This window comes from Ceratotherium simum, chromosome 8 (assembly GCF_057802395.1).
Source record: "Ceratotherium simum simum isolate JZ-2026a chromosome 8, ASM5780239v1, whole genome shotgun sequence".
Classification (NCBI taxonomy): domain Eukaryota; kingdom Metazoa; phylum Chordata; class Mammalia; order Perissodactyla; family Rhinocerotidae; genus Ceratotherium; species Ceratotherium simum.
The window spans coordinates 33,163,554-33,307,732 of NC_141907.1; the positions used below are offsets into that span (position 1 = coordinate 33,163,554).

The window sequence follows — 144,179 nt, forward strand, 5'->3', positions numbered from 1 at the left end:
GGTTTCTAAAAAAACCATTAGAACGTTTTCAATTAGACTAGTGAAGATAAAAATCCATTGTACTTTTCTCAAATTTCTACTCAGTTTAAAGCAATTATTATAACATCATTGACAGTCTGTCTCTTCGATGCAAAGGAATATTTTGTCAGGAGGCTATTTCGTTTGTCTATGAAGAATAATGAAGGTGGAATAGAAAGTAATTACAAAGCGAGGGGAAGAGAGAGAAGAAAGAACGGATAAGCCAAACCACCACCACCACCAGAAGCAAGGGTGAAAAATTCGTGTACCTGGAAGCATTGAACATTTCACGCCAAAACAAAGAAACAAACCAAGGAAAGCAGAGTTTAGAGGGGAAAAAAATGGAGCAGGCGTCGGGGACGGGCTAATAACAGCGATCGCAAAGGGGAAGACAACCTCGGTGCTTTTTCTTGCCACCTGAAAACTGAAGCTCTAAGGAGAGCAAAGGTCAGCCCCAGCGGTTCTACATGCAAACTTGCGCACGTTTTTGTGCTTCCGCCAGCGTGTTAAGACCGCACGTTGGCAGCGCCGTCTGGAACCAGGCAGCCTCCGACCGGGCCGCGACGGCCTCCGGTCCCTTTGTCTCCCCGCTCCAAAGCGGCCGCGCCGTGTCCGCCGCCCGAGCGCGCATAGGGGCCGCGGGCCGCGCGCCCAGAAACCTCCCGCGGGCAGCGCGGCGCGCGCGGAGGCGGGGTTTTCGCGCGCCCGGCGCCGCTGTGGCCTTGCCCGCCCGAGTCCACAGCCCAGTTCGGCAACGCCGCGGCCGCCTGCCTCGACCCGCGGTCCCTCCCGACTTGAAGCCGGGACCCGCACGCTGGCGGGCCCGCCCCCGCTCTCCTGTCTTCCCCCGCCTCGACCAGCCTGTACGACCTTGTGTTTCTGTTTTGCTTTTTGGGCTTGGGGGAGAGCGAAGACGGCTAGAAACAGCGCCACTTATTTCGGCAGAAATTTTGGGTCCCCTTATTGCTACGTTCACAAGCACAAAACAGCTCCCACCTTCCCCCCAAACCCGACACGTTGAAAAGGGTTTGCTTGCTCCTCCATGTGACCCCCACGCCCCCAGCCCCGACAAGGGAAGAGGGAAACACGTCAGGTTTTTGGGCGAGTTTTTTTTGGCGGGGGTGGGGGAGGAGTGGTTGGGGAGAGGAACGGATCCAATGCCGCAGAACCGGCCAGGCCAGGACTGGCTCTCCTGAGGGGGAGGGAGAGGCGGGGGCGCCCACGGGCCCGGGTCGCCAGGGTCGGCCCCGCGGGGCGAGCGGGCGCGCCACGGCGCAGTTCCGGGACGAACCAGAGGTTGCGGCGGGGAGCCGCCGGGTGTGGGGGGGGCGGAGGACGGCGATCCACCTAGGCGACGTGGCAGCCATTCCCAACTCCCCGAGACCCCTCCCCATTCGGCCGCCCACCCGCCCTCTCGCGGCTGGCTGCTGCGAGGCTGCTCTACCCCGGCCGGCCGGAGAGCGGCAGTGTCTCCTCGCCGGGCGCTCGCCGCGCGTCTCCCCCCGCGGCCGCCTCTGCTCGCCAGCCCAGCGCCGCGCCAGAGAGCGCAGTGGCGGCGGCGGGAAAGGCTGCGGACTCGCGGCGCGCACTCGACGACGCGGCCCCAGCCTCGACGCCTTCGGCGCGTCCCGGGAGCAGGTAAAGGCGGCGGGTGGGAGCTGGGGCGGCGGGGCCGGGGTGAGGGGCCTGGGGGTAAGGGATCCCGGGGCCCCGAGCCCAAGCGGAGGGCCTGAGGCAGTGGCGGGTGGCACTGCGACCGAAACCCGAAACCCCGAACGTGCGGGGCCGCCTCTTGTCCGGCCCGCGGGCCAGGCCGCCCGGACGGAAGGGAAGTGAGGCGTCGGCGAGAGGCGGGCCCTGGCGCGCCGCCCGAGGCCGGCCGAAGGCGGGGGCTGCGGCCGCTTCCTCGGCCTCCCAGTCGCTGGCGGGCCTCCAGGCCCCGGGCACTCCCCTCTCGCCCCCCGGGGCTCCCTCGCTGTCGGTTCCCGCCGGGACTTGACCTCCCGCCCCTCTGAGCGCTTTTCGCGTTTCCCAGGCGGAGCCTTCTTGGAACTTCGGGCCACCCTCCCGAGTACGTAGTCCGAGCAAAGCCGTTTATTTACTCACTTCTTCAAATGCAAACACAGCCTCTCGCTCCACATGTGCAGATTTTGGATACTGCGGGGACGTTCCCTGTCCCTGGTTATCTGTGCCTCTTTGATCCTCGTCCACACCGCCCTCCCCCACCGCAACTTTGAGCCTCACTGGGACCCTCCTTTAACCCTGCTGTCACCCAGACCCTCTCCGAGGTGTCCGTTTGGAAATCTGTCTTCGACAGAGTGAGTCATCTGACTGGGGGGCACAGTTTATTCCTTCTGCTCTTTTAATTAAAACAGTTTTTTTCCCTCAGAAAGAGAGCTAGAGTAATAAAAAAAAAAGCGTAGGTGCCCGATTACGCGCAGTGTTGGCTTTAGACAGTCTTCCTCTCGGCAGCAGTCTTAGGCTCTGATATTTGTGGCACGGACAGGTTTGTACACATTCTCGCCATGCAGTGGTTGTAGTGTCTCCATAGCACGGTTCTGACTTGAAGGCGGGATTGGCTGGTTTTTTCTACTCGACATCTTTAAGCCAATGAAGAAGCGCTTCTTGCCTGGAGACTGGTTAACTCAGAAAAGGTGGGGATTGGTTGAGCTCAGAGAAGAAAATCCTGAAGATCAACCTGGCCTCTCAGAAAACAATGATTTGCAGCTGCCTCTCTTCTCCCACTTAAAAAAAATGTTTTTTATCCCAACATCAGCCTTTTCCTTCCGATTTTATTGTTTTCATGGCTTTTTTTCTCTCAAACAGCCAGCTGTCTTGTGTAACTCGTTTTAACTCTCCTTCAGTTTTCAATGAAAGAATTTTTACACGCGTTAAAAAATGTAAACATCATGTGTTTTGTGTTTTGATAATCATCATGGGTCCATTTTCTTACATTGTTCGTTTTTAAAGGTCAGAAATTAAATCAACGATTTTTAGTTCCTGTGCCCGAGCCTTTATTAAAAAAGTGGCCGTCCTCGGATGGGGGGCTGCAGGGGTGGAGATGGTGGGAAGAATAGGAAAGAAATGGCTGCTTTTCTACAAGGAGGCTACAATTTAGTTCGTGAAAAAAGACTAACGTATAAACAATTAAAAACACCCAACCCAGTACTCAGCATACAGTACTTATGAATGTCAATTTGTGTACCTGGTTGACTTTAGTTGCTTTGAAGGGGGGAGTAAAGAGGACCTGAGTACTGGACTTCAAACAAAAAGTGGGCTTAATTTATGGTAGAGGAATGTGTTTTTCTTTATTAAAGTAGGCATGGTATCTTGTACACAAAAGGCTACATAAACATCAGTGTAGGTGCATTTTTTTTTAACACTATCTGATTCCTTTTCTAAAAATCGCCATTTCCTTCATGATTATCCATGGTTGTGCATGTCTTTTGATATGCAAAGCAGTAACCATTTATTAGTCAATGTGAATTTTAGAACATAACGACCATCTTTGCCTTCCTTCTCTTCAGCTTTTTATTGCAAACTCACATTGTAAGTCTTGGGGAGAATCTCAACATTGAACTTAAATCACTTTTTAATAAAATTGAGGTATGAATGACATGCAGTATTAGATTGGTTTCAGATGTACAACATAATGATTTGACATTTGTATACGTTGCGAAATAGTCACCATAGTAAGTCTAGTAATTGTCGCCTTACCAAGTTAATACAGCGTTATTGACTGTAGTATTCCACATGCTGTACATTATATCCCTGTGATCAGATCACTATTAAATACCTTTAGAAGTAGTTTCATTAGGAATTAAAGAAAAGATTGAACTTTTTTTGATATTTACCATGCCAGACAATGAGTAAGCCAAACGTCATTATCATCCTCATCACCCTCATCCTCATTGTAATATAAATGCCAGGCACTGTTTTAAGCACTTTACATATGCTGTTGTATTTAATTCTCACAATTCTATGAGATTTGCACTGTTATCGGTACTATTTTGCAAATGAGGAAACAGAAAATCTGAGAAATGTGAAAAAAGTTGCCCAAGGTCACCCAACTGTTATTTGGCAGAGCAGGATTCAGTCAAGCCTGGATCTTTGTGACCCAAAACTTTACCCTTAATGCATCCTTTCCATGGCCCTCTGAAACAAAACCTTTGATATCAGGTAAATGATTGCATTTCCAGATAACTACCATTCATCCCATCAGTTGTAAGATGAACTATTATATATACCTATACAAAATTTTCAAAAAATTTTTTTTTAAAAAAACCCAAAAATGCTCCAAGTAAACTGTGACATGTTATTGAGTTTAGGATGTTTCTTTAATGCAGAAATGTAAACATATGTCTTAAAATTGATGAAATAAGGTATATCGGTTTGTCACCTGAACATTTTTCCCTCTACATTACAATGAATAATTCAGTTTGTTTATATAAAACCATATAGCGATTTTAACATTACTTTGAATTTTAGTTTATTGAATTTACTTTTAAGTACTTTCCTCCCTACTGTACTAAAGTCTTAAAATATGCCTAGATGGGCAGACTGTTGGAAGAATCTCAGCATTGTCCTCCAGAAATTATCATTATTATTATTTTTTTAAACTTTTTTTTTTTGGTGAGGAAGATTAGCCCTGAGCTAACATCTGTTGCCAATCCTCCTCTTTTTGCTGAGGAAGATTGGCCCTGGGCTAACATCCGTGCCCATCTTCGTCTGCTTTATATGGGACACCCCCACAGCATGGCTTGACAAGCGGTGCATTTGTCTGCGCCTGGGATCCGAACCTCTGAACCCTGGGCCACCGAAGCGGAGCACGAAAACTTAACCACTGAGCCAGCCCCTCTCCAGAAATTATTTTATTGAGACATCTAGATTGAGGTTAATCAATTTGTGCTATCTAAACTCATATACAAAAATTAAAAGAGCATTTTATTAATTTCCATGGAGGAATAAACTGGCTAAGCCAGCTAGATTTTTATGACCATTAGTGGAATTACAGGATCAAAGAACCCACATGTTGCTCTTGCCTGAGCACTACCTCTGAGTGTACCAATTTCCCTAAACTTGGCTAGACTGATTGTGGACACTGTATTTTTCTAAATGTGGATTGTCTTTTCATATCCTTTGATGATCTGTTGGGTCTGTTTTTCTTAAAACTTTGAGAAAGACACAAACATGATTATTGGTGTTGTTTTTCTTGAAAATATTTTTCTTTAGGTTGCTGTTTTACTTTTTGGTTACTTTTAATTGTCAGAAGTTTGAAATGTTCATACGTAAATCGATCATTCTTTTCCTTTGTCATTGCTTCATACTTCCAAATTAAGAAATTTCATTGTTTTACAGCTGTGATGATCAGTTTTTTCCAATATTTCTAAAATTAACTCTGTAATCAGAATTTATTTTAGTATAAAATGTGACACCACCTTGTTTTACAAATTGCTATTAAATCGTTTTAACACTGTTAAAAATTTCTATCTTACCTTCCTCTTTTAGAAAGCCTATCTTATTACATATAAATTTTGAGGTGTAGTTAGGATTATTTCTGGACTCTCGAATTCTCATAATGGTTCTTCAATCTTTTATTGGATTTTTGTAGCTGTACCATTTAATTTTATTATGTTGCTTTCATAATATACTCTAGTATTTAGTAGAGTGAATTCTTCCCTTATGTCTTTTCTTAAAAAAAATTTTTAGGGGCCAGCCGGGTGGCATAGTGGTTAAGTTCGCAGGTTTGGATCCCGGGTTTGGACCTATGCACCGCTCATCAAGCCATGCTATGGCAGCATCCCGTATACAAAATGAAGGAAGATGGGCACATATGTTAGCTCAAGGCTCATCTTCCTCAGCAAAAAGAGAAGATTGGCAACAGATGTTAGCTCAGGGCCAATCTTCCTCACCAAAAAAAGAAACCAAAACATTTTTATACACCTTTATTCATTAAATTTAAGAATTAGTTTGGGAGACTGGCATGAATAATATTCAATTTCTCTGTTCTGAAGCAGGACATCTTTTTTTTTTTTTATTCCTTTCTGTCTTTGAATTTATCATTTCTTCTGTCTGGAGTGTCTTGACTGTTCTCCCTGCTCTCCTGCCCCTAAACTGTCTGCTAACCTTCTTCAAGATTTAGGTGGTATTTGTTGTAAAATGTTCCTTCCCCCAGCAGAGATAATCACTTACTCTTTGTATTACCTCTGAACTTTTGGTGTATTTCTATTATACACATTGCTATATTGAGCTGCCTCCTCCCTCTAATAACTGTGAGCCTCAGTGAATCTTACTTTTTAAATTTCCTAACACTGGTCCCAACACTATAGGTATTAAATAAATATTGGCATGAATAAAGGAGATATTTTACTTTTAAAAATATTTCTCCCAGTTGCCATTTGTATGCTGATAATTCTCTAATTTCCAACCCAAAGCTCTTTCCTGATAACTGGACTCATGTATCATCTATCTTCATGACATGTCCATTTGTATGCTCCCCATAGTACCTAAAACTGAGCATATCCCAAACTGTAGTCATTATCAGCCTTCCCTCTCCCATCCTCAAACCCAAAATATGAAACAAACTGCCTCTTTTCTGTCTTCTCTCTAGAGGAGGATTAAATGAGATAATGCATGTGTGGTAAGAATTCAGTAAATAGTAGACAATGCTAATAACTTGACAGAAACATGAGCCATTCCTTGTCGTCTTCTTTTTTCTTTCACATTCTGTGTGATCACTGAGCCCTGTTGGATTTTTCCTCCTTAATATCTCTTGAATCTGTGCCTTTTCTCTATCCCCAAGGCTACCATCCTACTCCATCGTTAGCATCATCTCTCACCTGGATTGCCTCAGTAGCCTCCTAAGTGGTTATCCCTGCTTCCAGTCTTGCCTTCCAATCCATTTTTCCCACTGTAGCCACAGTAATCTGTTTAACACATTTGGACATGTTACTCCCCTGCTAAAAACCTTTTGTATGGCTTTTCATTGTCTTCAGGATAAAGTCTGAACTTCTTAAGTTGGCTTTCAGGATCTTCATGATCTGACTTCTATTTACCTCTTCATCTTCTGTGTCACTTCCTTCCTTTGCTTTCAATATGCTAGTCATATTCGGTTATTTACATTTCTCCTTTAAGATTGTTAAATCTAGGCCTGAGTATAGAAGCTTTGCTTGTCTGGAATGCCTTCCCTACTTCCTTGCTTCCCTCCCCTTTGGTTTTGTTAACTCATACTTGTCTTTCAGGTCTCAGTTGGGGTGATACCTCTGTGGGGAAGTCCTCCTTGATACCTCAAGGCTGGGTCACGTGCACCTTCTATTTGTTTCCCTAGCACTCTATATCCTCTTATCACATTGTAATTACTTGCTTATTTGTCATCTCACCATGTACTGGTTAGGATGTAATGAAAGGAAAAGGTAAATTGGCTATCTTAAAAAATGATGTGAGGGGCTGGCCCTGTGGCCTAGTGGTTAAGTTTGGCATGCTCTGCTTTGGCGGCCTGGGTTCAGTTCCCAGGCATGGTCCTACACCACTTGTCAGGGGCCATGCTGTGGTGGTGACCCACCTACAAAATAGAGGAAGATTGGCACTGATGTTAGCTCAGGGTGAATCTTCCTCAAGCAAAAAAAAAAAAAAAAAAAAAAAAGAAAAAGATGTCATTTGCATGGAGTATACTAGAAAGGAAATTAAATAGTAATTTTGGGGTTTAGCTAGTAAGGAAGGGAAAGAGACATTATTTCTGATAGATGAAAGATTCTAAGTCAGGAAAGGCATACTAGGTAGGCCCTTTTACACCTTCAGTGAAATATATCTTTTGACGTATAATTTTTTTTTTTTGTGAGGAAGATCAGCCCTGAGCTAACATCTGTGCTAATCCTCCTCTTTTTGCTGAGGAAGACCGGCTCTGAGCTAACATCTATTGCCAATCCTCCACCTTTTTTTCCCCAAAGCCCCAGTAGATAGTTGTATGTCATAGTTGCACATCCTTCTAGTTGCTGTATGTGGGACGCGGCCTCAGCATGGCCGGAGAAGCGGTGCGTCCGTGGGCGCCCGGGTTCCGAACCCAGGCCGCCAGCACGGAGCGCGCGCACTCAACGGCCAAGCCACGGGACCGGCCCTTTGATGTATAATTTGAATCTATTCAGTTTCTCTGTGTATTAGTTAGAACTTTTTAGATTGCAAGTAACAGAGATACAGTTTGAAATAGCCTATGGAGGGAAAAGTTACTGGTCCAATAGCCATATAACAGAAATTGTATGCATAGAGATGGCCATAAGGAGCTAAGGTAGGAACTTGCCCATAGTTAGGCCTTTCCTATACTTAGACTCTGTGCATACTGGCATCATTTCTCCTACTGTGGATATGCTGCTTCACATGGTGGGACCTGGTTCCTGGCAGTGCAGGCTTATCTACTTAGAGCCTCATGTTAGAGGCTCTAGATAGATTTGGTCACCTGCCCATCTCTTGACCAATTTCTGCAGCTGAGGGGATGAGGTACTATGCTTAGTTCAGCCTAGGTCATGAGATGTGCTCACTTATATGGCCAGGGGTCCATTAGTAGAAAACAGACCCCTGGTCAGGTAGGGGAGGAGAAGAGGGAGTTCTGGGCAGACACGAATATCCATTATAATTCTTAACCACTCTTCTGATTATAAATTGATTTTCCTAGGTACTTTATTTGTAGGAAAGAAATGCCCTGTATTATGACCTGAGTATTCCAGGTACTGAAATGATAAGTCCAATAATTTAAAGAACTAAATTGGCTTTTTGGTTTGTGCTGGCATGTAACAAGTATTTATTGAGCTCTTGTTTGCTAACTAAGACACATCTGCGAGATGCTTGTAGGCTAGTAGTCTAAACAAATAAATGCAAAGGTGCTAAGATAGAGGTATATCTAGGGTGCATTGGGAGTTGTGTCTAAATCAGACTTTGGGATAGTGGAAAACTTTCCTGAAGGAAAGTTGATTGAGCTGAGAAATATGGGTTGAATGGGATAGGGTAGAAGGACTTTGGGGCAGAACATGTGTGAGGCATAGAGATGTGAAATGTCCTACTTTGTGTGGGAAACAAATAATTAGATACAGGAGGACTAGAGAGTACCTGAGGGGAAGTAGAGGAAGAGGAGGCTAGGGTTATGTAAGGGGCCAGATCATAGAAGTCCTTGAATGGTTTACCAAGAAGTTGGGACTTGATCTTGAAGCTATAGAGAGTCATTGGAGGATTTTAAGTTGGACCTCAGAGGCTTGAAGTGCCCAGTAATATTCAAGTGGATAGGTCTATCAGGCAGTTAACTGTATTGGTTAATTGTTTGGGAGAGAATTCTTTGCTGGAATCACAGTGATAGGTATTGAAACCTTGGGTTTAGATGGACCTAGGAAAAGCTGATGGAGCACAAGGTTGGGGACAGAACCCGGGGAGCAGTGACATTGAAAATGTGAGCAGAAGAGAAGGAATCACTGAAAGAAACTGAGAAGGGGCAGCCAGAGAAAAGCCAGTAGATGTAGGGGGTAGATTGCATTGGATCAAGAAGTGAACAGATAGTGGGAAACAACAAACGTAAACTACTTTTATTTTAAGAGACTGAAACTACAGGAAATGTTAGGAGTTTGGTAAGTCTGAATTAAAAATTCCCCTGATTATTATCAATTCTGGGTGCTTTGAGAAAATCAAATTTCTAAACAGTTTTTCCAGTGCAGGAATTTGGACGTTTTAGAATTAGAATTTTTAAAGACAGAAAGGAGAGGATGGAGCCTTTTTGGTGGGTAATGGTTGGTAGGAAAGAAGTGGTTGAGTAGGAGATGGATGTGGTGTATGTACAATCATTCATATTGGGGATTACAGAGTACCTAATTTGTACATAGTTTCTGGAGCTATAAAGACGCGGTAAATCTGTTTTATCGGGGGACCCGGAGTTGATGATTGTAGTTGTAATTAAATCTAGTTCACTTAGGATTTCTATTTGTGATTTTTCTTTTCTGTTCTATTTCTGACTCTTCCTCTCTTGAGTGAACGTTTTCTTTCCCTGCTAACCACTGTCACTTATTTTTTTTCTTTGTAGTTGAACTCCTTATAGTTTAAAAAAAAAAAAAATTGTGGTAAACATTCACAAAATTTACCATCTTAATCATTTTTAAGTGAACAGTACAGCAGTGCCAAATATATGTACATTGTTAATACAAGAAATATCTAAAACTCTTTCATCTTGCAAAACTGAAACTCTATACCCACTGAACAACTCCCCTTTTCCCCCTCCCCTCTAGTCCCTGGCAACCATCATCCTACTTTCTAAGAGTTTGACTACTGTAACTCCTCATATAAGTGGACTCATATAGTATTTGTTTTTTTGTGACTGGCTTATTTCACTTAGCATAGTTTCCTCAAGGTTCATCCATGTTGTTGCATATGATTTCCTTATTTTTTAAGGCTGCATAATATTCCAGTCTGTGTGTGTGTGTATGTGTGTGTATACACATCACATTTTCTTTATCCGTTCTTCTGTCAATGGACATTTAGGTTGCTTCCATCTCTTGGCTGTTGTGAATAATGCTGCAGTGAACATGGGTGCAAATATCTTTTTGAGATCCTGTTTTCAGTTCTTTTAGATATATACCCAAAAGTGGGATTGCTGGATCATATTCTATTTTTAATTTTTTTTTTTTGCTGAGGGAGGTTTGCCCTGAGCTAACATCTGCTGCCAATCTTCCTGTTTTTTGCTTGAGGAAGATTTGCCCAGAGCTAAGATCTGTGCCAGTCTTCCTCTATTTTGTATGTGGGTCACCGCCACAGTATGACTGCTGATGAGTGGTGTAGATCCATGCCCAAGGACCGAACCCAGGCTGCTGAAGTGGAATGTGCCGAACTTAACCACTAGGCCATGGGGCCAGCTCCTCTATTTTTAATTTTTTGAAGAACCTTCATACTGTTTTCCGTAGCTGCACCATTTTACATTCCCACCAGTAGTGCACAAGTATTTCACTTTTTCCACATCCTCACTTATGCTCGTTATTTTCGTTTTTTTGATAATAACCATCCTAATGGGTGTAAGGTGATATCTCATTATGATTTTGATTTGAGTTTCCCTGATGTTTAGTGATGTTGAGCATCTTTTCATGCTTGTTGGCTATTTGTATATCACCTTTGGGGAAATGTCTATTCAAATCTTTTGCCCATGGGCCGGCCCCATGGCTTAGCGGTTAAGTGCGTGCGCTCTGCTGCTGGCGGCCCGGGTTTGGATCCCAGGCGTGCATTGACACACCACTTCTCCAGCCATGCTGAGGCTGCGTCCCACATACAACAACTAGAAGGCTGTGTAACTATGACATACAACTATCTACTGGGGCTTTGGGGGAAAAAAATAAATAAATAAAAATTAAAAAAAATCTTTTGCCCATTTTTAAAATTGAGTTGTTTTTTGTTGTTGTGTTGTAGGAGTTCTTTATATATTCTGGGTATTAACCACTCATCAGATACATGGTTTGCAAATATTTTTTCCCATTTGGTAGGTAGCCTCTGTTGATTGTTTCCTTTGCTGTGCAGAAGTTTTTAAGTTTGATGTAGTCGTATATGTTTATTTTTGCTTTTGTTTCCTGTGCTTTTGGTGCCATATCCAAGAAATTGTTGTTAAATCCAATATCGTGAAGATTTGCCTCTGTTTCTTCTAGGAGTTTTATAGTTTCAGGTCTTATGTTTAGATCTTTAACCCATTTGGAGTTAATTTTTGTAGATGGTGTAGGGTAAGAGTCTAACTTCATTCTTTTGTTTGTGGATATCAAGTTTTCCCAGCACCATTCATTGAAAAGACTACCCTCTCCCCATTGTGTCACGTTGGCACCCTTGTTGAAGATTATTTGACCATATATGTGAGGGTTTATTTCAGGGCTCCATTTTATTCCATTGGTCTTATGTCTGTCTTTATGCCAGTACCATACTGTTTGGTTACTATAGCTTTGTAATAGGTTTTGAAATCAGGAAGTGTGAAACTTCCAGCTTTGTTTTTCTTTCTCAAGGTTGTTTTGGCTGTTCGGAGTCCTTCTCTTAATATTTATCCTTTAAAAAATTTCCTTTCATTTTCTTCCTTCCCTTTTACTTACAGCATGATTGAATTTTCTAAGACGACATATTATCTTTAGCATATATCTCCCAGAAAAAGGATATTCTCCTATAAAACCACAAAGCCATTATCTTTCCTAGCAAAATTATCAATAATTCCCTAATATATAATACTTATACCATATTCAGATTTCTCCAATTGTTCCCAAAACGTCTTTTATTGCTGCTTTTTTTTTTAAATACCAAATTCCAATCAAGAGCTACTCATTGCATTTGGTTGTTAACTCATGAGTCATTTTTATTATAGAATTGCCTCTGTTACGTACCCACCTCCTTTGCCACCCTTCCTTCTCTCCGCCATGATATAGACTTGTTAGCTCTGTTAAGAACATCTGACATTTTATATTGCTGATCATTTCCTCATGGTATAGTATAACCTCTTCCTCTATCCTCCATATATCTTGTAAACTGGGAGTTAGATCTAAAGGTGTTTCAGATTCAGGTTAAACATTTTTGGAAGAGTACTTCATTTAGTAATGCTGTATACTCATATTGTTTCACATTAAGAGGCATATAATGTTGAGTTGTCTCACAATTTTGATGCTGTGTTTGATCACCAGGCTAAGATGGTGACAAGTAGATCATTTTATTGTAAAGTTATGTTTTTCTTTTTGCACCCAGCAAGTAATCTGTGGCATGGTACTTTGGTACCAGGTGAATTTCTTATCAGCCTTTTGCTAGTGATTTTAGCTTTCATTGATGATTGTTGATGATAATTGATGATTCTTGATCAGCTATTTAATAATGGGTTACAAAATCGTAATTAGTTTTGGATTCTATTGTTCCTTTTACATTCCTTTTATATAGTCTTCTATACATTCCTAAGTCGTCTTCCATAAAGAAGTTTCCTTCATCAACTAGGGCTATTTTGTTACCTTGAAATAATGTTCTACTTAAAAGGCAGGAAACGCTTAGTAGTTTCTCATTATGTAACCATTTCCAGAGTGTAATCGTCACCTCCAATGGTGGCAAATGCGGTCAGTCTTTTTTCTTTTTCTTTACTTTTGTGGCTTTCTCTTTGGAATAGCATATATCTTTATTTTATAAATATTATATGTATTTTGCACTTTGATTTCATATAGGATTATAGTTGGATATAAATTTGCCTTTATTATATCTGCGCTATATAATTTATATATATTTTTTATAGTAAGAAGACACTATGTTGGATAACAGGAAGAGCTGTAGAGTTTGCAGATATCAACTATAGCCTTAATAAGCACATTGATAGCATCACTGCTAGACAGACGGTAAGTATGATTAAAGTCATAGACTATGCATATTTTTACACATAGGTTTTTAAGCTTTTATTTACATATTGAGTGTTTAAAAAATCTCTCATGAGAAGGAAAATGTCACAAATTTTGTTACTAGAATTTCTCAAAGAGCTTGTGGTTGCATAAATATGTTGACCCAGGAAGTCTAAAGAACTGTATCATGGTCCTAGTTTTCCCATTTAATGTGTGTTTTTGTTTCTCTGCTTCTAAAATGCCATTTCTTGCTCTTTTATATTTGGTATATTGTTAGCCATCCACAAATATTATTTGAGCACCTATTTTATGTATAGGACTATGGCTAAGTGCCAGATTGGAGTATATATCATAATCTGTGTTCTCAAGGAACATGGCTAATTGGGGAAGTAAACACATATAGATGAAATTATGTCAGTAAAACCAACAATGTGAGGCTCTAAAATAACTAAGCAAGACTAGAACTGGCAGTAAGTAATGAAGGATTATAGAAAATTTTGAAGAATTATAGAGGAAATACATCTTCCTGCCCTTCTTTGGCAGAAAGCTATATATTGTTCAGTAACTGGCTTTTCCCCTTAAGAATATGTCTCAGAGATCTTGCTCATTTTCTACGTTCCACCTTAAACTTTTTAATAGCTGCATAGTATTCCAAAGGGTGATTTTTGCAATAATTTATTAACCATACTCTTATCCATCCAATATTTAGGATGTCTTCAATTATCAATTATACTAGTTCTTATGACAGAGAGATACATTTTAAGATTATTTGTTACCTTAATTTGGTTACATTTTCTATAAATACTGTCTTTTTTAATTACATACCTTTTGGTACCTTGATGAGATTTAGTGTCTACCTTACCCTTATCACAGCAGTACACTTAAAATCATCTTGTTAGGTAACTTAATCCCCAGTAAAGACTGATTGTATTGGTTCTTGGTAGCATTTGTTTCTGAGGGAGATATTTTCTGATCTTGTCTGGGATCATGCCATGTTTGGGTCCTGTAACTTTCCTATATGTTCCTTACAGAGAGATATTTTTTGTTTTTGTTCCTTTTTTTGATGGTTTTAAAGAGGTAAAGTATTATTAATATATTTTATTGTTAGTATCAATTTTCTTAGGCCTATTCTTCCTAGATGGTGGATACTGAGTATTAAATAGAATATCTGTCTTGATTGTTATAGAAATTTATTATTTTGTGGATATTTTCCATAAAGGCAAGTTATTTAAAATTACTTTATATAAAAGTCCTTATAATATATACATATAAGAGATTGATTCATAAAATGATAGGGGGAATTTTTTAGTGTTGTGTTGATGATGTAGTTTTCAGTAGGGTGGTTTTTTTTTTTTTTTTGTGAGGAAGACTGGCTCTGAGCTAACATCCATTGCCAGTCCTCCTCTTTTTGCTGAGGAAGATTAGCCCTGAGCTAACATCTGTGCCCATCTTCCTCTATTTTGTATGTGGGATGCTGCCACAGCATGGCTTGATTAGCAGTACGTAGGTCCTCGCCTGAGATCCCAAACCGCGAACCCTGGGCTGCTGAAGTGGAGCTCACGAACTTAACTGCTACGCCACCAGGCCAGCCCAGTACGATGGTTTTTTTTGAAGTGATGTTTATTGGTATATCCCCTTTAATGGCAGTACTGACCATTGCCATATCACTGTTAGAGTTCGTGTTCACTCTACTAGTATTTATAGATTTCATGTTCACCCTGAATTTTTTTTTAATGGTTAAAAGAAAGTACGTCCTTTTGTGTTAAAAAAAACAACTAGAGTTGGTAAGACCTCTGTTTACTATGCTGGAATATTTTGATGATAATCAGTGAGCAAGTATGTATTGGTTAAGTTCTCTATCAGGTTAAAATTGAATAATAGAAGTAGAAGAGCTTGGAAAATATGTATATGAAATTTATATTTTCATGGTATCACTATTAATAAAAATTTATATTATTTGTTTTTAGGTTCTTCATTTGAGCCAGTCCTTTCACATTTCTGCATAATATATCAAATTTACTTAACCATCCTTATTTCCCATATCTTTTTAGAATACACTCTATTTAGGTCAGGTATGTATGTGTAGAAGTTATACAAGCTTATTTAAACTAGTATATTAATAAGACTCTCCTTATGGAAAAAGGAAGATATATAAGATCAGGTGATAAGAGTTAAATGTGAACATTACTAAAGTGGATAAATGGGATTGAGATAAACTGGATATACAAAATAAAACTGGTAATTGGGAGGTAGTGACACCTATGTATATTTTTATACATACGAGTTTCTTCACTGCACTAACTATTGGTTGGACACTCAAACTGCCTATATGTTTAGATCTACTTCCATAAAAGTGGAAAAAAAAGGTGGAAAGAATATATAATTTATAAGCTGAAAGAAGTATGGAGGGAAGTCCAAGATTTGGCTTTAAATGATAATAGTGATTATTGTTTTTTTCCCTGATTGTGGAAGAACGTATCTATTATAGATTACTTGGAAAATACAAACGTAGTATATAAAAAAAAAAAGTAGTATGTTAAGAATAAAGTTACTTTTAATCTCATTACCCAGAGATTTCTTTTCCAGTCTAATATTCCAGTTCCATTTGGGTGTCTGTATAAATTATATTTAGTTTTGTGTCTTGCTTTCTTTTCTAACATTGCCTTAAAAATTTTCAATGAAATATTATCCAAAATATAATCTTTAATGTCTATATAAAATTCCATCTTATGAATCTATAGGAATATTGTACTTAGTAGAGTCTAACAAACCTGGGTTCAGATCACAGTTTTGCTACTTAAGAGCCTTAAGCCTGATATTTACTTTTTCTAGTCCTTAGTTTTCTTATTTGTAAATAAGCATAATATTACTTACTGTTTTAAGAATTAAATAAAATCATGATCTTAGCATTCTAGCTGGCACATAACTATTTAATAAATTATACTTAACTGTCACCAGAAATTATTTTATCATTCCTTTCTCACCAAATATTGTCAGTTTTGCTTTGTAAAAAATCACTGTATTTTGAACATCTCTATATAAATATTTATGTAAATTTGTGATTATTTTTCATGATGAATTCCTAGAATTCATTGTTGGGTCAAAGAATATATGTAATCTAAAATTTCTTGGTACGTAGTGCCAGTTTGCTTTCCAGAAAGGTTATACCAATTTATACTCTTCACAATGTATGAGAATTCCTATTTTGCTATAGCCTTGCCAACACTGGCTATTATTATTTTAAAAATTATTATTTTTTATTTAATAGGCAACATAATATTCTCTTTTAATTCTGTTTATTAATGAGTTAAACTTTTTAATGTTTACTGAGTATTTCTGTTTCTTTTTAGAATTCTGTACCTATTGCTTTCCTGTTCTTGGTTCTTATTCCCTACCTTAATCCTTCATTCTTCCAGCAGAAATTTATTGAGTGCTAACTATGTGCTAGACATTGTTTTAGTATTGGTATTTAGTTTTGGTACTTATTATTTAGTTTAGTGATGGCAGTACACGAGTGAACAGAATTCACAAAAACATTTGCCTTCAAAGAACTTACTTTCTAGTCTCAGGATATATAGACATTAAACAAAATAAACATCTAAATTATAGAGTGATAATTGCTTTGGAGGAAAAAAATAATGAAAAGGAGATGGAGAGAATGTGTGTCTGTGCAATTTTACATAGGGCAGTTAGGGAAAGCCTCACTGCAAGGGCGCCATGAGTAAAGTTTTGTAAGTCAGGAGTGAGTCAGGTAGATATCTAGGGAAGGTGCATTTCAGGCTAAGAATCAAGTATAAGGGCAGAGAAGCAGAATACTGGGTGAGTTTAAGAAAGAGCAAGAGAGAGAGTAGCAAAACATGATTTGAGAGATATTAGGGAACCAGACTGTCTAGGATCTTAACGAGACCATTTTAAGAACTTGGGCTTTTACTCTGCATGAGATGCACAGCTGTTGGAGGTTTTAAAGCAAAGGAGTGGCCTGGTTTGACTTAACGATCTACTGATTCAACATCAACATTCCATCTGGCTTCTTTACAGAAATTGATAAGCTGGTTCTAAATTTCACATGGAAATGCAAGGGGCCCAGAATAGTCAAAACAGTCTTGGAAAAGAACAAAGTTAGAAGACACATTTCCTGATTTTAAAACTTAGTAAAGCTACAGTAATCAAGACAATGTGATACTGGCATAAGAATAGACATACAGATCAATGAAATAGAATTGAGAGTCCAGCAATAAACTCTTACACTTACTGGTCAATTGATTTTTGACAAGGGTGCCAAGACCTTTCAATGGGGAAAGAATAGTCTTTTCAGCAAATGGTGGGGGGATAACTGGGTATGCACATGAAAAAGAATTAGCTTGGACTCCTATCTCACACCATATACAAAAAGTGAACTCAAAATGGATTAAAGACCTAAATGTAAGAGCTAAAACTGTAAAACTCTTAGAAGAAAACAGGTTTAAATCTTTGTGACCTTGATTTGGGCAATGGTTTCTTAGATAGGACACCAAAAGTATAAGTGACAAAAGAAAAAAAATTCATCAAGATAAAACATATTTGTGCTTCAAAGGACACCATGAAGAAAGTGAAGAGACAACCCACAGAATGGGAGAAAATATTTGATAAGAGACTCGTATCCAGAATGTATAAAGAACTCTTACAGCTCAATAATGTAGACAAGTAACCCTTAAATTTAAAAATGAGCAAAGGATCTGAATAGACATTTCTTCAAAGAAGATATACAAATGTCAATAAGCACATGTAATGATGGTCAACAACATTAGTCATTAGGGAAATGCAAGTCGAAACCACAATGAGATATCAGTAGGATGGCCGTAATCAAAAAGATGGGCAATAACAGGTGAGGATGTAGAGAAACGGGAGCTCCCATACATTGCTGGTGGAAATTAAAATGGTACAGCCACTTTGGAAAACAGTCCGGCAGTTCCTCACAGGTAACATAGAATTACCAAATGACCTGAATATATTTTGAATTTAGAACTGTTGAGATTTGCTGAATGATCAGACATGAGTGTGAGAGAAAGAGGAGGCAAAAATGACTCTTAGTTTTTTGACCTCAGCAGCTGGAAATTGCCATTAGCTGAGATTGAAAGGACTGTAGTTAGGGCAGGTCTGTAGTGGAGGATCAGGAGATCACTTTTAGACCCACCTGATTTGAGATGTATATTAGATACACAAATAGAGATGGTCAGTGGGTAGTTTGATGTGGGTCTGGAATCAGGGAAGAGGTGCAGGTTGGATATGTAAATTTGTTAGCATTTTCTTAGTGTTTAAAGCCATCAGACTGGGTGAGATCACCAAAGGAGCTGGTAAGTCAGGGAAAAGAAGAGATCCCAGGGCTAAGCCCTGGAGCACTCCACTCTTTCCAAATTGAGTGATAAGAAAATCCTAAGAGTGGTAGTGTCCTTAGAAGCAGATAATGAGTGTCCTCAGGGTGTTCTCCTGAGGAATGATTATCAGCTGTGTAGATGCTGCTGCTAGGTTTAGACCATTAGATTTTATGTTATTTTCTAATTGTTGCTGGTATACAGAAATACAATCCAGCAGCCTTGCTAAATTATTTTGGTAATCCAACAGATAATCTGTAGTTTCTTTTGGATTTTATATGCACTCAGTCATATTGTCTGAATAATGATAGTTTTATTTCTTTTCCAATCCTTATAACTTCTTTTCAAGTTCCAATGCGCTGGCTTTGACCTCTAATACAATGTAGCAATGTAGAATAGAAGAGGTGATACAGTCGTCCTTGTGTCGTTTCTGATTGCAGAGGGAAAGCTTTCAGCATTTCACAATTAAGTACAAGGTGCTGTTGTTTTTTGTTTTTTTTTTTGTAAATGCCTTTATCAGTTCCCTTCTATTTCTAGTTTGTACAGTTTTATTTTTATCATGAGTGGATAGTGACTTTTTTCAAATGATTTTTCTGCATATATTGTGTCATGTGATTTTTCTTCTTTATTTTGTTAATGTCAGGAATTGTATTGATTGACTTTCAAATATTAAAACAATCTTATATTCTTAAAATAAATTCAGGTTAGTTGTCAATATTATTTTATAACTCACTAATATAATTTTTTTATAATTTATGTATCACTACTTTAGTATTTTGTTTAGGAATTTTGCATCTATTTTCATGAGTGAAATAGGCCTATAATTTTTCTTTCTTTTAATATCCTTGCAAGGTTTTGGTATCAGGGTTAAGCTGGCCTCATAAAATTAGTTGGGAAGTTTATTTCCTCTTTTTCTATTCTCTAGAAGTTTGTATAGGATTGGTATTAGAGGTTATTTAGTGGAATTTACTGATAAAGCCATATAGACCTAGAGCTTTCTTTGTGGGAAGGTTTTTTTTTGGTGAGAGAGATTAGCCCTGAGCTGAGATCTGTTGCCAATCCTCCTCTTTTTGCTGAGGAAAATTGGCCCTGGGCTAACATCCGTGCCCATCTTCCTCTACTGTATATGTGGGATGCCTGCCACAGCATGGCTTGATGAGCAATGCGTAGGTCTGCACCCGGCATGTGAACCTGCGAACCTCGGGCTGCCGAAGCAGAGCATGTGAACTTAACCACTACACCACTGGGCCAGCCCCTCCCACTCTATTCTTTTTCAAAATTGTTTTAGCTATTCTAGTTTCTTTGTCTTTCCATTTAATTTTAGAATAATCTTGTCTATATCCACAAAAATTTTGCTGGGATTTTGGTGGGAATTGTGTTCAACTTGTCTATCAGTTTGGGGAGAATTGACATCTTTACTATATTGAGCCTTCCAGTCCATAAACATGATGTGTCTTTCTGTTTGTTTAGGTCTTTAATTTCTTTCATCAGTGTTTTGTAGTTTTCAGCATACAAGTCGCATAGATATTTTGTTAGATTTATGCTTAAGTATTTCATTTTTTTTGAGTGTTTGTGAATGGTAATGTATTTTAAATTATGGTGTCCATGTGTTCATTGGTAGAATATATAAATACAGTGGCTACTTATTTTTTTTTTTTTTTAAGATTTTATTTATTTTATTTTTCCCAAAGCCCCAGTGGATAGTTGTGTGTCGTAGCTGCACATCCTTCTAGTTGTTGTATGTGGGACTCGGCCTCAGGATGAACGGAGAAGTGGTGCCTCGATGCGCACCCGGGATCCGAACCCGGGCCACCAGCATCGCAGCGCGCGCACTTAACCACCAAGCCACAGGGCCGGCCCTACAGTGGCTACTTAAATACAGAATATATAAATACAGTGGCTACTTAAATACAGATTATATAAATACAGTGGCTATTTAAATTTATGTATTTAAATATAAATACAGAATATATTAATACAATTCATTGGTAGAATATATAAATGCAGTGGCTAGAATATATAAATACAGTGTCCATGTGTTCAATGGTAGAACATATAAATGCGTTGGTAGAATATATAAATATAGTGAGGGCTGGCCCTGTGGCTTAGCAGTTGAGTGTGCGTGCTCCGCTGCTGGCGGCCCGGGTTCGGATCCCGGGCCCGCACCGATGCGCCACTTCTCCGGCCATGCTGAGGCCGTGTCCCACATACAGCAACTAGAAGGATGTGCAGCTATGACATACAACTGTCTACTGGGGCTTTGGGGGAAAAAAATAAATAAATAAAAAATTAAAAAAAAATACAGTGACTGTATTGTAAATAATATGGTACATTCCAATGTAACATATTTGCTTGTCTTTAACTCACAATTTTAAAAGGTTAAAAAGAAAAACGTTATACAGACGTAAAGGTAGAAGAAACTGAAAATTAGAAAATCATACGTACAATTCATTTTTCTCTCTTTTATTTTTTTTTTTACAATAGTGATAAGAATGCCTCTGAGATTTTGCCTCTTTGCTCCATTTACTACCTCTGTGCACATTCTTACATTGATAGCAACCTACCAGTTGCAGTTTCAATCAATGCCAATCTCATGAAAGAGAAAATGTGAATACCGTTATCTTGTATCCTGGACTTTGCTGAACTCACTCATTTGTTGGAGATTTTGTAGGATTTTCTACATAGACAAGCATGTCATCTGTAAGTAGGGACAGTTTTATTTCTTCCTTTCTGATCTTTATGTGTTCTTTTTCCTTTTCTTGCCTTGCTTCACAGGCTAGAACTTCCAGCATGACGTTGAATAAGAGTGGTAAGAGTGGACATCCTTGCCTTGTTCCTAATCTTTGGAGGAAGGCATTTAGTATTTCACCATTAAATATAATGTTAGCTGTAGGGTATTTGTAGATGCTCTTAATCAAGTTGAGGAAGTTCTCCTCTATTTCTGTTTTTCTGGTAGTTTATGTCATGAATGGGTTTTGAATTTTGTCGATGTTTTTTTCTTCGTTGATTGATATGATTGTGATTTTTCTTCTTTAGCATGTTAATATGGGGGTTACACTGATTTTTGAATATTTGAACCAGCCTTGCATCCCTGAAATATACCTCACTTGATCATGGTATATAATCTTTTTTATATATTGCTGAATTCTGTTTGATAATATTTTGTCAAGGATTTTTACGTCTGTATTCATGAAGAATATTGGTTTGTAGTGTTTTTGGTACTGGCTTTGTCTGATTTTGTTATCAGGATAATAATACCTCATAAAATGAATTGGGAAGTGTTCCTTCTATTTTTGGAAGAGATTGTATAGAGTTAGTGTTAATTCTTCTTAAAAATGTTTGTGAGAATACTCCATTGAAGCTCTTTGGGCCTGGGATTTATTTTTTGGGAGTTTTAAAATTGTGAATTAAATTTCATTAAAAATGATAGGGCTTTTATCTGTTTACTGTTGGAGGAGTTGTGGTAGTGTGTGGTTTTTGAGAAATTGGTCCATTTCTTATAAATTGTCAAACTTTTGTGTGTACACTTGTTCACAGTATTCCTTTATTTTTATTTATTTATTTTTAAAGATTTTATTTATTTATTTTTCCCCCCAAAGCCCCAGTAGTTGTATGTCATAGCTGCACATCCTTCTAGTTGCTGTATGTGGGACCCGGCCTCAGCATGGCCGGAGAAGCGGCGTCAGTGCGCGGGGATCCGAACCCCGGCCGCCAGCAGCGGAGCGCGCGCACTTAACCACTAAGCCATGGGGCCGGCCCCACAGTATTCCTTTATTGTCTGCATTCCCTTGATGTCTGCAGGGTCTGTAGTGATATCACTTGTTTTATTCCTGATATTGGTAATTTGTGTCTTCTCTCTTTTTTTTCTTTGTCAGTTTTGCCAGAAGTTTGTCAATTTTATTGATCTTTTCAAAGAACCATCAATTTGTATCATTGATTTTTCTCTATTGTTTTTCTGTTTTCAGTTTCATTCATTTCTGCTCCTATCTTTATTATTCCCTTCCTTCTACTGTCTTTGGGTTTATTTTGCTCTTTTTCTAGGTTCTTGTGGGGGCTTAGATTATTGATTTGAGACTTTTCCTCTCTTCTAATGTATGCATTTAGTGCTATAAATTTCCATCATTGCTGCTTTAGCTGTGTCCTACAAATTTTGATATGGTGTATTTTCAATTTCATTTTCTTCAATGTATTTTTTAATTTTCCTTGAGACTTCATCTTTGCTCCTTGTATTATTTAGTATATTGCTTAGGTTCAAAGTGTTTGGAGATTTTCCTGTTACCTTTCTGTTACTGACTTCTAGTTTGCTTCTAGTTTGATTCCATTGTGGTCAGAGAACATACTTTCTGTGATTTCAGATATTTTAAATTTGTTGAGGTTTATTTTATAGCCTAGCATATGGTCTATCTTGGTATATGTTCTGTGGACACTTGGAAAGAATGTATATTCTGCTGCTGTTGGATGAAGTGTTATATAAATGTTGATTAGATCCTTAATTGATGGTGTTATTGAGTTCTTCTATATCCTTGCTGATCCTCTGTCTAGTTGTTCTATCAATTGTTGAGAGAGGGGTATTGAAGTCTCTTAGCTATAGTTGTGGATTTGTCTATTTCTCCTTTCAATTCTATCAGTTTTTGTTTCACTTATTTAGTGGCTCTGTTCTTTGGTGCATACCATTTAGGGTTGTTGTATCTTCTTGGTGGGCTGATCCTTTATGATTATATAATGTCCTTCTCTGTCTCTGATAATTTTCTTTGCTCTAAATTCTACTTTATCTGATATTAATATAAAAGATGTAATTTTAATTAACTTAAATTTAAATAGTCACATGTGGCTGGTGGCTGCCACATTGATAGCAGTTCTGGAAGATGGAGAGAGTTATGATACAATAAATTTAATAGGCAAATTTTATAGTATGTTAGAAGGTATTAAGAGCAATGAATGGTTAACAGGAAAGGGAGATTGGGGCAGAGGGAGTGGGGAATATGATTTTAAATTGGGTAATCAAGGAAGAAATTGTTGAACGTGACACTTGAACAAAGATTCGAAAGAATGAGAGAGTTAGCAATGCAGATATCTTGGGGAAGAGTATATTGAAAGCCAGCGCGGAGGTGGGCCATTGTAAGAACTTTAGCTTTTGCTCTGAGTGACGTGGAGAACCACTTGAGGATTTAGAGGAGACCCTAATTCATTCTGACTTATGCTGTATGAAGAATATTCTGACTCGTGTGTTGAAAATAGACTATAGAGGGCAAGGATTGGAAGCAGGGAGACAGGAATATAGGTGAAAGATGATGATAGCCAACCAAATGGTTAGGGCAGATTTTGGGGAAAATATCAGACATTTAGTTTTAGATATGTTTAGTTTGAAATATTTATTTGATAAGCGTAAACTGTCTGGAGTTCTCCCTATATATGAGTCCCTACCCTTGTGGAGCTTACACTTTACTGGAATATGGGTAGTAAATATAATAAATAAATAAAACATATACTATGTTAGAAAGTGATAAGTCTTATGGAGAAAGTTCAAGTAAGGGAAGAAGGATAAATGGTGTTGGAGGATGACTTCCTGAGAAGGTAACATTTGAGTAATGATAGGAAGGTGGTGAGGAAATAAATCTTATGGATACCTGAGAGAATAGTAGTTCAAGTGGATGGAACCAAGATGTAAAGATTCCCAGGTGGGAGCATGGCTGGTGTGTTTGAAGAAGAGCAAGGAGGTGAAGTGTGGTTGGAGTGACGAGCAAGGGAAAGTGGATTAGGGATGACAGCACTGAGGTAACAAGTGTCTGGGTTATAGGCTATTTTAAGGGCTCTGGCTTTTACCCTCAGTGAGATGGGAAGCTAGTGGATAGTTTTGCAGAGGGAATGCATGATCCGACCTACGGTCTAACTGAGACACTCTGATTGCTGTGCTAAATAGACTGAAGGGGCAAGGGCAGCAGCAAGGAGATTCCTCAGGAGACTATTACAGTAATCCAGGCAAGAGGCTGTGGTAGCAGTGGAGATGGTGAGGAATGATCATGTTTTGGATACATTTTAAGGGTACTGACAATTGGCTTACTGATTGGATGTGGGATGAGAGGAGTGAAGAATTAGTCGAAGATTTTTGACCTGAGCAGTTGGAGGGATAGAGTTGCCTTAATTATGTGGGTAAGCCTGGAAGAGCAGGTTTGAAGAGATGATCAGGAGCTCAGTTTTGGACATGTTAAGTTTATGATGCCTATTAGACATCCAAATGTAAGTGTTTAGTAGGCATTCTAATTATGAACACAGTTTTATGTTTTTTCTTTAAATGAAATGATATTAAGACAGTGCACTTACTGTTCTGAAGATATATTACATTTGTTAATATCTTAATTTTTAACATGTTCAATCCTGGCGAAACTTGAATATTTTGGAGAAAGAGAAATTGTCTGACTGCTTTTGGCTTTGCTGCCAGAGTTGATGGTACTTTCTTAGAGTTAAGTAAAGACGTCATTCCAATTTTAGAAATGGAAATATAACTATATAGTCTGAGTGTTTTTACTTACTTTCTATTTTAGGTCCTATTACTGCTGGATTGTGCAAGATATTTAACCCTGTTTTTTTTGAGGTATGACTTAAATATCAAACATCTTAAATAAGAAAAGGGAAACATTTTAGTTTTGGAAGTCAGAATGCCAAGGAGAAGGAAAAATCTTGGGGGAAACCCTTTTCGGAAGACTGCAAACTCTAAGGAAGTTGTCGTATCCAGTGTTGCTAGTCATGAGGAGCCAACCACTACTCTTCCTTCCATGTGTGAGACAAAAGTTGATCAGGAAGAACTCTTCACCGTTATCTCAGAGATGTTTTCTGATCTGGATCCCGATGTAGTGTATTTGATGCTTTCTGAATGTGATTTCAAAGGTGAGAAAAAGTTTAGTTTGAACCCTTTGCATCTTATAAGAAGACTTCATGTACTATGCCGTGACCAGTAGTAATATAGAAAAACGACTGCCTTATTTCTATTTTGTTCATCACTTATTGAGCATCTGCCTGGGCAAGGTACTAAGTTTGGTATTAAAGCATAGTTTCTGCTTTCAAGAAATGTATAGTTCTAGATGTAAGATTTATGTATAGATATCATATTCTATGTTTTATTTTTTTTTTTACCTTCTTCCTAAAACAGATTAGCACTATTGACATTTTGGACCAGATAATTCTTTGTTGTGAGTGGCTCTCCTGTGCATTGTAGGATGTTCAGCAGCATCCCTGGCCTATACCCACTAGATGCCAGTAGCACTTCCCACTACCAAATGGAGACAATTAAAAATGCCTCCATATATTGTCATATGTCCCTGGGGGGCAAAATTATCCCCAGTTGAGAACCGCTGTCCTAAATGTAAGCTCCATAAAGACGGATTTTAAAAATGGTTTTGTTTTACTGCTGTATCCCCAGCCCCTAAAATAGCAAATGACTCATAGGAGGACCTCAGTAAATATTTATTGAGTGAAGAGGTAATTATAATTGTGGGAATGAGAGCTGATTAAGAGTTGAGGCTAGTAGAGTAGTATGGTTTCAAAACATTGGCTTTGGAGTCAAGAAACCTAGATTGGATTTCCAGCTCTGCCACTTAACCTCTCTGGGTCTCAGTTTTCTTATCTGTTAATGAGAAGAATAATAGTATGTATCTCATGGGCCTTTTTTGGTAAGGATTGAGGTGGTTTTTTTTTTTTTTTTGGTAAAGTCTTCAGTATAGTATGTTATTAATAACTTGTAATAAATTGTTTAGAAGTACGTTTGCAGACAGAAGGGAAACTATCAAAGTTGACTGGATGAGTAAATGTTGATGCTTAGTATTGCTATTGGCCATGATTAGTGTTAAGATAAAATTATTCTAGATTTGGGAATTTTTGATAATGCATGATAAGCTTCCATTTTTATTCATTAAGTGGTCTGTGATGTGAGCATATCTTATCTATTCTGTTATGTATGCAGAAAACCAGTTTTTAGTAGTCCACATATGCTCAGAAATGATAGTGTGTAGAATTTTATAAGTGTGAGTTCAACATTTATTTCTAATTTTGATGTCTTTAAAGTTTATTTGTTGCACATACACTAACACAGCAATGAGGAATTACAAGAAAAATATATTACCCTTACATACTAACAAAAAACATATTTTGCTTTTCCAGGATCTTCTCTATACCTTGTTCATAAATACTGATATTTTGATTAGTTTGAGTAATAGCATTGATGAAATTGTATATTCTGCTTTTTAAACTTAACATAAGCATTTTTTCAATGTTGCTGCAATCTTTATTTTTAATAGCTTTCTAACATTTCACTGAGTTGTGCTTTATTTAATTATGTCTAAACTTTTCATGAATAATTAATATTGCAGAGAACATCTTGGTACAAATAGCCTTTTCCTTCTTTTGACTTAGTCCCAATTAGTCCCAAAGTTTTATTTTCTTGTGTCACAGGGTAAGAACAGTTTTCAGTTCTTGGAAACATACCACTAAATTGCCTTCCAAAAAGATGTGCTGATTTGTAATACCACCAGCCCAGTATAAGTCTAGTGGTTTCACCACAGCCTTTTCAGCATTGTGTAGTAGTATTTTTAAGATTTTAATAGGAATAAAATGACACCTTTTCTTAGTTTGTGTTTTTTTTTAAAATAAAGAGGAATGTTGAATGTTTTTTTAAAATAAAGAGGAATACATTTTTGTATATGATTGTTCATTCATTCTTGTATTCTTGTGTGAATTGTTGATTCATGTGTTTTTTGTTGTTTTATACTATTGTTTTTTTTCCAACACTTGTAAGGACTTTTCTTTTGTGTAGTATGTGTCTTGATCTTTTACTTATTTTTGCTTAATACTATTTTTCTTTATATACATGTTAACTTTTTTGGTTGATCTTTTCTTTTGTGGTTTTTCTATCATGTAGAGTTTTTTTCATAGAAATATGTCGTGTAATGGTTTTTTTTTCTTTTTCCATGTTTAGGCCATCTAGTTTTGGTAGGATTGCTATAATCTCCTAACTGGTCTCTCTGCCAGGTTTGCCCCCTCCAATCCGTCTTTGTTTTTCTTCTTAAGGGAACATTAATTGGGTGCTACTAGGTGCCAGTCCTTGTGCACAGCACTTTTTCATGGATTATCTCATTTAATCCTCACAACAACCCTATGAGGTAGGTACTTTTATTATCCCCATACAGCAAATGAGAAAATCAAGGCTTAGGAAGGTTAAGTAACTTGTTCAAAGTGTCATCGCCAGCGTGTAGGGGTTTAAATGCTGGTGTTCTGACTCCAGACCAGAGCTGTTACCTACTGTGCTGTGCTGTTTCCATATTTATCTTTCTTAAAACAAAACAAGATAAAACAAAAAAGCCCCAAATTTGAAATGCTTACCAATGCTCATGGCTCCTTATTTGTCTTATAACGGAAAGAGCTCAGCATTGTAGTCAGGCATGCCAGTCCTGGGTCTGTCACTTATTATCTGTGTGACTTGGGCCAAGTTATGTACTTTTTAAAAATTTCTTTATTGAGGTCATATTGTCTTATAACATGGTGTATATTTTAGCTGTACGTTTTTATATATCAGTTTCCCTATAGACTGCATCGTGTTCACCACCAATAGTCTAATTTTTATCTGTCACCGTACATATGTGTCCCTTTACCCCTTCTGCCCTCCCCCCAAGTTATATACTTTTTGGACTTCATTTTCTTCATTTGTTTGCTAGGAATACTATGTATACCTCATAGTAGTATTTGGGGATTCAGTAAGGTGATACATATAAACCTTCTACCCCAAATGCTATGACAGGTAGTTTCTTTTCAAGTTCCCTTAGAAAATAAAATGGATATTTCTTACCATGACATATAGGACCCTTCAAAATTTCACCTGATCTCTGTTTCCAGTTTTGTCTTCTTTTCTTATCCACCATGCTACTATGTGCCCACACTCCAACCAACTTCTCTTAATACCGTAAACATGCTTTGTGTTTTCAAGACTGGCTTTGCCTTTCCCCTCTGTGTCTAACAACTTTCTTTTTAATCTTCAAGTCCCAGTTCGTGTACCAGCTTATGTGAAATCTTTCCTTATTCTCCTATAAGGCTGCTCATAGCATTTGTATATTATTAAAAGTGTGCATTATTTAATTTATATTATAATGTAATTGTCTTCTAATGTAGTTATCTTTAATTGCCTCCATTAGACTGCAGAAGTTCTTTGGGTGTAGTAAGATGTCTTATTCATCTTTGTACTAAGTATGTGTGATATATAGTACATGCTCATACATATTTTTTGTATTAAGTGAAATTGATAGCATGGACTATAAAAACAAATTAGATTTACTGAGAGTACTTAAAATACTTAATCCTTAAAGGGCATGTAGTAGGTAAGTATTTGTTGAATAAATCATCTAGTTTTAGGATCTTTATAAATAGCCCTAATACATGCAATTACAGATATTTTTCCATTTACTCAATAAATTTGTCAGAGAATATCTACTTGATGGCAGTTTTTTACCCTAGTTTATTACTGTTTGTCTGAAAGTAACAACATTGCACATCTCCGTCATTCATTTAAACCTTTTACTAATATGGACTGGTATATTACTGCTATAGTAAAATATTAATTTAAAAAAATAACTTGAATATTTATAAATTTTTCTACAATGCAGAATCCAGTATGATTATAGTGGATTTTAATCAAATCTATTTTCAGTACATAAATATATATTTTGTTGGTGTTATTGTTATTCTTGTTGTTGTACAGTTGAAAATGCCATGGATTGTCTATTAGAATTATCTGCCACTGATGCCAAGATAGAAGAATCATCTTCAAAAAGCTTTGTTGCTTCTGAGAACCAAGTAAGTGCAGCAGGACATGAAATAATGGAAAAGCGTCCTCCTGAAGAAGAGAATGAAGATTCAAAAATGGATTCATTTTTGGACATGCAGCTAACTGAAGACTTGGATTCCTTAATACAGAATGCTTTTGAGAAATTGAACTCTTCTCCTGATGACCAAGTATACTCATTTTTGCCTTTGCAAGATGATAATAGTTTTAGTGACTCGAGTGCATTTATAAATTCAGATTCAAGTAGTATGACTCCCATTCTTTCTACACAAAATATGGATTTGAACAGTGAAAATTTAGAGGATTCTGCCTCTACATTAAGTTCAAACCCTTTAACTTCACATTCAATTTCGAATGAGTCCAAAAGTGTTATAAAGGATAACACATTGGCACTGGAAGAGTCTCTTCTCAGTAGTTCTTTAAACGTAGCAAGTGACACTATGGTGGGTCGTAACAACCTCAATCAAAGACAGAAAGAGCTTTTAGAATCTGAGTGTTTTGAGGCTCAGTTCTCTCAGGCCCCTGTAGATTTGGATGCCAACGAACCTCAGGTTTCTTTAAACCTTACTGGGCAAAATCCAGGGCTTGGTTTACTAGGTACAGGTGGGGATCAGAAATCTACTTCTGTCCCTGATGTGTTTGTACCTTCTGAAGAATTCAATTTCAAGTCACACAAACATACTGAACTGCCACCAAAGGGGAAGGATGTGAATTATTGCCCAGTACTTACCCCTCTCCCTCTACTCCTGCCTCCTCCTCCACCTCCACCAATGTGGAATCCAATGATTCCTGCTTTTGACCTCTTTCAAGGGAACCATGGCTTTGTAGCTCCTGTTGTAACCACAGCTGCACACTGGAGACCTGTCAACTATACGTTTCCACCCCCAGTTATTTCTCACACTTCCCCAACAAAGGTATGGAGAAATAAAGAGGGAACAAGTGCTTATCAAGTACAAGAAACTCCAGTTTCTCAGGTTGTAAGAAGGAAGACATCATCTTATGTTGGACTAGTTCTTGTTCTTCTCAGAGGGCTTCCGGGATCAGGAAAATCTTTTCTGGCAAGGTATGAGGTTTAATTGAGTTTTAAAAAAGAGTGTTCGCGAACCTGAACCTTTATAATAGAGAGTATGAATATGTGAAATTCTTTTGCTTAATAGAAATGTTTAGTAACCCCTGAAATGTTTTGTTTTTACTATTTTTTTCTAACTTTGTAGCTAATAGCACTGTTCTCTCCAGAAGTTTTTATTGAATTCTTTCATCTGAGGTTATCATTTTGAGAGACAGAATAGAGGAAATTAAAGGTGATTTCAAGATTGTGAGCTTGTGAAATCAACAGAAATAGCTTTATGTGGAAGAAAACTAATTTGGGAGAAAAATGAGTTCATCTTTGATTATAAAGAGCCATAATAGGTTTTGAATTCAAGGAAGTCTTAAATACAAGAATTCTGCTGGTAGTTGGAAATTTGGGATTGTAGCATGTTGTTAAATAATGGGTTTAGAAATGTATGATTTGAAGGAAGAGAGCACAGGAGGAATCACTGGTAGTCAGAGAACTTCAAATTTTCAGTGATTTATTTGCTACAAAATACGATACCCTCAATTATTTTATCTCATGTCCATCTGTTTCCCTTTTGTAGTTAAGGTAGGTTGTGGGTGCCTTGGTCTGGGAGACTAGAGTCAGGGTTAGAAGCAGCTTTGTTGTGTTTTCAGTGGCACATGTTAAAGAGTATTGTTTTCAGAGTCTCTCCTACCCACCTTATCCTTTAAATTCCAGAAGATTTACGTCTAATATATTTTATTTGCCAGTTATTTTTTTTTCTTTTTCTTCCAAATATTTAACTTTTTGCTTTCTTCTATTCTTACCTGGGTCTTTTTTATTTGATCCTGGGTGTGTCTGGTCTTAGTGAATTTGCATATTAGTGAATATGTATATATACTTGGGAATGTCTTTGATGAGCTCATTCTCACCTGTTTTCTGATATGCTTTCTTTGTCTGGATATATCTTCCAGTAAATTTCCACGTTTTCTACTCATATAGTTATAAGCGTATTCTTCTGTAGACATATTATAGGCTTTCTCACTGATTTAATAATAACAATAATAAAACATTTTAATTTGCTATTATGGATATTACAATCCCTCATGGTATTGCATTTTGTGAAAGCGATTGGAACGAAAGGTGGTACCTTAAAGGTAATAGGGCTGTGACACAGGTTTGAAGAACTAGGTTTCAGGGGCCATGGAGCCAGAGGCAGCTACAGTTAGAGAATGGGAAGAGAAAGAAGTACTTGTCATAAAGGAGGAACTTACTAATATTTTTGAATGAGCAGAGAGAAATAACTGGGAAGTGCAGAGACGTAGAAACTGAGTTTTCTCCGAGAGAATGGTCCATAGTATTAAACTAGTGTGCAAGCCCAAGGAAAGTGAAGGATGAAAAAAAGCCTTTTGGATTTATTGGAAAGAAGATCATGAATGGATATCTTAAAAACAATTTTGTTGCACTGTGAAGGTAGAAGACAAAGGGTTAAGGAAGCATTGATAATAAAGCGGTCAAGGGAAGGAGAGAAGTTGGATGAGCCTTGAAAGGGGTCCTTAAAGCATGGTGAAAATTTTTAAAGATAGATGAGATACATGCATGTTTAAAGAGAAAAGATGTGTCAGAGAAGGGAAAACTTAAGAGATAAAAGAGAAGAGGATAAATGTAGGAGTCTTAGAAGGTAGGATCAAGTGAGCATTCACTAGAATGTAAGCTCCATGAGTGCAAGAATTTTTGTCCTTTTTTGTTCATTGATGTGTGCTCAGTGCTTAAACTAGTGCCTGGCACTTAGTAGATGCTAATAAAAATTAAATTCAAAAGATATATTTTATCTTTAGTTATATTTATACATATTTTAGAAGGAGAGGATAAATGGTGATATTTTACAAAAGGTCAAGAATGGTAGCATTGAGCCAGCCCTGATGGCCCAGTTGTTCAAGTTCGGTGCACTTTGCTTCCACAAAGTGAACCCAGGTTCTGTTCCCAGGCGTGGAACACACCACTTGTCTGTCAGTAGCCATGCTGTGGCAGCGGCTCACATAGAAGAACTAGAAGGACTTACAACTAGAATATACAACTATATACTGGGGCTTTGGGGAGAAAAAATAAAAAGAATGGTAGCATTGTTATGTCTCCATGGATTCTATTTGCTTAGTTTTTGCATATATCTCAATTATGTGGAAGATAAATTCCAGAATCAGGAAAGAGAGATGTCAGGAAACCCCCCACAAAACTATCTTAACTTTGTATAGTTTTACAGATTAATAGTCTATTAACACTATACTGTTGGATGTTTCTGGCATACTCGCTAAATTTATAGCAATATATGAAGAGCTTTAGTTGCTTTTGAAGATCTGTTGAATATCAAGGTACTTGCCTACCTTGAAGTAACCTTCCAGTTAGAGTGGATGAAGTAGATCAGTGTCTATCAAGTGACCAGATGAGGGGGATGCCTATGACTGATAAGAGTTCTGAAGCATTTTCAGTTACCAGGTTTTCTTGATAATTCAAAAAATTTGTTAATCTTCAAACCTTTGTAGTTAAGGATAAAGGATTTTATAACATTAAAAAAAGTTTCTGAAATAATAATTTATGTAAAGCAAAATAGACTTGCCTTAGGTCAATTTTCTTGGGAGTCAAACTTTTGCTTAGAGGATTTACAATATAACTTGTTTGAATGTTACAATATTCTCTTTTAAATAATAATACTTGAATTTTTAATTTGGATTATGACCTTGTAAAAATTAGGAGAGAGAATTTGAAGAAAAATTAATGAAAATAATTCCATTTTATCATTCACAGGACTTTGCAAGAGGATAATCCGAGTGGAGTCATTCTTAGTACTGATGATTATTTTTACATAAATGGACAGTACCAGTTTGATGTAAAGTACTTAGGAGAAGCACATGAATGGAACCAGAATCGTGGTAAGAATAGACATCAGATTCTGGATAATATTAGGAGTAGTGTAAAGAAAAAATCTGCTTAGTATTTGTATTTTGAGAGACATGTAACTTTTAAAAAGTTTTAGTTAACTTTAATTCTATATTATAATTGTATGTAATATATATAAAATTATAACTATAACAGTTCTTATGTTACGTAGTAAGAGGTAGTCTTATTTCACAGAGTTGTTATGAGGGTTAAACAAGTTAATTTTTGTAAAATGCTTAGAACATTGCATGGCATATTTAAGTTTTATTTAATCAATATTTTGTCAGAAGTAAATCAGATTTTCTACTTGGGTCTCAGAATAGCTCAAGATGGTTACAGTTGTCTGGTATGCTCTGGTTTCTGTTTCCTAAATTTGAATTTGCTTTGTTAACCGCTAGTCTTCCCCAGGTTAGTTTAATTTTAATTTTTATGGAAGATGATGTGAGAGTAAAAATGGCTCTCCTCAAAGTGAATCTGCAGGGAGATCATAGGTAAAATCCTAATTTCTTTATTAGTGCAACTATTTATTTGCTGAAGATGGTTTTATCGTGAAGTGTTTAGTTATATGAATAGTTTGAATTTTATATGGGGAATTCTTATTAAGACATATAGACAATATTTTACTTAGCCTTTCTTTTATGATAAATGCATTGTGAGGGTGATTCTTGAGTTTGCTGTTTTCAGACATTGTTAAATTCTTCTGTATTCTTTCTTGAACTAAATCTTCAAGTGAGAACTCAGGAATATGAAAATACCAACACAGCTAAAAATAAAGGAAACAGTATGATGTGGTGAAGAGCAATCTTGTATTTGTCAGTTACTAGCTGTGTGATCTTGTGCAAGTTTCAGTCATGCACCGCATAACAGCATTTCAGACCACGTAAATGATGGTGGTCTTGAATGATTGGTACCATATAGCCTAGGTGTGTAGTAGGCTATACCATCTAGGTTTGTGTAAATACTCTATGATGTTCACACACTGACGAAATCACCTAACAATGCATTTCTCAGAACGTGTCCCTGTCGTTAAGCAGTGCATGACTGTGTTTATACTCTCCAAGGCTGTTGTCTCCCTCTGTAAAAGGGCATAATAATGCTTAACCCCCAGGATTGTTGTAAAGATTGAAAATGAGGATGAAAAATGCTTAGGAATAGTTCAACCTGCCCTTGCTACAGGAACAACCACAGCAATATTAATATTAAATCTTTTTTTTTTGGTGAGAAAGAATGGCTCTGAGCTAATACCTGTTGCCAACCTTTCTCTTTTTGCTTGAGGAAGATTGGCCCTGAGCTAACTAGCATCTATACCAGTCTTTCTCTATTTTGTATGTGGGTCGCCCCACAGCATGGCTTTAATGAGTGGTCTAGGCCCACACTTGGGATCCGAAGCCATGAGCTAAGTGCGCCGAACTTAACCAATGTGCCGGCCCGCTTATCTGTCTTTTTGATTATAGCTATCCTGGTGTGTGTGAAGTGGTATCGCATTGTGGTTTTGATTTGCATTTCCCTAACGGCTGATGGTGTTGAGCATCTTTTTGGCTTTTTGGACATTTGTTTATCTTCTTTGGAGAGATGTCTGTTCAAGTTTTTTGCCATTTTTAAATTGAATCATTTGTTTTTTTCATTACTGAGTTGTAAGAGAGTAGACAGAACTTTTAAAACTTCCAAATAATTTCCTTGTAAGGGTTATTTATTGTGGTGTATCATTAATTTACTGAATGATCTAATTCCTTGGGAAAAAGGTAGTTTTATAAGAAAACCTCTTGCACAACAGTATATCATAATATTTTCTTCATTTCAAATCATTGTATCTTTTTTTGGTGTTTGTCTATATTTTTTGTTTGTTTTTAAGCTTTATTTTGGAATAATTTTAGATTTATGGGAAGGTTTCAAAAGCAGCATTGAGTTCTGTATATCCCTCACCCATTTTCCCCTGATGTTAACATCTTATATAACCCTGGTACATTTGTCAAGACTAAGAAATTAACATTGGTACATTACTGTTAATTAAACTCTAGACTTTATTTGGATTTTAGTTTTTCTACTGAAGACCTTTTCTGTTCCAGAATCTTATCCAGGATACCGTGTTGCTTTTAGCATGATATTGTTTTTAATGATAGCTTTTTTTTTCATTTATGCTGTTTGTACATGTAACACACACAAAACTTAGATCAGATAGTTTTTATTTAATAATTTTCTCTGATTATAACCTTAGTATTTATTTATTTAGTATTTATTATTCAACATTTACCTGTACTTTAATTTGTCATGTACTCAAAAGTGATATTTCGGGCCGGCCCCGTGGCTTGGCGGTTAAGTGTGCGCACTGTGCTGCCGGCGGCCCGGGTTCGGATCCCAGGTGCGCACTGACGCACCGCTCCTCTGGCCATGCTGGGGCCGCGTCCCACATACGGCAACTAGAAGGATGTGCAGCTATGACAGACAACTATCTGCTGGGGCTTTGGGGGAAAAATAAATAAATAAAAAATCTTTAAAAAAAAAAAAAAGTGATATTTAGAAGTAGGGCTGTGAGTAAAATGAGCACATATTTATGATTTTCAAATTATGAAAGCAAGATCAGACTTTTAAAATATCAAGATAATACTTAATATTGTTATTAAAAATAATTTGTCATTTTCTGTTTGTGTTTTTCAGCAAAAGAAGCATTTGAGAAGAAGATATCCCCTATAATAATAGATAATACAAACCTACAGGCATGGGAAATGAAGCCATATGTTGCTTTGGTTTGTACCATAAATTGTCATAAGTCTATAATATTGGGTTTGAAATTATTGGGAGGCGTTAATTACACAAGTGAATCTCAAGCAAACAGTCCTCGGACTGTTGGTAACTGAGCTTTCTCTGGTCTTTAGCAAAATGAGAAAAGTAGGAATAGTTTTTTCCATAAAGCTTAATTTATTCAATTTTCAAATTCTGAGATTCAGTTTTTAAATTCTAAGATTATTTTTGTTTTTTGATGTCTTTTATGAAAAGGTAGTGGTATTAAATTATAGTTTTATGTTTATGTGTGTGTATATATAATTTTATGTTTGTGTGTGAATATGTATATATGATTTTTTTTCTCAAATTGTTCTCAAGCAATTTCTGAAAATTGTTCTCATTTGGCATAATCAAAATTTGGTTGGCCTTTATTTATTCCCTACATTCTTTTGAAATTTTGCTATTCTGAGAAATTCAGAATTCTGTAAACTCAACTATTTTTGGTTCTCCAAATTTGCCACATTCCTTTTTTGCACAGCTTTGATGTCACCTTTTTCAGGAAGTTAGCATTCATTAACTTACTGAAAAGCTGAGTTGAATACTCTTTCCGCTTTCGTGGCACCCTGGCTTATTTCTGTCATGGCATTAAGCACACTGTTTTTATCAGTAGGCCGTGGTTGGCTAACTTTTTTCTATAAAATGCCAGATAGTAAATATTTTAGGTTTTGTGGGCCACATACAGTCTCTCTTGCATATTCTATTTTTTTCCCCTTTTTTAAAAACAACTTTTTTAAAGATATGAAAACTGTCTTTAACTCCTAGGCTGTACAAATACTGGTTGAATGGCTGGATTTGGCTCTAGGCCATCTCTATATTCTTGAGGGTGGGACTATTGTTTTATTCATCATTGGATCTCCAGGGTATAGCACTGTGCTTGACATATAGTACATATATATTTGTTGAGTAAGTTGATGAATGAAACTTTTGTGAGTATGGGGTATTATTTGGTTTATTCCCCCAAGATTAGCACGTGCCTGGCACCTGGAAGCTAAGTTTATACTTTAGTGAATAAATGTTGTACTTCCGCTTTTATATCTTTGACACATCTAGCCTCTACCTCCTTTGCTATGCCTAGGGCACTTGTACTGTTTTGAAGGTGTGATTCTTCACCTTCTGAAGAAAATTATCTGTCTTTTGGAAGCAAGTGAGATTTTACTTCTGTGCAGGGTTAGTAGAGGAAACAAAGATTTGATTTTACCGTATTGGGAGCTGAAATTCAGTTTGCTTTCTGGCTTTAGGAGTTCATAATTTCTAGGCTGGTATAGTCACCACAGGGGGCATGCTTTCCCCCTTAACCTTACTTGACTTCTCTGTAGGTTTTCTTTAGCTTCCTGCTGTCATCTTAGAAAGTTCTTTAACGGTTTATTTTCCTACGTAGAGAATAAAGCCCCAAATTACTGTTTCTGATTTTCGTTTAGCTTCAGCCTTCTATAAGGTTTTCCTTTCCCCTTTCTCTTATATAATAAGTGAAAATATAAAGCTATTTTTCTAGTATCGATTCCTTGGCTCTTCCCAACTCAGAAGTATAAGGGACTCCTGCTTATCATAGAGTGCCAAACTCATTTTTTCTTCATAAAGAAGTAGATATAGGAGTTACTGTAGAGAAGAATGACTTTTTGCTTCTTTTGGTAGCAAGATAATGAGAGCCCTGGGGGAGTGGAATAGATTGGAGATAACTGTCGGTTACTATCTTGACTGTCATTTACAAAGTAGCTAAGTAGTGAGTTGAGGATAAATAGGGAGCAGTCAAGTATGCTTAGTGGCAACTGGCAAAACTTATTACTTTACTTGTGAGCTATCATATAGCTTGACATAAGTCAGAATCCTCCCTAGTAATATAACGTATTATTAAGATTTGCCTATTGACATATGGGAGTTGAAAAAGTCTTTAAATTCATAGTCTCTCTTTTTCTCTGTGTGTGTGTGCATTTAAAATTAATTTGATCCTAAGAGCTACATGACACCCCTTTAGGTAATTAAAGTCCTGGGCAGTTGCCAGGCCCTGAATAAGTTGTATGAAATTTGGTGCTGGGATGAGGAGATGGAAGTGAGTAGACTCATTACAGAGTGCTATGTCACTTCCTACCTCAGTGTCTGGGTTGACTTTTGGGCTTTTCTGTCAGTAGTGAGAGAATGTAGCAATGACTACTTCTGGCATCTTGTCATAAAACTAAGGGGATCAACAGTGCGAGGTGAGGTGAGGACAGAGATGTAATAATGGTGGTTGGAGAGAAGTAGGGCAGATTAAGTAAGGGCTCATGATCACTGTAAGGACCTTGGATTTTACCTTGAGTGGCGTGTAAGATGTATTAGTTTGCTCAGGCTGCCATAACAAAATACCATAGACTGGGTGGCTTAAACAGCAGAAGTTGATTTTCTCACAGTTTTGGAAGCTAGAAGTCCCAGATCAACGTCCAGTGGGGTCAGTTTCTGGTAAGAGTTCTCTTTCTGGCTTGCAGATGGTCACCTTCTTGCTGTGTTCTCACGTGGTGGAGCAAGTGAGTTGTCTGGTGTCTCTTCGTTTTTTTTTTTTTAATAGTTTATTTACTTTTTAGTGCGGTAACATTGGTTTATAACATTGTATAAATTTCAGGTGTACATTGGTGTCTCTTCTTATAAGGACACTAAGCCTATCGGATTAAGGTCTCACCATTATGACTTCATTTAACCTTAATTACTTGCATAATTAAGGCCCTATCTTCAAGTATAGTCACATGATAGGAATGGGGTTTCAACATATGGGGTTTGAGGAGACACAGACATTTAGTCCATAACAGAGGGTTTTGAACAGAGTGGTGACATGATCCAACTATTAACAGGATCACTGTAGTGTAGTGTTGAGATTAGACTTGGGAGGACAAGGATGGAAGCAGGGAGACTAGTTAGAGGGCTATAGCAGTAATTAAAGTAAGAGATCGTGTGACTCAGACCAACATGGTAGCAGTGAAGGTAACAGTAGTGATTAGATTGTGGATATATTTTGAAAGTAGAGCCAACTGAATTTCTTGGTGGATTGATGTGAATGTGAAAGGAAAAGAGGAGTCAAGTATGACATCAAGGTTGGTTTTTGGCTTGTGTAACGAGGTTGTCATCAGCTGAGATGAAGAAGGGTTCAGATAGAATAGTTTTGGGGTGGGTGTGGGGTAATGGATTTCAAAAGTTTAGGTTTGAATATGTTAAATTTGTTGAATAGGTAGTTGGATCTATGAGTTTGGAGTGCAGGAATGAATTCTGGGCTAAAGATATATATTTGAGAGTCATCACCATATGGATGATATTTAAAACCAAGGAATGGAGTCATATTACCAAGGAAGTAAGTCTGGATCAAAAGTAGAGGATCTAGGACTAAGTCTGGGGCATTCCATTGTGAGAAGAGGTCTGAGTGAAAAGGAAGGACTAGCAGAATGAGAACACTCACCCAGTGGGGTGGGAGGAAGAGCAATAGTGTGTAATGAAGAGAAATGTAAGAAGAGAGTGATGAACTGTGACAAATGCTGCTGAAGGTCAAGAGAGGACTGAAAATTCACCATAGGATTTTTCAGTGTGGAAGTAATTCGTGGTCTTGATGCCCAGTTTCAGTAGAGTAGCCAGTTGGAGTGGGTTTAAGAGAGGCTAGAAGAGAGGAGTTGGAGACAGAGAATATAGTAATTATTTTGAGACATTTTCCTGCAAAGGGGAGCAGGAAAATGGGGAGATAGCTGGCAGGGGAAGTGGGGTTCAGAATAAGATGGGAGAAATAACAGAATGTGATGGGATTGATTCAGGAGGGAGGGAAAAATAGCTGAACTCCATCCTTGAGATGGAGAGAGGAGATGGATCCAGTGCAAAAGTGTAGGGCTTGGCTTTTAGGTTATAGTCATATTAGGGTTTTGGAAAATAGAGTGAGCTGTTATTTAAAGTAGTTTTAAAATTATTAAAGTCATGCATATATATGTTAAATATTCAAACCATAAAAAAGAATGCCTCAAGTCCTACTTTCTTGAGGTAGATGCTTTTAATATTATTTTTGAGAATCTTTCCAGAAGTTTTCTATACATGTACAAATGTGTGAATAATCCTTTTTAACCCAAGTGAAAATTCTGTATCTTATTTTCTTAACAATTTATATTAAGGACTTTTTCTCATTAATACATATAGAATTTAAAAAATTACTGAATAATATTTTCATTGTATGGTTTACCTTCATTTTTTTAGCCAGTTCCATATTAAAAGCCACTGAGTTGTTTGCATTTTATAGCTATTGCAAATAATGGTGAACTGGATATCCTGGTGTATATATATCTTTGCACTTTTATAATATTTATCAGTAGCATAAATTTCTGGAAGTTAATTGCTAGGTCAAAGACATGCATTTTGCCAGTTTAACACACTCATCAAGATTAGATAATCTTTTAGGTTCTTTCAGTTTTAACATGCTATGAATTTGGATGCAATGAATTTAATTTCATGGAAGTAATTATTTTTAATGTTTTCGTCTTTTTTGTATGTAGTCACAAAAACATAAATATAAAGTTCTTTTCCGAGAACCGGACACATGGTGGAAGTTCAAACCGAAGGAACTTGCAAGGTAAAACTTGGAGGCTATCTAACATCTTTTTTATTTCCTGACAGTGATAGTAAGTCCATCTAGATTTTTTCCCCTTATAAATAAGGAATTAAACAAAATGTATTAGATTGCAGCTTTGCCACAAAAATTGATAACAAACAAATTTTCTATTGCCTATAGACTTCTTTTTTCAGATTATAAGAGTTTTTATCTTTTTGTTCCTAAAACTGAGTTAACAGAAAAATTCCAATTGTCTTATATAGTCAGAACTTTATTACTTATTAATATAATGTCAATATTTGAAACTAGAACAGACCCTAGGGTTTGCCGTGCCTGAACCGTGTGCTACTGGGAGGAACAAATTATTGTAGCTGCCTGGTGATTTAGAATACTGGAGGGAAGTGAGGATGTATAGATGGAAAAAGTAGCAAATGTCCAGCTGTTGAGGTATTTCACTCTCCTCCCACCCCCCTTTCCCCAAGGTTAAACATCTTTCTTTATTTAATTGTTTGACTTGACTAAAAATGTTACTCAGGACATGGGCATACAATGTGTTTTGCTTTGTGCTCTGTATTCCCTTCGAGTTAGCCCTAACTTAATTTTGGTCAGGGTGTTTTCTTCTTAAGAGGTAATTTTAACTCATTTCAATACTAACTAAAGGACAGGCTAATTTTAGTATATTCACAATGTTGTGCAACCATCATCTCAAAAAGAAACCCCATATCTGCTGTCAGTCACTCCCAATTCTCCTCTCCCCTTGACAGTCATTAATGTACTTCTCTGTTTCTGTGGATTTGCCTATTCTGGACATTGCATATAAATGGAATCATAGAATATGTGGCCTTTTTGTCTGGCATCTTTCACTTAGCATAATGTTTCAGGGCTCATCCATGTCGTAGTATGTATCAGTACTTCATTCCTTTTTATTATCATTTCTATACATTATTAGATTTGGTTTTCTAATATTTCATTTAGGATTTTAACATCAGTGTAAATGAGTGAGATTGACCTACAGTTTTCTCTTCCTTGCCTTGCCTTGCCTGGCTTTGGTGTCATGGTTTTAGGTTTATAAAATTAGTTGGGAAGTGGTTCTTTTTTTTTCTGAGTTTATGTAAGTTTGAAAGATTGATAGAATTAACCTACGAAACTGTTTGGATCTGGTGTTATCTTTTTTTTTGGTGAGGAAGATTAGCCCTAAGCTAACATAAGTTGCCAATCCTCCTCTTTTTGTTGAGGACTATGGGCCCTGGGCTAACATCCATGCCCATATTCCTCTACTTTATATGGGATGCCACCACAACATGGCTTGTCAAGCAGTGCGTCAGTGTGCCCCCGGGATCCGGGCCTGTGAACCCCTGGGCCGCCCCAGCGGAGTGCGCGCACTTAACCACTATGCCACCAGGCCAGCCTCGGATCTGGTGTTTTCTTTGTGAGAAAGTTCAATTGGAATTTATCCATTACACCACAGTTTTCAAATTTATTAAGAATTTATTAAAATAGTTATAGTATTGTCTTACCGTTTACATCTTTGCAGGATCTATACTTCAAAGTTCCCCTTTTCAGTCCAAATATGTTTATGTGTATCTTTCTTCTTTTTCTCTTGATTAGTCTCACCAGAGATCAGATTTTTTATTATTAGCCTTTTCAAATAAACTTCTCTTTGCTTGGTTGATCTTTCTGTTGTAAATTTGTTTTATGTTTACTTCATCTCTTTTATTCTACTTTCTTTGCTTTTTAAAAATCTATTTTGCTTTGTTTTTTTCTGTTATTTTTAAAAGTCTTTACCTGGAAGTTTAGGTCATTTTCTAATATGAGCTTTTGAGGCCGTAAATTTCCCTGGGTACTATGTTAGCTGCTCCCAGAATTTTAATGTATAATACTTTCTTTTTATCATATATTTTCTAATTTGCATTATGATTAATTTTATTCTTTAACCCTTGGGTTATTTAGAACTATGTTTTAAAATTTCTGAACAGATGGTTTTTAAATTTATCTTTTAAAAAAAATTTGTTTTCAACTTAACTGCAGTAGGTAAGATTGTGTGGTTTGTGTGATACTAGTTCTCTTATGTTTTTTAAGAGAAGTTTTATGGCCTGGTTCATTGTCACTTTTTTATAAATGTTTCATGTTTGCTTGATAAGAATATATACTGGTTATAGTGTGTTAGTATATCATTAAATTATGCTTATTTATTCTGTTGATTACATCTCCTGTAGCTTTACTTTTTTTTTTTTTTTAAAGATTTTATTTATTTATTTTTCCCCCAACGCCCCGGTAGATAGTTGTCTGTCATAGCCGCACATCCTTCTAGTTGCTGTATGTGGGACGCGGCCTCAGCATGGCCAGAGAAGCGGTGCGTCGGTGCCATCCCGGGATCCAAACCCGGGTCGCCAGCAGTGGAGCGCGCGCACTTAACTGCTAAGCCACCGGGCCGGCCCATGTAGCTTTACTTTTTTAAAAAAATTTGCTTGATGGATTAATGTTTAAGGGAGGGATGAGGAAATCTACTGTGAGACAGGTGTGTTGAAGTCTCCCTCTGTTATGCTGAATATGTCAGTTTCTCCTTATAATTCTACAACTTTTGCTTTATATATTCTGAGGATATTTTTTGAAGTGCATATAAGCTTAAGTTTTTTTTTTTTTTTTTGTGAGGAAGATCAGCCCTGAGCTAACATCTGCCAATCCTCCTCTTTTTTTTGCTGGGGAAGACTGGCCCTGGGCTAACATCCATGCCCATCTTCCTCTACTTTATATGGGACACAGCCACAGCATGGCTTGATGAGCAGTGTGTCGGTGTGCGCCTGGCATCTGAACCCCCGGCCGCCGCAGCGGAGCATGCGCACTTAACTGCTTGCGCCACTGGGCCGGCCCCCTAAACTTAAGGTTTTTATATCACTAGTTAATTGAACCTTTTATCCTTGTCTAGTGATTTTCTTTTATCCTTAATATTATTGTTTGTCATAAAGTCTAATTTGTCTAGTATTAATAGAACTACACCAGCTTTCTTTTAATTAGTATTTGAGTGTTATATCTTCTGCCATACTTTTACTGTTAATCTTTCAGTATCTTTATGTTTAGATGTGTCTCTTGTAACCGGTATTGCTGAGTTTTAAAAAATCCACTCTGTCCATCTTTGCCTTTTAACTGATAAGCTTAGTTCTTTTACAGTTATTTTGGTTATTTATATAATTGGTCTTGTTTTTTACTGTTTCACTCTTTGTGTTTTCTATTTATCTCAACTTTTCTGTGATGATTTTTTCTCCTATCACAGATATTATATATTTGGATTTTTTTCTCCTATCATGCCTTATTTTGGATTTTTTTTGATTGAATGTAGATTTTCTTATTCATTTCTTCCTTCTCTACTAATTTGAAAATTACATACACTATTTTTATTCTTTTAGTGGTTACATTAAAAATTCTATCATGCAGTTATGTTAAATTTAACTTTAAAGTTAAACCATTTTCTTAGCCTTCCTCCTCACATATACAAGGACTTGTAAATATTTTAATTCTGGTACTTACTTCCCTTCCAACTTACATGCTATGATTGTCTAGAATGTACAGACAGTGTTTGTTTTCACTCATAAAGTTACTGCTTTGTGCTTAATTTTTCTTTCATCAGACCTTTCATCTGGGAATTTCCTTCTGCCTGACATTCATCTTTTAGAATTTCTTTGGTGTAGGCCTACCTCATGTCAAAATCTTTTTTTTTTTTTTTTAAATCTGAATATTCTTTTACTTCTCATTCTTATAATATGTATTTGCTAGGTGTTGAATATATTCTAGATTGACAGTTTCTGTTATTGAAGATAACATTTAACTCTTCTGACTTCTGTTATTATTGTTGTTAAGTCACCTGTAATTCTAATAGTTGGTTTCTTTGTAGATGACTAGTTTTTTTTTAAATTTCTGGTTGCTTTTAATATCATCTCTTTATCTTTGGTGAATGACAATTTTAGTACTGTGTTTCTAGTTGTGGATTTCTTATTATTTATCTTGTTTGGGATTTGTTGGGCTTCTGAGATCAGGGAATTGATGTCTTTCATCAGTTCTGGAAAATTCTCAGCCATTTTTCTTTAAATTGCTTCTGTCCCATGTACTCTCTTTTCTCTCTCTGGGACTTGGATTAGATGTATAGTAGACCTTTTTGCTCTGTCCTCTGTGTCTATGTCTCTTAACCTGTCTTTCATATTTTCTATCTCTTTGCTTCTCTGTGATCTGAAACCAGTCAAGATCGAGGTAGGTAAATATGAAAGCGAGATTTGCCCAGGTGGCAAATGCTAATATTAGTCCTGGGATCCAGACAGTAAGCCTTGGATCCAACCTAAGATAGAATAGTTGCAACTGACATGTTTTCATTAAGACAAGACCCTTGAGGGACTAAAGCATACCATCTGGCCTTCTGGCAGATGCAAATCCAGATGCTGTATGAATGAAATCACTCACAGTTTAAGGCCTAAGAACTCCCATATATTAGGTTCAACTAAATAAGTGCTCATAAACAAAAACATACAAAGAAATAAGCCACCATGAGTGAAAGTACAAATATAACTTCATATTTGGACATCCATAGACTTAAAATATTAGAATTTTTTTTTTCTTTGCTTGAACTTAAAGTGTATTAAAATGGGGGCCGGCCTGGTGGTGTAGTGGTTAAGTTCGTGCGCTCCGCTTTGGCAGCCTGGGGTTTGCAGGTTCGCATCCCAGGCATGGACCGACACACTGCTTGTCAAGCCATGCTGTGGTGGTGTCCCATATAAAGTAGAGGAAGATGGGCACGGATGTTAGCCGAGGGCCAATCTTCCTCAGCAAAAAGAGGAGGCTTGGCAACTGATGTTAGCTCAGGGCTAATCTTCCTCACACACACACACACACAAATGTATTAAAATGTGTGTTTGCTTTAATTCACCTGGGATCCAATTTTATTCTACCAGCAGGGCCCTTCTGGACATCTAGTCTGCCATAATGGCATAAATGGAAGCCTCTGTAGTGGAATTTTTTTACTCACTAGTTAATAATTAATTAAAGCCTTGAAATGCTAGTCATATTCTCATGAGATTTTTTTTTGCAGAGTTGAAGAATAACTTCTTTTAAAGTTACTAGGATCTGCTAGTTTTTTTCCCAAGTTTGATAAAAGATGTTTGGAAAAGATTGTACGGAATGATTAAGAAAATGGTAATTTAAGACATCCTGAATAAAATGAAAATTAGAGTCAAATAGTATATATTGTGTCATAATAAACCAGCTTTGATATTTTTATGTATTAGGAATATATCGTTTTTCTTGACATTATATGTTTTGATTTTTAAAAAAAATTAATTACCAATATTCCTTCTACCTTTTTCTTCCCTGGAATTTTTAGGCGTAATATTCATGGGATAAGCAAAGAAAAAATAACAAGAATGTTGGAAAACTATCAACGTTTTGTTTCAGTGCCGATAATCATGAGTTCTTCGGTTCCAGAGAAAATTGAACGTATTGAGTTGTGTGCATATTCTTCTGAGGACGGAAGTACTAGGTAGGTTTAAGTCCCTATGTACAAAAATTCAATTTGAAACATAGTTTTAAAGAATATAATTTTGGAGCTTCTGAAATCACTGCCAAAAATCTTTAAAAATAAGGTAGATGTTTGTTATTTGTAGGGTTTAGGTATAGTCTTGTCCAAAGCAGGATATATATAGTTGGTAAGAGAAGTAAAATTTATATGTGCGATGACATGGGAGTTTTTTCATTGTTGTTAAGGTTTTCTGGGTCCATGTTTATACTATGAATACTTGCCTTCTTTATGTAACTTCCTCCTATTCCAGTATTTATCTGTTATATTATCTCCTTTCTGTTATTATTATAGTCACATCACTTCTTAATTTCCTTAGGTATTAGTAAAAATACTCTTTCAAGCTGGTATCTTAAAAATTAATTATTAATGGTATACTTTTACTAAGTAATACAAGTTATAGCCTTTTGAAAGTTTGCAATTCGGGATAGTACTGATTCTGTTAAAAATTTAGGACTTATAAAACAATTGAATAAGTCAATGAGTAGAGAAGAATCTTAAATACATATAGATGTCTGAATTGCCCATATTTTATGATGGTAAGAGATGGAAAGGCTCTGTTAAAAAGGAGTTGAGAGTTGGGAAGAAAAATTCATAAATGCTCTTTTATTAAGCATTTACTTCAGCTCTTCATTTCTAAAATGGAAATAATAACGCTTTGCTCATAAGGATCTCATAAGGATTATGAATTAACACTTATAAAGGACTTAGAATAGCATTTGGCCTATAGAAAACTTAATGTTAGATGTGATTTCACTTAGGAAGGCTTCATAGGAGAGTTGGGACTTTGAGAGCTCCTGAAATAAAGAAAGGAAGATGAGTTGACAAATTGAATAAGGAGAAAGCACTGAAGTTGAAAGTGTAATGATTAGGCAAAAGTGCTCTGAGTCTGAAATTAACATCGAGGATGGTTTTTAAAAATTTAACAAGTGACATCTCAAATGAGAGCTCTCCTCCCTTTCTTTCATTTTTCTTAATATGTTTGTTGACTCTTTGTGACTGTTAATAAATGAAGCTTAAGTGTTTTCCTCTGTAGCAAATGATAGATAGGTGGTATCTTAGTTTTACGAGTGTGTTAAGCTTAAATAGGTTGAAAAGAAGCCAGGGAGATGGTGTCCTCTTCTGGGAACAGTTAGAACCTTAACTTTCATATTTAATGCATAATAAACACCTTAATTGAAATCTCATGTTTATTATGCAATTCGAAAGAAAACTGAGTGGCTTGCAAATGCCAAGCATTATGCTTGGTATTGGGGTTACAACAAAGGGATGTGTTAATAGTGCATTAGAGAGAGATCAAGATTAGCTTTTATAATTTTAATATAGTTTATTTCTAGAATTTTTAGAATAAATAAATGTTAAGTGCCCTATCTTTCAGTTGAATGCTTCTTTAATTTAAATCATAATATTAATGGTAACATTAAGAGACTTCCTTATAATACTTTAAAAAAAATTTTACAGCCCAAGAGACAATGAAGATATTACCTCTGAAAAAGAAGAAAATGTTTTATCCTCATCTTTGAAGCACCTAGAGTTAACTGAAGAGAAGAAACTTGAAGTGACCAAAGAAACTATGTTACCTGAGAATGTTACTTACCTCCCTAATACAGATTTAAAGAAAGAAAGAAAAGAAATAAGTGGTATGAATCCTAACATTGAGAGTGCTTTCATTCAGGAAGTTCCAGACATGGATTTTTCTGATTCTGAAAGCCAAGTCCCAGTAACAGACAAAAGTGGAAAAGAAGAGCAAGAAGAAATGGCTTCTGAAAAAGAGTGTCGTAAAACTGACGCAGATAGTTTTGTAGAGAGAGTGTCACTGAGTATTTGCTGTGGTGAAAATAGTCAAGAAAACTGTGATCTTTCAAATACTGTACCACTTCAAAATGAAAAATCTTCACCTAATGAAATATTGGAAGAAAGAGCAATGGTTAAGAAAAAAGCCTTTGGAAAACAAAAAAGCAAATCTACTTTGGAAAAGTTCCCGAGACAGGAGCTATCAAATTTTGTTGGTGACTGGCCACTTGATAAGACTATTGGTCAGAGAACAAAAAGGAACCGAAAAACTGAAAAAGCTTCAGCTGTACAAAGTGACAAAAAGTATAATCACCCTCCATCACACAAAGTATTAGATAATAGTCTATCTGTGAATATAGATTGTATCCAGCAACGAAGATCTCCGCATGAAAGTGTAGAGGATAACAAGTCACAGTATGATGATGCTTCAGAATCTTTCAATAGCTGTATTTATGATACTTATAAAAATACTGAAAAAACCTCATTTAACATTGTGGGTGACTGGCCTTCAGCTGATTCTTTAGCTCAGAGAGAGCACAGAACAAGAATGCCAAAGGCTGGTTTAAAAGAACCCAACCTAGAATTTGGAACTAATGACAATATGAATGAAATAGCCTTATGCACGGCACATGAAGCCTGTTGGGGCACAAGCCCTGAAGAACTAAAAACTTTGGGTGGCTCCTCTCTAGGAAGTTCTGAAATGCTATCCAGTGAAATGACCCATGAGGATGAGACTTGTCGAAGTAAAAAGATTCATGGGCAACACACATTGTCTGTTACTTTTACCAGTAATGCACCAACTATTCCTGGAGCAGTAGGACCACAAACTGTAGTTGAATTTCCGGAAGGAAAGCCTAAAGAAGTCCCTGGAGTAGAAGTAGGCATGTGTACCCAGACTGAACCACAGGATTTTGCTTTGTTATGGAAAATAGAAAAAAATAAAATTAGTGTTTCAGATTCTGTGAGAGTATTAACAGGAAGATTAGATGGATTTAAACCGAAAGCTTTCAATATGAACACAAAATTAGATGTTCAAGAAACAATTCCATATAGGGTAATGTATGATAAAAGCACATATGTTGAAGAAAGTGAGCTTACTAGTGCTGACGAATCTGAAAATCTTAACATTCTTTGTAAACTATTTGGATCCTTTTCATTAGAAGCCCTAAAAGACTTATATGAGAGGTGCAACAAAGATATTATTTGGGCCACAAGCCTTTTGTTGGATTCCGAAACTAAATTGTGTGAGGATACTGAATTTGAGAATATCCAAAAGTCATATGATGAAGCACAAATTGGACCATTTTCTCTGGGATTGAATTTGAAGGACATTATTAGCCAAAGAGGAACCTTAGAGGATTCTAATTCTTCTATGCCAGAATTTAATGATGAAATTGATATCAGCAACACTAATGTGCAGTCTACCTGTGATTCAGAAAAAGGAAACTCAGAGCGGGTAGAAATAAGAGCTATAACTACTGAAAAACCTGGATTAATAACAAGTATATTTCCTAATGCCACTGTAGATCTGAAGAATACTAATGAAGTACTTCCTAATAGTCAGGCAGAACTATCGGGTTTATGTAACATTAAGGAGTCTTTTCCAGGTACTCTAAAAGTTGCTACCACTCAAGATGAGAGTGAAATGGAGAAGAATCTAGATGTCACAGAGATTGGAGACAGTATACATTCTTCTTTGAATTTGTCTGATGATGTAAAGTCTGTATCAAGCACTTCAAATCTTGAATTAAATGAAGAAATTTATTTTACTGACTCTTTTGAAATAAAGAAAAATGAAAATCTTCCAAGGGATTATGTGAAATTTCCAAACACAGAAGAATTTATGAATGAAGATGAACAGGAAATGGAAACAATTCTAATGGCAGGGAGTACTTTGTCAGCAGGAGTTACTGAAGAAGATAAAACTGAGATGTTGAATCCCATGCCAGTGATGGCCACATCTCTGACCATAGACTGTCTGGAATTGGCATTACCCCCTGAACTGGCTTTTCAGCTCAGTGAGTTATTTGGCCCTGTTGGTATTGATTCAGGTAAGGGAAAAGTAAATTACCTATATGTGTATCTTTGTGTGAGTAGAATATAGGTAGAGAGTTCTATTTCAACTTAAAAAATATTTCATATGTTAACTGAAATGTAAAAGTAATTTGTATTGCCTGCCTTATTTTTGACACAATCTGTAGAGAATTTTAAAAAATGTAATTTGAAGAAATAGAGAGTATTTATATGGAGTTTGTTCATCTTATGCATATATTGAAATTTTTCTCTGGTATTTACCTCATAGTTATTTGCACAGATGAACCTTTTTGAATCATTTGGTGCTACTCCAGGTACATTTAAGGCAAGATTAATTTCTTAGAACACACTTACTGAAAAGTCTCGACTAATGGAAATGAATAAATTAAATATATTTAGACTAATGGACATGAATAACTTAAATATATGAAGTATTGTGTAATTGCAGCAGCCAAGAAGTGTGAAAACAATGACATATTACATAAACAAAAATATTCCAAGAGATTTAGAGCTAGAAACAGGTTAGTAGTTAATAATACAAATTAGTTTTATGACGCATAAGATGTTTGAGTACATTTTCTGCAAATGTATAATGAGTAATAATTGTATTTTATTTTCTTTTTTTCCCCTCTCACAAGGGTCTCTAACAGTTGAGGATTGTGTGGTTCACATAGATCTGAATCTGGCTAAAGTGATTCATGAGAAATGGAAAGAATCTGTAATGGTTGGTAGGCTTCTTTTTATAAAAGAGCTCTGTTTGTGTCCATTTTGTCACCTTTGCTCTTTAATAAAATCTACTATGTTATATGAAAGAGTTCTATTGAATTTTGACTTTGAGAGAGAATGAACTTTTACCACTTAACATATTACTGATTTTTTTTTTCTCCTTCCACTATTTTAGATTGTTTCCAGGCTGGCTAAATTGTATAATTAATGATGGAGCTCAATATGATTGTTGATTTTTTTTAAGGGAAAAAAATCATAAATAGTTTTTACTCCCTAAATTCAAGACTTGCGATGCTGACTGATTAAATTTCAAAAACAGTTTTTAGAAAAATACAGCATAAGAGCTCTTTAAGTAGAAAAAATATATAGATGTAGTCATACTATATAATTTTATTTAATTTTATTGTTTTACTTAGATTTAGCAAGAACAATTGATAGTTTTACAAGGAGAGATGATTTCTAGAGAAAAATAATATAATCTTGTTTGCTTTTTTTTTTTTTTGGCTTGTAATAATCTTGTTTTTGAATGCATCCTCCTTTGCCAATCCCCTTTTCTGCATTTGTGTTTAGGAGCGACAGAGACAGAAAGAGGTATCCTGTGGCAAGTTTATGCGAGGTAAAGCTCATATTTTTACTTCTAATGTTCTTGTCTTGATGTTGAAACTTGGTATGTGTGTGTGAATTTTAACTCATTTTAAATAGACTTCCACAAAATATGTTATCCAAGAATTTTGATTTGCAAATAAAAGTTCTTTAAAAATATTTAACATTTAATATTGATATAAAAGAAAATAAAACTTAAAGAAGAAAAAAGCCCCTACAATATTATTTAGCTTTCATGAGTTCTGTGGCGTACCTAAGGTGTGCTCTAATATATATAGTCAAGGTGTTTCCTGTTAAGATTTTGCTCTGAATGAAAGAAAAATGTTCTGGTTTGAGAGCAATAATATATTCATGTGTTTGATTGAGAGCATCCTTGAAATATTACTTGGTTATTCAAAATTTTTATTGATGTTAATATTAGTAGAGCACAAAAGTCAGCCTATTTTATTGGTACCAAATTGAAAATATTTGATTCCACAGGACTTCTCTTAGATAGTGTTGTCCTCAGTGATTAGTGCAGGGTGGTAGACCTATTAATAAGGGTCCTTATTTTTGTGCATGATTTCCTTCATATACCTCTTTTGTCCATGCCATACTGGGACTCCAGGTTGAGGATTCTTAGGATGTACTTTAGTTCACACCTGTGCTTGTGTTGTAGTTTCAAGAGCTAAAGCTGTTTGAGAGCTAGAGGTGCCCAAAAGGTATCAGAGTTGTGCAAATGACAGTATGTGTTGTTTCTTCACTCTCCAGGAAAGCAAAGGAATGTATCAGAATGTGTTGTTGATATGAGATGCTGAAATGTTACACATTAAATCCTGTTATTGTGAACTTCTTAGAATGTTCAGTTCCTTCCTCATGTTGAATATCATTTGCTCAATATTTATTGTGTACCTCCAGTGGGTTACAGGTTTGCCAAAATATTGATCCTTTCAGTCCTTGGAGTGGCTGGGCACAGCTGACCAGAGCTGCTCTAGCTGGGCACTTCCAGCTGGCTGCAACTTGCTTTGTTTACCAGTATATATGTGTTACCATTTTCTGTGTGTTGATGTGATATGAAAGAGTGGGAAGCAGTGAGTCGATTTACAATGATACCCAGATCATAGCTCATTTGAAATATCATTTCTTACTTGCAATTATGTGAAGATGTATTTTGAAACTTCAGAGTTGCATTATATTTATAAGCTAAAAGTAAAAAACCATGTCTCCTGGGTCTCTCTGAGGTAGATGTAACAGAGTGAGTTATGCTTATTTTGTACATTTATTGTTGAGGGTCTGACACTGTTTATACTACTTTTGTAGATCCTTCCCTGGTTGGACATACTGGTCTTGATAATCCTGAACAAAAATCATCTCAGAGAACAGGCAAAAAATTACTGAAGACTTCAGCAGCACCTGAAATGCTACCCTTATTGGATCATTGGAATACTCAAACTAAAAAAGTATCACTCAGAGAAATAATGTCAGAAGAAATTGCCTTACAGGAAAAACATGATTTGGTATGAGTTCGTATAAGTATTAAGCCTTTGTCTCTGACTCTAGGTTGATCATGTGTGTTTACTTCGTGATTTTCGTTTGATTCTACATTTCCTAGTCTGGAATCTGTATTTAACTGGATTGAAGTTAATGTTAAAATTGAAAAATGTTTTAATATAGTTGAAAGCTGGAGGTTTTTGCCTCTGGGAAATTAGGTGATATTCTGTAACAATAAGCCAATCTACATTAAATCTGTTGTTTTAGATTTAATTTTGCAGGTGATTGAGCTGCATATTTCTTGGCTTTTGACATTTACTTCTGTAATTTTTTAATTCTAGAAACATGAAAGAAATCTTTTATTTAAAGATAATTTTGTTCATAAATTAGTAATAAAAAATGTCTCTTGTTATTAAATAAGTGTCCATCTTTGAAATGAAATTTTTTTTTTTTTGTGAGGAAGATCAGCCCTGAGCTAACATCTGCCAATCCTCCTCTTTTTGCTGAGGAAGACTGGCCCTGGGCTAACATCCATGTCCATCTTCCTCCACTTTATACGGGATGCTGCCACAGCATGGCCTGACAAGCAGTGCATCGGTGTGCGCCTGGGATCTGAACTGGCGAACCCCGGGCTGCCGCAGCAGAGCGCGCACGCTTAAGTGCTTGTGCCACCGGGCAGGCCCCTGAAATGAAATTTTTTAAGAAAAAATTTTAGAAACTTAAGAATTTGAATTAAAAAATTCAATACTCTTCTTCTGTCTAACTTTTCAATTAAACAAGTTCAAACAGAAACTTCACTTTGAACTTTATTTTTGTTCCTTATTCAACATATCTATATGAAGCTGTAAGAGAATTTGGTTTCTTTTGCGTTTCTTCTTCTTAGCCTTTTTTTTGAATTCTGAAAATTAGCATTAGAGAATTTCAAAATCAAAAGGGAAAAGACCTTAGAGGCTATTTAGTTCAATTCTCAAGGAAAAAGAAAATTCTGAGATGGTGATCTTAAAAACATTTTTACTTTTTTTCCTACTCATTTGACTGCTCAAAGGAGCACCTTTATATTTGGCTGAAATACATACAACTGGGGCATAAGGAGAATTCCTCTACCTTCATATTTATTTTCCCCGGTTATCTTGTTAATTAAATTGGAAATATGCTACAATTCCCATCTTTGCGTGTTTATGTAATCCAAGGAACATTCTCTTCAGTAGGATTTTATAATTTAGTGTTGTCTCGGATATCCTCTTCCATTTATATATGAAATAAGTTGGGGAAATGGATTTTCTTAAAAAATAAGGAAAGCCTAGAACTTATGCCCAAATAGTATGACAATTTTTGTTGAAATGCCGTTTTCCACTACTGAAACTTATGTTTATGGTTCTAACCTGCCTTTTAGTCTCTCAGTATAATAGTGAAGAAATGAGCATCTTTGACTTCCAAACTTAATGCATTTTATTTTTCTATCATTGATTTTTGCTTGTCTTTCTCTGGGTTGGGTAATAGAAGCTATACTCTTGGTCCCAAGGACTCCCCCTTAGTTAGAGCCTCAGTAAGAGAATTTCTTGATGCTTTCTCCTCACTCTTTGTCCCCAAAGGAGAAATACACTTTGTATTTTTTTAAAGTGAAGCATATAAAATAAACTTTAGGCATAATATATGAATAGAGTAATTAACTGTGAGATGATTAATGTCATGAGTTTTCAGGTTATTGATGAGACCTTGGAATTTATGGTTTAGAAACTTCATGACCTGGTAGATTGCTAGTAAATCTGATCACTGAATTTTTTAGTAAGTTCAGATTATAATGCATATCTTTCTTAAATAAAACATGAAATATTTTAAATTCTTAGAGTGGCTGGTTTCCATCATTCTTGTGATGTGTTCAGCTTTACCAGTCCATTTTATTGGTCAGATTGTCACCTATTGTGGTTCCTCTTTTATTATTGTTGGTGTTACAAACGGCCTATGTATGATTAGGCTTCAAAACCAATAACTATTCTAGGATTGTCCTAGATTATTGTCATTTTTATATTTGGGAATTTTCAGAGTCACTTTTGAAATTTGATAGGAAGTTATTTTTCAGACCTTAGGATCTTTGTAGCAAACAAAAATATTTAGTTACGTCGCAGTGTCAACAAGTTGTCTTCCAGTGAGAAATCACTTTAAGAATGTTTACCATAATCCTAGCTTAGAATTAAAATAACAAATTTTAGGAGAGTTCTTTTGGTTTGGCAATTTGAACAGATCCAAATATGACTTGTGAAAAAATAACAATTAGTAACAATTCTCATACAGTTATTTTGGAGTAAATATGTTTGTGAAAATTTTAAAAATTGTGAATTTTAAGATTTTCTGTCAACCTGAATTTGCAACTTATTTGTACATTGTAGTTTCTGCCCATTGAGGAGAATATGTTTTTGAGGACGTTGTTCACAGCATCACACAGTGTCCCTTTTATGAGGACCCATGGGAGAAATTTCTCTCAGGTCTCAGTACCAGAAAAAGCTGTACTTCTCCTGAGCAACTGGTTTGTTTATATTTTATGGACACTGAGAATCTTTGTTTCTCCCTTTGCTTTGGCCACTAAGAAGCTCAGAACGAATTTGTGGCCCTCTTTTAGCAATTGTACAGGATTTTGTGGCATGCATTTATATACTAATTTTACTCGCTAGCTTTATCCTATATTCTTACCTTTATTTTCTTTATTCTCTGACTTCTTCATTTATTTATATCCTGTTTACTTATATATATATATATATATATCTTCATCCTTTTTTATATAATATGCTTGAATGTGTTGGGTGTGTATATGTGAGACTATGTATATATTATATACACATGCACACACATATATATGTATAAGTGTGATTGTGTGTGTATATTTTGAGCAGCTTCAAGTGCTTTGCAAAAAAATGGGATATAAATAAATAGTGCAAGAATACTTATATTACTAATTTCTGCCTTTAATCAGTGATGAAAGTCTGTGATTGCTTTTAAATTATTAGTCTTTGCAACAAAGTAACTATGCTTTTGGATCAGCATAATTAGTATTATAGATTCCATTTTAAGGATGATTTTTGTCTTTTTTTTTTTTTTTTTAGAAAAGGGAGCCACTTATGTTTGAAAAAGATTGTGCCACTAAACTAAAGGAGAAGCAACTCTTTAAGATATTTCCTGCCATTAACCAAAATTTTCTGGTGGACATTTTCAAGGACCACAAGTGAGTGCTAGAAGGATTTCCTATAGTTTCTACTGTGATGTCATTGAAAGCATATATCGTACATTTTAATCTCTTATTTTTATTTTTCTGATAAAAATAATATACATATAAACCATTTAAATGCAGTGTAGAAAGTGAGCAGTTTCTGGCAATTGGTTTATATTTTTCCTCAATTTTTTTCTCATATATATGCTAATGTGTGTGTGCATACATGTGTGCCTGTTTGCTTTTGTGTCTATATATAAATATGTATGTCACCAAAAAAGAGGTTGTGTTTTCCGTGCTGTTTTGTAGTTTTGCTAGTATTTATTTTTCCTGTCCATACTTAGCGATCTACTCTTTTCTTTTTAAAGTCTACAGAGTATTCTATAGTATTCTTAAAGTGATTTCTTACAGTATTGTAATTTATTTAAACATGCTTCTATTTATGGACTTTTTGGCTGTAAGAAAAATGGGAAACCATGTTGCGCTGAGCATCCTTGTATCCTTACACATAGATCTTTGTGTATATGGGTGAATGCTGTTACAGGCTCGTTCCTAAAAGTGAAATTGCTGGGTCAGTGTGTGCATTTAAAATTTTATACCTAGTGCCAAATCTCCTTTGGTAAAGGCTTTCTGTATTGATTGTATGCACTGGTAGTGCAACCCGCTCTGCATATGAAGAATCTTTAAAATTTTTGTCAAGCTGATGGGAAAAATGATATTTCATTGTTGTTTAAATTTTTATTTTTCTGATTACTAGTAAGGTTGAGCTTTTTTCATTTATTTCTTTTTCTATTAATTGCTTACTTTTTGCCTGTTTTCCTTCTGGTTGTTTCTCTTTCTTTCTAGATTTGCGAGAGCTCTTTATATATTATCTACAGTAATCTTTGTCTATAAATATAGATTACAATTATTTTTCCTGCTGTGATACTTATCTCTTAACCTGGTATCATCTCTTTGGTCATATACATTTTTTTGTCGTTGTTGTTGAGGAAGATTTGCCCTAAGCTAACATCTGCTGCCAGTCTTCCTCTTTTTTTTTGTATGTGAGCCACCATACAGCATGGCCACTGACAGATGAGTGGTGTAGGTCTGTGCCCAGGAACTGAACCCTGGCCACCGAAGTGGAGCGTGCCGAACTTAACCACTAGGTCACTGGGGCTGGCCCACATGTTTTAATTTATATGTTTTAGCAGGAAATCTTTTCCTTTATTGTTTCTGAGTTTTATGTCTCTTTTAGGAAGCACTACCCCAATATTGTAAAAATATTTCTTCAGTATTTTTAATAGTTAAAAAAATTTAATTTATCTAGCATTTTTATGTGTATATTATGAGGTAGAGATTTAACTTAATTGTTTTTCCAGATAATTCACTGGATGAATAGATTGTCTTTACCCACTGATACAAAATATAAAGACTAATATTTACCGCATTCCCAAATATACATTTTCTTTTAAAAACTCTTTGATTTCAGTGAGCTATGTGTTTGGTCCCAAGTTTCTACCATATGGTTTTAATTATTATAGAGTAATCATGTGTTTTGATGTTTGGTATATTAGGAATGCTTCTGGTTTGAATAACGTATACTTTTGATCTTATATTAAATATATTTCTAAATTCCTATTTTAGCAAGAGTTGTTTTAAGTAGATGCCTTTTTAGAATCTTGAGAATAGAATATAAATTTTTTTCTTTAGTTTATTAATATGTTTCATGTCAGTCACAATAATAGATTTCTGGAGTAAAACCTACTTTATCTTTAGGTTTTTGTTTTTGTTTTTTTCCTTTAATGCAGTGTAGGAATTGATTTTAGGATTTTTGTAACAGTAGTTAAATGAGATTAGTCTGTGAGTTTTCTGTTCCTGTGCTGTCTTTGTCAGATTTTGGTTTGAGGGTTTTATTTAGTATTAGGCTTAATAAAATAAGCTGGCAAGACTGTCGTTTTTCTCTGTGCTCTGGAAAGCTTAATAACTTAGTATCTTGAAGGTTCTGGGCTTGTGCCTTTTCAGGGAGGGGGTCTTTAGAACCTTTTAAGGTTATTACCTCATTCACATATTTGCTTTTTTCACAAGTCTTTTCTGGTAGTTTGTCTTCCAGGAAATCATCAGTTTTACCTTGGTTTTCAAGTTTATTATTGTCAAGTTGTAGATAATATTCTTTGATAATTAAAAACATTATTTTGTATTTGATCATATCCCTTTTCTTTTTCCTTATTTTTTTTCTGTTTTCTCTCTGTTTTTGCCCTTTTTTAGATTGACCCTTTTAAAGAAAAAGCTCTTGGTTTATTGATTAAAGTCTATTATTTTATGTTCTCTAATTATTTATTTTGCTTTTATTTTTGATGATTCTTTTCTATTTTTTTCTCTCTTTTTTTTTTTTTTTTGGTGAGGAAGATTAGCGCTGAGCTAACATCTGTTGCCAATACTCTTTTTGCTGAGGCAGATTGGCCCTGAGCTAACATCTGTGCCCATCTTCCTATATTTTATGTGGGACACCTGCCACAGCATGGGTTGATAAGCAGTGCGAAGGTCCGCACCTGGGATCCGAACCTGCGTACTCCGTGCCGCTGAAGTGGAGTGCATGAACTTAACCGCTTTGCCACCAGGCTGGCCTGATTCTTTTCTATTTTTGATGGTTCTTTTATTTGTTGATATGTTTTGAGCTCTTTGGTTAGTTTGTTTCCTTTCAGTCTTTAATAACAAACACATTTAAGCATATGAATTTTTCTCTGTATAATGTTTTGATTTTGACATACGGTATATTCATTTTCATTATTTTCTAAATAATCTCTAATTCAGTTTTATTTTCTCCTGTACCCAAGAGTTTTAACTTTTCTAAATGGTTTGATGGCTTTGGTGGTGGTGGTGGGGGGAGGGTTTTGCTTATTTTGTTTTGGTGTATTGGGGTATAAGAATGTGGACTGTGAGAGTTCTTTTTTGGAATTTGAGCTTTTGTTTGTGGTTTAATATGATCAGTTTTTATAAATATTTCATAAAAGTGCTTTTGAAAAAGCATAAAACTCTGCGTATTCAGCAGAGAATAAATAAATGTCACTTAAATCTAGTTTTTAATGGTATTATTCCAATCCCTAATTCCCTGATTTATTTTTGCTACCTAACTTGCTGTTTTCTTAGAGGTATGTGTTAAAATCTCCCAAGGGGTTGGGGGTTAAGGGCTGGTACTGGCATATGGCAACTCTCTTCTATGGGGACCTGGGGCAAGATGGCCTGATGTGAAACAACCCAGAGTTGTGGTTCCCCAGGCGAGGTAAGGGGGCTGAGTGAGTTCTTCCTGGGGATGGCCAGAGTGGTTGGTCAGGCCCCTCAGGGTGGGTGGTTGATTCTCTCCATTTGTCTGCCAACAGCTGGATAATTTTCTCAGTTAGCAGTGGCTTCAGCTTCATCCTGGTAAGAAGGGTAGTTGAGTTCAGTTACTGCAGTATATACCTGAGCTATAATCTCCCAAGGCTGTACCCCTTGAACAACACCAGTAGTGGAGACTGGCTTCTAGCCCCATGAGTGGGCAAGCTGGGTGATTTTAAGGGCTAGATAGGATGTGGACAATTGCTGGTAGCTTCCAACCCCCAGAAACCCCTATGTTTTGAACATATCTGAGGCAGCAAGATGAGAGGGCTAAAGTGGAAATGGTAGTCCCAAATGCTTCCCCTTTAGGGTTGTCTTTAATAAATCGAAGAACAGCAAAATATGCAACGTTGGATAACTAATTATTGCATTTCAAAAATATTCCTTTGTGGTCACCTCTTCATTTTCTGGCCGTTGAGAGAGATCAAGGGGCTTAAATAGTCTGAAATAATGAGCAGTATAAAATCATTTATAATTTGCTTTGGAATGAGTTTTTTTAGATATTGAAACATGAGTGTATCAGATGTTTGTCAATTTGTAGAATTTCATGCTACAGATAATGTAGTATCACCATGAAAATGTGCTTGAGTAATGTAGAAGTGTGAGATAGGATAGTGTTTTACTTTTTCCTTTCTGTATCACTGCTTAGAATTTCCTTGACTAGAACTCCATGGTATAAGTAAAAAGTAAAATTTGACACAATAAAAGTGTCAGTTGAAAGTTCTGTTGTCTGGGTTTGATGTTTAAAGGAAACTGAAACCGTGTGCGAAGCCAACAAGGGAATTAAGAAGTATAGCTGATAAGATGAAAGAAAGCTTTGTTGTAGATAATCTACCTGGAATAAAAGATCAGAAAATGAATTAATTATCAATATGTTATCTTTTGGTATTCATTTTAAAAGATTAGTTTTTGAGAGCCTGTTACTTGACTTACCCTCTGTTGATTCTTGACTCTTTGAGATACACGATTAACGTTTAATTTCAATGTTCAAAACTTAAAAGTGAGCCAATTTTTCATATTCTTCTAAAATGTTTCAAGGATTGCTTATGTTGTTTCCACATAACTTTTACTTTCATTTATTGACATTATATTTGTACTCAAACTCTCTACAGCTATTCATTAGAACACACAGTGCAATTTCTAAACTGTGTTCTTGATGGAGACCCTGTAAAAACAGTTGTAGCGCAAGAGTTTGTTCACCAAAATGAGAACGTCACTTCTCATACTGCACAGAAGTCTAAGGAGAAAAAGGTATAGAGTTACTTATTTTTTATTATAATGGTAAATAATTGTATATGAAAATATAATTGGTTTGTTGAGATAATTTAATGATTATTTCTCACCATTTTGACTAGATTGGAAGTTTAACCAATTTGGTTTAAAATATGTTTGCTCAAAATAATGAATATTTAGCTGATTGGTTTTTCTTCAGTGTCATTGTGCATGACAAACACTTGAATTTCTGTAACTTTTTCTTTCTTTTTTTTTTTTTGCTGAGGAAGATTCACCCTAAGCTAACATCTGTTGCCAATCTTCCTCTTTTTTTTATGTGAGCCACCTCCATAGCATGGCCACTGACAGATGAGTGGTGTGGTTCCGTACCTGGGAACTGAACTCAGGCCGCTGAAGTGGAGTGTGCCGGACTTGAACCAGTAGGCCATCGGGGCTGGCCTGTCTGCTTCTGTGTAGACTCTACACAGTAGAGTATGAGGTTTAATTGAGTATGGGGTGGTAATATGAAGGGTTTTAGGGTGTAAATCTGTGGGCAGAAATATTTAACCATTTGAGAAGCTGCCAAACTTTTTCCAAAATGGCTGCACCATTTTATGTTCCCATCAGCAGTGTCTGAGGCTTACAATTTGTCCACATCCTCTCTGACACTTGTTATTATCTGTCTTTTTGATTATAGCCATCCTAGTGAGTGTGAAGTTGTTTTAAGGATACCTGGGATTTGTTTTAATCAGGTATGGTAAGACACACAGACATGGACATGTCATGAAGGAAGAAGTTTATTATATGCACAGATCCCTAGAAACAGGCGTGGCCTGCTACCCAGGGCCACATGAGGAAGCCCCAGGTTCAGTCAGGAGGCAGAGGGAGTAGGGGGAAATGTGGGCAAGAGCCTTTATTGTGGTTTCTGTGGGAAGGAATGGGTGAGGCAAGGTAAGCAGGCGTAGAACTGGATAGTTTGAATAATTTCAGCAGGCTCTGGGGCATAGGGACTCTTCTTATTTTTCTGGTACCTGGCCTGGGTGATTAGGTAGGGTATGTGGATGGTCACCTGGAATGTGAGAACCCCATAAAGGAGGTGGTTGGGGGTATGGGCTCTAGATTGGTTGGTTTGCGTATGTAAGGTGCTGTAGTAGGCGAGTTGTTTGCTATCTTTAGGAATTAGCTAACCCTAGGGTGGGGAGGGGGAGCTGTCTCTCCAGGGCTTAGCAAGACCCCAGATGTCACAGCATCAGAATACAGGAAATAAACGACATGATTAATACAGAAGTACTATCTCATGGTTTTGATTTGCATTTCCCTGATGACTGGTGATGTTAAGCATCTTTTCATGTGCTTATTAACCATTTATATATCTTCTTTGAAGAAATGTTTATTTATATCCTTTGCTCATTAAAACTTTTTTTTATTCTTGAGTTGTATGAGTTCTTTGTATATTCTAGATACAAGGTCCTTATTAGATATATAATTTGCAAAATTTTCTCGCATTCTGAGGGTTGTCTTTTCCCTTTTTTGATGGTGTCCTTTGAAGACAAAAGTTTTGAATTTTGATGATGTGCAATTTATCATTTTTCTTTTGTTGCTTGTACTTTTGGTGTCATATCTAAGAAACCATTGCCTAATCCAAGGTCATAAAGATTTACACCTGTTTTCTTCGAAGAGTTTTATAGTTTTAGTGCTTACATTTAGATCTTTAATCCACTTTGAGTTAATTTTTGTGTATGCTGTGAAATAGGGGTCCACGTTCATTCTTTTCCATGTGGATATCCAGTTGTTACAGCACCGCTCATAAAGACTATTCTTTCCTCATTGAATTTTCTTAGCAACTTCGTTGAAACTGAATTAACTGTGTTTATTGCTAGACTCTCAATTCTATTTCATTGATCTATATGTCTGTCATTATGCCAGTACCACACTGTGTTGATTACTGTAGCTTTCCAGTAAGTTTTGAAGTTGGGAAGTGTGAGTTTCCAACTATGTTCTTCTTTTTTCAAGATTGTTTTGGCTATTTTGGGCCCCTTGGATTTCCATATGAATTTTAGGATCAGCTTATCAATTTCCGCAAAGAAACCAGCTAGAATTTTCATGGGGATTGAGTTGAATCTGTAGATCAATTAGAGGAGTATTGCCATCTTAACAATATTGTCTTCCAAGCTGTGAACAAGGAGTATCTTTTGATTTATTTAGGACTTCTTAATTTCTTTCAACAGTGTGTTGTAGTTTTGAGTATAAGTTTTGCACGTATTTTGTTAAATTTATTTGTGAGTATTTTACTTTTTTTTGATGCTATTGTAAATGGAATTGTTTTCTTAATTTTATTTTTAGATGGCACATTGCAAATATAATATAGAAATATAATTGATTTTGTATATTACTCTTGTATTAGCTTTACGCGTTTTTTTTTTTTTTTTTTTTACAGACTGTTACCATCCTGCTATTCTTACTTATTAATAAGACCACTCAGGGATAGCTTGTGTGCTCCCTTTTTTCTTTGAATATTTCAACATCAATTAGTTGATATATAGGACTTAGGTATTTATGTGATCTGTTAGTGCCAAACATGGGTTGGGAACCAAGTGATACCACTGATGCCTGTATTCATCATGGATAGATAGGTACAGGATATTATAAGATGCAGAGAGTGTAGAAGATGATGATGAGACCTTCAAGGTCAAACTGGGAAGGAAGATTACTCTTTCTCTCTCCTGATAATAGAGGAAGGTGCTGTGGGTCATTATGATGATAGAGGAGGTCATGGGGAAATGTGCTTGCTCAAAGTGGGAGATGATTGGAAAATGTTGTGATCAGAAAAGGAGATTTTGTGAGTTACGTAAACAATGGCCAAAATGTAAACTTTAAGTTACTTTGGAGATTTTTCTTAGCCTTTCTCAGAAAATGTAGGCAGGTGTCACAACACTGATGAAAGTCTTTTAAGGTTTGTGAGCAGAAGAGTCTGTCTCTGATATCCCAGGACCTTAAGGGACCACAGATACTAACAGGGAGTATCATGGTGCCAGTAACATTTTGGTTTATCTGTTTTCAAGAAACTAACATTTAAAACTGTGTTTTATTAATACTTTTTCCCTTCAGCCTTTAATAAAATTTGTAAGTTTGTTACCATAGGAAATGTTTTTGGTATTATAAAATGCTTTCAAGAGAATAAATGGCACTAATTAGATGAATTCTTAGGAAGCAAATATTTCATTTGGCCCCTGTTAATGAAGTTGTAGTAAACCACATTACTATGAAATGGATATAAAAATAAATCTTAATTTTATTTTTTTATTATTATTTTTTTTGTGGGGAAAATTGGCCCCTGACCTAACATCTGTTGCCAATCTTTCTCTTTTTGCTGAGGAATATTAGCCATGAGCTAACATCTGAGCCCATCTACCTCTATTCTGTATGAGGGACGCCACTACAGCATGGCTTGACGAGTGGTGCATATGTCCGCGCCCGGGATCCGAACCGGTGAACCCTGGGCTGCCACAGCGGAGCGTGCGCACTTAACTGCTTGCACCACCAGCTGGCTGGCCCCTGAAATATTTACGTTCATAGTGTTAGACACTATGGACTTTTCACAAGTCATAGAAAGCTTTTTTATTATCCCCTCCCCCCAAAGTCTTTGATTTTATCAGAGATGCAAACCGTACAGTCATAGAATAATATAAACATTATTATGAAACAAGCTTGTGATTAAGTACTGGCGACAGTGACATAAGGATGTAGGTTCTATGAATATTCTTAGGTGAGAGAGAACCTTGTGTTCTTTCATAAAATAAGCTGGATATTTGTTGCAAAAATAAATTGTATATTCTCAGATTTATAGATTTTTGACTCTGGTCATGAGTTAGGAGTATGATGATGCCTTTATTTTATTCTTTTCTTCAACTCTTTCAAGCCTCTAGAGTTCTAGGGGCTAAGTAAGCAAAATGTAATGAGTGAAGAAATTATACAACCAACTACTCTTAGATATTAAACCAGTTTTTCCCAATCTTTCTTGTCTTCTGAACTCCATTCATGGGCAGGAAATTTGAAAAAGTTTTTTTGTCAATTAGTAACATATATATTACATAATATATACATGTAATTTTTAATGTAATATTTAATATATATTAAATGATATTACATAAAAGTTCAAATCAGTATTTTATTAAAGATTGTGTTATAGAGTACATTATAATTATAATCCTTGATAATATTTCTAATTTAAACACAATTTTCAGGTTTTAGAAATTTAACAAGTAACTTGTACTATTTAATTTACTTTCAGTTAATTGTATCAGAAAAGCATGATTTGTTTAAAAGATTGAAAATTATATTTTTTGGCGGGTTTTTGGATTGAATGTTCATGAAATGTTCGTTTAACTTGCTTGGTATGGCTCCTGATGCTTGGAATTCTTTTAAGCTTTTAAGAAAATCAACTTAAATGATAGTAGTTAATTTTCCCCCCAGTGACACACTAAGAAACGTATCAGATTGCTGTTTGCAAGCAGTTTTCTGCAAATAACACTTTGGAGAATCGGATAAATGAAAAGCCAAATTGGATATGGAAGTCACTATATTTTGCTGTTTTTTAACATAGACTTGATGTTCTAGAGACATCTTGATGTACTAAGAATTTTGTTCAGAAAAATGCCATTTTCCTATTTGGTGCAGAGTGTTGAGGCAAATTTATGTAATAATAATTTTCATTGCCTTGTGTTTTAAATTAGAATTACTTTTGCTTTGATAATTTAAGGGTCCATTTTGGGTAACAATTACTTGATAGATGATTTTTCAAAAAGCTCACTGAAATTGTGTAATAGTCAACACTACCATAGTGGATAGCTGGTAGTCAGCTGATTGAAAACTGCTCCATAAACGTACTTATGATTTTTACTAACTACCAGGAATGATCACTCCACATGCCCTTCTGTTTTAAAGAGAGTATTATTCAATTATTGATTGGTTTTTTAAAAATATGAACTGAAATATGCCATTACTACTTTCAATGACTGGACCCTTTGAATGGGTTTTCAAACTAAAATTTGGAAGATTTTACATTAGATAAATGTTTTATTCTTTGAAAATCTTATATTCTCTTTCTTGGCTTGATTTTGTGACCTAATTATATTTTGGTAATTTTAGAGAACTTTTCAACATTTTCTAAGATAAGGTACCCATATGGCATGAACAAGTTAACGATAGTTGCTGAGTGCATGACTTACTAGGTAGACACTGGGGAGAATCTGTCTGTTTTCTGAGAAGAAAGATGAAAAATAGTACAGCCCAGTTTTCATATACATTTTCTGAGGATAAAGCCTATATTTCCTACTTTCTTCGTTTTTTACTAATTGTCTAACGTCTTATAGGCAAAGAAAATGAAAGAGACTGAAGATATACCAAGTGAACCATCTTTCCAGGATTTTGAGTACCCAGAGTATGATGACTACAGGGCAGAGGCTTTCCTACACCAACAGAAGAGGATGGAGTGCTACAGCAAAGCAAAAGAAGCTTATCGGATGGGGAAAAAAAACGTTGCCACCTTTTATGCCCAGCAGGTAAAGTAGAAAACTGATGTTATTTTTTTCTTTGTCACTCATGATGTCCGAACAGTCTTGAAGCCGATAATACTCATATTGTGACTAGATTAAGTTATTCTGGGAAATGTAGATTGTATAAGTGACGTAAATAAGGTATCATAATAGATAAGAAATGTTTGGTTTTGAGAATTTCATCTCCTTTGAGATGCTCAATTTCTGTGGTTGCTTTTGCATTTATGGCATTGATGAATTGCAGTTTACTCTGACAGTCCATATTTTCTTTTAGGTTAGATTCTATCATTCGGTGCTATTTCTAAACAGATACAAGTTTTCTGGAGGAAAAACAGCAGAATGTTAATATTAGCATCTCAGGGTGGGATTACAGGGGTCTTGTACTTGTTTTTTTTTTTTGATGAGGAAGATTCGCCCTAAGCTAATATCTGCTGCCTATCTTCCTCTTTTTGTATGTGAGCTGCCACCACAGCACGGCCACTGACAGACGAGTGATGTTGGTCCACGCCTGGGAACCAAACCCTGGCCGCCAAAGCAGAGCGCACCCAACTTAATCACTAGGCCACCAACGCTGGCCCTGTACTTTCTATCATGTTTGAATTTTTAGTAATGTATCCTTTTTATAGTGAGAAACAGAAAATTACATTAATATTTTTCAGGGAAGTAATATTTCTCCCTGGACTCATCTGGCATGGTGTTACAAGAAACCTGCCTGATTTACTTTTTGTGGTTCCATATGGCTTGCTTTTTTGTGAGAGAGTGGAGAAAGGTATCCAACTGTTATAATCCTGTGAGCCCTAACAGCAAACCTTGAGGGATGGCTTTAGGGATAACTACAAGGTCTTGAAAGAGTTGAGACCCAGGATTATCAACGGATAAACTGGTGGATTTCTTCTTGAGATGGGTGGTATTTATTTAAGTTTCCCTCTTCTATGATTTTTGGTTCAGAAAATATATTAGAAATGATGATTCGGGCCGGCCCCGTGGCTTAGCGGTTAAGCGTGCGTGCTCCGCTACTGGCGGCCCGGGTTCGGATCCCGGGCGCGCACCGATGCACTGCTTCTCCGGCCATGCTGAGGCCGCGTCCCACATACAGCAACTAGAAGGATGTGCAACTATGACACACAACTATCTACTGGGGCTTTGGGGGAAAAAAGGAGGAGGATTGGCAATAGATGTTAGCTCAGAGCCAGTCTTCCTCAGCAAAAAGAGGAGGATTAGCATGGATGTTAGCTCAGGGCTAACATGTGATCTTCCTCACAAAAAAAAAAAGAAAAAAGAAAAAAAAAGAAATGATGATTCAATTGTTTAAGAACTGTGTTAATCCACTGAAATTTCCCTAAATTTTGGTATATTCTTGCATATTAGCCCATTGCGTTATTTAAAATTTTAGATTTATTGTTCCCTCCTTTGTTCTGCCTTTTATTTGAGGCACTGTTTGTTTCCTCATTGCCTACCAAGTAGCAAATATCAAAAGTGTTTACTGGTGATATGTTTATAATTAAAGGGTAGTCTCCATGAGCAGAAGATGAGAGAAGCCAATCACCTTGCTGCCGTGGAGATCTTTGAGAAAGTCAATGCCTCCCTGCTGCCACAGAATGTTTTAGATCTCCATGGGCTGCATGTGGATGAAGCTATAGAACATTTGATGACAGTTTTACAGGAGAAAATTGAAGGTAGGACTGTGGTAATGATGAATTTTCAATAGAAAATATGTCTTTGCTTATATTGGTGTAACTTGTGAATTCAGGAGAGTCTGAATGTGCAGGCTGAGGCTATCTGCCACATTTATAGATGTTTGTATTAGGCTCATTCTTCAAGGGAACCTTCTTGGGAAAGAGTTCTCATTAGTATGACCATTAGCATTTTCTTTTTTATTTTCCTGTTTCAGTTATTTGTATTCCTTTGTTGTATTTATTAAAGGCAGGGCATGGTGTAATCTGAGAATCCTCTGTGACTTATAAATAGGACCTTTCAGGAATTATACATTTTTGTTCAATATACATTTATTAAATAACAGATATTTATTAGATATCAATTGTTCAATAGATGTTTAATAAAATACTGAAGTAAATAAGGTGATAGGATTTTTACAGACTTATCACAAAAGCTAGGATTTCTGAGTGTTTACTGTATGGCGATGCTCCCTTCTCCCTTTCTGCTTGTATTTTGTCTTTGCAGATCAATAGGAAGGGCCACTGCCTGCCTCTTGTCTAAGTTTTGCCTCTTCCCAGGGCTTTGGATGAGGATCTTTCTCATGCTTCCATTCAGTCTCTTGTACTTCACATACATTAAAGTTTCTTGTTGGTTTAGCATCTTGTTTCCTTTTCGTCATCAGATGGTAACACTTAGAAAAATTCAATCTGTTTTAGTTACCCTGGACTCTAATACTAGAAGTCATCTCCTTTCACCACTACTAGAGTATTTTTAAATTCTCAACTTGGCTTTCTCTTCCATTTTATTGTGGAGATGTAGAGTCCCATGCCTCAGCTAGTACCTTGTAGCTCCATAGCCCTGGCCTGTCATTGATAGCTGTACTGTTTTTTTTAGCTGTACTGTTTTGATTAATTGATTTATTTACATTTTAGAAAGCTTTATACTATACTTTATATAGGTTTATCAATTCAACACAAATGACTTGTAATTAATTAAATACTTGATTAAATATTATTGATATAAAAGGTTGGAAATTCATCTGCTTATCATGAAAACCATGTTGAAAAGGTTACAGAGTAATATACAAAACACTCGTGAATCCAAGTAAAAAATGATGACATTTTACCATAGATGCCTCATATTTTTTTTTATTCTTCCCTTTGTATTCTTCCCAATCCTTTTCTCTTTCTTTCCTCCTTTTCTGGTGGAAATCAACATCCTTCGTTTTGCTCTATGTTCTTCCTGCTGAATTTTATAAATACCTTTGCTATATGTACATTCATCCATGATTGGTCTATAGTACTCCTTTTGTGAGTTTTATTGTTTATTTTTTTGTGAGGAAGATCAGCCTTGAGCTAACATCTGTCACCAATCCTCCTCTTTTTGCTGAGGAAGATTGGCCCTGGGCTAACATCTGTGCCCATCTTCCTCCACTTTATATGGGATGCCGCCACAGCATGGCTTGACAAGCGGTGCCTCTGTGCGTTCCTGGGATCTGAACCCTGGGCTGCTGCAGCAGAGCATGTGCACTTAACTGCTATGCCACCGGGCCGGCCCCTGTGAATTTTAAAAAATGAATGTACATGGTATCCCACTATATCATCAGCCAAGTCACTTATTTTATTTTCACTCAATACAGTTTTCCAGATCTACTTATCTTGATGGATGTGGTTTTTTATTGTAACTGCTGTATAATATTCTGTGAATGCATCATAATGTATCCGTTCCTCTATTGATGGACATTTAGTTATAATGTTGCAGCGAGCTTCACTTTGTATATCAACGTGTGTATTCTTATCACTATCTTTTTTCTAACTTTTTATATTGAAAAATTAAAAACCTACAGAGAAATTGAAAGAATTGTACAATAAACACCAGTATATCCTTTACCTAGATAGTTGTTAACATTTGGCCACATTTGCTTAATCTCTCTAAAATTGCTTTTTGCTGAACTGTTTGAAAAGAAATTGTTAGACATTGTGGTGCTTTACCTCTGAATACCTCAGCGTGTATATCTCTTAAGAGCAAATGGATTCTCCTGTGTAATCACAATAACATTATCAGTTTTAAGACATTTAACATTGTTACAATAATATTATCTAATATGCAGCCATATTCAAATTTCTCCAGTTGTATGGATAATGTCTTGTATAGCTGTGTGTTTTTTTACCCTCCTCAATCCAAACATCACATTTCCAGTTGATTGTCCCAAGTCTGTAGTCTCTTGTAGTATTAGAATAGTTCTTCTGCCTATTTTTTGTCTTCAGTGTTGTTGACATTTTCGAAGACTCCAAGCCAGTTGTTTGGTAGATTGTCGTACAGTTTTAATTTGTCTGATTGTTTCCTTATGATTAGATTCAGTTTAAACTTTTCTTGGTAAAAATACTTCTTAGGTAATGTTAAGTCGCCCTTGGTGAATGTATCAAGAGACTTATATGGTCAGTTTGCCCCATTATGGGTGATATTAAGTTTGATTTCTTAGCTAAGGTGGGACTCTATCAGATTTCTCTATGTAAATGTACCTTTTCGTAATTAATTAGTAACTTTTGGTGATTGATACTTTGTGTGAATAGCTGTTCTCCTACAATATTTTGCCTAATGATTTTAGCATCCATTGATGATCCTTAGCTGAATCAATTATTATATTGGTCGTTACATAATGATGTTTTATAATTTGTATTCATTCTATGTTTATTAGCAGACATTCTTTGATAATGTAGAGGATCCCCCTCCCCCAATAGTTTTTTAAATAGAATTTTGGAAATCTAGGAGAAAATCTAGGAAATAATAAAGATTAGAAAAGAGAAAATTTAAGAGCAGTTTAAATACATTATTTAATCTGGAGAAAAGAAAAACATATAGAAGTATTGTAAGAGAATATTCTGTCTATAGAGGATGAATTAATCAATTCAATTAATTCAGTAATCAATAAAAATGTGATTGTCTTCTGTATTCTAGGATTCAAGGATAAAGCAGTGAAAAAGACACATAATCCCTGCCTTTATGGAGTTTGCTAATGGAGTGTGCTGTCTAGTGGGTTAGATGACAGTGAACAAATAGTTACATAAATAATTAGCGTTGTGATAAGAAAGTACAGGTTGCTATGTTGCATTTAGCATAAATTCCAAAATCTTTCTATGTAATCTGTTCCTGGCCTGCCTCTCCATTCTCTTGTTGTGTTGTGCTCCTCCTCCTCTTCTATATGTTTAGCCACACTGTCGTTTCCTGACCTCCAGACTAAGTTGGGCTACCCATTAATAGCCTCTCATAGTACTTCTGTGTAATGCAATCTTTATAAAAAGCCTGTTGTGTAGTTGATTATTAAATGTCTGTCTTTCTGGCCAAGAATTGAGTCAGTGATGATTATTGAATCATCATTGTACATAGTGCCTTTCATTCAGCAATCAAAAAAACTTTAATAAATGACTGAATAAAGAGTAGGTATTCCTCTCATTTTATAGATGAGGAAACTGATGATTTAAAAAGTTTAATAATATGGAAAATAATAAGTATTGGTAAGGATGTGGAAAATTGGCATTGCTGGTGGGAATGTTAAATAGAGCAGCCAGGGCCGGCCCTGTGGCTTGGTGGTTAAGTGCGCGCGCTGCAATGCTGGCGGCCCGGGTTCGGATCCCGGGTGCGCATTGAGGCACCACTTCTCCGTCCATCCTGAGGCCGAGTCCCACATACAGCAACTAGAAGGATGTGCAGCTATGACATGCAACTATCTGCTGGGGCTTTGGGGGGAAAAAATAAAATAAATAAAATCTTAAAAAAAAAAAAAAAAAAAAAAAAATAGAGCAGCCACTGTGGAAAAAGTTGGCATTCCTTGAAAGTTAAACACAGAGTTACCATATGACCCAGCAGTTCTGCTCATAGTTTGTATACAAGAGAATTAAAAACACAATTTATTCACATGAAAACTTCTACATAAATGTTCATAATAGCCAAAAAGTTGAAACAACTCAAATGTCTACTCAACTGATGAATGAACAAACAAAATGTGGCATATCTATACAATAGAATATTATTCAGCCATGAAAAGGAATGAAGTACTGATGCCACAACATGGATGAACCTCTAAACATTTTTCTATGTGCAAGAAGCCAGAAACAAAAGACCACATAGTGTATGATTTCCATTTACATGAAATGTCCAGAATTGGCAAATTGATAGAAACAGAAAGCACGTTACTGGTTACTTGGCCTGGAAAGGGAGGGAATGAAGAGTGACTGCTAAGAGGTACAGGATTTCTTTTTGAGATGATGGCATGTTCTGGAATTAGATAGCAGTGATGGTTGCATAACATTGTAATATACTAAAAACCACTGAATTAAACGTTTTATTTTTTTTTGTGAGGAAGATCAGCCCTGTGCTAACATCTGCCAATCCTTCTCTTTTTTTGCTGAGGAAGACCGGCCCTGGGCTAACATCTGTGCCCATCTTCCTCCACTTTACATGGGACGCCGCCACAGCATGTCTTGCCAAGCATTGCATCGGTGCGTGCCCGGGATCTGAACCGGCGAATCCTGGGCTGCCGCAGCAGAGCGCATACACCCAACCACTTGCACCACTGGGCTGGGGCTGAATTACACGTTTTAAAATCATGAATTTTATGTTATGTGAATTTTTATCTCAATAAAAAAATTACAGGAGGGCCGGCCTGGTGGCATAGTGGTTAAGTGTGCATGCTCTGCTTTGGGGGCCTGGGGTTTGCGGGTTCAGATCCTGGGCGCGCACCAACACACTGCTTGTCAAGCCATGCTGTGGTGGCATCCCAGAGGAAGATGGGCATGGATGTTAGCCCAGGGCCAATCTTCCTCAGCAGAAAGAGGACGATTGGCATCTGATGTTAGCTCAGGTCTAATCTCCCTTACCAAAAAAAAAAAAAAATTACTGGAAAAAAAGTTAAATAACTTGTATAAGGTGATATTTGGTCAGACTCAAGACAATCGTTTCTGGAAGCCGTTGCCCATCTTGTGCATGCTGCCGCCTGTGGTAGCCTGTAGTTACTGTCGGTCACCAGCAGATGGTAGTATTGTTGAATAGAAATGTCTCCAGGGGAAAATCTGTAGCTCTGCCCTGTGTTGCTTTTAGTTATAAGATGAAAGGATTGAGCTGGCCTGATGGCGTAGCGGTTAAGTTCACCTGCTTGGCTTCTGCGGCCCGGGGTTTGCTGGTTTGGATCCCGGCTGTGGACGTACGCACATGCTCAGGCCGCCTCCCACATACAGCAACTAGAAGGATGTATAACTATGACATACAACTATCTACTGGGGCTTTGGGGAGAAAAAAGGAAAAAAAGGAGGAAGATTGGCAACAGATGTTAGTTCAGGGCCAAATCTTCCTCAAAAAAAAAAAAAAAAGAAAGGATTGTCAAAATTGGGGATGAATTAAAAAAAAAAATCTGAACCTTATGTACCTTCTAATTAAAATATACACCACCACCACCTATGAAGTTTTTTTGCCCCCAAATAAACCAGAAGCAGATCAGTCCTTTAGATTTATTACTTTATAGGGATTTACAGGGAATAGAGGCAAATGTTAAATAGCACCATGGAGATACAACCCGCAAAATCCAGACTGTGAAAATCTAGAATAAATGATCCAGTTTTTTCAACAAATTGTAAAGAAAAACACGGGGAGGGAGAACCTTTCGATTAAAAGTATTTAAGAAATATATCAGCCAAATGCAACGTGTGGACTTGTATTAACCCTGATTCAAACAAATAATTTTTTTTGTAAAAACATTTTTTTGAGACTATTGGGGGAAATTTTAGCCATTTTAAGAAACTGATGATATTAAGGAACTATTTTAAATTTTGTAAGATATGATGGTGACTTTGTGGTTATGTTTTTTTTTCAAGTCTTTATCTTTTTGAAATACTGAAATATTATGGTTGAAATGATAAAAAATCTTGGATATGTTTAAAAATGAGTTAAACAGTTTTCTTAAAGGTGATAAACAGCAGGAACAGCCTGAAATTTGGGAACCTAAACATATACATTAATTCATTCAACAAACATCCTTCGAACACCTACTTTATTCGAGGCATGTGAATCAGCTAGAGAACATTTCAGAGCAATAAATGAACTATATGGAAAGGTGAGATGGTATAAACGATTGACCTAACTGATGCGTGGAGCAGTAGTGAAGGAGCGATGAGAGTGAATTATGGTTAGTTAAGAGATTTAAGTTTTTTTAAATAAACTTTTGTTTGTAATATCTCATATTTAAAAACAACACACAAATTACAATTGTGTAGCGTAAAAACTTTTTACAAAGTGAATGCCCTTGTGTAGCCAGCACTCAGAAAGAGTTGAATTTTGAACAGCATATTGCTTAAAGTAATGGATATGGATTAGAGTAGAAATGGAGATCTTAAGCAAAGAAGGAATTAGAAATGCAAGAGCAACATATCCTTTTAAAATTCTAGGCTAAATATTGCCCTGGAGATGTGAGATTTGAAAAGCCATCTGTTTGTTGATCTGCTGTAGTCTTAGGGCAACTTAATGAGCAAACATGGAATGTTTATATTATGTGTATATGTATTTTAGCTAAGGATCAAAACTTGTACTCTTTATAACTGAGGAACAAGTATTTGTTAAATTCATTAAATCAATTCATTATTAACAGTTTTTTTTTTATTCTATTGCAGCTATTGTTGAGTTTCAGAATTTATATATGTACTTGATTTTCACAAAGTCATATCCAAAGCAGGCACTGCAGTCTTTCAGGTTCATTTGATATTTAAGAATCATCTATCTGGAAGAATTTCTTAAGTTAACAATTGATTATCTTAACAGTAGGACTGCAGTGCATGCTGTAATTAGTGGATTTGCTAATAGCTATTCCTGGGAGGGACATTCTATAAAGTAGTTGCTTTATATCCCGTTTTAATGATGAGGAAACAGGCACAGATAGGCTAAGTAACTTGTGCATTGTCGTATCACACAGTCATTAATGGCAGAGCTGCTAATCAGAACAAGCTGCCAGCTTCAGAGTATTTAATTAATAGGGTTGTTGTGAAGATTTTTAGTTAATAAATATATGTCACTTAAAGCAATGCCTGATTCCATGTGTGTAGTAATTGTTAGATATTATTAATGTTATTATATCATTATTATTATTTCAGAGAGAACTTCTGGTAGCACACAGAAATATCCCTCCCCACAGGGGAAGAAGTCCCCCTTAAGTCTTGAGGTGGATGAATTGCTATGAGGCTTCCATACTTAGTGTAGATGAAACATACATTTTAAAACATTAATTTTGGGGCTTTTTGAGGTAATAAATCTCTAATCCCCATGAAAATAATTTCATATGTGTTTGAGTGGTTAAGGTTTGATTTCTATTGAAAATGTAAGATAAATGAATTTTAACTGTTCCAATTCCTGTTGTAACAGAGTTTAAGCAGAATGGCGGTAAGCCCTATCTCTCTGTGATTACCGGGAGAGGAAACCACAGCCAGGGAGGCATTGCTCGTATCAAACCAGCTGTCATTAAATACCTCACAAGCCATAACTTCAGGTGAGTATAGATTTCTGTTATCGATAATGGCAATTGCCAATATATAGAGAGTAAATACTAATGATATGCTCAGAATGATTTGTTAAAATAGTTAACTAAATTTAACTACCTGATTTTAGCCACAAATTCATGGTTAAATTATGATATAAAGTTCCCTGCTGGATTTATGATGTCCACTAAACCAGAAATGAAAGAAAAATGTGTTTGTCATTGAAGTAATCATCTGATAAAATATTTCATCATAAATTTAAAATTATAAAAGAAAGTAAATATATTTGTATTTCTTTGATAATGTATTATCTAAGAGAATTAGATTGTACATATCATATTGTAAGGTTGCTGTTTAATTATTTCTTTGAAAGGAAATATGTATTTGTAGATTTTGAAAGGAATTGGGGGCTTCTGCTGAAATATGGTTATAAATGGAATGTGTTTGAACTTTAGTGGAAATCCTCCAGTCAGTATGAATTTATACATCTTCATAAGTTAAATGCCATTAATGATCTTAGCTGACAAACATGAAATGCCTTTTTTCATTGTGATTATTATTCAATAACAAAAAATAACAAGAAAAGTCCAAGCATAAAGATCTGTTGATGGATAGGTTCCCTGAGGATGTATATCATTAAGTGCCCTCTTCCCCCTACTTCTAGTTTCAGTTAGTAAAGCATATTTTGTTTATGCCGTGTAATAAAATGTTGTTTGGCTATACTATAGAAAATAGTAGCATTAATTCTGGGCATGAACACAGATAACATTTCAGAGTTAGTTTTACAAAATTAGTAGTTAGACCAGAACATTATCATGTTGGGATTAATGATCTATTTTAGAGACTACTGTTTCTTTAAATTTCACACTGAGGGAGTTGAAAGCATTTCATGACCTGATAAATCAGACTTACCTCTTATATTGGAGATTTCTTCTTGGTACTGACTTAATGCACAGAAATAATGTAATGCAGACATTGTCTTATCCTTCATACATCATGCTCTTCTTCATGAAGGTCAAATTCAGGCTTGAGAATTTTGAAAAATCTTAAATTGTTATAACTACTAAGGAGTAACCCTCAGCCTTAGGATTTTATTTATTTTGACAATAGATTAAAAGGCGCATAAGTATAGATAATGGTCCTGAATAGTAACTTAATAAAGGAGAGTACTTTGATAGTAAATATTATATTTAACATAGGCATTTGGAATTGATTACGAGATATATTCCTTAACCAGCTTGAAATTTTTATCTTTAACTCTTTTCTCATTTCTACAGGTTCTCTGAAATTAAACCAGGGTGCTTGAAAGTCATGCTAAAGTAAAATAAACGTCCTTGACTTAGAAGTGTGAAGGTTTGTAGGTTAAAATTAGTTTTATTTGCAGTAATTTAGTCAATTTTACTGTAAACATGTGTTTTATTAGAAATAATATCCAGTTATAAAACAGAAAAACATTATGATGATGTTTTTTAAAATTCAAGAAAAATTAATTTTTTACCAGATCAAATGCCAAATATGTTGTCTGTTAAAAATATTAGAGAATTTTTATGGATTACAAATGTCTAAGAAAAATATCAGCAGCAGTTTTAGAGTTTGAAGTGCTCTGATTCTTTCTCAGAGAGAAAATATTACTTTTGTATTAATTGTTGTTCGACATTGAGCAAAGTCATAAAGACTTCTATGAGAGGTATTTAAAGTGCTTTGAGACCTGGTACATGCCCTCCAAAGGCTTGTTGTATTAGAAGAAGTAGTAGTAGTAGCAATAGTAATAAACAAAGAAAGGGTATCTAACAAAAACACTTGAATGCTTTTTGATTTCAGAACTAAAAACATAAAATAATTTCATTTTGCCATGTCCTACAGGAAGGAAGACATGCTATTGCACTTTCTTCTGCTTTTTATGTGATCTTGATCTCTTACCTTTTGTTCCTTTCTTCTGTGTGTTTGTACGTTTTCTGGAGGAAAGTTGGGGTCTGAGATTATATTGCAGTTTTATACCTTCCATAGGCAGAAGAGTTTTCAGAGAAGAAGAAATGATTAGATATCTACCAAGTGTTGCTGTCTTATAGAACTGCTTCTAGAACTGTCTAAGTGGTATTTAAGACAGTACTAAAGACAGATATTTTATAGTTGAGGCATGTAATTTCTAAACTGCAGTAGGTCAAATCTTATTAACTTAAATATAGAAAACATTTTTGGTATAATCATAAAAGGAATCCTTAAAAGTTTTTTACCTTTATTTTTAAAAAGAGCTGACTTTCTGAAAGGAAACTTTCATTAACTTCTGTTTTTTGGTGAGCTAAAAAGTCCTGTTAGTATGTTAATTATAATCTCCTTTATACAGGTTTAATGTGGTAAAGTGTAATTTTCTAGTATGAGACAATAGCTTAAATAAATTTGACTTTGGATATGGAGAATATTTTCACTGTATATGATTTTAGCAAAGAGTTATGTTGCTTTTTGATATAAAAAATCATTTGGATCAGGAATTAGAGGATTGAGCTGAAAGAATGCTGAATTAAGAATGGTTTCCCAAAAGAACATTATAATGAGAATAAACCTCAAAAACATGTTTTTATATATCATGAAAGCATGCTTATAAAAGAAGAGCCGTATCATTGAATTTTATTTCCACAAAAATAAAAATATGTTTATTATTTAGAAATGGTTAGTGACTGGCATTGAAGTATTATTGCCATTCTCATGTTTGTAGTAATTTGTTAAAAAAAGAAAAAAATGCCAACAGTTTAACATACTTTTTTGTAATGTCTAGAAGAGTTGTGTACATTAAAAATAAAGCAATTCCTTTCAACAACAACTTATAAACTACAATTGTTAATAAAATAAAATATTTCTATGTATAAATTAATGAGTTAAGAAATGTGAATAACAATACTAAAACCTGTAGTTATTTGAGTGTATGCAGCTGCACACTCATTTTCTGTTTTTTATATTTCCTCACCCAGTTTAAAAAAGCAGCATTTTTGAGCAGTTCTGCTAGACTTATTTCAATATTAATATAATTATGATTAATGTGGGAGCAGTCAAAAGGAACAAGAGGTGAGGTATTTTGCGAGTGGAAACCAAATGAAAGAAGCTATGTTTTATACTGTATCAACTTTAATTTTATGCCTTATTTTGGTAAATCTAGTAGTATTTCTTCTTAATCATTATTCATAAATATATACTCAAATTTTGAGCATTATATGTGTTTTTATGAAGTTGTTTAATCTTTAACTGCCTCCTACCCCACTACCTAGCATAGTTGAGGTAACATATAATTGTGAAAGAAAATTTTATACTCTTTTCTTTCTTATTTTACCCATTTCTAAATCCTAAATGCCAAAGGTGAAGATACTTGGAGATTATCAAATTTTTCTCTTTTTCCCATTTCTAAATCCTGTCTGTCAAAACAGAGATAGTGTGGGGATTATCAAAGTTTTCATCTATTGGTATATTTGTGCTAATACATGACTCATTAGAAAGGCTCTTTGCAAGCATATTAATATTTTGAAAGTACAACACTTCTGTAGTTTGGAAGGTTTTAGTAACAATTATATCCTTTCAGTAGTCTCTTACCAGTGGAGAAAAGAGAACTAACGTGGAAACCCACAAGGGAAGTGGGGTTGCTTGGAGGGGTCTCTTAACAGTATTTTCAGTCCATCCACTTCCTTACTTCAACATGAGAAATGGAAGCATGCTGTCTTCGTTTATTGGCTGTCTGTATATCTCTGTATTATTTTCAAGTTGAGATTTTTTCAATTTATTAGTGTTTCCGTACTATTTGCAATTCTATGGCCTTTACATATAGGATATATTACACAGTAGAAATCCTGACTTATACTTTAAAGTGTCTTGTGTATTACAACACATTTTGAGAAGCTAAACAATTCTGTTGGATTGTTTCCAGGCCTTTATTTTGGTCTTTTTCTTTTTGAATTCAAGTGTTTTGTATGCTTAAAAAAAGGGCATGTATAATACAAGATTGGTTATTTCTGAGCTGGAAATTGGAAACTTTGCAACTCAGGAAATTGCTCTGACAATGTTTTAACTGCTCTCAATTTAAGAAAATGACAATGTATAAAAAAGACACAAAAATAATGTGTGCTGTTTTTTCCAAGTGCTTTTTCTAAGTGCTTTTCCATTGTGCAATGAGGTGAAGTTTGATAATTTTTTTGTTTAGTGATTAAAATATTGCTTATTTACATGATAAAACAGATTTAAATGTTTGTGTGGCTAAAAAAAGTGTCATTTAAAAGGTAAAGTTTATGTAGAATGTATGTTAATGGTGCTTATTTTTAAAATGTGATTCAAGTTTACAGTGTTACTTAATGCCTCTTTACAGAATTTGATAGAGAAACAAGGCTAAAATACATCTACATCCTGAAGAGCCTTTTATAACTTCACGTTGTATGTTGACAGATTTTATTATTTTCCTTAAAGTTGAGTAGTTGACTTTCATGGTCCAAATGATGAACATGTTATTAACAGATGATTGAATTAACCATGAGACTTCTCATTAAAATACAATATTGCAGCTGTCAGTTGGAGAATATATTATAAAATTTTCAGACAGTATATCAGAAGCGAAATGTTTTTATTTGTACTGTAAAGAAAGTGTAATTTTGCTGTTAACTCTGTACTTTTTTATTGAAAATGTTTTATAACTTTGCTTTTTAAATTTATTATGAAACTATTTGCAAATTACATACTTAATTTAATAAAATACTTTAGCCACAGTCCAGTGTGAGGAAATCCTTCATTTGATATGGTAGAGTTAGTGGTTTAAATATTAAAACATATTTTTATGTGTAATTTGGTAATTTCAAGGGAAAAGGATCATAAAAATTTCATTTCTGTATCACAACTTTTCTAGTTGAAATTGTTTTGCTATAGCAAATAACTATAGCTAATGTCAAAATTAAGGATTGTGTCTGTAAGGGACTCAAGTAGTATTTTAATTATTATTAAAGACTTTTGACCTTTATTCAACTCCAAAGCAGACTAATTCATTCATTTAGTAAGGACTTAAAGATATTTATATGAGAAATATTTATTGAGCACTTGCTATTGAGGATACAATGTGAGACAGGCAGAGCTTCTATCCACAGGTATAAAAAATTATTCTCATCAACTATTTTGTGTATAGTGATTTATACTATGGAATACTTTCATATACATTGTATTTTAAGTCTCAAGAGAATCTTATTACGTAAGTGATGCTACCCAGTTTAACAAATAAAGTCACAAAGGCTTAGAGAATATGACTGATTTGCCAGTTAGTGGTAGAGGTAAGACTCGAACCTAGATTTACTGACTTATAGTACAGAGCAACTTCATCTGTCATAAGAATGAGAATAATTACTTAAAAATAGAAAATCTGCCATTTATAAATCTGCCTTCCTCCTTTATCCAAAGCAAGCTGATATTATGGATTTTCCCAATGGCAAAGATAAAAGTTTATTTCTCTCTTAATATAAAATTCCAGAGATAAAGAGTCCAGAACTGATGGGTGTGCTCTTTTCCATGAAGTTTTTGGAGATTTAGGATCCTTTTAGCTCACTACTCTACCAGACCCAAAGTGTGGCCCTCATTTTCCTAGACCAAGGGTGGGTGGCTAGATCTAATTCTCATGTTCTTCATTTTATTGGAGGAAGAACAAAGAAGAAGGGAACAATGGGCAAGCGCCAGTGATCTTTTATAGAAGATTTTTGGAAGCTGCCATAGGACACTTCCACTTACATCTTATTGGCTAGAACTTAATCACATGGTCATATCTAGCTGCAAGAGAGGCTGGGAAGTTGTCTTCATTTCAGACTGCCATATGTTCAGCTAAAATTTGGGCATTCTCTTGGAGGGAAGAGAATAGATTTTAGGAAATGAATAGCCATCTGTCACATTGTTTTTGATTATTGAATGCCAATAATGTGAAAATTAATTTTTGATACATTCCTTCTACAGATCTTTGTTGATGATAACTATGTGCTAGGAATAATAAAAAGGAAACCACAGTTGTATGTGTTTTAACTTAAATATTTAAATGATACTAGTAATCAACATGACTGGTGGGATGGGCTTTCCGTTGGTGACCTAACTGCTAATGGGATTGCTTTTGATCTGATAACTCAGCTGTGGCAACTAGATTAGGTATGTAAGTTATTTCTAGTGATACTGCTTAGTTAATATATTTGCATATTGACTTTTGTGTTTTCTTAAACATTTATTAATCATATCCATGTGTAAAGCTCAATACTTGTTGCAAGTGATTTAAAGCTAAGTAAACTTTAGGGAGTTGTAAATATGTATGTGTCTTAAGAACTAGAAACTGCATATAAAGAAAGAACTGTGGAAGCATTGGAGGGAATAATTCTTTTTGGAGGTGGTAAATTTGAACTTTGCTTTCATGACTGAAATCTTTAAATGACTATGTGTAGAAAAAAGATTAAACACTTCGAATTCATGGATTTGTACATATATAACTGTACAATTGTACCTTTCATAGGTTCTGGAGCACTCATGGTAATCTGGATTTATTTAAATTTAATTTGTTAGAGGTTTATTTAATTTTAATAGCTAATTAAATATTAGCATTTTAATATTAAAGAAGCTTCAAAATTTAAATGAGTTCCTTAACACAAGGAATGACTATATTTTTGGGTAGAGAAATAACAGAAAATGTGATCAATCAGCAGTTCTGTTTCTGGTCAGATACAGGAGAAGCTGCAAGATATGAAGGCAGGATATGGAAACGAGATGATGGAGTTATCCCTTTTTTTTTCAGCTTTATTGAGATATAATTGATGTGTAACATTGTGTAAGCTTAAGGTGATATGTGTATATATTGTGAAATGTTTAGCACAAAAATGTTGGTTAATGTATCCTTCACCTCACATAATTACCATTTTGTTATTATGGTGAGAACATTAGAGCTCTGCTCTCATAACAACTTTCCAATATACAATACAGTATTGTTAACTATAGTCACCATGTTGTACCTTAGATCCCCAGAACTTACTTATCTTGTAACTGAAAGTTTGTACCATTTGACCAACATCTTCCCATTTCCCTCACCCTTCAGCCCCTGGCAACCACCATTCTATTCTCTGTTTCTATGAGTTCAGTGTTTTTAGATTCCACATATAAGTGAGATTGAGATCATACAGTATTTGTCTTTCTCTGTCTGACTTATTTCACTTAGCTTATACCTTCAAGTTTCATCCATGTGGTTACAAATGGCAGGGCTTCCTTTTTTAAGGCAGAATAATATTCCACCACGTTTTCTTTATCCATTCATCTGTTATGGACACTTAGTTTGTTTTCATGCTTGGCTATTGTGAATAATGCAGCAATGAACATGGGAATACCGATATCTCTTTGAAATACTGATTTTATTTCCTTTGAATATATACCCAGAAGTGGGATTGCTGGGCCATATGGTAGTTCTATTTTTAATTTTTTGAGGAATCTCCTTACTGTTTTCCATAGTAGCTGTACCAATTTACATTCCTGCCAACAGTATACCATGGTTTCCTTTTCTGTACATCTTTGCCAGCATTTATTTCTTATTTTTTGATAATAGCCATTCTAACAGGTGTAAAGTGATATCTCATGTGGTTTTGATTTGCGTCTCCTTGATGATTAGAGATATTGAGCACCTTTTCATGTACTTGTTGGCCATTTGTATGTCTTCTTTGGAGAAATGTCTATTCAAGTCCTCTGCCCATTTTTTAATTGGATTTTTTTTTTTTTTGGTTATTGAGTTATGTGAATTTCTTGTGTATTCTGGATATTAACCCCTTATCAGATATGATTTGAAAATATTTTCTCCCATTCTGTAGGTTGCCATTTCATTTCGTTGATGGCTTCCTTTGCTGTTCAGAAGCTTTTAGTTTGATGTAGTCCCACTTGTTGATTTTTGCTCTTTTTGCTTGTGCTTTTGGTGTCGTATCTAAAAAATCATTGCCAAGAGTGATATTGAGGAGCTTCCCTTGTGTTTTCCTTTAGAAGTTTTATGGTTTCAGGTTTTACATTTAAGTCCTTAGTCCATTTTGAGTTAATTTTTGTGAGTGGTGTAGGATAGGGGTTCAGTTTCATTCTTTTGTGTGTGAATATTCAATTTTCCCAACACCATTTATAGAAGAGACTATTCTTTCCCTCTTGAGTATTCTTTGCTCCCTTGTCAAATATTAGTGAGTTTATTTCTGGGCTATAGATTCTGTTCCACTGGTCTCTGTTTTTATGCCAATACCATATTGTTTTGATTACTATAGCTTTGTAATATAGTTTGAAATCAGGAAGTATGATGTCCCTAGCTTTGTTCTTTGTCAAGATTGCTTTGGCTATTTGGTGTCTTTTGTGGTTCCAGATGAATTTTAGGATTGTTTTTTCTATTTCTGTGAAAAATGCCATTGGAATTTTGATAGGTATTGCTTGAAATCTGTAGATGGCTTTGGGTAGTGTGGGCATTTTGACAATATTAACTCTTCCAATCTTTGAACATGGGATATCTTTCCATTTATTTATGTCTTCAATTTCTTTCATCCATGTCCTATAGGTTTTCAGTGTACATATTTTTCATTTCCTTGGTTAAATTTATTCCTAAGTATTTTATTGTTTTTGGTGCTATTGTAAATGGGACTGTTTTTCTTAATTTCTTTTTCTGATAGTTCATCACTAGCATATAGAAATGCAACTGACTTTTGTATATTGATTTTGTATCCTGCAACTTGACTGAATTTATTTATTCCAATAGTTTTTTTAGTGGAATCTTTAGGATTTTCTATATATAAGATCCTATCGTCTGTAAACAGACAATTTAACTTCTTCCTTTCCAATTTGGATTTCTTTTACTTCTTTTTCTTGCCTAATTGCTCTGGCTAGGACTTCCAGTACTATGTTGAATAGGAGGGTACCTGTGTCTTTTTCTTGATATTAGAGGAAAAATTTTCAACCTTTCACTGTTGAGTATGTTGTTAGCTGTGGGTTTGTCATATACGACCTTTATTATGTTGAGGTATATTCCTTCTGTACCCATTTTGTTGAGAGTTTTTATCATGAAACATGCTGAATTTTTTCTAGTGCTTTTCTGCATCTGTTGAGATGATCATATGATTTTTGTCTTTCATTCTATTTGTTTTATCACATTTATTGATTTGTGTGTGTTGAACCATCCTTGCATCCCAGAGATAAATCTCACTTGATCATGGCATATCTTTTTAATGTACTGTTGAATTTGATTTGCTTGTATTTGTTGAGAATTCTTCATCTATATTCATCAGGGATATTGGCCCGTAGTTTTCTTTTCTTGTAGTATCCTTACCTGGTTTTGGTATCAGGGTAGTGCCGGCCTCATAAAATGAGTTTGGGAGTTCTCTCCTCTTCAGTTTTTGGGCAGAGTTTGAAAATAATTCACGTCGATTCTTTAAATGTTTGGTAGAATTCACCCACAAAGCCATCTGGCCCTGGGTTTTCTTTTTGGGAGGTTTTCGATTACTGATTCAATCTCCAAACTTGTTATTGGTCTGTTTAGATTTCTACATGATTCAGACTTGGTAAGTTATGTGTTTCTAAGAATTTATCCATTGCTTCTAGGTTGTCCAATTTGTTGGCGTATAATTGCTCATAGTAGTCTTTTATGATCCTTTGTATTTCTGTGGTATCAATTGTAAAGTCTTTTCTTTCATTTATAGTTTTATTTATTTGAATCCTCTCTCTTTCTTTGTTGGTAAATCGAGCTGAAGATTTTTCATGTTATTTTTATTTTTGTGAGGAAGATTAGTCCTGAGCTAACATCTGTTGCAAATTCTTCTCTTTTTTGCTGAGGAAGATTGGCCCTGGGCTAACATCCATGCCCATCTTCCTCTACTTTCTATGGGACGCTGCCACAGCATGGCTTGACAAGTGGTGCGTCGGTCCGCACCCGGGATCTGAACCCACAAACCCTGGGCCGCTGAAGCGGAGTGCGTGAACTTAACTGCTATGCCACCAGGCTGGCCCCTTTCAAGATATTTTTTGATTTTATCTTTGACCTATTGGTTATTCAGGAGTGTGTTGTTTAATTTCCACATATTTGTGAATTTTCTCATTTTCCTCCTGTTGATTTCTAGTTTCATGACATTGTACTTGGAAAAGATACGTGGTATAATTTCAGTCTTTTTAAACTTTCTGTGACTTGTTTGTGATCTAACATATCTGTCCTGGAGGATGTTCCATATGCGCTTGAGAAGAATGTGTATTCTGCTGCTGTTGTACGTTCTGTATATATCTGTTAGATCCATTTGGTCTAAAGTATAGTTCAAGTCCAATATTTCCTTAATTATTGCTGTTTGGATGATTTATCCATTGTTGAAAGTGGGGTATTGAAGTCCCTTACTATTATTGTATTGTCTATTACTCTCTTCAGATCTGTTAGTATTTGCTTAATATATTTAGAAGCTCTGATGTTGGATGTATATGTATTTCAATTGTTATATTCTCTTGATGATCCCTGTATCATTATATAATGACCTTTGTCTCTTGTTAGAGTTGTTGACTTAACGTCTATTTTTTCTGATATAAGTATAGCTACCCCTGCATTCTTTTCATTTCCATTTTTGTGGAATATCTTTTTCCATCCCTTCATTTTAAGCTTATGTGTGTCCTTTATGCTGAAGTGAGTCTCATGTAGGCATCATATAGTTGGATCTTTTTAAATCTTTTCAGCCACTCTCTGCCTTTGATTAGAGAATTTAATCCATTTACATTTAAAGTAATTATGGTTTATTATGGTTTACAGCTTGGTAAGGACTTACTACCATCTTGTTAATTGTTTTCTGGCTGTTTTGTAGATACTTTATAACTTTCTTCTTCTCTTGCTGTCTTTTTGAGATGATGATTTTCCATAGTAATATACTTTGATTCCCTTCTCTTTATCTTGTTTATGTGTACTATAGGTTTTTTTTTTGTGGTTACCCTGAGGCTTACTTAAAACACCTTGTAGATATGTCTATTTTAAGCTCATAACTTAATTTTAATCGCATACAAAACTCTACTCTTTTACTCATTCCCCACATTTTATGTTTTTTCGAGTAACAATTTACATCTTTTTCTATTGTGTATCAACAAATTGTTGTTGCTATAGCTGTTTTTAATAATTTTGTCCTTTAACCTTTAAACTAGAGTTAAGTGCTTAACACACCACCATCTTACAGTATTAGAGTATTCTGAATCTAACTATATACTTCCCTTTACCAGTGTGTTTTATATTTTCACGTTACTAATTAGTGCTTTTTGTTTCAGCTTGAAGAACTTTCAGCGTTTCTTGTAAGGCAGGTCTAGTGGAGATTAACTCCCTCAGCTTTTGTTTTTTTTGGAAAGCCTTCATCTCACCTTCATTTCTGAAGGACTGCTTTGCTGGGTAAAATATTCTTAGATGGCAGTTTTGTTCTTTTAGCACTTTGAATATATCATCCCATGCTCTCCTGTCCAGCAAGATTTCTGCTGAGAAATCTACTGATAGCCTTATGGGGGTTGCCTTATGTGAGAGAATTTTTTTTCTTGCTATTTTAAAAATTTTGTCTTTGATTTTGGGCAGTTTTATTATAATGTGGTTTGGAGGAGATCATTGTGGATTGACATTGTGGGGTGACCTATTAGCTTCATGAACTTGGATGTCCAAATCTTTCCCCAGGTTTGGGAAGTTCTCAACATTTATTTATTTATTCATTCATTCATTCAGGTGAGGAAGATTGGCTCTGAGCCAACATCAGTTGCCAATCCTCCTCTTTCTGCTTGAGGAAGATTGTCCCCAAGCTAACATCAGAGATCTGTAGGTTTTCTCTTAATGGTGTCCCATAAGTCCCATAGGCTTTCCTCATTTCTTTTCATTCTTTTTGCTTTTTTGCTTCTCTGACTGGATAATTTCAAATGATCTGTCTTTGAGCTCAGTGATTCTTTCTTCTGCTTGGTCCAGTCTGATGTTGAAGCTCTGTATTGAATTCTTCAGTTAAGTCATTGTATTCTTCAGCTCCAAAATTTGTTTGGTTCTTTTTTATGTTTTCTATCTCTTTGTAGAACTTATCATTTTGTTCTTATATTGTTTCTCTGATTTTGTTCAGTTGTTTATGTGTTCTTTTGTAGCTTTCTGAGCATCTTTAGAACAATTATTTTGAATTTTTTGTTGGGCAATTCATATATCTCCCTTTATTTGGGTCAGTTACTGGAAATTTACTGTGTTCCTTTGGTGGTGTCATGTTTCTCTGATTGTTTTTGATCCCTGTAGTTTGGCATAGGTGTTTGTACATTTGAAGAAGCAGTTACCTCTTCCAGACTTATGGACTGACTTTGGTAATGAAAGACCTTCATCTGTGGGTGGGGGCACACTGGAGCATGCTATATCACTTATTTACAAGAGAGCACAAAACAGTATACTGAATATGCTTTCCTTCTCTGGGTTTAAAGCCATCAGAAGAAAATATTCTTTTAAATAGGAAGCTATGAAAACATGTATAAATAACCTTTATTTGATTTCGACATTGTCTTTTCAGTATGTAAATTGTGTTTTATTATACCTGTGGTATAATAAATGAGATTCTATTAAAAATGAGGTTCCAGAATGTTGTCCTATGAAATTTTGAGAAATCTGGGGTGCCCTCTAAAGAAAACAAAAACCATTAATAGCATCACTATAAGCACTGGATTTGGGGCAAGTCATACCTGCAGCATGCTGAACAGCAGAGGGAGATGGGAAATTTATTTGGGAAGGATCAATCTATACTGTTCAAAACTTAGGAAAGAAACTAAGTGCCATAGACTAGCTTAATCAGTGCTCATGAAAGGAAGTACATCAGTCAAAGCACGTTTCTGGTGTTGTTACATCAAGCTGCCCTATTTAACATAGGATATATGTATCTCGTGTGTGTATATATTTCTTAATTAGATAGTTGTAGTGACCCTCCCACTGGAAGCATGGGAAAGACTAAAAATTCTGGATGAAAATATTAAAAACATTCTAAAAGCATTACATAGTTTGTAAGATAGTAAGGGCTTAGGCCAAAAATGTAAGTGAAAGGACTTAGAGGCACTTTTGCAAAAGGTGCCTCTGGTCCTGAGTCGCCTTGGCTTTATTTTTGAAAGTCTTGTGGGGGAGCAGTGACTGAAGACAAAGGCCAGCAGACCTGGAGACTAGTAAGAGATACTCCATAAAGATGAAGGGCTTTATCTTCAGTGGGGATGAATCAGAAGTACTTTTGCCTCCTTCCTACTCCCAGAAGACTGCAAGGAATGTTGCTTTGGCACTGAGCAGAGCAAGAGACAAAAAAAAAAAAAAAGTAAAAAGTTATAACCACTACTGGCCCTCACAGATTAGCAGCCCAAAATCACATTACCTAGGTAGTCCAAAAAACTTCAAGCTGTGAATTGAGTTTAAAGAAGTCCCAGCCTGATAATGCCACCATTAGCTGCCTGGCAGAGGCAAATACAAATCTCAGGGATGAAACACCCTCATCTTGGAGGATTAAAAAAAAAAACTCCCAAAAATTATTTTCCAAGGAAAACAAGCAGTTTACAATAAAAAATAACCAAGCATACAAGGATCTAATTCACCAAGAATGGTAACTACCAGAGACAAAAAAGCAGAAACAGACCTGCAAAAACTGTATTGAGTTATCAAACATAGATTAAAACATAACCATATAAAGATATATCCTATCTTCCTAATGACTGTGGATGCAAAAATCTGAGCAAAATATTAGAAAAACAAATACAGTGGTATATAAAAAGGGTAACAGGGGGCTGGCCTGATGGTGTAGTGGTTAAGTTTGCTTGCTCTGCTTCGGTGGCCTGGGGTTTGCGGGTTCAGATCCTGGGTGGGGACCTACACACCACTCGTCAAGCCATGCTATGGTGGTGTCCCACATACAAAATAGAGGAAGATTGGCACAGATGTTTGCACAGATGTTAGCTCAGCAACAGTCTTCCTCAAGCAAAAAGAGGAAGGTTGGCAACAGATGTTATCTCAGAGCCAATCTTCCTCACCAAAAAAAAAAAAAAAAGATAATATATCACAACCAAGTGGGTTTATTCCAGGAATACAAAGATATAATTTGCCACATTAACTGAAGGGGGAAAAAAAATCATATGATTAACTTCATAGATACAGAAACAGTGTTTGATAAAATGCAACACCTAAAATGATAAAATATCTCAGATACCTAGGAATGGAAAGGAATTTCTTTAGTCTGATAAAAAGTATTTTATTTATTTTTTAATTTTGATTTTATTGAGGTCATAATAGTTTATAACATTGTGAAGTTTCAGTTGTACATTATTGTTTGTCAGTCACCATATATATATATGCCCCTTTACCCCTGTGCCCACCCCCATACGCCCTTCCGCTCTGGTAACCACTAATCTGTTCTAAAGAGTATTTTTTTAAAAAGCACAAATATCATACTTAAAAATACATTTATTGAAATCTTGCCTCCTGAGGTCGGAAAACTGGATATATAGGAAGAAAAATCAAACTGGGTGCTTACCTAACAATATACGTAGGTGGACTCCAGAAGGATTAGACATAATTGTGACAGGTGAAGCTATAAAATTAATAGTACATGTATGTCGTCAGCTTTAGAAATCACAATTTATTATTTCTGAAATAGGGATGAACCTTATAGATTATTTGTTACAATTGCCATTGGCTATATTTTTCACAAACACCTGAAATCAGTATGCATCTTTATACGTGGTATCTGAGATTTCATTAAATATTACAAATAATTTTGGAAAACATCTTTTTGACATAGGAATGAGGAGCAACTTAAAACCCCAGAAACAAAAGCATAAGGCAAAAATGTGATGACTTGGATAGAGTTTTCTGCCCAATGAAGAACATCATGAGTGACAATAGGAGAAAATATTTGCAATGCCTGAATGACAAGGGACTAATTTCTAAATATAAGAGGAACTCCTGTAAAATTAAATCCCAATAGGAAAATGGTCAAAGAATATGATGAGGCAGTTTACAGAAGGGAAGGCTCTAAAAGGCAACAAGCCAATAAAGAGATGCTCAAATTTATTCCTACTGAGAGAAATGCGATTAAAATAAAAATGAGATATTCTCTCACACTTAGTCTGGCAAGATGGAAACCTGGTTAATGCCAAATGTTACTCTAATGCACCAGTGATGGGAGTGCAGACTTGTGAGAGAGCAACTTGTGAGAGACCTGGAGAGCAATCTGGTAGTACTTAGTTAAGTTAAATACAATTAGCCCTCCAAATCAGGGGTTCTGCATCCCTGGATTCAGCCAACCTCTGATGAAAGGCCTAGGATGGTTGCATCTGTATGGAACATGACTGAGCAGACTTTTCTAGTTATTATTCCCCAAATAATACAGTACAATAACTCTTTACATAGCATTTACATTGTATTAGGTATTATAAGTAATCTAGAGATGATTTAAAGTGTGTAGGAGGATATGTGTAGGTTATGTGCAAATACTATGCTGTTTTAGATGAGACTTGAGCATCCATGGATTTTGGTATCCTTGAGGGTCCTGGAACCAATCCCCCCCGCCATACCGAGGGACAGCTGTATTTACATATCCTATGATCGAGCAATAATATTTCTGAGTATATGCCAAAGAAATTTTTACATAGGTCCACAGGGATGCAGGAAATTGGAGGTAACTTAGGTCTTCATCACTGGGCTAATGTGAAGGTGGTTGATACACATAGTACTATTGAGTACTATGCAGGAGTTAGAAGCAATGGGCATGATGTATACACAGCAACACGGATAAGTCTTAAAAGCAGTGATGTGTGAAAAAAGCAATGAGATCTATAGCACAATACTATCTGTAAATTAAAAATATATGCAGACAAAACAACAATGCATGTTTTACAACAATACATACAAACTGACACCCATGGAAAATATTATAAAGCTTGCCTGGGGGCAGGGAAAGGATATGGAAATGAGGAATGCAGCAAAAAAGGATTAAATCAATAAAATGAGAGAGGCCTTGCGCAGACCTAAGGCCATTGCACAGTGTGCCATGAACTAGGGAGAATGATTAACTCAACCCCTTGCTATGAAATCCACTACATAAATAACTTTGTGGGCCAGGGGTGGGTGGAGGTCTAAGTCTGCTTAGTTCTAGGAACTGATGCTTAGACATGCTTTAGTTTGTTTTGGGGTAACTTTGCCCAGCTTATGGAGAGCCAATCAACCAGCATCTGCTAATGCTAAAACTGCACAGTAGAGCCAATGGTTACAGTAGTTGGGATCTCTTTCTGAAAAAATACCTAGAATTGTTCTTGTTCCCTGAACTGAACCCTGACTAATACGACAAGGTCACTAAAATTTCTTACCCAGGTTAGTAAAGTGAAATAAAATATAGAAGAGGTTATCCAGGATCTTAAGATATTTAAATCTTTTTCTTTTTTTTTTGTGAGGAAGATCAGCCCGGAGCTAACATCCATGCCAATCCTCTATTTGCTGAGGAAGACTGGCCCTGAGCTAACATCTGTTGCCAATCTTCCTCCCTTTTTTTCCCCCTTTTTCTCCCCAAAGCCCCAGTAGATAGTTGTATGTCATAGTTGCACATCCTAGTTGCTGTATGTGGGACCTGGTCTCAGCATGGCCCAACAAGCGGCGCATGGGTGTGCACCTGGGATCTGAACCCGGGCTGCCAGTAGCAGAGCGCACACACTTAACTGTTAAGCCACGGGGCCGGACCCAAGATATTTAAGTCTTATTGGAAACTTCATACTTCCAGAAAACAAAACAGTCAAGTATATCTCTTGGGAGACCTGTGTTTGGCCATGACAGTCAGCAATGAACACAGATTTTTGGATATAGTTACATGTATTATAATTTTGACCAGTAAAGTTATGGAAGCCATTATCCAAATGGCCTTTGAGAGGTTTCCTATTCTCAACTTTATATAAGCTAAAATCAATAGTCTAAGAACACTAAGAAGCTCAGACTTCTAATTTATCAAGGAGAAAACCAAGGTACATTTTACCTTGGTTTGGCCTGTCATAGTAAGCTAATGAACTGGCTTCTCTTTAGGTGGGTCCTGGAATACTACCTCTTCAGGGTACAGTTGATTAAAAAGCTCCAATTGTTTAATACTGTTAGGGAAGATTTCCTGCCGTTGATGTCCAAAACTGTTAGGGAAGTTTTCCTGCTGTTGATGTCCAAATGATGGGCCATTTTGTTTATCCCCGTTAACTTAATAGTTGTGGACCCATCTGATTGAATGCAGAATATTAGGCTTTTGTTTTTGTTGTTTTGTTTTTTGATAGCTTCTACTATCCCAGAAAGGTATCTAATATAAAGAATTAGGTGCTCAAAAATCAGTGGAAATCAGCTTATATTGCCCAAAACAAAATCAAATTGAATCTAAATCTGATCAAGCCTGCAGATCCAACAACCAATTCATAGGAATTAGAGGACAGGGGAATATGGGGTGCAATCGCCAAAATACAGACTGTGGGAAACTAACAACAAAGTTTCTTCAGATAAATTATGAAGGAAAAAAAACAGAGATGGAAGGGGAACCTATGCATTCAGACTTAAGAAGTATATCAACCAATTGCAATTTGTGGACCTGATTTGGGTGCTGGTTCAGCAAAAACAAAAAAGAAAAGAAAATTTTTATGACCACAACTTTTTTTTTTTTTAGGGATGATGATATTGTGGTTGTATTAGGAAAACCTAGTATTTCTCCCTCCTGTGTTTCTCTCCTGTAAAGGGAAAAACCCATTTCTTCCTCCTATGTGTGTCTTTCTTGTGTGTCTCCTTTACGACTTACAGAGAACACTACACTTCTGGTCACCAAATGTGTGGAGGTTTCCCCCAACACAAAGCAATTCTCTACGACACCAGCTGGGTGTCCTACAGTTCAACTCAATTCTGACATTATCTACTCAGAGATAGCATCAGATTCCACAGCTTAAGGGCTCAGTCCACAGGATTGCCCCCCACCCCCTTCAGATGCCAATCATAAGTGGTAGGTCCCCAGGTTAAACACAACTTCTGTCCACCTTGGCTACAAATTTGAGGTTCCACAACCCTGTCCTCAGATTCAATTAATTTGCTAGAGTGGCTCACAGAACTCAGGGAAACACTTACTGACGTTTACCAGTTTATTAAAGGATATGATAAACGATGCAAATAAACACCCAGATGAAGAGATACATAGAGTGAGGTCTAGGAGGGTCTTGAGCGTAGGAGCTTCTGTCCCTGTGGAGTTGGAGTGTGTCACCCTCCCAGTGTGGGTGTGTTCACCCACCTGGAAGCTCTCTGAACCCCATACTATTGGGATTTTACGGAGATTTCCTCATGTGGGCATGATCAATTATTAACTCTGTTTCTAGTGCCTCTCCTTTCTCTTGAGGATGAGGGGTGGGGCTGAAATTTCCAATCTTTTATTTATTTATTTATTTATTTATTTGTGAGAAAGATCAGCCCTGAGCTAACATCCATGCCAATCCTCCTCTTTTTGCTGAGAAAGACTGGCCCTGAGATAACATTTGTGCTGATCTTCCTCCACTTGATGTGGGAGGCCGCCACAGCATGGCCTGACAAGCGGTGCGTCGGTGCTCATCCGGGATCTGAACCCGGGCCGCCAGCAGCAGAGCTCACGTACTTAACCGCTACACCATGGGGCCGGCCCCATGAAAATTCCAACTTTTTTTTTCACTTATTAAACTTTATTGCAATAACAAAGTATTTTTTTAATTGATGTTTTAATAGTTTGTAACATTGTGAAAGAAAACTCCAATCTTTTAATCATGGCTTGGTCTTTCTGATGATCAGTCCCCATCCAGGAGCCCCCCAAGGGTCACCTCAGTAGAATAAAAGATGCTCCTAGTGCTCTTACCACTTAGGAATTTACAGAGGTTTTAGGGGCCCTGTGTCAGGGGTCAAAGACAAATTTTAGAACAAGAGATGCTCCTAGTGGGAAATTACAAGAGTTTCAGGAGCCAGTGCCAGGAACCAGGGGCAGAGACCAGTACGTATTTTCTATTATCTCACAGTGGTTATATTTTTAAAAGAGTCTTTACTTTTTGAAAAAGAGATACATGCTGAAATATTTACATAAAATGATATGATATCTGGGATTTACTTGAAAATACGATGAAGTTGGTCAGGCTACTTATGAAATACGATTGGCCTAAGTTGGTAAATGTTGAAGCTGGGGGTTCATTATTCTCTAATGTCTACTTCTGAATATATTTAAAACTCTCTAATGAACAGTATTTTTAAAAAGATGGTAGAAGGCCTGGAGAAGTAGACTCTAGACTTGTCTCTGGGAATGACTTCCAGAAGGCTGCAGAATAAACCTGCCACCTCTGCCATAATTAAAAGGTGAGGAATAAGGAGGCCACCATGGCACCATTGCCACAACTCACTCTCTACATACCCAGAGCTGGTGACTAGGCACCTGAAAAGTGTTGCAGAAAACCCTGACATCTCCATAACTTGACTTTTTAGCAAAATGAGCCATAGCAATAGATAGATGGCCTCCAACTTGCTTCTGCCTCTTGAATCTCATAAGAGTGTATCTAATTAGTGGAAGCTATTTTATATCCAGATTTTTATCTGCCAGAGGGGTCTAGGAAATGTAATTTTAAATTTTCTAGCCTCTACCATACTAAAAGGTTCATTAGAAGAAAGTGGAACTGGAGGATGAGTTATCAAATGTCCATATTTACGACACTGATGGTACTTGTCAAACTAGGCACTAGAAATGAAATGGGCTGACGTTTATCACAAAAGCCTTGCACGTCAACTGACGTATGTAGAGGTATGCCAGGGGGCACCACAGGTCCAGGGTCAACTTAGCATATGTTTCAGGAGCATTAATTTTACTCAGTGGCAAGTAATGCACATTATTATTTAACATACCTTATTTGCATATTAAAACAAAAATGGATAAATTGTGGAGAATAACAGAAAACTTTGCCTTAATTTTTAAGATAAAATAATAGGGTTCAAAGAGATTAATCTTTAGGCTATTTACCTGGACTTACTCTGGTAGTGGTTCTCAAACTTTAGTGTACACAAGAATCACCCACAAAATGCTCAGTTAAAATACAGATTTCTGCCTTCCTTCAGACTTATCTCAGAAGGTTCGGCCCTTAATTTTAAATATATACCCCAGGTGATTCTCATGCAGATGGGCCACGTCTTCAAAAATGCTCCCCTATTGGGATAGCCCACCACAAGGACTTTATCCTTTTTTTTTTTTTTTTTTTGCTGAGGAAGATTCGCCCTGAGCTAACATCTGTTGCCAGTCTTCCTGTATTTTGTATGTGGATTGCTGCCACAGCATGGCCACTAATGAGTGGTGTAGGTCTGTGCCCGGAAACCAAACCTGGACCACCAAAGTGGAGTGTGCCAAACTTTACTAGGTCACTGGGACTGGCCCCGACTTTCTCCTTTTCTTAGCTATTCAAGGTAGCATTCCTTGGCTTCTACTCCAATCCTGGTTTGCAGGTCCTTGACCATAATCAACTCTGCTGTGGGAGGCAGAAAGAAATATGTGCTCTCTTAAGTTTGCACGCAGTAACTTATTTAATCCTCATAACAATCCAGTGGGGGAAATTGAGGCCTGAAGAGGTTAAGCAACTTGCCCAAGATTACACAGTTATGAGGTTATGGAACCAGGATTCTAATCAAGGCAATCAGGCTCCAGATTCTGTGATTTAACCATGAGGCTTATTGCCTCTCAGCAATGGTCCAAGAAGCTGAGACGTGCAATTTGTCAGGGAGAAAACCAAGAAACCTTTTACCTGGACTGTCATAGTAAGCTGATGAACCTTACTGCCCTCACTGGCAGTCTCCTCAAAGCCCAGTGGGCTTCACTAACAGTCTCTTCAAGGCCCTTTAAATCTTCACTAATTCTCTCCTTAAAGTTCTTCCAGCTTCTGTCCATTGCCAAGTTCCAAAGCTACTCCCACAGTTTCAGGTTATTGTTATAGCAGAACCCCTTTTGGTACCAAAATCTGTGTTAGTTATCTATTACTGTGTAAAAAATTACTCCAAAACTTAGTGGCTTGAAACAACAAGAAATGCTTATTATCCTCAGAGTTTCCCAGGATTCTGGGAGTGGCCTAGCTGGGGGTTCTGGGTTGGAGTCTTTCATGAGGTTGTTGCCAAGATGTCACCTGGAGCATCAGTCATTTGAAGGCTTGACTGGGGCTGGGGAATCCACTTCCAAGGTGGTGGCTCACTCACATGGCTTGTAAGTGTGTGCTGGTTGTTGATGGGAATCCTCAATTTCTCCTATGTAGGCATCTCCACAGGTTGCTTGAGTGTCCTAACAACACGACAGCTTTCCCCAGAGTGGGCAATCCATGAGAGCAAAACAGAAGCTGCAATGCCTTTTATGACCTAGTGTTGGAAGTCACATATCATTATTTCTGCCAAATTCTGTTTGTTAGGAGCAAGTCACTAAATACAGTCTGCATTCAAGGGTAAGGGAATTAGCTCTACCTTTTGAAGGAAAGAATGTCAGAGAATTTCTGGACATCTTTGAAAACCATCATGTCTACCATGTGCCAGGCACCTCTAGGTACTTTGCAAATGTATCCAATATAATCTTTATAACCACCCTGAGGGGTAGGTATTTTTGCCCACATGGCAGAGTTTGTTGGCCTGCCCAACAGGTAGTCTTCTTTCTTATTATCACAATTCTTTTTGTTCTGGTATCTGGTGGCAATGTACTCAGGAAAGATTGACCTCTCTCTAGCCCCAGAGGGTGAATTATGATTGAAAAGGCAATCATGGGCCGGCCCCGTGGCTTGGTGGTTAAGTGCGCGCGCTGCGATGCTGGTGGCCCGGGTTCGGATCCCGGGTGCGCATCGAGGCACCACTTCTCCGTTCATCCTGGGGCCGAGTCCCGCATACAGCAACTAGAAGGATGTGCAGCTACGACATACAACTATCCACTGGGGCTTTGGGGGGACAAAATAAAATAAATAAAATCTTTAAAAAAAAAAAAAAAAAGGCAATTATGACAATCCTGTTTCCCTTTGCCAATGACTGGTTAAAGGGTGGATATATGACCAAGCCAAAGGAACTTGAGGAGAATTCTACTAGCAGGGTTCTAGGAAAGGTTTTTCTCACTAATATAGAGAGGCACGCAGGAGGAAGTGTGTCCTTCTTCAGCAAGACTTTATGTCTATGTGTGATGCCTGGAATTGCAATCACCAATGTTGTAACTACAAAGAGATAAACCTAAGTCCCGAGCCAAGGTGCTAAGGATGGTGGAGCATAAGGAGGAAAGAACCTTTGTTCTTGAGGACATCATTGAGCCACTGAGTTAACCCTGGAACAGATGTTTAGCTGCCTTATTATGGGAGATGATAAGCTACTTTTGGTTGGATTTTCTGTTACTTAACAGCTGAAAGCATCCTAATGGATATACCCCATTTTACAGATTAGGAAACAGATGTTCAGAGAGGTTATGTCACTTGCTCAAACTATCCCAGCTAATGAATAGCAGAACCAGGTTTCAGATTGAGATCTGTAGGAGAAACAGAGACATCAGTTGGGTTAAACAGGGTTAGTGATTGGCAAACAGGTATGGAAGAGGGTCAATGTGGGAAGGAAGGGAGAAGGAATTTATGGTGCTGTATGCATAAAGCTGAAATGGTTGACTCAGAGATACAGACTGGATAAGGAGCCAAGTGGACTCCAGGGGGGCTGATAGACTGGGTAAATAGAGATGAGTAGTGAAGGTCTGGTGGAGGTAAAGAACAGATTCAGAAAGTGTGAGGGAGAGGGAAAGTGGAAGGAGGCTGTAGGAAAGGAGAGAATTTCAGAGTTCAAGATATTAGGGATGTAGATATTTGTTCCCAACAGAGTTTGATTTGTGGCTGAGCATGGAGATGAGGTTTACTGGAGTGAAGAAGGTCACAGAACTGATATCAAATTTCTGGATCAGATATTTTATGTACATATAGCCCAGGAAGGTGATAGGTAATGGAGTGGAGAGGAAGATTGAAAATCAGTCTGCTGAAAATATGGTTGAATTAAAAAATGTTTTCTTTATTTGCATGGTCCCACATCCTTCACACTGATAGGATCTGACTCAACACAGCCCCACTGTGAGGAAAGATTTATAAGGATTATTCTGCTTTAATCTACTGTTTTGCACCTACCAGAGGGATGAGATGGATGGGGTCATTGGGAGGAGCTGAGAGGATTATGGGAAATGGACAATTTCTCAGGCCTTTCTGAAACAATTCTCTGCAGTGGAATTTCACTGTTATATTTGAAGTCACTTCCTTCCTGTTCATTTGTTCCTTTGAATATATGAAAACCAATGAAATATACATTAAAAATTACCCATTATTTTGGATTGTCTCAGTTTCCCTGTTTATATAAACAATTGAGAATTGATGGCACTCTCCTGAATCTCTTTGCTAAGATTCTGAAGTGGATGGAGCTGTATAGCAAGAAGCGCTCACTGTCTTAAGCTCTGGGCTAAGTTTTTCTTTTCATTGTTCTGTCTTTTCTTAGGTAAAATTAATTTCTTCCCTTCAAAATTGGTGTCTGGCATTTGGTTACTTAGGAATCTATTTTTAAAGTAACATTAATTTTTTATTATACTCATGAAATGAAATTATTAGCTAGAATTTCTGAATATAGTCTCTCCCTTGGCCCTTATGTTTCTTCGTTCCTGTCATTGGAGTCATGTTAACAATTTTAGGTCACGTGCCTGAGATTTCATTGTAAACTAACTCAAATCTTTTTAGGAAGTAGGCAGGATATAAATAGATCAGTCTATATGTTTAAGGGAAAAAGAAGCAGGGTGCAAAAGGGTACTTACAGTATGATCCCAGTTGTGTTTTTTAAAAAGGATGTGTGTAGGGGCCGGCCCAGTGGCATAGTGGTTAAGTTCGCACGCTCTGCTTGGGCGGCCTGGGGTTTGCAGGTGCGGATCCTGGGTGCGCACCTATGCACTGCTTATCAGGCCATGCTGTGGCAGGTGTCCTGCATATAAAATAGAGGAATATGGGCACAGATGGTAGCTCAGGGCCAATCTTCCTCAGGAAAAAGAGGAGGTTTGGCAATCAGAAGTCAGCTCAGGGCTAATCTTGCTCACCAAAAAAAAAAAAAAAAAAAAAAGGATGTACATAGATAGATCCACTTACATACTATATCTCTCTCTCTATGCACACACACACACACACACATACATACATGAATGCAAACCCACACATCAAGAGGACAGAATAGATCCTGCGCTCCTAATCACTCAGCCTCGGAGGGTATCATGTTCAGAAAACAGTGAAAGTAATTCTAATCTTTACTTGTATTCCTCGAAGACCTCAAGTGAAACACTTGTATTTTATGTAACACAAGTTAACGTCTGCATTCTCACGTAGTCTTTCTGCCTCCCACTCTCTCACACCCTGTAGACACCCCAACACCTCTGTCGCCATATTTATTATTCCTCCTTTTTCTCCAAAACCCTCCCTGATGTCTCTGCCAGTGCTAGGCTTCATCTATCACCTCTCCCTCTTTCTTTCCATTTCTTTTTTTACTCCGTGCAGTGAATAGGCCTGGGCCTTTTGGATATAAATCTCCTACCTCAACTTCTTTGGTTCTTCTCTTATAAGCTGCCCCCCACCCCTCACCCTGCATGTGTCCTGTCTGCGTAATAAGGCGGTGGAAGGTAGGAATGTAGGCAGTGGGAAGGAGTCAGAGTGCAAATGTTAGAATTTGTTTACTAGTAGGTAGGAGGATGGAAAGAAGCTACGAATACTCCCACAGTAATAATTTTTGTCCTTGTTACACATGAAGAATTTCTGAAAGGTTCTATGAGAAACTGTGAAGAGCAGTTTACCCTAGGGGTGGGCCTGGGGAGTCAGCGGTAGGAGAGGGAGATTTTACTTTCATTGTCTGAACAGATTTTTTAAAAACTGTGTGTGTATTGCTTTTAGAATATTATTTTTTTAAAATAGGCATAATTAAATTAGAGATATATATTTTAAAATATAGTGAAAATGTCATACTTCGTGTGAATTATCTAGTGTGCAAATTATATATATATTATTATATTTCACTTTAGGCAGCTTTCTAGTATCAAATGTTATAATCAGATAATTTAGCTGATATCTGTGATGATCCAATATTATCAGGAAAAGCATTAATATACCTTTTCAACCTCTTAAATGTTTAAACAACTGTTTAAACAGTTAATGGCAACTCTGATATATGTGTATATTTATGATTATATGAACAGGGAGAAGGCTAGCTATGTAAAGATAAACAGCGGGTAGTTAACTTTGGTTGAGGGGCTAGGTGGAGGGCAGAGGTAAACAAGAAGATCAAAGTATACACATACCTACCTACCTACATACAAATACACGAAAGTGCTAGTAGTAGAGACAAAAATATGGAGAGTGGGTGTGGCAATGTTGCATGTGTGTGTGGGTTCTGAAGGACAAAATTTAGAACAATGGAAAAGGCTGTGATATGGACCAGATGTAGTGAGCTTCACAAGCAGTGTTATTTCTATGGAGCTCTTATAATTCATTAAGACTGGAGAATTTCCAATTTCATTGCCTATGTTAACAGAAATAGACTGAAGTCAAAATGATGACCCTGTTATCATCAGGGAAGATAGTTTTGTTTTTCTCGAAACAGGCATTTCTCCCCAAATTTTATCTTTGCTCTGCTATTATTCTAAAAAAGAATATCATGTTAGCAATCTTTCTTTTTAGTGGTGTAATCTCTGACTTATGGGGCCAATGTCTGAATTGGTTACATCCACTTTACGGTTTTAAAATTTTAAGTCTAACTAGTTATAAATGATAGTGGAAGGATTACTTTCTGAAGTCTAAATGTTACCTTCTTTTTGGTGTATCAGTATTGCTTTTTGTTTTTGGAAATACTTTGTTATGTATGATGAAGTGATATATCTGTACTTGTTAGCTCTTATATGGGTACCAGTTATCCACACCTTTCTTTCCTCTCCTTGCTTGCTTTGAGTTTTCTTCCAGTCACTAGTACTCTGAAGAGGTTGGGGAGAGGAAGAGAGAAGAGTCTGAACGCAAACCCAAGTACTATTGCTTTGTCTGGAGTTCTTGGATAAGGCGTGCTTGCACGAGGCTTGAAATCAACTTTTTAGTGGACATCAGCCAAGGAATTCACTAATATCTCAAAACACCCAGGGTCAAAGAGACCAAGTCCTTCTGAAATTGTGAGTGACTGTCTTCCTTTTAGTCCTTTATAGATGGATTCTCCTCCCAATGCCAGCAATAATTCAGAATTGAGTATGATATATTCGAGGACCTTACTGCAACTTGACCACTAGAGGTCAGAAATTAGCCCGCGAATCCAACACAACTTCATCAAGAGAATGTTGGTAGATAATGCTTTATGTATTTTTCATTTGGTTCATACTTCTGATGAGGTTCAGAATAGTTACCAGATACCTTGTAGTCTTCACTTTAATCTACCCTCAATCGTTAACCTCAATTTTTTTCTTTTTGCCTGCTTACTCACTATACACACTTATACAAACTTGCCGTCCAATGTAAGTGTTCATTGTAGTAATATATTTAATTACAAAGAAAACAGAAAATGAACTCGATAGACTTCTAGTAAGGATACATGCATGAGCTCAGCAGACCTCATCCATTTTTGTGCTCTAATTGGAAATTGTTGACTATATATGTTTTTCAGCTGTATCGTTTTGGCCAGATGCTACCAAATGAGATCATTTCCTGTTCAATAGCTATATCAAGTTATGCATTAACTTAAATGATTGAGTTAATGTGTCACGGGCCATTTAAGACAGTGCAACTGTATTTCAAATATCCTCATTTTGTTCAATGATGTCTTTTCTACTTTAGTTCCTCTTTGGCGTATTGGAAAGGGATTGAAACCAGGGACTGAGTGATATGAAATATATTTTTTACATGTTTACAATTGAGAGGTTTAATTATTTTTTGGAACATGTTTCAGATTCAGTTTTAATATCTCAGTGAAAGCAGATTGGCATATTTTATTTGGTGGTGTGCAGTTTAATGATTTTATCAGTTACGTTGGGGTTTGGTAGAAGCATTTAGATCTGTTTAGCCTGTCTTCTGGGTTGCGTATTTAAAGGACTGAGCTTCTACTTTTCTTAGGCTGTCTTCTGCCCTCGGCAAGCCCCTGCAAGGTGAAGCGCCAGGATATGCTATCTCTGTCATTGTTTGCTCTGGGCCTGTCCTTGCTGCCAGGAACTAGACAGGAAAACAGGAGCTGAGCTTGAGAAGAAGGCTACCAACCCCCTTGGCAGGATGAGAGTGGCATCTGGTGCCTTACCTATTGCTGCTGTGATTGGTGTTCCTGCTACCTTTGCTCCCAGGGATACTGCTGGGTGGCAGTCCCCCAGAGAAGCAATTCAAGGCTGTCTGATAACGTTTGGATTTAGTTTTGGATTATCCCCTAAGATGTGGGTGGGTATATGGGTTGAATTGTGTCCTCCCAAAATTCGTTATGTAGAAGTCCTAATTCCCAGTACCTCAGAATGTGCTCTTATTTGGAGGTAGGGTCTTTAAAGAGGCAATCAAGTTAAAATGAGGTCATTTGGGTGGGCCCTAATCCAATACGCTGGTGTTCTTATGAAAAAGGGAAATTTGCACACAGAGATATGCGTAGAGGGAAGATGATGTGAAGAGACACAGGGAGAAGATGGCCATCTACAAACCAAGGAGAATGGCCTGGAACAGATCCTTCCCTCACAGCCCTCAGAAGGAACCAACCCTACCGACACCTTGATCTTGAACTTCTAGCCTCCAGAACTGTGAGACCATAAATTTCTCTTGTTTAAGCCACCTAGTCTGTGGTACTTTGTTATGGCAGCCCCAGGAAACTAATATAGTGGATTTAGATCAATTCAACTCAGCTGTGTGTGTTTAAGTCTGAGAGATTGACCATTTTACTACAACCTTCCCAACAGTATATATTATCTTGTAATCTCCCAATATCCAGCACATGGCCTGACCATGGTAGTATTAATGTTTGATGACTAAATAAATGAATGATTACGGTGAGTCTCTGATGTTCTGAAGCTAAGGATTTTTTTGTCTTTTTGCAAAAGCACCACCCCATGTTCCCTTCAGGTCTCTGGGTGTACGTCCAGTTGACACTTCCCTGATGTTGTCTATTTGTCCCCCCAACTTCCCATCCCAGTCTCCACCTACGTCTAGTTCTACTCTCACCATCAATAGAGGGCATCCCTTGCGATCAGGCCAACTTCCCATTGAGCTCCTTGTTTCCTCAGATGGGCCAGTTTAGGAAACCTATCTGTTATCCCACCTCAGGAATTGCCAGATCCTGGGTGTGAGCAAATCGGACCCAAAGTTGCAAAAGGCAATTGCCTGCCCTAACTCCAAGGACTCTCTGGAAGGTACCCAATGATGAGAGAGTCCTTGCTTTGAATACAGCTGGATGAGGACTCAAATGCAATCTCTGCCGTGTTAGGTACTGTGGGGATACGGAATAGCAGGAAAGACAATAGGACATACAATTGCTATACCACGAGGTAGCATTTATGAAAAATACTACAATACAGATATGGGGAAGAGGCTATAGGGAAACAGAGAAAGAAGTTTATTTTGATTGGAACAGCTAGAAAAGGCTTCATGGAAGACAAGCACCTAAGCAGGATTTTGACAGATGGAGATGGAGGCAAATGTACTCTGGGCAAGGAGACAGTGTATACAACGGCTCAAAGTGGTGGTCGGGATAGTCCCAACAATACCTTCCCCTGTAAAGTGAGCCTGAAAACAGGCTGGCGTTCAGTGGGAATACACAGTGTGAATTACAGTCTAACTGTGCTCTTACTGCGTGAAGCCTAGGCCAGACTCTCATTAAATATTTTGAATATAACCCCTACTGGTAAACCAACAATATTTCCTTTTCTCTGTTATGACTTTCTCCTCCCCTCGCCACTCCTCCCCCTCCCCATCTTCCTTTTGTTTTCTTATTTCTTTAATTTCTCTAGAACTGATTGTAAGAAATTGAAGGTATAGATTTGAAGTTTTTACCCATAAACCTTTCTTGATTATTTCTGATTATAAAAGCAATAATGCTTGTGAAACACCGAAAATACAAAAAAAAAGTATAAAGAGAAAAAAATTAAAAAACTCTCCATTACTCCCATTCAAAACAAAACTCTGCTAACATTTTGTTGATTTTCCTGTCTAATCTTTTTTCTGTGTATATAAATCAAACATTTAAATAGTTGAGATCTATTTTATATATATTTTTATATCCTGCATTTTGCAATAAAAATTAAACCATGCATCTTTTCTCATGTTGTTAAAAGTAATTATAATAGTTATAAACATACTACATAATGTGGCTTACTGTATTGTAATTTATTTTCCTGTTCTTGGATATTCATGCTGATCAAATTTCTTGTCATTAGTCATGTGATGAACATCTGTCCACATTTCTAATTATTTCCAAAACTAGATTCCTAGATTCCTTTTCATCTTTTGTTGCTCCCCTCTTCTTTGATTAGATCATTGTTTATCATACAAGGAGTGGAAAGAATATAATTTCGACCAAAAACTTCCAAGGTGATTCTGATAGGCATACCCGCCTCCCCCCAGCTCTTGTTAAGAACTGCAGGATTAAGGCAATGAAACCATCCTGTGGTGACTGGGAGAAAATATGAAAAGGACAGGAACCATAATAAAGGCCAAATAATTGTGACATATCTTTTTTCACTGAGTTAACTATAAGTATTCAAGTTCCCTGTGCTTGCATCTAGAATTTGCGGTTAAAGCAGATGTCACCAACAGCTGGCCTTGTTCTTCCACCTTCCAGACTTTTCCTCCAATTTCCAAGCTGGAGGGGAGGAGAAGGTCTGGGGCAGTGCCTAGCTGAAGCTCAACTTTGAAAACAGAATTTGCACAATATTTCGGACTTGGGTTGGTTATGAAAGGAAACAATTAACTAGGTTCTTTGTGGGATATTGAGTGATCTGGGATTATGCAGCGATAAAGAAGGGAGGGAAAGAGGTAGTTCTTCGTTGCTTTGCTTTTTAAGACTTCTTGTTCAACTAGAGGATAGACTCAGTGTGAGGACATCTGACTTTTTAATATCAGACAAACGATCTCGTTATCTGTCGTCACATCCCTCGTTTGTAGAGGGTAAGACTTTGGCTCTCCTTAAAGCTGCTCCTGGTTCTAATGTTCTACCATTTTCTCCAGTCATCTTGCACACAGGCCATTTTTTGAGAGAGCAACTCTACTTTTTATAAATCCTATGTAGCCTAGATGTCTGCTGGGGTCACCCTGTCCTTTGAAATTCAAATAAAATTGCCACAACTAAACACTTGGATTATGAAATGAGAGTAACTGGAAAGAAAAAGACTAAGCATTTAACTTAAGCAACCAGAAAACAACCAACAAAATAAATCAAAGAAAGTAACGGGATGAATCGTTTGCTCAGAAATGAGTACAATCTAAAAGCAGTCTTTACCTTTCTGTCGCTTGTCAGTGTCAATGCAAATGAAATAGATAAAATCAGAAATGAGTAAATTGGAAAATAATAACATAACAAGAGTTGGTAAGTAAAACCAAAAGCTGTTCCTTAAGATATATAAATGGTATAGAGAAAACTCTGGCAAGACTCACTAAGAAAAAGAAAAGAAAAGGAAAAATCATTCAGCTTTAGGCACAAAAAAAGTACTCACAGATAGAGAAGAGATTAAGGAATTATAAGAATAACTACCGGTACTTGGGCAGTGTGTGCCTTTTGTGTAGATTTCAGTGATTATTAACAAAACACAGCCACGCTTTATCATTGTAGAAACAAAGAACAATCTTGGCCTTCCAGCTACAATGCTTAACAAGGACAATGATCGGGCTCTCTGGATAACTACATAAAGTTGCTCAGGACTAAATAAAAGTTTTTGAAAGGTTTGAATACAAATCCCTGAAACTTGCCAAGTGTATAGGCTGAAGGTACAGGAAAGGAGCTTCCTTTGAATGGGAATGGCACATTTGCCTCAGCTGGGATAAGACAGGTTTGTGCAGCTGCTGTTTGAGAGCCCCGTCGGGGCAAGACTCACAGTTGAAACACGTAATTCCTACCCTATGTTCTTCTATTTGCTTATAACTTGTTGAGTTTTTGCAGCTGGTGCTTCTGTTTGCTCTGGGGCACTCTACCCTTCTCATCTGCAGTCTTCAGTTTTCCGTCTGTCTTCAGTTGCAGAGTTTCATTTTTACTGATACGAGCAGGTGGCGGAAAGGTTAAGACCATTTGTAAGGATTGGATGCATGTCTAGAGCATTTATTTATGGGGCGTATCAGATATTAAAGCATTTTGGAAAACTACTGTTATTAAGACACAGCAAAATAATAGTAGCTAATGTTTACTGAAACTTTCTGTGTTGCGAGGAGTCTACTGAACACCTGGTATGTGCTAATTTAATCCTCAGAACAGCCCTCTGAGGTAGACGTGCTTATTAATATCCCACTTCACAGTTGACGAAACAAGGCACATAGAAGTTAAATATCTTTCCCGAGGTTAGACAGCATAATCAAGATTTGAACTCAGGCAAGTTGGTGCTAAAGACTGTAATCTTAACTATTACATTATTGCCATATAATTTTGAAAGAATGATAAATCATAAAGTATAGGAAAATATTGTTTACATTTTGGAGCTAAGTCTTTCTAAGCAATCTCTAAAACTGGAAACTTGGGCATGGCAAAAGATACCATAAACAAAATTAAAAGATAAGTGACAGACCTAGAGATATTTTTGTAAAATATATATAGACAGATTATTGATATTTTTAATATATAAACAATTTTTCTAAATCAATGTAAAAACAATAAACAATTCAATAGAAAGAAATGGGTGCAAGGATATAAATATGTATTTCAGAGAAGAAATACAAATGACCAGTAAATGTGGGAAAAGATGTTGAATCTCACTAATAATTAATTAGCATGATACCACTTTTCAGCTGACAAAAGCTAGAAAGATTTATAACATCTAGTGTGATGCGACTACAGGCAAATAGGTGCTCTTATACATCCTTGGTGGACTTCTTTAGAATGTAATTTGGCAATATCTACTACGGTAAAAAATATATCTACTCTGAACCCTGCAGAGTCACTTCCTGTCATTTATTCCACAGGAATACTTAATTGCTCATGCATAAGTGCATTCAAGTGTTACATGGTTTTGTACAAATATAGCACTGTTTGCAATAGCACAAAAGTGAATTTACGTCAATATGGACTAGTGAAATTAATTATGGTACTTCCATATGATGGAATATTATGCTGCTATTAAAGAGTAAGGTTAATCTATTTGGAAAGATGTCCATGACATATTGATTGGTTAAAATAAAACAAAACAAAACAAAAATAAGTTGCAAAACAGTGTGTCTAGTGTGACCTTATTTCTGGTATAAAGAAAAAATAATAGGCAAAAATATATAAATAATTATTAAAACATGCAAATATATGCAAAATATTGGCTGTAAAAATCATTCCATATTGAGTGGGAAATATGACCTTTCTACCCATCTTTATGGGGTTTTGGGGAAGCTTATGCTTATTATAAGCTCTGATTTACAGCTTCCACTGAATGTACAGCCTTTTGGTGTTTTACTTCTGCTGTTTTTTAATTCTGCCTTGACCCCTTTTCCTTGTTTTTCCAAAAAACTTGCTCACACTAGGCTATTGTGTATATTAGATTTTTACTGAGAATTTGGTGGTAACATTAAGGAAATTACATCGTAGCAGAGTGCAACAGGTGACTTAATATTCAATATTAGTCATCTTTGTTCTTAAAAGTCCTTTGGCCAAATCTTTGCCTCCATCCTCTCCCCCAAATAGTCATTGGTGGCCCTAGCTAGCCCCGTCTCTTCTTCAGCCTCTGTTTCCCTTTGCATGCCAGCCTCAAACCCCCAACTTTCTTTTCATTTCTTCTAGGTAGTAATTCAGTGTTATTGTTGTCATCCCTCTTCTAAAAGCATTTTTGCTACTAGCCTATCTCGTAAATTAGGATTGGGTTAGATTGTGTGTAACAGAAAACCCCAAAACTATAGTGGGATGTGCAAGATAAGAGTTTATTTCTCTCTTCAGTGCAAAGGAAACCGAGAGGTAGACGCTCCAGGGCTAATGTGGCAGCAACACCATTATTAGGGACCTAGTCTTCTGTTTTATTCCTCCAAGCTCAACTCATGGCTTTCCTTTCATGGTCCAAGTTGGCTACTCAAACTCAAGCATCTAAGAAGGAAAGGACAAAGAAGAGAGTACCTCCTCCTGTTAAGGACATTCCTGGAGGTTGCCCACACCTCCGTAGGTAGAACAAAGCCACATGGCTACGTCCAGCTGAAAGAAAGGCTGGGGCATATTTCCTTTATTCTGGGCTGCAGTGTGCTCGGTTGAAAATTATTTTCTATTACAGAGGAAAAGGATTTTGGGGAAAAACCAGCAGTCTCTGCCACAACCAGCAAGGTTTACCTTGCTCACAAGGAAAGGCTCTTCAGGCTGAGGCAAGAACGCGCACAGAGGCATAAAAGAGAGTTCACTGTGGCTGGAACAGAAGGTGTGGTGGGAGATCGGGCTAGGAAGGTGGGCAGCCACCATGTTAGGAAGGGCTTTGAAAGTCAAGCTGGGAAATTTGATGTTGGCAATAGGGAGCCAAACGTACTGTTATATGTGATGTAAATTCTTCCAGAGATTTATATCGCCTGTCTATATGAGTTACTTTAGTTTATATTTTTTAATGTAAAAATCGTAACCTATGAGGCCCAATATTTAGAAAATAGAGGAATGGATAAAAGCAATCTATTGGCAATCCTATTCCCCAAAGACAATTCCTGTTAGTGGTTTGGGTTTTTTCCCTCACAGTCTTTGAAAACATTTTTGTAATCATAGTGCCTATACAATCTCCAGTCCTATTTTTCTTTTTTCTTTTCATATAATCTTACATCATGAGCATCTCCTCATGTGGCCAGTCTTCCTAAATATTATTTTTAAATGATGGTGCCATATCCCAGTAAAATAACCTATCTGACCATTTCATTTTCCAGCTTTATTGAGATATATTTGACATACAATATTGTGTATGCCTAACCATTTCTATATGACATTCTACACTGTTGGCCAGTTAGGGTGGGTATTGACTAAGTTTTTTTTACATTTTGTAAGATGTCGATACCTTCAACTTCAGATTTTTGTTACTTGTAACTACATTGTTAGAAAACATTCAGTTTCAAGTGTTAGAATAATTAACTGTGGCTTGGATAATACAGGCATTTAATTATCTCACATAATAAAAATTAAGAGGTAGTGGGTGGGTCAACAATGTCAGGCTTTTGGCTCTGCATCTCTGCAGTTTTCTTGGCTTTCCCACTTGTCCTAAGATGGCTGCTGTAGCTCTCAGAGGATCGCATTCTTATTTGACAACACCCAAAGCATGAAAGGAAGGCAAGTGCTTTCTGACCGTGTTTCCCTGATCTAATTGGTGAGGAACACCTTTTTCAGGAACACCCAAGAAGACTTCCCCAAATATTTCATTGACTAGAACTGGATCACGTGGGCACCCATAGCTGCAAGGAAAGCTGGGAAGCCAGGAACCAGAAGATTCTCTTTTACTGTCTTAGACCGGACATCATGATTCATTCCCTGGTTCAGGACGCTTTGCCCACCCCCAAATAGAGGTTCTTATAGCCAGAAAGAAGAAATGACTGTTGGACGGGTAGTCATCCAAGTTAACAGTTAAACATTGGGACTTACTGTGGAGACAAAGAAAACCGCAGAAATGGTTTTTCAGGTTAAGTTCTCAAAACCTGCCCTATATTGCTACATGGGCTAGAATAGAGAACTAAGCCCTCAAAAATACAGCACTGTGATTTCACATTAGTTTTTTTTTTTTACGTTGAAACCGCATCTGCCTTTTTTTTAAATAAAAAATTCCCAGCAAGCCAAAAAACTGAAGTGAAACCAGATACATTAGAGAATCACTGAAGAGAATAAACTATATATTTATAGCACTTTATTAAAAATAGCTTGTAATGTTTATTTTCCTGATTATAGAGTTAATCCTTGCTGATGTTAAAAATTTGCAGAGTACAAAAAATTAAAGAAAAAAAAGTGAAAAAATTATATCCAATTTCACCATTAAGAAACAATAATTATTATTATTTGTTATAATTATTTTTAGGCTTTCAGACTAAAATGAATAAATTTTTTTATATAAAATTAGGATTTTATTGTACAGACACTTTAGTTTTATATCTTACTCTTTATGGTAAAAAATCTATGACCCTTTTAAAATAACACATTTTCTCCGTTCTTTGCATGTCTCTTTAATTCAATGTGTACCTCTTATTGTGTTTTAATAAATCAGTTTGGAAAAGTAATTTGTTTTCTGGTAGGGAAAATGCTGTAGAAGTAAATTGATCTAGAGAGTTCTCTTACTCACTGGCTATCTAGCCTTGCATAAGTTGCTTAACCTTTCTGAGCTTCAGTTTTCTCATTTATAAAATGAAGTTGCTGAGAATAATAATAATACTGGCGTTTGTTATTTTACAGTGATTTGTGAGGATCAAATATGATAATATACGTAAAAGTACTTTGTAAGTTGTAAGTTGAATCAGAAAGACAAAAATTCAAAGTGAAAACTTAGTAATTCAATATTTTTCTTTCAAAACATTTTAAAAAGTATCATTATTTTATATTTAGAAGATTAATTTAAAAGACAGTAATTACAGAGAGCAAAATCAATTTTACTTTATATTTTGAATAATAAATACCATAGAGATAGGTTTGCCCAAAATCATAAAAACCATTTTGCTTTTGATAAACATTTGAAAACTTAAAAGTTTTATTTGGAAAAAATGTTTTAATAGAAATTTTGCTTTTTAAAAGGTTTATGTGGTTAAAAAAAGTAAAAAGAATATTTATTTATTTGTGACTAATCTTGAAATTTTATGCATAGTTTTAAATGTCATTTAAACAGAAAGTGCCCATCCAGGAGAATTTACAAAAATACTCGCCTTTCTCCTAAATGATTCAATAAAATGCACAGCTATAATAATTTAGGTAATAATAATAATAATAGGAAAATAGCAGGTTTAGTTTGAAACCAGGTCTTGCAATCGTTGACTGCACTTGTCACAAACATGTTTTCCTCTAATAAGCATCGAGCATTTCCCACTACCTCTTTCTTTTTGAGCTCAGTGAATAAGTTTCCCAGAAACCTCCCTCTCTTATATCTGAGTACTCCTTTATCTTTCCCATGAGAGGATAAAGCTACTAGATAGCCTAGGATATATTTCCCAGCTATGATTTTCATTTTAAGGGAAGTTTAAGATAGGACTTCTAAGAGGTTTAAAGCAAAAACCTCTGGAATCCCTTATTTTTGGAGTGTATATGGAAGTGGAATTTGCATCTGGTTGGAATCATCTAAATGTGACCCTGTATGTATGGGCTGAGTGACGGGGAAGATGACTTTGCAAGGTTCAGCTGTGGTTCAGTGATTCTTCTCTGAAAATCAACTGCTATAAAATCACTGGTTGTTACGCAAAACATATTGCGACTGAAGCAGTGACAAGGGTTTCTGGAGAAAACTTAGGTAGACTTGCTCAATGAAGTTAAAGAAAACAACAACGATTTTCCCAGCTGGTTCATATAAATGATAGATGCTTATTATAGGAAATTTGGGAAATACAGAAAAGCAAAGCATAAAAATCACTAGTGTCCTGTGACCCAGAGGTTACTTCTTTTAACATTTGCATGTGTAATAAAAGGGGTTGAATTCAAATTCTAGTTTTGTATCCTGCTTTGTTCACCTAACAGCATATTGTGAGCATGTTCCCATATCGTTAAATATTTTTTGATTAATAGTTAGCTGAAATTGCCTGCTTCTTAAGACTGAGCCACCAGCAACAAAGAAATGAAGTCAGGACCTTCTAGAAGAAAATGATTGCCTCTACTTCCCACACTTTCATTGAGTCCATAACTATTTTTCCCGAGAAGCAATGCCAACTGGTGTCAAGTCTCAGCTCGAAGACATGATTTCTTGTTTTGGTTTTTATCTATGGGCCTAGTTACAATTTATAAATAAGTACAAACTTTCACACAGATGTTTCAAGCTAGTTCTCTTCATGAAGGTTGCATCAGTAATCAAGTGAATGGAATTCAAAATTTTACTTAGTTGCCTCAACATTTATCATTTGAGCAAGTGGATATTTTTCCAAGACAAGAAGTTAATTGGTAAAGAACAAGGGATATGCTCATCTGAACCTGGCTTTCCAAAGCTCTGGCCGAATTATTCCAGGTTTGCCAGCAGATCAAATAGAAATTTTCCATTGAAGTAAACACCAGCTTAAGGAGTATGCTTCTTTCTCGTGAGCTTAAAGAGATCCCCAGCTGATTTTCTTGACCATTTTTAATACTGTGAATGGAATCCTAAAAGAAAACCAAAAACTACATTCATCCAAAGCCAAAAATTTACACACATTCTGGGCATTTGTGCAAAAAATTTTAAAACTGGTATTTGCAATTAAAACACCACTGGTCACCTTGTTTTTGACTCCTTGTGTTGATTATATGTTCTTATAAGATATATTTTATTAATTTAAGAGACCCACTTGTTCAGATTATGAACTGACAAGCCATATCAATTCTAGTTTTGTGTGATTTTCAGAAGACAGTGCCACGCCTCTTCTATAAACCAGTATATATCTGTAACAGCTTCCAGAACTTTATTCAGGAGTGCATAGGAAAGCCATTTTTACACATGCCAATTTTACTTATTGTCAGTATAGCTATTCAGTACTGGGTGAAATTCCTCTGGCCTATTTGTAGGGTGGCAATAGCTAATAAAAATAGTATCTAAAAACAAATGTGTCTAAAATTCATGGCTATACACTAAAGCAGGAAATGAGAAACATCTTAGGAAAAAAAAAAGACAAAAAGGGGCAAAGAACTATCCTTTAAAAGTGCAAGGAACAGAGAGAGAGTAAAAGGAACTATTTCTGTTTTTTTTTTTGGATGAGAATAATGGCAGCTTTTGAAATTTAAAATCAATCTTCATCAATGAGCCATGTGGAATTCAGGCAAACAGGCTTGGGAGGTTAGGGTACCCACCTGTTGTGAGAGACCTAATAAATAATATTTAAGTGATATAGCTGTATCCTGTAGTCACGGGTACCAAAGATATTGGCAAAATTCAACTGGCTACCATCATAAAGGAAGGCAAAGATGGACTATGGAATCAGGCTGTGCCATTTATTGCTGTGTGATCTTGAACAAAATAGTCTCTGTGCCTCAGTTTCCTCCTCTGCAAATGGAGATAACAATGGTCCCTACTGCATAATTGTTGGGATATGGTTAAGTAAGAAAATGCATACAAAGTGCCTAACTGGCACATATTGAGTGCTCCATAAATGGTAGGCCAGTGTGACTATTATTATTATTAAGTTATTATTATGACTTGGTTAAAAAGACCCAGGGAGCAGAGAATAGCACTTGAAGGACACAGCAGCTTTGTGACACTGTCTTACAAAGCTACTACTACCTTGGAATTTTCCACTAGGTTCTTAGCTCTGGTCATATTTCACTCTAGATGTCAGCAGTCCGTCATGAAAATGACTTACGAGGATTCGGAGAAGAGACTCAGAGAGGACCAGAAAGGTGGAGTGAGCAGTTAAGTGCAGGGCTGGGGCTGGGAGGTGAGCATGCCCAAGATCCCCTTCCTGCCACATAGAGCTAGGTGGTCAGCTCCTCTCTCTCCCAGGTACTGGCAGAAGAGGAAGCAGGCCTCCCACCAGTGAGGAGAAGACAAATGATCATTAAACCTAGGGATGTATGCGGATGTTAAGGATCATTAAACATTAAAATGGCTCTTGGATGCTTTAAAAAAACACCTTCCTCCCTCATCTTCTCACCAAGGACTTTCCTAACCACCCTACTTAAAAATGCACTCCACTCATGCTTCCTATCCCTCTTCCCGGCTTTATTTTCCTTTTCCGTAATTAGTGCACTGGAACCACTATGTCACTAAATGATCATGTTCATTGCTTATCTCTCCAGTAGATGTAAACTCACGAGAGCAGGCTACTTTATTTTTGTGGTTGTTATTGCTCACCGCTGTCTCCCTAGCGCCTAGCACAGTGCTCAATAAATGTTATAGCAAGTGTTCAATAAGTATTTGTTTAATGGGAAAGAAAAGGATAAATTCTCATCTGTCTTAAGGTGTTTGTAGTGTGGTGAGCAGGTGACTTCAGAAGGCATTTCTGAAGATTCTGTGATTGTCCAGATTATGCATAAGGACTAAAGTACCATTAACAACTTGATTTAAAAGTTTCTAGGGCCGGCCCCATGGCATAGCGGTTAAGTGCGCGCGCTCCGATGCTGGTGGCCTGGGGTTCGGATCCTGGGCGCACACCAACGCACCGCTCGTCAGGCCATGCTGTGGCGGCGTCCCATATAAAGTCGAGGAAGATGGGCATGGATGTTAGCCCAGGGCCAGTCTTCCTCAGCAAAAAAGGGAAGATTGGCATGGATGTTAGCTCAGGGCTGATCTTCCTCACACACACACACTAAATAAATAAATAAATAAAACTTTAAAAAAAAAAAAAAAGTTTCTAGACCCTTTTAAACTGTTGAGACAAAAACACATGCTGTTAGAATCCTATGCCTGATGCGTAAGCTTGTATGACTTTATTCAACCAGAATTTGGGCACTGGCAAAGCTTCTCTAATTCTGAGATTCAACAGTTATTATTTAAAGAGGGGGCAAGAATGGAGGGGAAAACCTCCAGAAGGCAAAAGTCCAAAACAGGAGTGGTTAATAACAGCCACCATGTATTGAGTGCCTACTATATTCCAAGGACTATACAGCTTTTGTACAAAACCCTTCCAAGTTAGATATTATTATACCTATTTTCCAGATGGGAAGATCAGGGCCTCATCCTTGCTAATAAGTAGAGCAAGGAATTGAATCTTGCTTTGTCTGAATTCAAATATATACTTCCCCCCAAATTTCAGTTTGCCTTTGGGCACAAGCTTCAACCTGCTCCCTCCAGAACTGTGCGGGAGATCTGTCATTCTGAAAAGATGGCAAGTTAGCACTCACTGGGCTCTGCCTTATAACTGAAACGTTTGCAACCCCCGCTCTCAGCAGGTGTGCTGAGTTGCAGTTACCCTGTGATGTTTGTGCCCAAACCGAAGATCCCTATCAGGACAACGGGTAAGATATGAATGCGAGAAGAAGCAGTGATGGTCTTCTTCATTTTTTTAAAGAAACCAGAATTTCTACATCGGAGTGAATGCTGTGCACTTTGCAGGAGTCCCCCGAGAGTTCGTGCATTTGACCCAAAGATGCTGCTCCTACATTGTGTTTCAAACTCCCCTTCTGGATTTGCTCTCAGAGCCCGAGGCACGTTCTTTTAAATTTCTTCATTGATAGCAAATCTTTGTCCTTTTCGGGTGGATTTATTTTTGGGAGACAGCCCTTTGGAGCTGCATCCGGTGAATAAGGTGGGTGACCAAGCCAGGTTATATTTTGAGTCGAAAACAAGTTGCGAATAGAACGCTGTGATACTGGTTTTCTCTTGTAGTTTATTAAACTGTCTCTGAAGGGTATTGTAAAAAGGTTCTAAGAGTGCTTTGACTAATGTCTGCACTGTTGGAAAAGTGCATCAGCTACTAAGGGGCTACTTTGAAGGGTAATGGTCATTTGACTACATCAGCTCTGCTCTGACGGTTAAAAAAAAAGTTGTACCATAACTTTAGAGCCACAGCTTGAATGATTACTTTGGATGCTATCATCTTCTGAACAAGACCCTGCATTGTTATGAATTATGGCTCTGCAATAAAAAGAACCAGGATGTAAATGTTTGCTAGATAAACACAGTTATACAGGGCAAACAGACCAGGATAAAAATGGCAGTTGAGAATCCTGAGAACCTAATATTCACTGAAACAAAAAGCAATATGTTACGTTACATTAAAACAGTTAAAGAGAAAATAGATGATGAGAATAACAGCAGGGGAAATGATGTTTTTATGGTTATGGCTATAAGAAGGAAGCTAGATGATTGAAATGATATTCTTATCCGGCTAGGGAAGCTGTTGTTTATAATGAATTAAAATGCATAAGGAGGAAATAATTCATGTGATTTCTAGCCTGTGGCATTTCTAAGATATTTTAATATTTAGAATTTTAAAGGGCATTTTATATGAATGTATTTTTACACTGGAAGTGATACATCAGAATTAAGCTCTTTCTCTTGCAAAGAGCAAACGTTTTACAATCCCCATCATGAAATCTCTCAATCAGAAGGAATGCATGTTTTTGGTTTAATACAGTTATTTATCACTCAGTGGGGAGCTGGGTAAGAATAATTACAGTGTGACTAATGCCCTGGGTTTGAAACTCAAAGCATTCATACAAGGCTTTAGTACATATTTCCCATCTTCAGAACCCACTGGCATATTTTATTTTATTAGGTGGCATGTCACAAATGAGGGTCTGTATAAACATTAAAAGCTACCCACTAAATCCATATCATTTCAGTTAATAAGCTAATAGTAAGAATAGGGAAGGCATCTTACTACCCAGGGTAGTAATAATTTAGTAAATGATTGATATGGCAAAGTTTCCAAGATTTACTGTTCATTACAATTGCCATTGTCATTAAGGGTTCTCTCTGGTATAAATGGCAGAGCACCTTTGCAATGAGCAAGAATACCACTTAAGCATAAGTTCAAGGTACGCTGACAGTTGTCATATTATTTAAAAATCCTCAATAAAAGAGGTGTTGTTCTTAGGAGACGGTTAAAGAGAAAATAAGCTGTTCTTCTGCCACATCAGAGGACATTTCAAATGAAGGTGTTTTTGGGGAAAGCTATCTTAACCTTTAGTGCATTGTGTTTGCCTGGAAATCTCAGAGGAGGGGCGCTCAGGAGACAGCAAATGGACCTGTGCACTCGGGGCTTGGCCTGCCTCTCCCTCCCTTCTGCGGCCCAGCTCTCTTGGTTGGGACAGCGGTGGTGTGAAGAGCCGGGGCACATGGATGGGGTGAATCTTTGTTCTGCTTTTCATAGGCCATGTAGTTTCATGCAAATCATTTAACCAGCTGAGGTTTCCTTGTCTGGAAAATATATTTAAAAATGTTTACCCCATAGGGCTATTGTGAGGATTAGATGAGAGAATCAAGGTATCATTCAGCAAACGGTTCTTGAGTGACTGACTATGCAGTGCCTGATATACGTCAGTGAGCAAGGCCAGACCCTGGGCCTCGAGGGCCTCTGACCTGGACATTACAGGGCATTACAGGACTGTTTGGTGAGGGCTCCAGCAGTGTGAACATAGGGTGCTGTGGGAGCTCATGAAAGGGCACCAAACCTGGCTTGCAGTGGGGGCCGGTGGTCCTCAAGGAAGGCTTCCCGGAATATGGCTTATAACAAGGGTCTGTTTCCTGCTAGGAACTCCATACCCATAGTTTCTTTCCTTCCTGCCACTCTGAATCCCCTGGGGTTTTTCTCCACTTTTATCCCAAGACTGGACTATATGTATGTGTATATATGTATATATATATGTATATATCATCAGAACTGACATACTGAGAGGTTTGGGTGTGTCTGTATGTGCATGTTTTTTGTTGTTGTTGTTTTTTTTGCTGAGGAAGATTAGCCCCGAGCCAACATCTGTTGCCAATCTTCCTCTTTTTGCTTGAGGAAGATTCGCCCTGAGCTAACATCTGTGCCAATCTTCCTCTATTTTGTATGTGGGTCGCCGCCACAGCATGGCCGCCGTTGACCAGTGTAGGTCTGCGTCCAGAAACTGAACCTGGGCCCCCAAAGCAGAGCATGCTGAATTTAACCACTAGGCCACTGGGCCGGCCCCTGTGTGCATGTTTTTTCAGTCATTTGCTTCCTCCCGTCACCACTACCCCTATCTGTTAAGAGAATGAAGTGCGGGGTAGGGGTGGGGGGAGGAAAGAGAGAAAGAGAGAGAGAGAGAGAGAAACAAAAAGAGAGATTTCCAGGAAAGGAAGAAAGTTCATAGCTGTCCCCAAACTCCCCTCACCCACCCCAAGAAAATCTCCTCTGAGATTAGACTACATGTGAAGATTAGAGGTGTATAAGAGGCAAGAGGAAAGATTGTTTCTCACTGTCAGGAGCAGGAGGAAGCACAAAGCCTGACTATATGAGAAGGTCTAAAACTACAATTATAGACACAGAGAGCAAGTCCATCAGAAGAGGAAAGGTGGTCAGCCAATCTTGCAGCCAGACATGGTGATGCCGTTCCCAACACCATCCACGACTGAGTGGGAGTACTTGGGCCTGAGGACCTGCCTCATCTATCCTGACCCTGGAGCACATATGCCCTTTTGTGGAGAAAATGTACAAGGCCTGAGGCCCTGAACTTATAAACCATGCTGTGGCGCCTCTTGCTTTGTTTCCTAACAGGCAGAGTCTCGTCTCATCTTCTCCTGGAGGTGGAGGGCGGCTTCCATGCAGGCAGCTGTCCTTGCCCGATCCTCTGCTCTCTCAAAGGGACACTGAGACGCTGAGAAAACCACTGGATCTCTTGCTGGAAGTACAACCAATTTTGAACTCTTCGCCGCCCCAAATCTTTTAGAACCTCAGATGAGAAAACTCTTTTATCCTGAATTTTCTGAAGCATGTCTGAAGCCGATCTTCATCTCTGCATTAAATTGGCGCATCAAAGCCGCGTCCTAGAACAGCACACACTGTATTAATCCCCCAGCACACCCTCCTTTACGTGTACCCTGGGGTTGCTTTTAGCCAACTCTTTGGTGAGATCAAATTAGCCTACATTGAGGAAAAATGTAATGAACCACCTTACAAAACTTGCCGCTGGCTGGGTTTAGTCTAAGGATGGTGTTTCACTTCAGTCATGATGTCGTCTCTGTGAGAATCTGGGTGCCAAGTTTCTCTTTAGTCTCAGCACCAAGAAGCCAGGAAGACCTCACCATCCTGAGCAATACACTCATTTTATTCAGCGGGCATTCAATGTTCTATGTGGTGGTGTTTGTTGCTTCATACTAGTTGCTTAAAAGCTTAAAACCACTTGGGATACATTTTCTTTGTCAACCTCCGTCCTGGTTTTAGCTTAATTTTTGTCTTCATTTCTCTTGGCCTCATCTTTTCATTTCTTGTTTTTAATTGGTTTTCTCTTGCTAAGGTGTATGTATCATTATAAGCTGCCCTAAATCTTTCGATGAACAAAACCAGAGGTAAATAAACAAAGTATCCACCAGCCATATGTTCTGCTTACCTAACAATATCATGATGGTGATCAGGCTTTCCACAGAGAATTTTCTCGAAGGAGATAATTTGTTCATCAGAGGGCTCAAGGATCTCACCTGACAGATTAAGTTCTTACTGCACTTTAATAAATTGACTGTTAGGTTCATGTAAGAGTCTCTTAAGGGCTTAGTAAATGTGTGCCCATCTCTGAGAATGCTCATCTTGCACTGTTTCTTCCTGGCATCACTACACACCAGATGTATTAATCCTCTTTCACTCCCTTGAACATGCCCAGCTCTTTCCCATTTCAGGGACTTTGCATATGCTATTGCCTCTGCATGGAATGTCCTTCCTCCTACTCTCCCCAGGCTCCTTGTCATTGGAGCAGCAGTGGCACATTAGAATGATCCGGGGAGTTTATATTGATGCCCAGGTCCCAACCCAGACAAGTTAAATCAGAATCTCTGGGATTGGGGCCTAGGTACTGGTATTTTTCAAAAGTTTCTCAGACGATTCTCATTCTCAGACGGGCTGAGAGTCCCGGTCTTAGATCTCAGCTTAAATGTCAGCTGTTCAAAGAGGCCCTCCTTGACCACTTCTGGGATGTAGATATTGTCTTGCTCTCTAGCTCAGCTTCTTCTCTGATTCTTTTGTAATAGTTACTACAATTTGTAATTATTGCATTTATTTGAATGCTTCTGTTTGTCTTCCCCTCACTAGGATGTAGGTGCTGCGAGGACAGGGAATATGTCTGTCTTGGTCTTTGTGCTTTTCTTCAGTGCCCAGTCTCAGGCACATAACAGGATTCTGAGTAGGCAATGATGAAGATGGCTCTCAAATGATGCATACTGGTCTGTGGGGCCTCCTGGAAGCCAGCCAAGGAATAATATGAGAGAATCCTTGTCAACGTTCAACGGCTATTTTAACTGGCAAAATGGTTACACACACTTTCCTTTTACCTGACTCTGGTGTCCCAGGATTTTTCGTGTGGGATTTGTAAATAGATCCTGACTCACAGAATCTCCTTTATGTCTGTGTCTTTCTCCTTCACTTGATTTTGACCATTATGAGTGAGAGATTCCATCTCGTTCATCTTTGTGCCCCCCTCTGCCCCCCCGGCACACAGCACTGGATCTTACACATAGTAGGAGCTTTATAAATGTTTGTTGAATGGAATTGACTTTATCTCTATGGCACGTAGGCAGTTTGACCAAGATTTCACTCTGGGCAGTAGCATTTACGATTATTCAGGGATTTGAGGTGTGGGGGGATTGTGACCACATCATGAAAGTTAAATTTGTTGGTTTAGGCAACTCAGCCATAATCTAAATATGGCCTCTACACCTGGATTGCGCCAAACGACAAAACAAGTAAATTTGTGTTTGGAGGCAAATAATGAAACTCTGAGGAGTCTGAAAACAACTCATAGTCACGAACCTCACAACACAGGTGCCGGTTCATAAGAGGGTGACTGCATGGCCAGGCTGTTTGAATTCCCGCTATGGCTGAGTCTGTTCTTTCTGAATTATTATTTGGTAGTTATTAATAAAGCGAAGCAAAGCAAACCACCCACCTACCATTTTCCCTCCATGGTTAGCATGCCCACCAAGCCGACACGTAAATTCTAAGGTGCTTTTTCCTAAGCTTAAATTAACCAAGACCCGTCAGTGGGGTAGACTTTTTTTCTTTTTTGTTTATTTCACTTCCTTAAGGAATCATCTTGGTTTTTAACTCTTCCTGTCCTCGGTTTTATGTAGGTGATTTGCTGGTGGGAAATGGGGGAGTGGCGGAGAGGGAAATGGTCCTGGGGGATTGATAAATTAAACACAAATCCAGCCATGTAGCAAAGGCCTTATTCTGCCTTTTATCTGGGGAAGTTTTCATATTATCATGGAGAGAAACGCACGTGCACACACATACACATCACTAAACCCACACAAATGAAACCCCTTCTTCGGAGAACCAGCTACAGGAAATTGACTTCTGCACAGGAACTTGCTAACCTCTTTTGTCACATTTGGATTGTTCCTGCTGCCCCAGTCACCACGCACACTCAACCCGACCATCTTGGGTTGAATTCTCTACCAGCCTGGTTCTTACATTTTTAGTTCTTCCAAGGTGAGCAGTTATATTCTTGCGGAAGAAGGAAAGGTTGACTTTAGAAGGAAATCACAGTAGTGAAAGGGCTTGGGCTGCTTTTGTTTTTACTTACCTGCACTGAACAAATTTGACTTCCGGAGTCAGTCATTTTGGTGTCAAGAAATTTCTTCGGCATTCTACAACAGGTAAGACTTTTGCTTCTTTAAAAATATTTCTTCAATGTCAAAAGAAATCTTTCTAATTTTATTTAGCTTTTACTCTAGGCTAAACATAGTAATTACCCTGTTCTACCTGTTGTGAAGTATGAAACCATGTTATGGGGGAAAGGGGAGTTGTTCTGATATCTAACTACCCCCCCGCCCCGTCCTAACAAGACGCATATAGTTTTTGAAACAGTAAAAATTATAATAGTTGGCTTTTTGGTTTGCCAGGTATTTTCCTAGAGAATTCACATGCTTGTGATTGACTATGACTGAGCTCAAATGTTTGGGTAGTTTATAAATATCACCCTATATTTGATGAAGAAAATCTAAAGATCCTCTGAGATGTGCAAATATGAGCTTTAAAATTTTCTAATTCAGAAAAGAAACAGAACCAAAATCCAAATGATATAGATTCGGGTCAGAATTCCCAGCTTATTTGTTTCACCTATTGCCAATGCTTAAGTCCTCTTTCTAAAAGTGGTATATTATGTATAAGTATATATGTTTACGTTAAATTAAATTTAGTATCTGTGGTGGTTTGATTTGGAGACATGCCGTGAGTTACCAATCAGTAGCCTGGGTTGTACCTAAATAAAGTTTGGGAAATCACTGGTTTTATGGTCTTTACTAAATTAAAGCTGCCATTGAAATATTCAAGCAAGCAACCAGTAGTCAGGATAACTTAATTGGTTCTAAGCTGGTGCTGTGGAGGGTATAAGAGAAATACAAAGAATTCTCTACTTTGAGGGACCTTATAATCTAGTAATCGTGGTAAGAACTAAAATTTATGAAGCAATGCAAAATGGGAATTAAGTGATGAATGGAGTGGCATAGGCTGTAAGAGTTACAGGAATTCCAAGAAGGGGACTTGAGGGTAAGCCAGAGTAGCCTAGAAGATGTGGGCCTTGGAAAGATATCAGATTTGAGTAGATAGAGAAGGGAAAGGTTATTTTACTCTGAGATGACTGTGTGGGCAAAGGCACAAAGGTGAGACTGACTGGGAGGTGACCAGCCCAGTTGGGGAGAAAAGAAGAAAGTTTGTTTTACACATTGGCAGGAAATAAGCTAGGAAGATTAGGGTGTAGACAGGTTATAGAGGACCTTGAGAGGCAGCTGAGGAGAACAGACTCCATTCAGTAGTTTTCATGTCTTCTTCTGCCCTTAGGCTCCTCTTTCTCAGCTTTACAGCTATAACAGAATTCCATGTGAGAAGGGGCCTGGAGACCCTTGCCTCTTCATCCTTGGGCTACTTTACCTCCACGTCTGTGACCCTCTACTTGTCCTCTACTGTCTTCGCTTAGTACACCATTTATGCAGAGAAAGGTTTGTGTGGCTGGGGGTACCTGTTAAGACCTCCATTTCTGGTTACTACATTTTAAGGAGACCCTTCAACCAGCTGGTAATTAAAGTGACCTTCCTCTTGGGAGGACTAGTTGGTTGACCAATTACAAGCAAGTCTCCATTCTTTAAAACCTGTCCAAAAATTCCATGAAATATGTCTTACTTCCTTTGCGTGTCTAAATGAGAAGTTAGGGATTTGCTGCTGCTCTTTTCCTAATGATCCGGAGCACTTTCTTTTCTGGATTGTGATATATCTGCATCCATATAATAACAAAAATACAGTACGGTGAATAAGAATCCAGACTTTGGAGCCAGATTGCCTTGTGTTGAATCCTGGTGCTATCACTTCTGAGCTGTGGGAACCTCAGACACATTACTTCTTCAATCCTCAGATTTAAAAAAAATAATCTGTAAAGTAGGTCTAAAAATCACTGAAAATACCTACTTCAGAGGGTGGTTTAGGGATAAAATGAGATAAAAATATGTAAAGCATTTAGCCTAGTGCCTGGCATAAAATAAACTCTCAATAAATGTAGCTATTATGAATCTTATTAAGGCTGGGGACACTAGAATGAAGATGGTATGGTCCCTGGTTTGGGAACAAGATATCTGTCAAGTAACTTTTTTAATGCCAATATTCCTTTCAAAGGAAAGTGGAGGTGACAGGTAGAGGCTGGGAATTAATATTTTTTGAGCACCAAGTATGGACTAGGCACAGGGTTGGATGTTTTATAGTGATAATACATATGAAAAAAGGAAAACAAGCTTAGAAACTGATTTTTAAAGCATTTCCAAATCAGGTTCTCAGGCTTATGACATCTCTCAGAGTAACTGCTTTGTTATTTGTGGCCTTCTGTGGCTGACGCTCTCTGAATGCTTTGAGTGGAATTATAGAGTGCTTGGAATTAGAGGTGAGAGGATAACTCTTCTTTCTTGGCCAGCATAAATTAAGTTATTTAATTTTATGATATATTTTAATTTTAGTGCTAGCAACGCACAGCTAAAAAATCCATTTCTATTCAGGAGTTGGAACCATTTTGACAATGAGTGCTCAAAGTGTTTATTTGGGTTCTGGATGCTTGGGTCTGGGTGAAAGCCAAGATTAAAAAACATCCTGCTGTCCCATTCCACTTTCCAGATTAGAGATTCTTTTGGTTTAGTAAGCCCCCTTTAAAAAATGCAAATACGGACAGTATGTTCATTATGCAGGGGATTTTCAATCATATGTGCAGATTACTTTTTTCAAGTAGTAATATTGTTTTTCTTGCTAGAGCCCCACTAATATCATAAGGGAGGAAATTTTAGGGCTTTGTGTATGGAAAGAGGGAGACACAAATCAGGATGGGGTGCCAAAGTGGAGCATGCTGGAAGGCAGCATGACAGTGTTGGGTGCTGGGGTGGGCAGTGAGAGCAAGGAGGGGTGTCAGAGATGGAAAGGGTGAATAGAGGGAGGTGGGAGAGTGCCAGAAACAAAGGATCCTCCTCTGTTGCTCTTTAGTCATTGACTCTAGCAGCTGCTTGAAGGCCCTGAGTAACTTCTTGATGCCTTGCATAAGAAGTTGTCGTACTGTTCCCCGGATGTGGGCCATGGTTCACAGATGATTTGTTTTGTCTGTTTCCGGCCTGGAAATGTAGTTCCTAAAGCTGGCTGGACATCAAAACCACTAGGGGAGCTTTTCAAAAATAGCGATTCTCACGTATCGCACCCCAGCCCTAGAGTGAGCTCCAGGAATCTGTGTGATAACAAAAGCAAACCCTTTTCCCCCAAGTGACTTGGAGGCAATTATTCTACAGGTGAGCATTTGGGAGCTGTTAAGCCAGAACTCTCCTACCAAGACCCCAAGCACTGAGATGGTAAGTTGAATAAGTGCTGAAATGAGGCAAAATGATCTTCTCTCTATCGTGATTAATATCTTCATACAAAAGTATTTTGTTTTGAGTTTATTTCTTAGGAGAATTCCTGGGAATTTTTGTCAACTATATTTACATTTTAATGTGCAAATGTAGGGTGTCACTTTAAAAGTTCTAAAATGCTATATACATGTAGAGGCTATTCATTATTACTCAGGGAAAGCCCAAAGAAGGGAATTTTCTTTCAAGGGAGAAAGCACCAATTCACTCTCCCATTTCTCTTTTCCAGTAAAACGAAATACTAGTGAATTACTTTTGGAGGGCGGTTGCAAAGCATTACGGAATGCTCAATTGCTTCTTAGAACATAAGTTGGAGCCTTCTTATCTCTACACTTAATTTCTTGTAAAATTGAAGTCAGCAGTGACCTCTTCCGCATTTCGTAGAAAAGAAAACCAAGGAAGAGAGTGGTTAAGTAAGATGAAATATGGTTCTTATCACATTTGCCATGAGAATTGTGTATAGTCGTCCATTTGGTCATTGTTTGAGTATATGATTGATTGAGTAGTTTTTATAGGTGACCCTATGGAAAAACACTAGTAAAATGAATGCATGAAGAGAGTATTGTCCAAGTTGGGGGAGGCTGGGCAGAATTAATTGACCCAGATAGAGCTCCTGCTCTATCTTTTTTTTCTTATATAATGTTTTATTCATTACATATTTGCATAACCTGCTAACCTAAAAGCATGGTTATTGTTTGTGGCACAGATGGGAATGAGGTGAATTTTCAATGGCTTCAATGAAAACAAAAAGAAAAAAGACATGCCCTTATAAAATATCAAGTGAGATATTTGCAGTGGTGTGTGGGAGCCTGCCTGTATCTGCTTGCAAGAGCTGCCTGTAATATTTCCAGAAATTTTGCAAGCCACTCATTAAACACAACCACCATTGAAAATTAAATTGTATAACTCACAGTTAAATGTTGTATTAAAAAATAAAGATGATAAATACTCAAAATTCATTACCTCCTAATTATTATTATTATTATTTATTTATTTATTTTAATTTTTTGTTTATTGCAGTAACATTGGTTTATAACATTGTAAAAATTTCAGGTGTACATCATTGTACTTCTATTTCTGCATAGATTACATCATGTTCACCACCAAAATACTAATTACAACCCATCACCACACACATGTACCAAATTATCCCTTTCACCCTCCTCCCTCCCCCCTTCCCCTCTGGTAACCACCAATCCAATCTCTGTCCCTATGTGTTTGTTTATTGTTGTTACTATCTACTACTTAATGAAGGAAATCATACGGTATTTGACCTTCTCCCTCTGACTTATTTCACTTTGCATTATACCCTCAATGTCCATCCATGTTGTCACAAATGCCTGGATTTCATCATTTCTTATGGCTGAGTAGTATTCCATTGTGTATATATACCACAGCTTCTTTATCCATTCGTCCCTTGATAGGCTTAGCAACATCTTTTCAAACACCACATCTGACCGGGCAAGAGAAACAATAGAAAAAATAAACAAATGGGACTACATCAAACTAAAAAGCTTCTGCACAGCAAAGGAAACCATCAACAAAACGAAAAGACAACCTAACAATTGGGAGAAGATATTTGCAAACCTTACCTCCTAATTATTTACTACATTTTACTATTACCTATGCTCTTGAAGTTATTTATTTCAATTTATCTGTATGATAGAAATATTATATGATGGTGAGCTACTGAACGTCTCTTTCTAACTCTGCTTTCAGTGACGTCATGTTTGTAGCTTGAAACTGGCCATAGTGTGAGTATTTACACCATGGAAATTGGCAAATACTATAAATCAGGCTCCTCACGTGTTTTTTTGAGGAGAGCCTGTTAAACAGTTACCAGCATACCACCTAGGAACTGTGTAAAATACAAATATGGCAACTTGGCAATCTGTATTAAGAGCCATTAAAATACTCTCACACTTTGATCCATTAGTTCTATCCTTGGTAATTTATTCTAAATAAACAGTACAAAGAAGGAAAAAATAACATGCATGAACACATTCACTGTATTATCATTTAGAACAGCAAAATCTGAAAATAACCTAAATATGCAGGAACATTTTGTAGTCTAATGGTAATGGTTATAGTAGTTATGAAAATATATTTGATATGATGTTAAATTACAAAAACAGGATTAAAAATTTCACTTGTATTCAGATTTTGTTATGAATGAAGATTAAATGTCAGCATAAGAAAAATGAAAGCATTTGGTGTGATAGAATGGTGAAAGAGTAGGATTTTGTTCTGACTTCATTTATTGTACTAGTGGTGCATGTGCATTTAAAAAATGTGGAGAAAGCCTGTAAGTAAGTGATCTTAAGTAGTTTTAATACTTAAGGGGAAGGTTATGAGGAGTTTTGTGGACCAGATGAGGTTTGCCTTTGACGTGCAGATGTGTACTGTGAATCCCTGGGCAGAGTATTCCAAAGGGAGTTGGGATCCAGGCAGTCTGGACTGGTGGATGCTAAGGGGATTTCTTTAGGGCAGCTCAGGAAGGAGGCAGAAGAGGCTGGCTGGGTACAGAGGCCTTGCTAATGTAGGTAAACTGCAGAAGCTGAGAAATAGCCCGGAGAAAAGCTACTGGCAAAGGCCAGAGAGAAGAAAGAATATGTCTTAGGAAGAGACAGGGAGATGCTGATCTCAGAGATGAGCAAGATGGATGTGAAAATAGTTCCATTTAGATCCGAAAACAATAGGGCTCAAACCAGAGAGAAAATGGTTCTTCTAAATCATGAGTTCTTGAATTCTAGTGCCTTTAAGAGTCACCTGGACAGATGGAGGACATGGTAACAAATGCAGCTTCCTAGGTTCTACCTCCATGGATTCTGATCCAGTTGGTCTGGGGGTTGGCAGGAATAACAAGTCCTCCCACCCCATAAAGATTCTGATACAAATGGTCTGCAGATCACATTTGGAGAAACGCTAATGGATTAAAGGTAATAGTTTGGGCTGGCCCAGGGAATGTATGTCTGTGTGTGTGTGTGTGTGTGTGTGCGCGCGCACGCGTGCGTGTGTTGGGGGTGAGGCTGTTACCTTGAAGCTTGGGATCTAAGGGCTTATGATGTAAAAGGGATGTGACAGCAGAGAAATCCCAGAAGGGACAAATTATTCTATTGTATCTATAGAAACAAACTAAAAACATGAGGCTGTACTTACGATCCTTAAAGGAACATAGTTTGTACCACCAAATTTCCTTCCACAGTTAAACAACTTTTGTCAGGCACTTGGGCCAACTGAAAGCACCGTGAACAAGGGAACTACAAGGGAGTAGCACAGAGAGAAGTGGTCATGGGGAGAGTCTAGGAACCACAAACATTCTATTTCAAACCATTGGGAGGTGGTAATTAAGAATAAACGTGAGTAAAATATGTGATGCTATGTCCAGGAAACATTTTGGGCCTTAGTGTATGATAAGATTACTTTAAAGAAGGAAAGAAAGTCTAATTTTTGATGAAATATAGTACTTTTTAGCACTCAAAATAGCAATAACAATTAGACATATGCCATAAGAACAATGTATCACAAAAGAAGCATATCGAAAGTAAATGACATCGCTGTAACAGCAGCCATGGTACGAAATTATCTTCTTCACCTGGCTTTAGAAGAACTTTAGTGATTGTAATAAGCTCTCAAATAGCCTTTAATATCCTGGGTTCTGGGGCTGGCCCGGTGGCACAAGCGGTTAAGTGCGCCCGCTCCGCTGCGGGGGCCCGGGGTTTGCCGGTTCGGATCCCAGGCACACAGCAATGCACTGCTTGGCAAGCCATGCTGTGGCGGCGTCCCATATAAAGTGGAGGAAGATGGGCATGGATGTTAGCCCAGGGCCGGTCTTCCTCAGCAAAAAAAAAAAAAAGAAGAGGATCGGCAGATGTTAGCACAGGGCTGATCTCCTCACAAAAAAACAAAACAAACGAACAAAACAAAAAAAATATCCTGGGTTCTTCCAACTTTACACTGAGGATGATTCTTTACCTTGGAAAAAGTTTTCACATTCCCTGTCATCAGGATCACTAGTCTCTTGGGACATGCATGATAAATCAAGGGCCAATCAACAACCCTTCTTAGCACTGGAGGCACAACGCAGGGTCTGTTGGATGTGTAAGGGTCTGACACCTGAAGTCAGACCTCTTCCATAAGCACCTGCTGACTGTCCTGTTCCCCACTTAACAGGGTTTTTCGTGGACTGATTGGCTTACACTTTACAGCAGGGTTTCCTAATCACTTTTTTGCTTACAAATTCCTTTGAGAATCTGATGAGAACCAAAGACCTTCTTGAGATAAAAGAACATATACAGGAACGTGCACATTTGCCATACAATTTTAGGGAATTTAGGGACCCTCTTAAACCCATCCATGGACTCCCAGTAGTCCAGAGGCCTCAGGTGAAGAATTCTGCCTCAGAGGCTGTCAATACAGCAGGGGGGCCTTGCAGAGGTTGAGAAAGTTCTGATTATTGCTGATGTAGACTTCAGCTGCTAAGGAGAAATGCTGACTCTCCAGTTGGTGGCTAAAATTAGGACAAGATGGCAGATGTGTGTGTGGTTTTATAGCACTGGATCCTTAAGCTGAGTAAACACGTGGGGCTAGAGTTCGTTCTTTTCAGAGTATATATGACTCATTCTAATTCCTTAATTCTGAATTCTCTTATGTGAAGCCAGGGTGAGTTCTCATGTGGGAAAGGAGTCTCTCAAAATTCTGCTTTATTTGCTGTCATGTCTTGTTTACTGTCACGTGGTACCTTGGATGGCACAAGAAATGCAGGCAGGTTGAAAGTACTGGTCTGGCCAACCCCTGAGTCTAGTTAGTGGTGTGGGGCCAGCTGACACCCCTCAGCAAGTACTGGATACCTAGCCAGGCTGCTTTTAGAGGCAAAAGGCATTAGCCAGTGTGTAAGGTGCTTTCTTCTGAGTGTAAAATGTAATTTTTCCTATCTGAAGCTGAACATCTGTTTGGGCCCTGATGGCTTTGGAGACAGTCCTTTTCTTGTGTAGCCTTTAGATCACGGAAGCCCACTTGGCTGTCTTCCACTAGCGGTTATCTGGCTTGCAGTTTGGGGAACTGGGTGTTTTTGGCTGAAAGCTCATGCCTTTGTTAATCTCTTTTCCACTTGGACTGTGATAGGGGCTCAGGCAGGGTGTGGAGATTTACCCCAAACCTATCTGTTTAAATTAGCCAACTCTGTTGGAAGTGATAAGACCATGTTATCATGTCGTGGTCATAAAGTGGGGAGATACAGAATCGGGAATGGAAATGCACCCCGTCTTCAACCCTCTAGAGAAAAAGTATGTGCAACTGCTAAATAAATTGTGAAATATGCATCAGGCTTCTCTTGGTCTGGCATAGTGTAAGAACTATAAATCTTTCTTTGAGATAGAAAAGGAACATCTATAACAAATATATTCAAGTAATTGATGCACCTCAACTTCTACAACCATTTAAATTATTGTGCATCCATGACTAGGCCTGCTTCCAACTTCAATTCAAAGTATTCAATGTATTTTTCAATGTATTCAATGTATTTTAATACATTCAATGCATTTTAATAATTATAATGCGTCATAGAATCTTCACTTGTGGCCCACAAAGCAGAAATATTTCAAGTATGCCAAAGGGCAGTAGCAAACTCTCTACCCCTCTTGTCTCCTGGAGATTGCTTCCCTTGCTTTGTGACTACACCTGGCAACCTAGTTGCTGATGAAAGGAATTGACTGGCATGCATCTCTTCCTTGGTGCTTTTCCTGTCTTTCAGAGGATCCTTTCTTTTGAACAGGATCTCTACTTTTCCTTTGTTTTCCCCACTGCTGTCCAGCTGTCACCTTCTGCAGCACATCTACATACATATACCTCATCACGAACCTTTTTCTCAGTTGCTCCACAAAATTCTGTCTCTGTTCCAATTGTGAGCTGAAAGCAATCTCAACCATGATTGAGAAGTGTAAGAATGCCTGTGATTATTCCTTCTAACAAGGAAAAAGAAAGCCATATGTTTGGATTCAGATTTAAATGATGTAAAACTACTGCCACCAACTACAAAAACTCTTAAAAGGTCTAGAAATCCCCTTCAGCATCTATTTTTGTGGATAAAACTCAATTTTCGTCAAGCTCCAATATCTTTGGGCAGAACTTGCTGAAATTTATATTGATAGTCTCTCTCTCTTCCTCTGGTTGTGATAAAGGAGTAGAAGGAGATGTTGGACGTATATACAGGAAATAGGAGGGGAACAGGAAGAGAAAACTTACATATTGACAGGACCACAATTTCCTACATCTGCTAAATTTTGTCAGTATATTCCTATACACAGACTATCTGGTAATATCAGAGAAATATCTGTAATAATCTTGACTTTAAAAATAATAATACATGTACATTGTAGCAAATGTGGCATATGCCTTTTAACTTAAATATACATGTATACATTTTATTTATAAGCATTTAAGTTTTTATGTATTAAAAATGCTATCATTCTGGTACTTTCCCTCCAAATCTATAGAAAGAAGCTTAAAGTAAACATTGCTTCCTAATGTAATAGAAATACAGCTAATGCTTAAAAGGATCACTTGATTTAATGAAGGACTTTTCTGAGTCCTATAGCTATCTTTTCTTTCTTTTCATCCTCTACATCTCAGGAAAAGCAATTTCAAAATGTAGATTGTGGCAACGTTTATATTAAATTCTAGAGCCGTGAAAATACATGGACAATTTTTGCATGGTGGCAGAGGAGTTGTATGTAAAACTTGGATCAAAAGTTCAAAACCCAAACCAATAGTTTTGGATTTCCCCAAGGGCTACCCATTTGACATGTCATCCGGGAAAGACCCAGCACACACATATGGAAGGAAAAAGAAAAAGTTCCTCTTCCACTAGGGGCTAGGCTTTTGTGGGTTTCAGTTTTAAAACTAGATTGTGCAATTGTACTCATGAAAAAAAAAATCGCCAGCATTTTCAGCCTAAGTTCATGTTCACTTTTTTTCCTGACCTGTGACTAGCCAACCTTGTGAAGTTATATTATCTTCAAACTGCCTCTAATTTACTGGTCCTTTCTTTAAAGGGCTGAAAATCATCCTAAAATTTTAAATTTTTCCTACATTCATTCACGCTATTTGGAGTTCAAATGTTAGTGCTTCTTCCTTTATATATTTAGTCACAACTGATTTTATTTCTCAACAGGTATGTAGCTCATTATTTTATCTACCAATTATAATTACTTTTCATTTCTTTGCTAGTTTTGAGAGTACTTTAAAATTCTTAAATACTAGATCTTTAACAAACTAATTACTAGGGTAAAATACAGGATAAATAACAAAAATTCAGTTGCCTTCACCGTCTTTTAGACTTTGATCAGGAACTTTTAAATTATTATCCAATTTTTATTTTTCCTATAAAATATTGGCCAAAGTACAATTTATAAACAATATCACAGTCAGGGAGAAGAGTTGAATGATCCCTTTTTCTCACCACTTAATATGCTCTGTTCTAAATTATTATTTTGAATTATTTTAGATGGCTTTAGAAAGATCTCTTTTTAGAAAAATTCCAAGTAACTGGGCAGAATGAATGAATAAAGCCTTAAAATCTTCATAGCTTTTGACCACTTCTTAGAATTATTCCTAAGAAAACAAAAGAGGTGTCTTATTATAAAAGCAAAGCTTTTCAACACGATTTTTTTTTATAATAGAGAAACCTAAAAGCCACCTAAAATGTCCAAGAGAAATGTATGATTAAAGAAATTATACTTCACTTATTAAACATTCATTAAAATATTTTTTGAAGAATGTTTAATGGCTAGTGAAAAAAATCAGAGTATAAAACTATCTATTTTTGTTTAAAAAGTATAAAAATTATATATTTTTGTACATGAATTAAGAATATAAAGGTAGATAAACCAATATGTTATAATTTATCATCTAGTAAATGATAAGATTACATAAGATTTTTAAATGATTTTAATTTTTTCCTGTATTTCCTATAATTAACATATACTATTTTTATAATAAAAAAGACCAAAAACCTTTATATAAAAAGAAAGTCAATTTATGGTGTGAGGTTAATAATGAAACTAGTAAAATGATTTTGACATGAGAATTATTTTGACATATTGAAGGAAAACTAATGCTTTGAAAGCCTTTAACCTATAATTAAATTTTATCTTTTAAGATTTAGAGGATATTTAGATTTTATCTTGAACCTTAATAAGCCATAGAAAATCACTTTTAATGAGATATGTTGGAGTTATTAAATAGGTTTATGAGTGAGTGGTTTATGTTTTTAAAATAAGGGAGAATTAGCTTTAGCTAGGATCAGAATTTAAGTAAAATATAAAATATTCAAGTGATGAATATAGATTATTTTTAAATTTTTAACATGTGCAAAGATTCCCAAAGGATTCTTTTAAAAGCATGTATATTTCCTATAAAGTAGGAAAATTATCTTGTAGACTTTCGTGGCCATTTTTCTACATAATAATATCAAATATCTAAAAGTTTGTTAGTTTCAAATGCCAAATATTAGTTGGAATATTTTAAAATTATTTGAAAATTGATTAGTTTAGAGAAGGAGAGAGTTTTCCTTTTAAGCGTGAGTGAAATCTCGTTTGATTTGTATAATATTACTGATTACATTTTTTGTTTGTTTTTGTGCATGCTTCTCTCTGGCTTTGGTTTAACAATAACTCATGATCACGTTAGACAGTTATTGTTCATGAGACAGATATCGTATCAGTTAGCAATGCTTTCAGCTGTAAGTTATACAATACCTAACAGTAACTTGAAAAAATTCAGATTCATTTCTCGCACATAACGAGAAGTCTGGAGGTCTGGGTTTCTATTACTAGTTCAGTGGCTCACTGATACTGTGTCTGCAATTCTCTTGTCTTTTATCATGGTTGCAAGATGGTTGCTGCAGCTTCGAGCCTTGTGCCTCCATTGAGAGGTGTAGAGTTGGGTGGAGGTGGAAAGGAGGCTCACTTGGCAGTGGCTGTCGCTTTTTCTAGGAAAACAAGAGTTTTCCCAGAGACCTTCCATCTTCTGTGTCTTTGCTAGACCTGAGTTACATGACCACCCCAGCTTCGAGGAGGGTGGGGAAACAGGAAATAGAGTGGTATAATTGCCTTAGACCATGCATTCTTAATGAAGAGGGAGGGCAAAGAGTGTGGTGGGAGTGGGGGTGTGGGTGGGGGATGGGGTAAGGGTGCATGGGGTGGTGCTGTTATCATCCCTAAGTGGGAGAATATTGTTTTTTGGTGGGGAAGAGAGGCAGAAAAAAAATCTTACTCTTCTTATGTATAAAGCACAGATATACATACAATACATAAACGGATATATCATATATCTATGGTATTAAAATTTCATGGGTGGAGTGATTAGGAAAAAAGTGTCTAAAAATGCTATTAGGGGGCCGGCCCCGTGGCTTAGTGGTTAAGTGTGCGCGCTCCACTGCTGGCGACCCGGGTTCGGATCCCGGGCTCGCACTGACGCACTGCTTCTCCGGCCATGCTGAGGCCGCGTCCCACGTACAGCAACTAGAAGGACGTGCAGCTATGACACACAACTATCTACTGGGGCTTTGGGGGGAAAAAATAAAAAAAAAAAATCTTTAAAAAAAAAAAATGCTATTAGGGGGGTGATAATGAAAAAAGATTGAGAAATAGTTGTCTAGACCAAGCTTGAGCCGTTGCCAGAGTCTTTGCATATTGTCTCACAAATAAAATTGGATTCTGTTACTGATGACAAAGAGAGTCATGGATGTTGAGCAGAAAACTAATGATGCCCGCCACAGATAATGTCATAAATTAACTTAGGAACAACTTACACTATCTTGTAATTGGTGATCTTCTCTCACTGGACTGTGAACTTCTTAAAAGTAGGCACTGTATCCTATTCATCTTTGTATATTAGTACACTAGGCCCTCAATATATATATTGTGTAGGTTGAATGGAACAAAGAACATTTTACCTCATATATGTTTTACAGCTGGACCAATTACCCCCAACGTTACTTTGAACATATTTCCCTACCCAAAAACCTTCAGTGGCTTCCAATTCCTTACGGGATCAAGGTCCAACTTCCCATTCTCATTTCCTAGCACTTCCCCCATATAGTCTGGGGTCCAGGCACACTGATCTACTTGGTCCCTAAACACGTCTTTGGTTTCAGTCCTCTGTGCTTTTGCCCATGCAATTCCCTCTCTTGTTACCCTTCAAACTCCTTTCCCCTTGAGACTCTATTCAAAGTACTTCCTCTGGGACCCCTTAGGCATTTCCACTTGCCTAGAAAACCTCTTCCTTCCTCTAGAACCTTTTCAAATCCTTCCCTTCACAGCCTAGTTTAAGTCCTGCTTCCTCCACAAGTTATCTATAGGCCGCCAGCCTACGTGCATCTGCATCCTCTTTAGATCCTACTGTGTTTCTGGTCTGTTTCATTCTTTGGTGTATCTAATTAATTAATTAGATGTACCTAATGTCTTTAATTGTTAGTTGCCTGACTCAAGCATCTATACCTTGTCTCCACGATAGGCTAAATCCCAGGAGAGCAGGGAATGTCCCACAATGTCCAGTGTAGTGCTGTGCATCTAAGAAGCAATTAATAAAAGCTGGTTAAGTAATAGATAAAATCTATAAGTATCAATAGATAAAATGAGAGCCAACAAGTATTTGGAAATTCTGCTTTCTTTGCAGTTCTAAAACCCACTGTATTTGTGTTTTAACATAAATATACCCAGCATCATGGGGATTCACTCACAGGAGAAGGCCTAACTTAGGAGCTAGAAGCTGTCTACTAGAAGCTGTCTGCTAGAAGCTGTTCACTAGAAGCTGTCCGCTAGCTCTGTTCTGCCTTCCAGTTCCTGATCCTCTCTGCGTAAGAGAAGTGAGGGCACGGAGATGTGGTGTAAAGCTCAGGGCTTTGCAGTTAACCAGGGACAAGTTATTTAGTTTCTCTGGGCCTCAGTCATCACATCTGTAAAATGGGGATAATATTATTTACCACAAGGGATTGTAGTGAGGATAAAGTGGGATCATATATGAAAGCACCTGCTGCAGGATCTGGCACCCTGTAGGCCCTCAATAAAGGGTGCTGTGGATGGCTTGGCTTATCAGCCTGATGTTTTGGGGGCAATATGCCTTTGCTTTACTGAATTTCCCTCTCAGCATTCCCTTGAAGAAAGGAGGTCACTTAGGTGTGTTTGTTTAAAAGATGTTTCTATCCGAGGAGTTGGAATAAGAATAGCATCCATGTGTCATAGCATTTTGAACTGGGATGAAACCCTCTTGTTTTACAGATGATGAAAGAAATGCCCAGAGAAGGTCAGTGGCTTGCTCCTGGTTACAAAGCCAGTGGCAGGGATGACATTGAACCCAGGTATCTTGACGCCTGATTGGGGTTTTTTCCCCCTTGTCGAGGGTTGCCAGACCTACCAAATAAAAAAGCAGAATGCCAGTTAGATTTTGAATTTCAGATAAACAAATAATGTTTTAGTATACTTATGTTCCACGGCCATTAGTTAAAGGAAAAAAACAACACCGGTTTGGAGAACAAATTAGAAAAAATAGATGTGCAGGGAATATCTGATACATAATTATGCTTACTGGCAAGCTGTTTTACTATGCGTTGCCTGTACAAGGGGAAAATGGCACTTTGGGGGAAGTGAGAGTGTTGATTTTTTTTAAAAGTTGTTTTATTATGTATTTTATTCGAACATGTCTAAAAGTCCACAAATGCCCATCACCCAAATTCAGCAGTCATCAAGATATTGCCATATTTGTTTCATCTATCTTTTTTCCCCCTTTCCTGAAGTAGTTTAAAGTAAATCCCAGACATCATGTCGCTTTACCCATATATGCTGTGCATCTCTAAAATCAAGAATATTTTCTTACACCACCATGCTGCCATTATCCCACCTAACAAATTTAGTAGTAATCCTTTGGAATTTTCTAATATCTAATCTATAATCATATTTCCCTGATTGTCTCAAAAATACCTTTTTACAATTTGGTTATTGAATTCAGTACCCAAAGAAAGTCCATCCATTATATGATTGTTATGTCTCTTAAGTATCTTTAATGTTGATTATTTTTAATGGCAAAAATGAAGTGATAAGGAAAGACATTGGTCAACGTCTTGGGGTAGATTTATTAAGTTCACAGCAAGCTGTTTGATTGCTCTTATATAGATGGTACAAAGACCAAGAAAGGTTTTGCAAACAGCAATGTCATAAATGATTGTTTATAAGATAATCAATTATGATACTTCCATTGCTTTGTTTATAATAGATGAAAAAGAAAGAAAAAGGAGAAAGACTTTGTTTTGTTTTGGGGGCTGATTGTTTTTTTGTGCTGAAGCTGCTTCACATGTAAAAGGGAGATAATAAAATCATAATCCTTACTTCTGAGACTGTGAAGGTCAAATGAAGAGCTGACTGAGAAGGCTGTGCTGAGCTGTATAATAGTGTTTCTCTAATATGACTGTGCTTCTGAGTCATCCCAGTATTTAAAAAATAGTTTCTTGGGTTCTTCCCAGACCTGTTGAATGAGAATGTCCTGTTGAGGGGCCCAGGGAAACATTTTAAACAACTTTCCAGGGTACTTTTGATGATATTCAAATTTGAGGATCACCGACTTCACTCCCCTGGACCTCAACTGCTTTATCTATAAATTGTGAGTGATGATACTTCCCAGGGCTAATGATACCTCACAGTGCTGTGGGGTGGGTAGCAAATGCAGTGAATAAACACTAACTGCTTCCTTACACCTTCGTCATGAGCAGTATCATGAACCCAGGTGATCCTCATCCATACGTTGGATGCTTGACTTGGGGATGGATTAGGATTCCTCAGCTGACTTCATCCCCTGTGCAACATCTAGTACAGTGCCCAGCACGTGGTCAGAGTGCAGCACAAATTAGAGGAATGAACACATGAACGATATTATTGAGAATTCAGATCAATGACACTTCAGATTATCAATCCACAGACAATACAGGAAAATGGTAGGCCACCAGTGCTATTCTAACTTAGGAGGGGCCCAGACTTAGATGGGAATGGCCCAGAGAGTGGGATTAATGCCCAATAAAATATATCGTCCAATGTCTCACCTCTCTTTGTATACAGTTTTCATTTTTGTGAAACTTCCTGCTCCTCCAATCAAAACTGGCTTTGAGGAAAGCATGAGACTGGAAGCATGTTCATATAAATGTGGGAATGGTGTAAAGGGCTTTACCTTCCAAAGATATTCACATTTCAACAAAGCACCAAGCCTCTAGAGAAAGGACTGTTCCAATGGTGGGGGAGATGTTCAGTAGGGAGGGGACTTCCCATTACCCTGATGTCACTCCACGTAAAAGGGTACCTTCTGGTAAGGCTGTTCCTTGAAGGGGACATACTGGGTGCCTGCTGTGCCAGCTGGCTGGAAAACCTGATGATCAGACTTTCTTGCAGGGGATCCTTATCAGCAGATTGGCAGCTGCTGCTGATAGATTGGGGAGCTACTTCCCATGCCATCTTCCTGTGGGGAGGGTTCTTCTGAGCTAGGCCTCTTGATTATCCCAGATCAAGAATTGTGCTGTTGGGGCTGGCCCCGTGGCTTGGCGGTTGGGTGCACGTGCTCCGCTGCTGGCAGCCCGGGTTCGGATCCTGGGCGCGCACCGACGCACTGCTTCTCCGGCCATGCTGGGGCTGCGTCCCGCATACAGCAACTGGAGAGATGTGCAACTATGACATACAGCTGTCTACTGGGGCTTTGGGGGAAAAATAAATAAATAAAATTATTAAAAAAAAAAAAAAAAAAAAGAATTGTGCTGTGGGGATCTTATCAGATGCTTCTGAACTATATAGTCTTCTTCAGAATGAGGAGCCCAGAACACTCAGTTCTATGCATGGATAGCAGTGATGACTCATAGTTGAGAAGATACTGGAATTCAGCCAGGAGAATATCATTTAAAGGAGAAGATGAGACAACAGAATTTTCATGTGAGAGAGAAAGAAGTCCTCTACCTCATAATGTGCCCAGTGATGCAAAAAAGGAGGGGACGTAGTTTACCCACTGGTAGTTGACTCTATGATGGTGAAGTTTCTTAAGACCTGATTTTAGAAATGTAGCAAATATGGGTCTCACTCTTCTAGTTCCTGATTACATACCCACACCCACACCCACACCCACACACACATCTTGGACCAGGCTGGTAAAGCTTCATGGGAAATGGAACCCTCAAGAGTTCACTGGGAGGTTTTCAAATTTAATCTTACTAGGTAAGTGCTTTGGGGATAATAAAACAGAAGGAAGCTTTCTGATGGATGTCCACATGGTATATGTGAGTGTTACAAAATATGGGCACAGTGTACAAATGAAGAGGTAGTTAGAGGAGGATGGAATGGCGTTAGGGGGTTATCTTCCGGTGGATTTCAGTTCACTTTGGGATTAGGTTGGCTAATGCTGATGTCCAGGGTGGTAACTTTTGGAGTCTTACTGTTGTCCCTTGAAAGTAATTTCAGGTGGGCTTGTACCACTAAGGCAAGACTAGGGGTAGCCTAGTACATGAAGATGACTGGAGACTTATCTCCTGAGAAGTTGGATATATATGAAGAGGAATTAATCGGAAAGAAGAGGTTGGTCATCCATGGAAACATCAAAAACAAGCAAGTCTGAGAATCATGCTTCGGCAGTGCCCATCCATGCATTGTCAGTGGAGAGAGAATCTTGGCTAATGAACTTCCTGTATTTTAATCCCATTCACAAAACCATAGGGAGGAAGTGAGCCTTAGGCTAAGGCATGTTCTTGACCATTCTGGCACTCAATGACAACAGGAAAGAAGGTCCCATAAATCCTAACAGTGGCACCCATCTCTATTACACAAGTAACCTCTTTTCTTAGGATCTTAGTTCCCCCAGGAATTTTTCTAGCGTGCTAAGCAGGGTGGTCTGGGCACAATCCAAATCACTGGACTATTCCAATGTTTTTTGTTTTTGTTTTTGTTTTAAACTTGAGTAGTGTCTGAAAGAGCCCTGCTGTGAGGAGTTCCACACTGAGTAAGAAAGGGACTTACAGACCCAGTGAGACCTGCTCATCTGACAGATGAGGTGACTGTGGTGGTAGGGGGGGCCTGGACTTGTTCAGAGTCATTTCATTTTCAGGCACCGATGAGACCCATGATCCAGGCCTCCTGTGCCACACTTTCTTGACAGTGACTCTTCAGTGATACTAGCAAATGATACTTTTACCCAGCAAGGAACTGCAGGACACATTTATATTTTCTTTTACAAAGGATCATGAGTTACTTTTACCATCTTTTTTTGGTTACAGTAGCAGTATATGTTTATGAAGAAAATATGGAAAACAGAGATAAGCACAAAAAAAGGGAAAAAAAATCTATACTTGCACCAATAAGACCATTGTTAACATCTTGATATAGTTCCTTACTCCTCTATTTTTATTGAAAAACCAGGGTGATGTTGCACATACTGCTTTGAACTTGCTTTTTTTCATGTCACAATGTTGTCATATACCTTTTTCATATTATTAAACATTTTTCTAAAATAATAAGGAATTCAGTGGTAAAAGAGGTGTGTATTTTTTCTCCTTTGAAAAGTTATCCTGTGTAGCAAGTTGTCTTGTATTTAAAAAGTAGAGACAAATGAGGGCAAAAATGAATAGAAATGGCAAGTTGCTTCTACAGGGAGTGTGTTTTCTGAAAGTCCTGCTGCTGGAAACAGATTTAGGATTATGCCTCCTGCTTTCAAACATGTTGATAATAGCTGCATGGAGGCACGAGGGTTGGCATAAAGGATGAACATCAAACTCCATGTAGGAGCTGTGGATTATCTGGTGAGAGCCGCAAGTCAGATGGTTATCCAGCACCTCTCCCTGCCAGGACCTGTATTAGTTGCTCCCCCATGGACATCTGGTCAGTGATTTTCAGTCATTTTAAGGTTGTGGGGAATGCTTTTACAAGGCCTGAGAACTTCTGTCCTCAGTGTGGACATTTGGGAAGCAAATGAGTGATATGGCCAATGGCTTCTGTTTCACCCAGGAAAGCCATGAGGATGCCTTAGAGAACTCAGAGATTTTGCGGGGCCTAAATGACACTCGCCTTTGGACTTCTCAGCCACTTTGGACACCTAGTTTTTCTGTTGCCGAGATCTGTAAATGAGCTGGGTGTTTTCTCCAATCAGGCTCTCTAAGGCACTCAGTATTTGCAAGTTCTCTCTGTGACAAATTAGGCCAGTGAACACTAAATTGGACTGAGACATGTTCCCGGAAAAGAGGTCCAAATTCTGTCTCTATCTCGTATATAAAAAAAAGAGTGAGTGTGTGTGTATGATAATTACACATTTGGATTCATACATATATGCGTGTGAATGCAGGTCATAATGTAACAGCTCCGGAAAAGTGCAGGAGAAACTTCATACAATGGTTGCCTCTGGGAGAACGGCCCAGGGCCCTGGAGGGCAGGCAGAGGAGGGAGACATATTTTTCACTTTTGTGGTCTTTAAATTTTCCTATAGGCGTGTATTAACTATTCAAAAAAGTAAATGTAAAAACATTTAAAGATGACATGTGAGCTCAAATAAGGGAGACAAATAATGCTTACTGGGAGTTTCTGGAAGACCTCATGGAGGAGGAGATGTTTCAGCTGGGCTCTGGGACAGGTAGAATTTTACCAGGAAGAGTCAGAGCAGGGAAGATCAGATTTCAGGAGATGAGAACAGTACACTTCAGGTTATTGAGGCCGGAAAGGCAGGGAGAGTTTGAGGGATGTTACGTAGCCGGGGAGAGGGCAGCAATGGCTAGATGAAGCAGGAGAAAGGTCGTGAGAGAGACGGCTGGATGGAGCTTATTTTACACATAACGTCATCTCCCACCTGTGCTTCAGTCACAAACACCAACTGTCTACCCTCCAAATACACAGCCCTTCCCACACGCACACCTGGGCACCGGCCACGTCCGCCGCTGTCTGGATGCGGGACACCAATCCCATTTTTTTTCCCTCCTCCAAGACCCACTTCAAATGTCAGTCCTTTCCCCCTCCTCCACCTCCACCACCCTCGAAGGTTTAAGCACTCTGTCCTCAGTGTTCTCTTGGCATTTTGCATTTACCTTTATTATAGTATTTGTCCATTTAAATTTTAGTTTTTTATGGGATGAAGCTGATCGTGAGGTCGTTTGTATGCACAATGTTGCTTCTTTTCTCTCTAATTTAGGATTTCATTCTCTAAGGTCTCAGCTCTATGAGACCTCATGATGAAGTACGGCCATGACATTCTACCTTCATGTGGCCATCACATACCTCTCCCTGTGAAGTCATTTCTTCAAACAGAGAACAAAACAACAAAAAAGTGAAGGTTAGAGACACTATGAAGTAAGAAAATTAAAAAAACACACAAAAAAACGCTAGGCCTAGTTTAAACTATATTAACATTTTCTTTATTATCATCTTCTGTCACCATTAGGCTTTTAAAAAGTAGGCCTAGTTTAAAGCCAATTAAAGGCCGATATCCTGTCATTTTTTTCAGACTTCTATGAATTTGGAACTAAATGTTAATAGAGCATTGTATATGCATAAGAAATGAATTAAACAGTTTAAAAGAGTTTTGTTCTGGAGTATCCTGGTAGCTGCAAGGTCATTATGAACTTATTTCTCCCAGTTTCTCTATGTCCTTGATCAGAAGTTGAAATCTAGGGAGATATTTAATCTCACTGCTGTGTATTATATCTGCAATATAATCAATACAGAAAGTACATACATCTATATTCCAAAAGGGGATTTAAAGAACCTAAGAAAGGCTGTGCAAACTTGTGTTCTTAGGCTCTTCCTCTTTGTTTCTCTTCTCCCTGAGACAATTTAGGGAGTAACTGCCGTCCCCCTAGTACAGTTTTATCTATGAAGGGACGTGTATAAGATGAGCTGAGAATTCACAGTGAGCCGGGACTTGCCCTCCATTGCTTAGATACCTCTCCTCTGCCTGGACCAATGCCCTTCTGGCCTTTCTGGCCCTTCTGGGCACTAGACCAGGCTTGTACATTTATTTCTCTACATAAATGGGATCCTTTACCAAATCATTCAACTGCTTGCTTTTTGTGGTTACTATTATATCATGAGTACCCTTTCTGCACAATGCATATAGGCTGACTTAATTCTTTTAAAGGCTGTATCAGATTCCACTGTATGGACATGGCAGAATTAATTCAGCCACTGCCTCTTGATGGACCTTTCAATTATTCCCAGTTCTTTTTTTTTTTTGTGTGTGAGGAAGATCAGCCCTGAGCTAACATTCATGCTAATCCTCTTTTTGCTGAGGAAGACTGGCTCTGAGCCAACATCTATTGCCAATCCTCCTCCTTTTTTCCCCCAAAGCCCCAGTAGATAGTTGTATGTCATAGTTGCACATCCTTCTAGTTGCTGTGTGTGGGATGCAGCCTCAGCATGGCCAGAGAAGTGGTGCGTCGGCGCGCGCCCGCGATCTGAACCCAGGCCGCCAGTAGTGGAGCGTGAGCACTTAACCGCTAAGCCGTGGGGCCGGCTCATTCCCGGTTCTTTTTTTTGCTGTTGTGAATAATGCAATGAAAATTCTTTCACATACATCTTGACTACTTGCATAGGGACAACAGAACAATGTGTTCAAAGAATTGTAATTGCTTGGTTAAAAGGTACATGCATTTAAAATTTTGATAGCTACTGGCAAGGGCATTCCAAGGGTAGGGTATGGAAGGGGTCCACTTCAGCCACCAGCAATAAGGGAGTGCATCACCTGCTGAGAATTTGAAAACAATAATAAAACCAATGTGGGTCTGCTTTTTATTATCACCATGTGCTGGCAGTGATAAAGTCAGAATAAGTTCTTAGTGG

At 37.2% G+C, this 144,179-nt stretch overlaps 2 protein-coding genes across 14 annotated transcripts in view; both read left to right on the top strand.

Moving 5' to 3' along the window:
• Window positions 1-1,371: 1,371 nt before the first annotated feature.
• N4BP2 (NEDD4 binding protein 2) lies at window positions 1,372-80,268 on the top strand. 11 transcript variants are annotated; one of them, XM_087434222.1, is made up of 19 exons: window positions 1,374-1,656; window positions 13,274-13,373; window positions 25,267-25,609; window positions 29,466-30,612; window positions 33,388-33,512; window positions 36,175-36,263; window positions 40,791-40,867; window positions 46,212-46,367; window positions 47,865-50,248; window positions 50,870-50,955; window positions 51,528-51,573; window positions 52,860-53,056; window positions 55,418-55,513; window positions 56,129-56,247; window positions 60,702-60,840; window positions 66,174-66,362; window positions 67,864-68,032; window positions 75,417-75,540; window positions 76,807-80,268. In XM_087434222.1, the coding sequence occupies exons 3-19, from the start codon at window positions 25,381-25,383 to the stop codon at window positions 76,850-76,852; spliced, it is 5,418 nt and encodes a 1,805-aa protein (XP_087290348.1). In that variant the 5' UTR covers window positions 1,374-1,656; window positions 13,274-13,373; window positions 25,267-25,380; the 3' UTR covers window positions 76,853-80,268. The 11 variants fall into 11 exon arrangements, 10 of the variants coding, with proteins under 10 accessions (XP_087290347.1, XP_087290348.1, XP_014642344.2 ...); XM_014786858.2 differs by lacking the exon at window positions 55,418-55,513 and adding an exon at window positions 15,341-15,445 and having other exon boundaries at window positions 1,375-1,656; XM_087434217.1 differs by lacking the exon at window positions 55,418-55,513 and adding an exon at window positions 21,209-21,424 and having other exon boundaries at window positions 1,375-1,656.
• Window positions 80,269-115,754: 35,486 nt separating this feature from the next.
• The window catches only part of RHOH (ras homolog family member H), a 44,683-nt gene continuing 16,258 nt past the window's right edge, over window positions 115,755-144,179 (top strand). The window contains exons 1-2 of one of the 3 annotated variants that reach the window (XM_087434223.1): window positions 121,808-122,070; window positions 125,224-125,283. The gene's annotated coding sequence lies outside the window, so the exon portion shown is untranslated. Of the gene's footprint in view, window positions 116,045-121,807; window positions 122,071-125,223; window positions 125,284-144,179 lie in introns of those variants that run through there. The other 2 variants (XM_087434224.1, XM_004418998.3) reach the window with 2 other exon arrangements.

What these genes read in the sequence shown, in the direction of transcription:
- N4BP2 (XM_087434222.1), top strand. Translation starts at nt 25,381, where the DNA reads ATGCCAAGGAGAAGGAAAAATCTTGGGGGAAACCCTTTTCGGAAGACT. An exon ending in TGAAGCCATATGTTGCTTTG is followed by an intron (nt 36,264 to 40,790) that starts GTTTGTACCATA and finishes TTTTGTATGTAG; the next exon opens with TCACAAAAACATAAATATAA. An exon ending in TACAGGAAAAACATGATTTG is followed by an intron (nt 53,057 to 55,417) that starts GTATGAGTTCGT and finishes TGTACATTGTAG; the next exon opens with TTTCTGCCCATTGAGGAGAA.